The sequence below is a fragment of the Gobio gobio genome (genome assembly GCF_949357685.1).
Source record: "Gobio gobio genome assembly, chromosome: 1".
Classification (NCBI taxonomy): Eukaryota; Metazoa; Chordata; class Actinopteri; order Cypriniformes; family Gobionidae; genus Gobio; species Gobio gobio.
In genome coordinates, this window is record NC_137097.1 from 47,653,963 (window position 1) to 47,775,858 (window position 121,896).

Sequence of the window (121,896 nt, forward strand, 5' to 3'; positions counted from 1 at the left end):
AGTGAAAAAAGTTAGTCTGGAGCCCTGTCGAATGAAACGGTAAAATGCTCATGAAGTGACTGGAGAAAAGATGCATTCATGTCCTCATATATTGAGGCAGCAGAGGCTGAAAAACACTGCAAATTTCAGTGTGCGAGGTAAATGAAACCGCGCGTCTGCGCCATTCATTCACACAGAGACACACAGAAACATGCAGGATTCATATCAACTCTTTTTGCGGCTTAATATTCACAGACACTAGTATATATATCGCGTCAAAACGTTGACAAATTCCGTAACATTCCGCGTTTTGCAGTAAATTCCGTTTTTATGACTGGATTCCATCTGCGTTTTTTCTTGATCACGGAAATGAATCCTTATGAAAGTTACAAAAGTTATTTAGTCAAGAGCAGTGAGCAAATTTTTTTTTGGTCTTTTGTTGTTTGATTAACATTAACGCAGACAGCAGCGCAGCAGGAATGTTACCTTATAATCTGGATTATGCAGCAGACATTATACAGCTCAGTGCCTTCACGCAGTTAATTAATAAACCATTGGTTTGTTATATCTGCCTTTTTCATGCTATAGCATATATGCTATTGGGTGTAAATTGATCAAAAACCGACCGATAAATATCGGAAGCCGATACGTCGGTGCATCTCTAATCAAGATGCTGATTAGAAAGCATGATTATTGCACAGGTGTGCCTTAGGCTGGCCACAATAAAAGGCCACTCTAAAATGTGCAGTTTTATCACACAGCACAATGCCACGGATGTCGCAAGTTTTGAGGGAGCGTGCAATTGGCATGCTGATAACTGCAGGAATGTCTAACCAGAGCTGTTGCCCGTGAATTGAATGTTAATTTCTCTACCATAAGCCGTCTCCAATGGCATTTCAGAGAATATGGCAGTACATCCAACCGGCCTCACAACCGCAGACCATGTTTAACCACACCAGGCCAGGACCTCCAAATCCAGCCTCTTCACCTCCAAGATTGTCTGAGACCAGCCAGCCGGACGGCTGCTGCAACAATCGGTTTGCATAGCCAAAGAATTTCTGCACAAACTGTCAGAAACCGTCTCAGGGCTTCATCTGCATGCTCGTCGTCCTCATCGGGGTCTCGCCCTGACTGCAGTTCGTCGTTGTAACCGACTTAAGTGGGCAAATGTTGCCCCATGTTGCAAGGATCTGTACACAATTCCTGGAAGCTGAAAACATCCCAGTTCTTGCATGGCCAGCATACTCACCAGACATGTCACCCATTGAGCATGTTTGGGATGCTCTGGAACGGCGTTTATGACAGCGTGTTCCAGTTCCTGCCAATATCCAGCAACTTCGCACAGCCATTGAAGAGTGGACCAACATTCCACAGGCCACAATCAACAACCTGATCAACTCTATGCAAAGGAGATGTGTTGCACTGAGGCAAATGGTGGTCACTTGTGCAATAATCATGCTGTCTAATCAGCATCTTGATATGCCACTCTTATGAAGTGGATGGATTATCTTGGCATAGGAGAAGTGCTCACTAACACAGATTTAGACAGATTTGTGAACAATTTGCTCTGGCATTTCAGAATGACAAGCAGCATTTCAGATTCTGTGCAACGTAATGGTCCGCTGGTGCAGTTATGCCGTCCCATCGCAAAGTCACATGTCTTTTTTGATGCACTTTGAGGAATTTATTTGATAAATGTGTTTCCATCGTAGTTTATGCACATGTTTTCTTATTGGATAAAACCAGGGTTCCCGCGGGGTCTTAAAAAGTCTTAAAATGTCTAAAATAAAAAAAAAAATTCATTTAAGGCCTTAAAACGTCTTAAAAACGGCCAGATTTTCACCCGAGGTCTTAAATTTAATTTAGTTAGGTCTTAAAAAAGTGTTATCCTCGTTAATTTCCAGAAATGCTGGCTGCAGAAAGTTATTAACGTTACACTGTAGCAAAAAAGTATCGAATCGCGAAAGCGGATCTCTAGAGTCTTTGCTGCGCCGCCCTCAGAGCGTTCGTCCGGTGTGTTGTAGTTCTTTCTGGGGGTGTGGGTACACATACTCGGTGATAAAACTACAAATCCCGTGATAAATGCAATTACCTGCCCGCAAAATATGTCTACATTTAATAACGTTGTATTTTTCTGGACAGAATGAGGCAGACATGCATTGTTTTATATTATTCTAAACAGTGATAAAGTCTGCACTCAATCAGCACTGCATACCTTATTATTATTATGACAATAGTGAAGGCTTGAAGAACTCAAATACACCATATCTTGATGCAGTCGTGTTTATTGTCTTCGTTTCATCAGTCAAAGCGTTTCTATCTTCTGTTTATCTTACATCGCTAGCTTCACATTAGGGCTAAGGATTACTTTCTCTGAGGGAAATGTGGAGTTTCTGCTTGAGGGCGCCCTCTGGCTTCCAGTATGAATGAAAGTTTGGGTAACAAATATGAAAAATAATACTTCTCTCTAAATAAATTTATATGACAACCCATATGTTTTTCTCCAATGTACAGTTCCCTTTCGTTCAGTCACTACGACGTAACGTTAGTGACTAACGAATGGGGGTTTTGCTTAGAAGCCTATCATCTTCGAGCTTAGAGAAAACGCCCAATGGCGTGCCAATGCCATGGGGCATGCGGAATTTGCATACGTAACTCCGCCTCAGTATATAAGGAAGTACGTGGCAATATCGCATTATGTTTCTGCTTTCGGAGCCAAGAGAACCTACCTCTTCACTCCTACAGCCTTCTGAGACTCTGTCAGCCTCTTCGAGACGAGCAGCTTTCCAGTCGGTGTTGGTGTAACGGTGCGTTCCAGTGATCGCATACTTCCTGCCTGCTGATCTGCGCAGTGGTCCGTTTGACAGCTGGTGTGTGTTTCCCTGGGCGCTTCGGCATCGACTGCGAGGCTTTCCTCTCACAAAAAGAGCTTGCGCGTGGCACGTCTTTTTCAAGACGGCTCGCCCGTGCACTTCCGGGTGCGATCGATTTCCGCTGCTGTCTATGGGCACATTCACTGCTCGAGCGTGTTTGGGCTTCAGCACGTTCGGGCAGTGTTTGCGGATGTGTCACGTTTCCATTGCGGGAACGTGACCATTGCGATGTCGCTGTCGAGACTCAATGATCTCCGTGAGGAGAGAGAGTCCCCTCTGCCACACCCCAATCTACCGTCCCCGAGTGAGATGGTACTTTGGCTGGTGGCCAGGGTGACCTGAGGGCGGTGCTGTGGTATTCAGAACCCCGACGTTCATTCCTCGGGCCACGCCCCCCTCTTACACATCGCCTCCCGCGAGTGTTGGACTGAATCAACGGCCCGTCTCTGACGCCCCGTTCGTTCAGTTCACGCTCCGGATAGCAGTGAGATGTCGATCGCCGCATCCCAAGGTGGGCTGGAGTCCTTTGGGGATGACGATTAGGTTGTGCTCCGCCTCCGGGTGTGTCAGCACTGCCTGATCCGACCTAAAGTTGACAGCCATGTTATCTCGGGCAGCCGCGAGTCTCGCGCTGGTGTGGAACTCCGCCCAGTCGCGGGTGCTCGTGGTTGCGCGATTGGTTTTTGGGGGCGGCACCCGACAGCTGTTGGGCCCCGCCCCCAATACCTTTCGCTCCCGGGGTGCATGAGGAGATCACGCGGTCCCGGAAGTCCCCGTGCTTCCCGCGACCGTTTGGTGGCCTCCTCCGCCTTCTCTGCCCTTGATGGGGCCGCGGCCTAGGGTACACTGGGGCCCCCTCCCCCCCACTGTTGAACTCTCTGTTGCGCACTACGGTGTCCACAGAGGGCTTTGGCGTGGCGTGGCGTGGTGTGGCTGTCCTAAGCACCCTCCCAAAGCCTGTGGGCTCGTCTACTTCGGTGGCGTGGTCCTGCAGAGCTACGGGCAGGCCGCCACCCCTTTGCACATGCACAAGGGTGGAGCCGACCCAGGGCTCTTCATTGAGCTGCGTGCCGCAACTGATCCCGCCCCCGGGCGGTGAAGGTGGCCACACGCTCCCTGGGTCGGGCGATGTCCACAGCTGTGGTCCGGGAGAACACCTGGCCTTACCTGGTGATGTGGAGGACGTTGAGCGGGCCCGCCTCCTCAACTCACCCATATCCCAGGCTGGCCTCTTCGGCGGCGCGGCTGAGAACTGCGCCCAACGGTTCTCGGCCGCCCCAGAGCAGACTGAGGCTGTAACACGTACTGCCCCGGCGGCCAGCTGCTGTACCAGCCGCCGGCTCAGTCGCCTCAGTCCGCTCGCCACCGAGGGCGCCCTCCCTCTTCCCGCCCGGCCCCAGCAGCAGCCTTCACCTGGGCCGCGCCATGGAGGTGGTTGAGGATGTCGCCCAGTCCGCTCCCCAGACTGGTTAAACGCCAGGCTGGAGGTGGACAACTCAGAGATGGGTTCCAGTTCTTCCCAGGGGATGGCAGCGGGGCCTCTCCTTCCCCCGGTGGAGGCCCGGGGGAAAATCCTTCCGCTGCTGGCCCCCGGGCTAGCAGCGCTTGGGAAGAACTCATGTTCCTGTCTCTGAGGACCCAGAGACCGGTGATGTTGGTGTGCGCCACCCACGGGTCCTGCCACTCGCATCCCTCTCTGTCGCCAGCCTCCTGGCAGAGCAGACCCCAGTGGAACGTGCGTCCTTCCCTTGTCTCCTCTGTCAGGACGCAGTTAACCGTGCCCCGACCCCGGGAGAAGAGCAACTCTGCCCCGCGCAGAGGATCTCTTTTCTCAGTATGGACATCGACTCGGTCGCCATGTGCGCGCAGCTTTCGAGCGAGCGCGCGCAGTCTCTGCTGACTTGCCTCCGTCAAATCGAGAGCAAGAGTGCGGTTCCACTGAAACTGTTTCAGAGGCTCCTGGGGCATATGGCATCTGCAGCCGCGGTAACGCCGCTCGGATTGCTTCATATGAGACCGCTTCAGCACTGGCTTCGCGATCGAGTCCCGAGATGGGCATGGCAGTCTGGCACGCTCCGGGTTCAAGTGACCCGGCCCTGCCTACAGACGCTCACCCCGTGGTCGAACCTCAGCTTTCTACGGGCAGGTGTTCCCTTAGAACGAGTTTCCAGGCATGTTGTCGTATCGACGGATGCCTCTGCCACGGGTTGGGGTGCCATGTGCAATGGACAAGCAGCCGCGGGCTCCTGGACAGGACCCCAGCGCCTACTGCATGTCAATTGCCTCGAGTTGCTGGCAGTACGGTTCGCCCTGCACCGCTTCCGAGCGTTGCTGAAGGGTCAACACGTGCTTGTCCGGACAGACAACACGGCCGTAGTAGCGTACATCAACCACCAGGGCGGTCTACGCTCCCGCCGTATGTCTCAACTCGCCCGCCATCTCGTTTTATGGAGTCAGAAGCGCCTGAGGTCCCTTCGTGCTGTCCAGATTCCGGGGGTCCTGAACCACGCAGCCGACGAGCTCTCGCGGTTTCAGCCTCTCCCGGGAGAATGGAGACTCCATCCCCAGACGGTCCAGCTGATTTGGGAACAGTTCGGCGACGCACAGGTAGATCTGTTTGCCTCCCACGACTCTTCCCACTGCAGCCTGTTCTATTCCCTGACCGAGGGCACGCTCGGCACGGATGCACTGGCGCACAGCTGGCCGCGGGACCTACGAAAATATGCGTTCCCCCCAGTGAGCCTACTCGCACAGCTCCTGTGCAAGATCAGGGAGGACAAGGAGCAGGTCCTTTTGGTCGCCCCGTACTGGCACGGCCGGACCTGGTTCCCCGAACTCATACTCCTTGCGACAGCCCCTCCCTGGCCTATTCCTCTGAGACCGGACCTCCTTACTCAGAGACGGGGCACCCTATGGCACCCGCGTCCGACCTCTAGAACCTCCACGTGTGGCTCCTAGACGGGACGCAGCAGGTTTGAGTGGCCTGCCACCTACGGTGGTCGCCACCATCACTTCCGCTTGGGCAGAGTCCACTCGGCATGCCTATGCGTTGAAGTGGAACCTCTTCGTCACCTGGTGCTCTTCCCGCCAGAAGACCCCTGGAAATGCCGATCGGGTCCGTGCTTGAGTTTCTCCAAGAGGGGCTGGAGCGTGGGCTGTCTCCCTCCACCCTCAAAGTTTATGTGGCCGCTATATCTGCCCGCCACGATCTCTTGGAGAACAAAAAGGTAAGTCAGCACGACCTGATCATCAGGTTCCTGAGGGGAGCGAGGAGAGTGAATCCTCCTCGCTCTCCTCTCGTACCCTCTTGGGATCTCTCAGTAGTTTTAAGTGCTCTGCAGAGGCCTCCCTTTGAGCCTTTGCGGTCGGTTGATATTAAGTTCCTGTCGATGAAGACGGCTCTGCTGACCGCATTGGCCTCTCTTAAGAGGGTCGGGACCTGCAGGCTTTTTTGGTTGACGAAGCGTGCCTGGAATTCGGGCCGGCTAACTCTCACGTGATCCTGAGACCCCGGCCTGGATATGTGCCCAAGGTTCCCACCACATTAAGGACCAGGTGGTGAACCTGCAAGCGCTGCCTTTGGAGGAGGCAGACCCAGCCTTGGCATTGCTCTGTCCAGTACGCGCTCTCCGCGCCTACGTAGACATGACGCAGTGTTCAGGACCTCAGACCAGCTCTTTGTCTGTTATGGTGGAGAGCGGAAGGGAAGTGCTCTCTCAAAGCAAAGGCTGTCTCACTGGATAGTGGACACCATTGTTTTGGCTTACCAGCAGCAAGGCCGACCATGTCCCCTTGGTGTGAGGGCACACTCCACCCGGGAGTTAAAAATCCACCTTCGGCTGGTACCCTAGAGTTTTTCCATATGCTGCCCTTAGCGGGTCATATGTGTACTCTTAAGTCCTCCCTATGGGTAGGCATCCTTGGCATTCCCTCACTGGGATATGCTTCCCAGTGTACCTTGGTATTCCTGTGTTAAGTGGGAGTCCTTCGTCCGTACTAGTATTACGACAGGCTACTCACACTTACGCAGGGCACTGGAAGACAGCTGAGTGGCGGGATTATATTGGGACCCCCATTTGTTAGTCACTAACGTTACGTCGTAGTGACTGAACGAAAGGGAATGTCTCGGTTACGGATGTAACCCTCGTTCCCTGAGGAGGGAACGGAGACGTAACGTCCCGTTGCCACTTCTGTTGTGCTACCTGGAACGCAGGAGTTCAGTCTTGGCTCCTCAAGCAGGTAACATAATGCGATATTGCCACGTACTTCCTTATATACTCACGCGGTGAGGCGGAGTTACGTATGCAAATTCTGCATGCCCCATGGCATTGGCACGCCATTGGGCGTTTTCTCTAAGCTCGAAGATGATAGGCTTCTAAGAGAAACCCCCATTCGTTAGTCACTAACGTTACGTCTCCGTTCCCTCCTCAGGGAACGAGGGTTACATCCGTAACCGAGACGTTTTTCCCCCACAGTGGATGAAATAAGAGGCTCATATTTCATATTAAATACATAGACTTTAAGAAATTTATATCACAGATAAAAAGCACAGAATTTCTTTGTTTTTTTATTTTATTTTTTACAATAAATCTTTAGACCTTTCTAATGATTTTTAGTCATAGGCTGTCTGCATATTAACAGGTAACCCAGCAGGGTTTTTTTTGTAAAATAAGTTTTCTGTAAAATATAAATGTTATTTTATTAGTATTATTATTATATTGTTATATTTATTCTTAAATACTCTATTTTTAATTTTTTAATAATTAAAATGTTATTGTAATAGTAATATTTCTAATTTTGTTAAATATTTGTATTTATTGAATATAATCATTATTATTATTAGTCTCGTTAATATATAAACATTAATATATAAAATGTTATATGCATACACTTTTCATTTGTAAAAAAAAAAAAAAATTGCATTTTAACCAGAATAATCGCAATTAGATATCTTCCCCAAATCGTGCATCCCTAGTTTATCCTATCTCCCTAGTGCATCCCCTGTTCAATCTCTATTAGGCTATTAATATGCTGTTTTGTAATCTATTCTATTTGAGGGCAAGTTTGTTTTAGCCTATTTTCATTTTGGGCCTAAGGTTTTGGGCATTTGGTACGTTGTTTGCTGTGGAGGGTTACTAATGTCATTGCTTTATTGCTTTTTTTATTATTTCTTTGATTTAAATAATTTTGGTAATGCGTCGTATAGGTCTTACATTTCAATCTTTATGGTCTTAAAATGTCTTAAAAAGGTCTTAAATTTGACTTTCTGAAACCTGCAAGAACCCTGTAAAACATTTATCCGACTCAGTTGAGCGCATACATTTTTTTATGTGCACTTTTACAATTTATGCGCATCCTGCCGTTTCCGTCCAGCTGTTTTTTTTTTTTTTATGCGATATACCATTACATCAACAGCATATCACATTACATATACATTACATCGACAGCATATCTTGGTTCTGTTAAAATATAGCAAAACAAATGTTACTCCATATGGAGCAGAGACAGTGCAACCATACGTGTAACGTATAAGTACTTTTTTTTTTTTTTTAGCCTTTTTTGATTGAGCGAAGACTAATAAACTGGTTTACACCAGTTATCCGAGTCCAACATCTACTCTGGGAAAGTTGCCAGTATGACTGCTGGAGTATTTACCTTCTCAGTAGGTGCAAAAATGATTTTGAATGTGATTTCTATCAATGAACTGCTCTTTCTGAACCCATTCAACTTCTGATTACAGTGTAGTCCCTTTGTCTGGTGTTGTTTTTGGCAAATGTGGGAGAAGCAGTGAGACAGAGTTTTGAGGTGTAAAAAAAAAGAAAGAAGGACTGTTTACCATTTATCCTTCTATTTTTCAACCTAATTTTCGTTTATGGTAATAAGATAAGGAACTTTTAATAAACTATTGTCCAAAAGGCAAAAAAGTTTCAAGAGCTTAGTGTGATGATGTGGTTTGATATAATATTTCACATTATATTTTCTTTAACCTTAATCCAATAACATTCATGATTCTTCTGAAAATTGCTGTATTCCACAAACAGGACTCGAGAGTGAATGCAAATTTGCCAAGCTCCATTATGACTGATTGAGAGTGAATGAATGGTAGAATATTTAGTATATAATTAATTTCTGGTAGAATTAACACATAAGCTTCCATTTCTACTAGCACGCATGAGAGACTGATAAGAACTGTAATTATAGACAGATAGTAGTGTGTGTGTGTATGTGTGTTTAGTTGTGTGGATCTGTTTCTAAGCTTTGAAGGGCATGAGGGTGATGACACCTGTCGGGTAATAGCTACACTGGAATGTAAACTGTTGGGCAGAATGCTTCGCTTTTAAATATAGGATTTTCTCTCTGTGTCATTTCACTCTTCTCAGCTCATCACTCTCTTAATCATTCATTACCTCTTCAATCATTCTATTTTCATGGCAGTGAGTGAGCTGGTCATGGAGAGAGATGAAAGGAGAGGAACAAAGAGAGAGAATGAATTATTTGCAATACAAATTTCGGTTTAGAGAACACAATAGCAACACGCACAATACATTTGTACATTTACTTGTATATTTAGTCATTTAGCAGATGCAACCAACAAAATATGAACAACGCAACAATATTCGCAGTACACAATTCCATGTTCCAAGAGTAGTACACAAGCTTGAGCAGAAGGGAAATGCAGAAAGGGAGAACAGGTTTTATTTATTATTTCAATTATTCATTTATTTTAAAAAGGACTGTGAACAGTGCCTCTTTCAATATTGTTCTATTTGTTTAACCATCGATCCACCGTCATGGAAAACAGGTTTTTTAGAACATTTTTGGATTTAGAGTTTCAGTGCACTATGTAGACAATAGTCATACTTTAACAGACATATTAATTTACATATTAAACAATTGTATACAGTAGCCAGAATAGACAATTTTTTTCTAGAGGCCAGAAAGAGGGTGGAAAATGGTCTGGGCAATTATAGGACAACTAGACAATTGTAGAACAATTATATGGACTTCTAGGAGGAAAAAATCGAACGCTCCAGAAGTATAGAACATGTTCCCTTTAAAACCTTTTGATAATGTGCCATTGCGTAATTCAAACTTTGTGTCATTTTTTTTTCTCTATATAAGATGAATTTTTACCCTTTTTATGATGTTTATTTTTGCAATCACTATTTCTGCTTTTCATACAACATTTCAAATAGCATCAATAAATCTTCTCAGCTGTTGGACCAGCTAAACTAAGAATTTCAAGCAGTCGGTTTATTGGACATTCATGTTTAAATGAGCTGACAGACATGTGACAATATGACTGTCTTATTTGGACAAAGTTAACCCTCTTCCATGTACTGTGTTTTGTCCTAACCAGCTGCAACAAGCTGTTGTTTTTATTTTTATTTTCTGCAACAGCCTGTTCTGTAGCTCTGCCCACTGTGAAATCTCATTAAAAATCCCACTCCACATAACTGAATATTAAATGCAGGTTAAAAACAGGTTCTGATTGGCTGTTATTGTGCCTCGTCCCAAAGCATATTCTCTTTCAGTGTAGAGACAAATTGCTTGTCCCTGGAATGTGGTTTGGACACAGTGCAGTATGTGCACACGTGTATATCTACCCTACTCCATCCTGGTGGCTTTCATCACTTCAGCAGACAGAGCGGTCAAGTGGGACAACCCCTGTCAAATCTCTTTCCCCTTTCCCCGTAGCCCCAGCTCTGTTGTTCTCACCCTCTGCTGCGCTTTTCCCCTGTGTATAAGTGTGTGTCCTTGTACATGTGCTTCTGTACCATGTATACTATGGTGTCTGACAGCTGTCTAGGCCCCAAGGGCATGCAACCTGCCCTTTTCTGAAGCGAGCCTCCAGCACCCCCTCATCATGCTGTCTGTGCTCCCTGCCGGTGAGTGCTCGACTCTAGGCCGCGGTCAGCGGGAACTGGCCTCTTCTCAGTGGGGGCCAGAGGCCTGGAGGGTTAATGTTTCAGCATTGTGACCTCTCTCATTTCTCATCACCTGACAGCCGGTGGCTACCGCTGCCGTTCGCTTTTCCCAAGACACACATGCATATGAAGACACAAATCAAATGGCCTGTATATTTAAGTGTTCAATGTCTGCACATACAATATAGATGTATGATGAGTGTCTAGAACTGATTTTCCTACAAGGGGTCAAACATCTGCTATTGTTTTTAGTGCTGTAATGGATTAGGACAGCGATTCTGATTCTCAGTGGTTGGTTGTGACCCCAAAATGGGTCTGTTTTGGTAGGGAAATATATATCAGGGGCTTTCAAACTGATGTCTGGGTACCAGGTGCTTAATTCCATGAGACAAATTTGTTTTTGTTATTGTCCTGGTGTAAACATCTAACATTAATGTAGGGTAAAGTAGAAAAATGATCTGGATATATATTTTTTATTTTATATGATTTTTTTTAGATGTATTAAATATTCAATAATTATTTTTGGAAGTGGGTGCCTCACAACGGTTTCATAATATTTGAGGATGCGTGGCTTGAAAAAGTTTGAAAACCCCTACTATATACGGTATCATAGTATATAAGGCATAGTTGGGATAGCAAAATACATAGGCTCATCTTTTAATGAGGTTTAGTAGCATTGGCGATGTAACTGCTGAATTATTGGCTACCAAGGAACATTTATGTAACATTAATAAAAACCATCACTCAAATTTTAAAGACGCATGTTAATCACATTTCTTCTGTTGTTTTTCAGAACTGTTAGTTTTCCATTGTTGGTTTTGCTGATTATGGTAATTCTAATGTTCAATTTAAGATTTTACCTTTTTATTTCTATTACTTTACTGTGATAAACAGTTTTGGTTCTACGTTATGTCACTACTTGATGTCCAATGTAAATCCGGATCCTGCAATAAAACCTGCATTTGTGAATCACTGGCCTGCTCACAGAGTTTTTGCACTGGTTGACGGGGAGCCAACAAACACTCTGTGAACAGAGATGGAGTGTGCATAGGAACAGGTTGGCATTTTTCTTCCCAGGCACCTTCAAGCCTGTCTAACATAAATGAGGGCACTGTTTGCCTTTTAGCAAGCAGAGTGTGTTTATATCGGTATGTGTGTGTAGGTGTGTGTGTGTACCAGCAGCTTTTTTCCCTCTCAGAATGAGTGGAGTGTTAAGCAGCCACTCCTTCTCATTTAAAGTGTTTCAAGGTGAGCTATGTGTGTGTGTCTGTAAATGCCAAGCAGACGCCACACGAGTATATATCTGGAGAAAGGGGTTTCACCGTTGAGAGATTTCACATCTGAAGAAGTGTTAAAGGGTTAGTTCACCCAAAAATGAAAATTCTGTCATTAATTCCTCGCCCTCATGTCGTACCGAACCCGTAAGACCTTCGTTCATCTTCGTAAGACCTTCGTTCATCTTCATATCTTCCAACACAAATGAAGATATTTTTGATGTAATCCGAGAGCTCTATGACCATCCATAGACAGAAATTTAAGTACCACTTTCAAGGCCCAGAAAGGTAGTAAAGGATAAATAGTCCATGTGACTCCAGTGGTTCAACCTTAATGTTATGAAGTGACGAGAATTACTTTTTGTGCACAAAAAAAACTAACAAAACTAACGACTTTATTCAACAATTTCTTTGCGTCTGACATCGGCCAATGGTAAGCCGGCGTTCTGGCGTAGCTCTGACTTAACTCGGAAGCACTGAACTGTATTTACTACTAGGGCTGTACGATTAATCGAAAAATAATCGAAACCGAAATTCAGAACCTCTAACCAACGTATTTTTCCCATGTCGGTTATTTCGGTTTTAGTCACGGTTTTAGATGCAGGAGCAGTAATCTTTGTTTATAGATGCCCAGAATCACTATAGTAACTGCATGTTTTACATGTGGATTTGGAGAAGGCATTCGACTGTGTCCCTCGCGGCATCCTGTGGAGGGTGCTCGGTGAGTATGGGGTCCGGGGTCCTTTGCTAAGGGCTGTCCGGTCCCTGTACGACCAAAGCAGGAGTCTGGTCCGCATTGCTGGCAGTAAGTCAGACTTGTTCCCGGTGCATGTTGGACTCCGGCAGGGCTGCCCTTTGTCGCCGGTTCTGTTCATAATTTTTATGGACAGAATTTCTAGGCGCAGACAGGGGCCGGAGGGTGTCAGGTTTGGGGACCACGCGGTTTCGTCTCTGCTCTTTGCGGATGACGTTGTCGTGTTGCCCCCTTCTAACCAGGACCTTCAGCATGCACTGGGACGGTTTGCAGCCGAGTGTGAAGCGGCTGGGATGAGAATCAGCACCTCCAAATCCGAGGCCATGGTCCTCAGTCGGAAAAGAGTGGTTTGCCCACTTCAGGTTGGTGGAGTTCCTGCCCCAAGTGGAGGAGTTCAAGTATCTAGGGGTCTTGTTCACGAGTGAGGGGAGGATGGAACGGGAGATTGACAGACGGATCGGTGCAGCTTCTGCAGTAATGCGGTCGATGTACCGGTCTGTTGTGGTGAAGAAAGAGCTAAGCCGCAAGGCGAAGCTCTCGATTTACCGGTCAATCTACGTTCCTACTCTTACCTATGGTCATGAGCTTTGGGTCATGACCGAAAGGACAAGATCCCGGATACAGGCGGCTGAAATGAGTTTTCTCCGCAGGGTGGCTGGGCGCTCCCTTAGAGATAGGGTGAGGAGCTCAGTCACTCGGGAGGAACTCGGAGTAGAGCCGCTGCTCCTCCACATCGAGAGGGGTCAGCTGAGGTGGCTCGGGCATCTGTTCCGGATGCCTCCTGAACGCCTTCCCGGGAAGGTGTTTCGGGCATGTCCAACCGGGAAGAGGCCCCGGGGAAGACGAAGGACACGCTGGAGGGACTATGTCTTCCGGCTGGCCTGGGAACGCCTCGGTGTACCCCCGGAAGAGCTAGAGGAAGTGTCTAGGGAGAGGGAAGTCTGGGCATCTCTGCTTAGACTGCTGCCCCCGCGACCCGGCCCTGGATAAAGCGGAAGAAGATGGATGGATGGATGGATGGATGGATGTTTTACACAGTTTAAACAGGTCAGTTAATCGCCGTTCTTATAGCCTACGCGCTGCCACACCGCACACACACGCACACTCACAGACAGACGGCGCGCGCAAGCCCCGAAGCCAGATCGCTATCACTTTCGTCCTCATAAAGTTTGTCAAGTAAATGCGTTTAAAGGCTTGAACATTTAAAGCGATTGTGCACTATTCAAGTACAACAATACTGAAAACTTATCCGTTCAGTGCTCAGCTTTTTTCTGTGACACAGAGAGCCGAGCCGTGTCGTGTCTCTGACAACGCGCGCGCGCCCTGAAGGCAGACCTCTTTCACCTGCGTCCTCACAAAGCTTTGTCATTTGTATGTGTTTTAAGGCCTGCCTGTTTGATTATTGAAGCGATTTTAGACCATCAGATGTGTATTATGTTGAACTAATGCCTGATATATTGTGACAAACGAACACTCAGACAGAAGCTCGCACATCACGTGAAGATCGCGCGCAGAGAGCAGCTCAGAAACCCAGTGTCAACGCTGTCCTGTGACTAAACTAAAGTCACTAAAGTAGCTTAGAAACTCAACCGTTATAGGCATATATTTTAATACCTTTTGAAGTAAGTACAAACCACAGCTTCATAATGAATAGAGACGGTATGAGTAATTCACACATACAATCACTCTCTCATTAATGCATTCAAATAAATGTAATGTAGGCCTACTCTGTTAATGTATCTGTATCTGATGTACAAGCAGAAATCTGCCCCATAGACAATAACTGCTGAAATCACAAAGAAATGCACTTTTTCATTAGAAAAAAAATTCAACCTTTAATAGTAGAACATATTTACAGTAAAAACCTTATCAGGAACTTACTCAAAAACCTTATGAGGGCAAAAAATGGAAAGACAAAAAAAAAAGCAAAAGCAAAATAATCAATCATTAATCATAATCGAGGTAAAATGTTCAATTAATCAAGGTTTTTATTTTTGGTCAAATCGTTACAGAACCATATTTACTACCTCAACAGCGTATTAGACTTCCAAACAAACTCTGGTGCGGTTCGATTGATATATGAACGCAACACGGACCAAAGACATGTAAACGAACCAAAAACAGGACGTGATGTCACAAGATGCGACGCTACAAGTCAGCTGATTGGAGATTGCAGATCGGTGTATCCAAAATGAGTAGAGGGCAAACGTGGAGCAACGAGGAGGTAAAGTGCCTCATTAATATGATCTTCGTTTCTGCATACAACGGAGGAAATCCTGGTGCTGTTTTGAAAGTTTTGAACATTTTATGAGCTCTTTGTGAGTTCTCAGCTGGTAAAAAAAAAAAAAAACATATGTACACGCATAAAACGATCGTGTTTAATCCAGCACACAGCATTGTTTTGAATGTTCGGTAAGCAAGCTCCGTCGCAAAATATACGTCATAAAAGCCGACCAATCAGGTTGTGACCGTATCCCTATGCCTTTGGTTCGGTAACTTTAGGTTCGCTGTTAAAAATGCCAGTGTGAACGCTAAGCGGACCTGGACTATATGTTTTGTTTTTGTTTTTGTGTGTGAACGCACCCTGAGTTTCAGAATGGAAAAAAATAGACTATTTTGACGATACTTAAGGTGTACTATCCACTTCCCATTTACCCAAATTTTGTAGTCGCCATTTATTCAGTAGAAAATATTTCTTTTTTCTTCTTCTATTTATTCAGCTTGAACAGCTTAACATTAAACTTTTTCATAGGTTTGCTTTCTAATGTCTTTGTAAACGTTATCGTTTTTAAGTAATTTAAAGTGAACTTATTGGAAAGTCTCTTCACCTTGAGAAATTACATCATTGTATTTGCATACTGAGTTGCAATTGTTTTTTCTTAATTGTGCTTGTCGTTTGAATTGTTATTGGTCTTTTATTCCTTGCATCTATTTCATCACGATAGTAGCCTTTAGGTGGCAGAGAAGCTGCGTAATGTATTGTTTTGCATGTGCCACTAAAGTGTCATCATGACACACATTTATTTGTCAGTTTAAAAATTGTTTTTTTTGTTTTTTTTTTAATCAATCAGTTTGTGACTGCTGAGGGTTTTGTAAAACTCTGTCCCCACTGCTGTGCAGAAATAAGTGTAATCGTTAGATTATGTTTAATGAGCGATATTGTTGTGTTGAAAACAACTAGAAATAGACGAAGAGAATGCATCATGGTAAATAAAACTGGCATGAATACCCAGCAGCCCTGTGGATTGAGAGAAATGATAGGTGTTAGTTAAGAGCATCAGGCTAGGATTATTTTTTATCACACACACACACAGCCATTTGGGAGTATCGATCCAATGGTTATGAAGCTCTCAAATAATCTTCAAAATCAGCTGTATTAGCATGTCAAAGCGCTCTCTGATGGCATCAATACTCTGTTTTGATGAATGTGTGTGTGTGTTAGAGAGGTAGACACAGACAGAAACCAGAGGCTGATTGCAGTAGAGGTGATTTAGCTGTGTCATGATCAAAGAACTTCTTGAACCTTCCAATTTTCTGTAGTTATATTGCTTCCTTCCATCTTCAGGTCCTCCTGTATGAACCTCCAGACTAACCTCTCTGCCTCTGTAATGGTTTACAGCGAGCGCTGCTCTGATTAAAGCTGAGATTATGGGAGTGATTGTTCTGCACTCACACTAATCCTTCCCCATGCTCTCTGTGTTACTCACTGATACCACCATGTATGTGCATTCACTCTTCACACGTGTCTGTTTTTACCTGTAAATGGATTTTGTATGCAGTTTTAGATATGTACATAAAACAATATATGTAAGGATGGATGGTTGGTTGGATAGTCAGATGGATGGATAGATACTATAGACAGTGTTGGCAACAGTGTATTTGTATTTGAGTTACATATTCTGACTAGCACTTAGTTCAAGTGTACCTTTGCAATTGTAAGTTGTAATGAGTGTGTGTTGCTATGGCTGATAAGTCTTATCATATCTATCAGGGCTCGACATTAACATTTATCCGCTTGTCCGGGACAAGTGGATTTTTTGAAAGGGCAAGTGAAAGAGAATTTTACTTGCTGCTCAAGATTTTTTTTTCTTATTGTAATCATCAATGTTGACAACAGCTGTACCGCTTAATATGTTTTTGAAACATTAAACATTTATTTTACTGTAACTTTTGATCATATTAATGCATCCTTTAAAAAAATATTTTTAAAATTTCTTTAAAAAAGAATAATCGGTAACTTTAGAATAAAGGTCATTAGTTAACATTAGTTAACTACATTAGTTAACATTAACTAATAATGAACTGCACTTATAAAGGGTTTATTAATCTTTGTTAATTTTAATTTCAACATTTACTAATACATTATTAAAATCTTGTTAACATTAGTTAATGCACTGTGAACTAACATGAACAAACCATGAACAGCTGTATTTATATTAACTAACGTTAACAAAGATGAACAAATACAGTAACAAATGTACTGCTCATGGTTAGTTCATGTTAGTTAATACATTAACTAATGTTAACTAATGACCATTATTCTAAAGTGTTACCGAATAATCTTACCCAAGATAATATATATCCAAAGATATGCTTGGATTATTTTAATCTATTCTTTCTATCTTTTTTTTCTTCATCTAAATACATTGTTAGTGCATCTTGATGTGATATTTTTCTAGTAACTGCTATTTGCTCTATGTAAAGAAAGTAGCTGCTATTTAAGAGTAAATAGTAGCAGATACTGTTTGCACCGAGTACTGAATAAATAGCAAGAATTGGCTTGATGTTTACACTAGTTGCAAATAGCAGCAGATACTATTCACACATATAGTGTAAATAGAAGTGATATGCTATTTGTACTTGGGGCAAATTGCCTGAGAAGTACTGGGCGGAGTTAGCCTAGCGAAAATAGCCTCTATCCGCATGCTTGACTATGTGCCCTAGTGTCAATAGACACTGTCTTTTTCTTGTGTACAAAATTCTATGAATATAATAATTATTTTCTAATATAAGTATCTGTCGTTATTGTAATTATTGTTATATGATCTTGAATTAACTTCTTTTTACATCGTGCCTTGTCTTCGTTATTGCTGACAAAAGTCCTGCATCATAGGAAGCAACAAAGAGGCAAAGATCACCTCAAAACCTTGATGTGTGGGTTTTTATTTGTGGAGGTCCTGCAGTGGGGAACATTAATGAAGCTCTCAAGGACAATACACACCCCTGCTCCTCCAGGTCTCCCCGTGTGACTCCCAGCCCACTCCCATCTCCACCTCAGGCGGCATGCCTGTGAAGCGGGCTCTGGAAGAGATGGTGACGTCTAGACCGGCTGACTCACGCTGAGGAGGCAGACTCTTGACTTTATATCCCCTTATCTTTCCTTTTCTCTTCCTCACTCCATCTATTTTTACTTTCCTCTGTATCTCTATATCTCCTATATCTTCTTTTTCCTGATGACTTCCTAGCAGGAGAGCACGCAGATCCGTGTATATGGATTTCATGAGAAGGTGAAATTGCGGTTTCTATCTTTTTTTTTTCTTTCAAGGGTTTAGTGATGTTGGTACATACATAGCCGTGAAGAATCCACAGTGGGTGATTAAAGATTGAGCTGCAACACTGAGTGATTCATACTCTGAGCAGGAGAGCCGCTTTGAATGTTCATATCAGCTCATGAGAGGAGTGGATGAATAGGTACTTGTGTGTGTGTGTGTATATGTCCCTGCTTTTGTGGGATATTACTGGTGTGTGTGTGTGTGTTTGGTCAGTTAGTGAACTTTCCTTTTACGTGATGATTAAATATTACCTTTGCCCATGTAGCACACACAGAGAGCCAACACTTAGAACAAGACCACACTGTGTGTGTGTTCGTGTATGTGTGTGTTTGTGTTTTAGATGGCAATCTGGGTTTGGTGCGGAGGAGGTATGGGTTCAGGGGATGAGAGGGTGGAATACAGTGGAGCTCTGTACCTACCCAAGCACGCATGCACACACACACGGTACATATGCTAATATGAGGACATACCATATAGATTTGTGTTGGTTTTATAAAAAGCATATTATAATGAATAGGGACAAAGAAGTCAAACCAAAAACCTTGAGTTTAAAGGGTTGAAACCCCAACACATTTTTTGAGATGTGAACAGATATGTACAGGCTGCACATCACTGAAAACACTAAAAGCACTCATACATTTTACCAACAAGTGGAAATTGGTTATTTTTGCATTTTGACAGCAATTTAGTTCTTCCGGGTTGAAAAGCGAAGTCGACGCAACGTCACAGAATCTGAGGTAGAAGTGTGCATCCGATTCCGGAGTGGGTGATTCAGACTGTCTGCTAGTTATTTTAGTTTATAAAGATTTAAATATGGATATTTTTTTCTTACAAAAACTCATCGCTTCGCTTCAGAAGGCCTTTATCAACCCTCTGGAGTCATGTGGGTATCTTTTATGATGGATGGATGGATAGATGCACTTTTTGGACTTCAAAATCAGGAGCGCCATTCACTACTATTATAAAGCTTAATTGGAAGAGCCAGGATATTTTATAATATAACTCTGATTGTGTTCATCTGAAAGAAGTCATGTAGTCATATACACCTAGGATGAAGAGATCATGGGATAATTTTCTTTTTCTTTTTGGGTGAACTGTCCCTTTAAATCATGTAATAAAGTTACAGGCCTCTTTACTGGCGTCTGGCAAATGTTTTTTTGTTTTTTGTTTTTACCCTGGGATGTAGCTAACTTCTAGGGCCAGCTTTTTCCTCTACGAAAACACACACATCTTATGTTTGTTAGTCTTTCTTGATTGTATTCCTCTCGTGTTCTGTGTCATACACAATGCACTGCTCGTGACACATTTGTATCTTTTCTTCTTCTTTCTCTCTCAACCCTTTTCTTTCTCTCTCATTCTTTCCATCAGTGTATAAATAGCATCACAATGGCCTATTAAATGCTCTTTTAATTATTCTTTCAGCCTCTCTTTGACCTTGGCACACATTATCTCCTTCAGTTAATTGTGACGTGTGACTCACACCAAACACAGCTGATGGAAAGATGGCACACAGTCTCAGCTCAGGCCTCCATCATCTTGTGAAATGTGGATGACACAGCACACCACAGTGTTATAATCTGCACAAAGTGGGTGTTGTTTGAACACACAGACGGAAACAGCCACTGCCAGATTGTTTCTTTTGTCAGTTTGACAGCAAGGATGGTGTAGAATAGCTGTAACCTCCAGAGACTCCTCCAGCCCTCCATCCTATGCTTTGACTGTCTATCTGTGTGCTTGTCTCCTTTGTTCCTCTCACTCTCTTTTTAAATGTTCTCTTTAACCTGGGCAAGTGAGCCACTTTCGCTTTTTATCCCCCACCGGATTCCCTGAAGGGGAATATCTCACAGACGAGTACACACACACACACACGGCTCCTGTACCATTTCTCATTGCTGACATTGTTGCTGCAGATTCAAAACCATGTCAGGCATTGCTGTGACCTGTACACGCACACACATGTACCTGCAAAGTTTCCTGCTGGGCAGGAGGAAGCGTGTGATTTTTAAGTATCCATCGCTTTGTTAGCTTTCAACCGTCACACGTGCTACTATCTATCAATCTATATAATATATCTATCTGTCCTCAGTTTTTTTGGGGGGTGATAAATCTGCATACATCTCTCTCTTTCCTGTTTTATCTGTAGTGCAATTTTGTGTCCTCTGCGGTACCGCATTGCCACCATCGCCTCTCTCTGTGTAATGTGTCTGTGTAAATAGCACTGATGAATATGTAATGTGTGAAAGAGCATGTAAACACATGCTGAGAGGATGCCTGCATGTGAAACAGACACAAAATATTCAGGGTTATAAGGATTCACCCTCAGAGTGTGTGTGTGTGTGTGTGTGTGTCTTTATGTGCAAGTGTGTCACAAATATAGGTTCATTAAAATATTTTGAGGTGCTCAGTGTTGCGGAAAATGCAGGCAGGTGGGCAGAAGTGACAAGTATGTGTGTGTGTGTGTCAGGGTGACTTGTGTCTCCTCATGGAGCACATGTCTCATCCTGACACCTGTTTGCTCCTAAACTGTTTTGGGTTGCCACGACTCCTCTTGGAAGTCTGCTCGCTACCAAAGCGGTTAACCGCCACAGGAATGTGGAGAACCCTGTCCCTCTGCTCTCAGCAGACAATTATTTACCCCTTATTTTTTCTCCTGTTTCCTCTAATTGATTTCATTCCCTTTTACTCTTTCTTGTAATGTGGAAAGTGTACAACATAATGTGTGTGTGTGCATAGCGGCTGGTTAGAGTGTAACAGCAATTACTTTTGCCCTCTGGGTCCAATTAACACCCCACAGTTTGACCCAGACTTTATCCCATATGTATCAAAAGCCAGACGCGCACACACACACACACACTCAGCTGTAAAGTGATGTACAACATGACTTTGCATAATAAACAGGATGGATGAATGGATGGATGGATGGATGGATGGATGGATGGATGGATGGACAGACTGATAGATAGACGATTAGATGGATGGATGGATGGTTGACTGATATATAGACAGACAGGCGGATGGACTGATAGTTGATAGATAGGTGGATGTATAGGTAGATACATGACTGGATGAATGTATGGATGTATGGATGGATGGGTGGATAGATAGATGACTTGATGAAGCTGTACTGAAAGGAAAAGAGAGGTGCCCTTATTCAGCCTGTCAGCTGGTGAGCTTAACACAGAACAAGCCAGGTTTATACCCCATAACCCCTTCAGAACCTTCTCACACACACACACACACAAACACACACACACTTCAGTGGGTGTTTTTAGTGATGCATGTTTACGCAAATAATTTTTTCAGAATGAACTACTGGTACACCGCTCACAATCCCATCTCTGTATTTGAGTGAGTTCTGTGTAAATGTGCAGCCTCACATCAGTGCTTTTGGTTTAAATGCATTCAGCTTTGTTTCTTGCTTTTGTTTTCGTACCCCCCCCCCCCCACCTTTTCATGTTTCTAAGCTGACATAGTGTAATGAGAATGAACTCTGTGACACCTAAAGATCCGCATGTTGGCATGCAGTGTTTGTTTAATAAGTATTAATGCACATAAAATAAACAGACAGCTATTTAGGAGATGACAGGGGGTTCATGACTGGGTGCGATGATCAAATGGCGCTGCGGTTAACCCGTGCCTGGAAATGTGGTCGGTCATTCCCGGAATGTGTGTTTGGTCTCTGAGCTTTAAGCCGCGCTGCATCCATAAAGGCTTTAAATAAAGTTTATTCGAAATATGCCACCATACAGGATAACTGCTAACAGCAAGATCAACAACCATGTGTCTTTAACGCTTCCTTTTATACACCCAAAGCCTACAGTGTACATTTGTGTAATTTATTAAATGAAATGGTATAGCCCAGCTTGATTTATTAAGTGCATGGCAGCATGCTTCTACCATTTGATCAGTCTGAGTGTGTGTGTGTGTTTGTGTGTGTCGTAACGTGGCAGGTGTATTTTCGTCGTGATTGACAGGGTAATCAGGCTGGATTAGGGCTAAAGTGAGTACAAATGTGATGGAAAACGTTTTTAGTTACACACTAAGCCCTCTGTTGTTTAATCTAGCCCTCCTGCCCTACACACACACAGATCTACAGATGGAAGGAGTGAGAGGGGTTATTCAAAAGGCCGGTTCAGTTTGCCCTTAGTGTTAGTGACATCGAATCAACTTACTTGTTTGCTTTGGAAGGGCTTTGCCGTGTTTGAATGTGTGTGTGTGTGTGTGTGTGTGTGTGTGTGTGTGTGTGTGTGTGTGTGTGTGTGTGTGTGTGTGTGTGTGTGTGTGTGTGTGCGTGTATGTGTGTAGCTGTAAATAGCCCACCTCACTATCCAAGCAACACGCACACTGTCGACATGTGTGGAAACCTTTTAAAAAAGCATTGCTTAATCTCACGGATTCAACTGATGGTAAAAGTTTCAAACCATCTACTGAGAATGTTGCCGCTGAGTAGGTGTAGTACAGTGTTTGATGATTATATTACGAAACTAGTCTGCTTGTGCAGGAATGGAGGTGGTCAGCTACCAAATCCATTCAAATCCCTGCACTTAATGGAGATGGAGCATCATTTTCTCTCCCCCTTCCTCCCTCCCTTTCTCCTCCTCTGCTTTTCTCCTTTTCTCTTTTACACACTCACACACGCATTTCATTTTCAGTCATGGCGGGGATTTTCTGTTGTTTTTGTACTAAGCTAATGGTGTTTTTATCCACCAACCCTAAACCATGACACTTACGGATACTTTCCTGCATTTTCATTTAGACAGTATTTAGTCTGTTTATTAAGCTGTTTTCTGAATGGGAACTAGTGTACATTTTATGTATTCAAATAAATAATGCTTTTTATCTATCCCATTATATTTATTTATTCACTTTATTCTGTCTGTTCTTTTCTACACTTTAATTTATTAGGCTTTTATGTGGTGCAAGTGTCTGAATTTCAGTTAATTCATATTAAAGGGGTCCATGATGTCCATTTTTACAATATGTAAAATAAGTATCTTAAGTCCCCAGAGTGTGTATGTGAAGTTTTAGCTCAAAATACCCCACAAATAATTTTTTATAGCATGTTAAAATTGTCACTTTTTGAGGGTGAGCGAAAACGCGCCATTTGTGTGTCCCTTTAAATGCAAATGAGCTGCTGCTCGCAGTCCTTTCAAGAAGAGGACGGAGCTTCAAGAGCTCATGTTAGCAGCTACGATTAACTCGCGCAGACACCAAGCGGCAACCTCCCGCAGTTTCTCTTGAAGCCAATACGGAAGTGACTTAAACTGTAATTCATCGACTGGCCGCCAGAGGTGGAAAGAGTAACAAAATATTCTACTCAAGTAAAAGTACTATTACTTCAATGAAATTGTACTTAAGTAGAAGTAAAAATACTTGTCTAAAAATGTACTCAAGTAAAAGTAAAAAGTAGTTCATTTAAAATGTACTCAGAGTAAAATTTACTGAGTTACTTTTTTAACAGCGTGGTGGGGGACTCTCCCGTGTAGGGTTGTAATATAATGAGATTTTCACGATATGAAAACATCAGTTTCACAGCATCACGGTATTAATTATTTAATAAATAAACTGTATTATTAAATTACGGTTATTATTATCACCAGTTAAAATGGCATTAAATTAATGAAAACTGTTTTTTTTTTTTTGGTTGAACAAATGCTTTATTATAACAAACTTGAAACCATTTAAAAAAAACTTTTTTTATTAAAATTTCAATAAAACATGTCTAATAAACTAAATAAATTATCATGAATTAGATTAACAACTTTAAGAATAATAGAGTCCTAAGAAATGTTTCTTTTTATGATTTAATACAAATACATTACCAAAACGGTGGTAATCAAATACTTATTCTTTCTTTTTTTTGGGCAAAGCAGTGCTGTTTTACTAAATTAAACCATGGATTTAAAAATATATTCTTAAATTATTTTTAAATTATTTAATATTATTATTGTTATTATTATTATTTTGACAATTCTATAGGCCTACAATAGTAATATATTTCTGTCACAATTTCTTCTAGTTAAACTGTTTATTTTGACGGGTTTTAGTGAGGACCTATTTCAGGGAAGATCTGTTTCAGAGTGTATTTGATAATGCCTTTTAATCAAATAAAATTATGAAAATGTTCATTAGGGGGTCTCAGATCAGCTCTGGAAATGTTCATACTGTATGTGCATGCCCAAATATGTTTTTAGAGACGTTAAACACCACGATCGCGAGGCTACTTAAGTATGTAGGCTAGTAGACGAAACGGCGCTGCTCATTCACACAGAGACAGAAAAAGCAGATCATATATTCATATATAGCAGTGTTTTGAGCTTTAATATTCACACAGACCATGTCGCGATTTGATTTATTGTACAGCTCTACTGTCGATGTATTCATTCATCCATCAGTTTGCGTGTTTTACGTGACATCTGCGTCATACTGTAGGTAATTCCGGGATTCCCTCTGCATCACAGAAAACATTCGGCCTTAAGTTATAAACGTAAGTTACCTTTATCTGGACAGAGGGATGGCGTTCCCGAACATGTTCTATGTGTTTCCTCCTTTGCATCAAATTTTTTTTGCTAATTTGATAGCCTCCAGGACAACACCCGGCTATTTTTTGTCTATATCAAAAGTTTTTCCATATACTATCCAGGGGTTCATGACAGCGTTTCGCTTTCAGCTAGGTCTGACGTCTGTCTTGTCCGTTCGTCTCCATCTTTTTGTGATTTTTGCGTTCGTTCTCCTGCCTTCAATTCAATTCAGTCGTTTCCGGATCGCGTTTTCCCCCGTTTGTATTATTTATTTTTACTCAGTAACGGATGTGGTTTAAAATGTAGCGAAGTACAATACTTCAAACAAAACATACTTAAGTAAAAGTAAAATTACATATTTTTAAATCTACTTAAAAAAGTAGAAAAACTACTCAATTACAGTAACGCGAGTAAATGTAATTCGTTACTTTCCACCTCTGCTGGCCGCTAGGGACAGGCTCCAGAAGAGAGCAGAATCTCATTGAGCTCCATGTTAAAATGCCCAACTTTACAGCAGAAAAAAACATCTTTACAGCTTGGAACAAATTGTGGTTTTGGTCTATACAGCTAATTTTGCCCTTCATGACTGCTGTGAGGGGGGTGAAAACTCATTTGTTTACATTATATAAAGCATTAAAGTTCTGCATAATTAAGGGCGTGGCCACTTTGAGTGACAGGTGGATAGCCATTTATCTGCTGTCTGTTAGTCATCGCGTCACCTCAGCCCCACCCACGTCCTGCCTCTTTGCCCATTTTCTATTATCTGGGAGTGACGCGTTGCCCAGATGGCAACGGCCAGCTCGTCCCTTCTCTACGCTTCAAAACTTCTCTACAGAATCCTATGGGTGACGTCACGGACACTACGTTCATATTTTTTTACAGTCTTTGGCAGACACACACTGAAAAGGTTTGAAACTGTTCAACCGGACAATGATGGATAGAGTCAAGAAGAAGTGACGATGTAGAATGCGTCAGGATGTTTCTGAATGGTTAGTTAATGAATTTATGTAGCTGATGTGGATATCTTCAAGTCATTGATTAGCATATTCTGTCATGATAATCTATAAATTACTGTTGTAAACTGTTGTAAGATGCCTTCAGAGCCACAGGTTATAACTTATGTTGTCATCTTGCTTTTATGACATGCTATTGCATTCGTGTTGCGTACTGTATTGCAATAAATGTGAAAAGACGGATGAGACAGCTTGAGCAGACTCCTAAATGTGCTCTACTATAACAACTCTTCCTCTTCTCAACATGGCCTTTTTTGCGTGTGCCTGGGGGCAGGGTTTATGTAGTTTTTAGGGTTAGTGATGTCATTAACCCGTGAAGAAGCTTGTTGTAGTCCTAAAAAACAAATTTCTTAAAAAAATATCTCCATTTGCTTTGAACTTTGAGCGTTGTGACTTTGCTGTTGTTTATGCTCAAACACTAACTAAAGTTAAAAAAGTGGAATCATAATCAACCACCCCTTTAAAATGTATTTTGATTGTTGACTGGTATTTTGACAAATTGGAATCTAAAGTGAGGGTTCACCAAAAAAAAATTAAAATTCTGTCATCATTAACTCTCTTTCCTTTTCCAAACCTGTATGGAATTTTTTTTAAGTGAACATGAATTTGCTATTTTAAGGTCTGAAAACTCATAATATATCATACTCATATTAACATATTATGGAGATCTTTTCTCAGTAAGGCAGAACACATAATAAGAAAAAAAATTCTCCATTGGTTCTCCATTTAGTGCCAGATCTACTAAACAGGGCAAATTAGCGTGAGATCGCAATTCTAAAAAATCGCAGATGGGAGTGAAAAGTTGTGTGCGTGATCAACTAATGACTCGCAAATTAAAAAATTTGATCATTTGCATAATGACCAACGCAATCTTCCAAGAGCAGTACAAATTAGCATCTGGTTTAAGACGGGCGCTAAATAATGTTGCAACTACCAGTAAATTGACTTGTGCAAACCTTAGTAAATCATCGCATGATTCATTTAAAAACTCTCCTCCCATAAATTTTGCGTCTGAAAGGGAAACTCCTACAAATGGATATGCAATAAGGCCAGCCACAAAAATAACTGTCCAAGCCTTCTCAGCGCTAACATTTGAGATAATGGAGAGATCTCCTGTTTTGTTTTTGATCATCAATATGAGTCATAGAGTAATCTCATAACCAGTAAAACCTAATGATTTTATAAAACAAACTGTTCTTAATTCTGCCATAATTCTCCAGACCAAAGCTCAACCAAGAGTCACTCTTAAGGAGTCACCTCATAAGGCCTAAACTTCAGAGAGGCAATGTTTTTAATGCAAATGTCATGTTCATGTTCTATTGAATGTGTGACTACATCACTCTTATTTTTGTGACCTTTGAAGCAAGAGATTTTGATGCACTGAGATGCGTTCACTTTTTGAAAATACCTTTTCTCTTGAGGGGTATTAAAGTGTAGAGATGACTTGATTCACTTAAAAACATGTGAATAACGCATGTTCCTGTCACAAGAGTTTATAAGGCTCCCGGCATCAAGGATGTAACCTTATATTCCAATGAGTGTAAAAATGAGAGAATAAACAATTGAAAAATTCAGATCAACCAATTTGAATATTGGGGTGGGCACAGGGCAGGAGCTATCCTAGTTCTTTCTGATGAGTTGAAATAAATGGTCAAAATTATCAAATTAATCTTCTGTCTATGATGTTCCACAATAGAAAGGAAGTCTTTTGGAATTACATTAGGGTGCTATTCCTTCCAAAACGCCCTTTTTTGTGCACGACAACTTATCTAACAACTTTTTTTTTTAATAAGCAAATTAGGTCAAATTAAGTTAAATAAAAAAAACTTAATTCAATTTGCCTTTGTCAGTAATTGTACTGTACAGTATATTAGTAATAGTGGCTATTTTTTGTAACTATTCTACTGTCCTATTTCTCTTCATTTAAAGACCTACAATCACAGACACAGACAAATGGTGTGTAATCACAAGTCATTATCTTTTTACTATCTTGTTGTATTAGGATTGAGTAATTAGTGTGTGTGTGTGTGTGTGTGTGTGTGTGTGTGTGTGTGTGTGTGTGTGTGTGTGTGTGTGTGTGTGTGTGTGTGTGTGTGTGTGTGTGTGTGTGTGTGTGTGTGTGTGTGTGTGTGTGTGTGTGTGTGTGTGTGTGTGTGTGTGTGTGTGTGTGTGTGTGTGTTTTGCTCTGTCCATTATGACTCTGCTGCTTTCTTGACGTCATGCATCAGTTTCAAAACAATGATGTTCTTTCTGCTCCTCACAGCTCATAAAGCTAGGATAATTTGTTAATGGCTATCTAATGATGTTTTTTATGTTTTTTCTTTTAATGACCAGCTTTTAAAATGTCTGCAGTGTACAATGTGCATGATTGCGGGTGTGCGCACTGCATGAATAAGAGAACATTGTCATATCTCATTCTCCTCCTCCATCTGAATTCTCTGCATGCATTTGGTAAAACATCCTGCTAAATGTGTTCCTCGCATATATTTTGTCTGAAGCTAGTTTACACACATACTCGCACACTTATTTGATGATGCAGTACATAAACCTGGGGTGTCAGAGAGCTGATTGACCTGCTGTGTGTGTGTGTGTGTGTGTGTGTGTGTGTGTGTGTGTGTGTGTGTGTGTGTGTGTGTGTGTGTGTGTGTGTGTGTGTGTGTGTGTGTGTGTGTGTGTGTGTGTGTGTGTGTGTGTGTGTGTGTGTGTGTGTGTGTGTGTGTGTGTGTGTGTGTCTGTCTGTCTATAATATGTGAGGCGTTATGTGTGAAGCATTAGGTGATTGTGTGTGGGAGTTTGAAAGAGTGCCAGAATCACATAAAACATTGTGCCTTTTAGCAGTCTTTGTAACAAAGGAAACGTGCACTCGACTTTTTAACAGAAACTTCATTATACTGTAGCATTAAATATATCATAAAAATTCATTCCTGCACCTTTTTTATGTGTGCACCAGTAAATATTGATGGTTTTACACTTATTGGACAGAGCAAAGCAACGTAAGTGGTTGAGAATCGATTCAAGCCTGTCGTTTTTTGTATCGTTATATTTAAGTACGATACCTAAAGATACCGTGACAGATTTCCACAGATACTCATATCCCTGCTTTGTAGGGTTTTAGATTACTTCAGAGTCAGTATCAGTAAAAAGCTAGCATTGTGCTTTCCGCCGCATTCTCTTGAGACGATGAATAACCTTTTTTTTTACCCTAGTTAATTTCTGAATGTAATTTCATGCAGGTTAATTGACCCCTTTACTGAGTTTTCTGGATCATTTTCCCCAAGTGATCTGTAGATCATAATGCTCACATTTGATTCAGCAGTCCCCAGACATCCTCTCCCTGATCTCACGGACACTCACTTATCACTGAGACACATGAAGCACAGCCCAGTCTCTTCCCCCACTTGAAAATATGGCACTGTCAGTGAGCAAAAGAGAGAGCGATAAGAGGCCGTGCAGGTTGATGTTTAGTTATGCTAATGCATACCATCAGCCGGCCGTCTCTATTATTTGACTTCACTTGCATAATTCTGAATTCATAATGATGTTCTGTGGTGTTGTACAGCACAAAGACAGGAGACCTGGACAGATCGTGCTCTTCACAAACCTCTATAGTCTATACAGCATCTGTTAGCATAATCAGAACTGGCTGTCTCACTGGATCAGGCCCGCTCTTTAAAATGTTATTGCTGTTTATCAATACAAAAATGTAATTGAGTTAGGTACATTATCTGCTGATGTAGTGAAATTTCATTTTGTATGTTTTTCAAAAGAATAGCATTTATTTGAAATAGAAATCTTTTGTAACATTATAAATGTCTTTACTGTCACTTTTGATTAATTGAATGCATCCTTGTCAAAAACAAAAAATAGTTTTACTATCCCTAAAGTTTTGAATGGTAGTGTTTAATTCAATTTTAAACTTAACTTGAATAAGTTATTAAGGTGTTTTTTTTTTTATTTAATTCTTTAGCGTGGTCACTCTTATGTCATTGACCCTTATATCAGTATGTGATGGGAAAAGCCCCCTAATAAAGATAATTCAGAGACCGTATACACAGCAATACACACACCCCTCATATGATACAGAAAGTCACTTTACATGGATTAAACTGACATTATGAAACAGACAGCAGATGTTACAAAGCTATGAAATTTCTTCTTGTCCCAACCGAGTTGAACACACACACATTCCCTCACAAACACACACACACACACGCACACATAGCGTGGCCTGAACAAACACACCCAGCTCCACTGGTAATGCCAACGGCCCTCAGCAAACTTATTAGGGAGAGAGCATCCAGTCAGCCATTCACACAACTCATCATGTTCCACAGGGCTGTGTCTCCAAACCAGACAGAGCATCATTTTAGTGGAAAAACAACAGAAGACTCATCACTCCAACTCAGCCAGCCAATTACAGATTCATCTGAACATACAATGCCAGTGGCTAATAATGTTACGCACATAACTACTGTAGCTTCCATTTGCTAGATTGAGTTTAAAACTGTTGGCAGACGTTGTATTTTTACTGGCATGTCTTTATTGTGTCTGATAGTAAATATTCCTGTGGTACTCCAAAGCTGATTTTATCTTCACGTTCACCACTTATGACCACTTATCTTTGATTTGGCTGGAATGAAAGTAGTGTTTATTGCTAAAAATCAGACAAACCTTTCAGAGTGTGGAATGACAAGTGGACATGTGTATACAAAAAAAACCCCTCTATATATACACTATATTGCCAAAAGTTTTGGGACGCCTGCCTTTACATGTACATGAACTTTAATGACATCCCATTTTTAATCCGTAGGGTTTAATATGGAGTTGGCCCACCCTTTGCAGCTATAACAGCTTCAACTCTTCTGGGAAGGCTCTTCTGGAGGTCAGGCACTGATGCTGGCTCGCAGTCTCTGCTCTAATTTATCCCAAAGGTGTTCTATCGGGTGGGGAGGTCAGGATCTGTGCAGGCCAGTCAAGTTCCTCCACACCAAACTCACTCATCCATGTCTTTATGGACCTTGCTTTGTGCACTGGTGTGCAGTCATGTTGGAACAGGCAGGGGCCATCCCCAAATTGTTCCCACAAAGTTAGGAGCATGAAATTGTCCAAAATGTCTTGGTATGCTGAAGCATTAAGAGTTCCTTTCACTGGAACTAAGGGCGCAAGCCCAAGCCCTGATAAACAACCCCACACCATAATCCCCACTCCACCAAACTTTACACTTGGCACAACGCAGTCTGGCAAGTACCGCCAAACCCAGACTCATCCATCGGATTTCCAGACAGAGAAGCGCGATTCGTCACTCCAGAGAACATGTCTCCACTGCTCTAGAGTCCAGTGGCGGCTTGCTTTACTCCACTGCATCTGTTTTGTATTGCACTTGCCCGGCCATGGAAACCCATTCCATGAAGCTCTCTACGCACTGTTCTTGAGCTAATCTGAAGGCCACACGAAGTTTGGAGGTCTGTAGCTATTGACTTGGCAACTTCTGCGCACTGTGCGCCTCAGCATGTGCTGACCCCACTCTGTGATTTTATATGGCATACCACTTCGTGGCTGAGTTGCTGTTGTTCCCAATTGCTTCCACTTTGTTAATACCACTAACAGTTGACCGTAGAATATTTAGTAGTGAAGACATTTCATGAATGGACTTATTGCACAGGTGGCAACCTATCACGGTACCACGCTTGAGTTCACTGAGCTCCTGAGAGAAACCCATTCTTTCACAAATGTTTGTAGAAGAAGTTTGCATGCCTAGGTGCATGCCTAGGTGCTTGATTTTATACACTTAAAGCCATGGAAGTTATTGCAACACCTGAATTCAATGATTTGGAGGGGTGTCCCAATACTTTTGGCAATATAGTGCATATGCCAATGAAAATAGTTCTGTACAAATGAAATTTAGTATAATTAAATATAAATAAAACTGTATATTAACTGTAATAATAATAATATATTTGAATTATAATTTTTTTTTATTTTACTCTGGCTATTTTTTACTCTATTTACTCCGACTGATCCTATCAGTAACTGAAGGACTGCTATATTCACTTGACCTGTGGAGGGCGTCTGTTCAGAAGTTGACCACATCATGTTGTAGTTGAGTATTTTTGGAGCACAATCTGCCCTGCTGTTTGTGCATTTGTTTGTTTGCGTGTGTGAGCAAGAGTGACAGAAATACACATATGTCCCTATATGAGTGACTTTCAACAGGATATCTGTGCACTGATTGATGCAGTCTCATGGGAAGACGTGAAATAAGACCCGGACACCACAGCACAGAAGGCCGCTAACAGCCCTGTCCTTGATCCACTGCCACTCCTTCAGCTGTGTGTCGAGACGACAGGGTGACCTCAGGGCTCTTTTCAGATGTTTAACTAAGACAAATAGGAGCTCAATGAATCTCAACTGTTCCATGATGTCAGCATGACCAACAGTGACAGGGCTCAACAATAAGGATTTTGTCCCGCTGGTCTGGACAGGCCTGCAGTTGTTATTTTGCCCTGTCAGTATTTTCACTGAACCCCCACAAAAATTATGCATTTTATTTTTACCCATATTTACTGGCCCCTGCCATCCTTATCGTGGAGCCCTGCAGTAGAGAAATGAAAGGGTTAGTTCACACAAAAATGAAAATTATGTCATCACTTATTTACCCTCATGTTGTTCAAACCTGTATGAGTTTCCTCCTTCTGTTGAACACAAAAGAAGGTATTTGGAAGAATGTCGGTAACCAGACAGTTGACAGTAGCCATTGACTTCCATAGTATTTTTTTTTTCCTACTATGGATGTCAATGGCTACCATCAACTGTCTGGTTACCAACATTCTTTAAAATATCTTCTTTTGTGTTCGACTTAAAAAAAAAATCATACAGGTTTGGAACAACATGGGGGTGAATAAGTGACAGCAGAATTTTCATTTTTGGTGAACTATCCTTTTAAAGGGCTGACAGTATCAATGGTATACCGTCATTATTGGTTCAATTCTTTTTTACTATTTTACTTAATTTTGCATTCTGTTTTGCTTTTAATGTTTGGCCATTCATAGTTGGAGTGTTGGGAGGGGTGGGTTTACAGTGTGTTTGGGCAGCAAAGACAGATGTGTGTTTGTGCTCTGTGGTCAGGGAGTGGTGTTTAGAGAAGGAGGCACAGGATCAATGGGGCCTGTGTGTATATGTGTGGTTCAGGTATACCCTACGTTATGGGAACGAAATGTCCCCACAAAGATGGCAATATCCGAAATCCTTGTTCTTGTTGGGAAATCTTTTGCGCCCCATCATGAGGAAAACAGCTTATAAATCATACTAAGTAAAATTGTAAAAATGCAGAAAGTTTTTTTCTAATGGTAGGTTTGGGTTAGTGTAGGGGGATATAATATATACAGTAGTTTGTTCAGTATAAAAATCATTGTCTAGGGAATGTCCCCATAAAACATGAAATAGTCACACGTTTTGTTGTGTATTAAAAAAAGTTAATGTTTGTGTGTGTGTGTGAGAGAGAGAGTCAGACCAGTCTAGACTTTTCTATAGTAAGCTAGTAGTGCACAAAATTATATTCATGATGCTATATGCTAAGAAATGATCTTTAATGAAAAAGCAAATCAAAATTAAGCATTGAAGAAAGTTTATTATAAAGTACATGACTGTATTTAACTATAACAAGCATGCAGGATTTACAAACTTTCTGGGCATTGTTGATGAATATCTCCCCCTAGTGGAGGTTCGTAGCGCTGCTGTAATAGATAGATAGAGATAGATAGATAGATAGATAGATAGATAGATAGATAGATAGATAGATAGATAGATAGATAGATAGATAGATAGATAGATAGATAGATAGATAGATAGATAGATAGATAGATAGATAGATAGATAGATAGATGTTACAATAAATAAATACATAAATACAGACTGATTTTTAAATGTACATTGGTTTCCACAAAAATATTAAGAAGCACCATTTCGTATTTACCATTTGTAATGTTTCACCATGCTTTGTAATACTCCTTCGATGTAACAAATTGTTTAAAGTGCAAACATTTCATGTCATCTATCTATTATTTGCATGAAGTCATACAGTTTTAGTATGAATATACAGAACTTTAAACTTATATTCTCTCTTTAGGAATGAAGCGTCCATTTAGTCCTGTTGAAGACGGATCGAACAGACTGACTGAACAGACTGGGCTTGAGGGTGTGTCCTCTGATGGGGTGGAGTTTACCAGACAGAGCACCCCACCTATAAACCCTCGTCCGAAGCGGGAGCGCAAACACAGGTCGTACACACTCTGTGAAGTGTGCAACATTCAGCTGAACTCCGCAGCACAAGCACAGATACACTACAATGGCAAAACACACCAGAAAAGACTCAAACACATAAACAACAACAACACAGGTATGATATGTGTGTCTTTCTCTGGTGTTCCTGTCATAATTGGAGCTCAAAGACTGGAGCTTCTAGCTTAAAGGATTAGTTCACTTTTACTCACCCCCTTCTCATCCAAGATGTTCATGTCTTTCTTTCTTCAGTCGAAAATAAATTATTTTTTTGAGGAAAACATTCCAGGATTTTTCTCCACATAATGGACTTCTTTGGCCAAATCAATGCATTTTCAATGGACTAATACAAAAGTCCTTTTACAAAAAAAGGTAAAACAACGATGTCGAACAATTTTGAAGTTGGAGGTGGAGTTTTTTTGGTAAAGGGCCTTTGTATTAGTCCTCGCACGTTTGCTTGGGGCGGTACTTCCGCCTATGTCTAGCGTGACTTTTCCGACGTGATAACGTAATCCGTGGCAGAGCAGCGCAAGATGAGTAATTTAGGTTAAAATGTATATCATCTTTTTTTATTATTTTTTTTATGACTCAAAATGACTCTTATCGCTAGATAAGACCATATTCCTCGGCTGGGATCGTGCCGAGCCCTCTGAAGCACTTTGAAACTGCATTGATTTGGACCTTCAACTCGTTGGTTGCAATAACCATTGTGTGGAGAAAAATCTTGGAATGTTTTCCTCAAACTTAATTTCTTTTTGACTGAAGAAAGAAAGACACGAACATCTTGGATGAGATGGGGGTGAGTAAATTATCAGGAAATTTTCATTTTGAAGTGAACTAATCCTTTAACATTATCCACCCAAATAGGTTCCAGTTCCCTCCACTAATGTTGGCAGGCACTCCTTGTAAATATGAGCAAAGGCGGCTGTGAAAATAAATCTGCATTGTTTATCCTTTTGATCTTACGTTCAAAAAAGTCACAAAATTCTAAACTTTCATTGAAGTAAAACAATTGAAAGTGGGGGGAAACGCATATTATGAAATAAATGTTTTTCTCTAGTTCACGTCGGCCACAATTATTGGCACCCAATTATTGCAACATCCCTGCCCCAAGATAACAGCTCTGAGTCTTCTTCTATAATGCCTGGTGAGTTTGGAGAACATCTGACAAGAGATCAGAAACCATACCTTGATACAGAATCTCTCCAGATCCTTCCGATTCCCAGCTCCATGTTGGTGCTTCTTCTCTTCAGTTCACCCCACACTCATTTTCTATTGAGTTCAGGTCAGGGGACGGCCATGGCAGAAGCTTCATTTTTTGCTCAGTGACACATTTTTGTGTTGATTTTGATGTTTGTTTTGGATTGTTGTCTTGATGTAAGATCCAACCAAGGCCCATTATAAGATTTCTAGCAGAAGCGGTCAGGTTTGTTAGTATTTGCTAGAATCCATGATGCCATGTATCTGAACAAGATGTCCAGGACCTCCAGCAAAAAAATAGGCCCACAACATTAAAGATCCAGCTGTATATTAAACAAAAAAAGGCATGAGGTACTTTTTATCCCTGTTTGCACCAAACCCATCAGGGGTTTTTTTTGTTTTGTTTCATCTAACCACAGAACCCGGCTTTCTGACCAGGGTTGCCAGGTCTGTTCAACAAAAGTAGCCGAAAGGCCAGTCAAAAGTAGCCCAAAAGTATCCCAAAAATAGCCCAATGTGATTTTCTTCATCGGGAGGCCGAATTCTTCACTGAATTTGTAAGTGTGGGGGGGTGTTTTAGGGGGGGGTCAACCGGCGGAAATTATTTTTACCCGCGGCAACAACTTAAAAGTAGCCCAATTCCGCAGGAAAACCACGGACTTGGCAACACTGTTTCTGACCCCAAGACTCAACTAATCGCAGCAATTCTCCATCTGTGATCTTTAGAAAGTCCCTGGCCACTCGAACTCTCCTCCTCACCTTGCATTAGGACGATATGGACACATGTCCTCTTCCAGGCAGATTTGTAACATCTTTAGTTGATTGGAACTTCTTAATTATTGATGGTGGAAATGGGGATTTTCAATGCTTTAGCTATTTTCTTACAGCCACTTTATATCTTTTGCTGCACACCAGAATTATTTTCTTTGGTTTTACTCATTGTGATGAATAATTAATGGGATTTGACCTTTGTGTTTCCTCATATTTATACCTTTGTATAAAAATGTAATCACCAAGGTGTGCAACAAAAAAAAAAACTAAATATGAATGGGTATGGCAATAATTGTGGCCAACATGCATTCATTAATGCATTCAATTTATTTATAAAGCACATTTAAAAACAACCATAGGTTGATCAAAGTGCTGTAAATAAAGTTACAATAATATAAAAAAAAATTACAAAAGCAATACAATACAACTATTAGAATTAACTTTTAACCCACCATAGCTTGTTCAACATGCATTGGAGAAAACATATATTTCATGTGAGTTTCCACCCACTTTCAATTCTTTTACTTCAAAGAAAGGTTAGAATTTTGTGAATTTTTTGAATGAAAGATCAAAAGTATTTATTTTCACAGCAGCCTTTGCTTATATTTACCAAGGGTGCCAGTATTAGTGAAGGGCACTGTGTGTTCTTGGATCAACATCCTTTATTACTCCTGGAAATGCTTTCTTAGCACCGAATCAGTACCCTCTGATTTTGGGGATCGTACTGATTGGTTTCTAGAAGGTTGTTCCGGGGCCAGCAGATGATGTTTATCTGGGAACATGTCCTGCTGGGGAAATTAATCACGTTGTGTATGTTCTTGTGCATGTTGCTTAACATGATTTACTCGAGTAGGACAACATTCCTATCAATCAATCAATCAGATTTTTTAGTGTGTTCACACTTGGCAGGTTCTTAAAACAAACTCTGGTGCGATTGCTCTGTTAGTGCGGTTCATCTGAATAAGTGTGAATGCTGCCATCCGAACCCATTTCAGGGTGTCTCGGTCCACTTTCAAATGAACTGTGGTGAGGTTTGACCAAAATATTTCTTCTTGTTTTTAGGTTCAGTGTTAAAAATAACAGTGTAAACACAAAGCGAATCAGTACTAGATGTGTCATTTTCTGTTTGGTCCAGACCGAAAGAACCAAGAGAACACCATTAGGTGTACGTATGGGCGTAGGTCTGGGGTTAGGTCAGCCAATAATTTCCCTCTGGAATTTCAAGAGTTGGTTTGAGCAGGGGATTCCAACCTTTTTGACTCCTCAGTCCCCAAATATGATGACGAACTCCTATCTTAAAATATAGCTATCTATTTTAATGTATAAAGACTGAATTTTGCAGGTTGGGATATGATTGTGATAGCAATGTTGCTTCAGGACCAACAAAATATGTTGGTCCTGGAACATGTCCAACTTGGCTCAATCATGTAATGCTATTTATGTCCAAAAATTTAACACACAATATTAAATAAATGCTGTGTGTTGATTTTTTTGGGTAACCTAATATTTTTTCCTAATATTAGTAATAAATGTGTAGAAATTGTTTCTACGTAAATCTGTATCTTCGCTGGTGCTACAACAACTTGGTGTTATTGACAAATGCATGTATACATGACATGCAAACGGCTTTAAAAACATAATCAACCACCTTCATGTTGTCAGCTGAGGGCTGACACTGGCATCTTCGTGTAATTCATACCCTTAGACCTCATTGTGTCCATCTGCAGTTAATATGTGATTTTGACTCCACTCGCTTTTATGTTTCCATGGTGATGCCGCTTTAAAGCCCAGCTGATAGGTCAGGAAGGAGCATTTCAAAGGTCCGTGAGATGCTGATTGTTGTAGTTATGGTGGTAAAGACGGGGCTGTACGTCTACATGTCGGCCTGGAGATAATTGCAGGAGTGAGTGAGGCAGCTGGTGGCAGCTTTGTGTCGCGCAGCCTTATTTCCACAAAAATGGGTGGAGTCAGACAGAATCTTATGATTAGAGGTGGAATTTGTCGATTTATTTGAACAACAGTGGAATAATCCACTAGCACAATTCATTCGTCCTGGTTCACAAAAACAGAGCTGTGCACAAATGCATGCAGATAGCTAGCACATGCAAATTCCACACACACTCAAAATTCAGGCCTGCAAACACAATTTTCCTTCTCTTGTAATGCAAATGCGAAATTAAAGCTAACTTCCATGCTGTTGATTCTTAACACATAAAAAGACACACGCATGCACGGCCAATCATATGAGCAGCAGTCAGACCCACTTCAGGTGCAGGCTCTCATACAAATAGATCATAATTACATAGCAACCAAACATGTTCACCATGGAAATGTTCGACATGGCGACGCCCCCTTCAGCAACGGGGTACAGGCACTCACAGTCTCGGAGCCAGCTAGATTTTATGCACTTTGTGTGTGTGTCAGGGTTTTAGCATGATTCTAAATGGCATAGCTTTATGTCGATCCCATTTGTGCATGGCGTTTATGGAGAACTTTTGAGATGCATGCCTGTGTGTGAGTGTTTGCATTCAAGCGCAAAGATAAAAAGGCTCATTGATTAGCCATTCTGCTAGTGTCTGACAGCATAATAGAAGTCAAATTAAACTGGACAACCTTTCCCATGAGCATACAACAATGCCTGAAGCCTAACCACACACACATACTGTACCACACATCTCCTTGCATGCACATCCCCACATACACAAAGCAGTGATTCAGTAGTGTGTATATGTCTTTCTCATTTTAAGTGGACAACACTGTACATCAGGGTTCAGAAGCCAATCACACAATATAGCAGGATAAGCATTTAATTAAGCAATAGCTTACATTTTAGGCACAATATAGCCAATTATTTTATCTATTGTTGTTCTGGTGTTTAAATAAATTATTTGTGTCAATGATTCAATGATTCATTCATAAAGACAATCAGTTGTGCTGCGTCCGAATATGCTTATTTTTCTACTATATGAAAAACAGAATGAGAAAGAGTTGTATTTATGAATTCACAGTAGGCAAAAAGTACCTGGATGACCTACTACTTCCAGTGAGATTCTGAAGTGTGTAATTAATCTGACCGTGGGAGAGGAGTTGTGAATGGCAGTGAAGCGACTCAGCTGGTGCTGGTAGGTCACATGACAAAGCAGATATAGTATGTCCAGATTTCATTTGTTTTACACAAATTAATACTATATAGAACATAGTTCTTTATCAGTACAAACAAATACCTACTCAGAGAGTTTGCGATTTCGGAGACAGACTTTTTTCGTTCCTTAATGAATCAGTGTGCTTGAATGAATCGTTTAAGTGAATTATTCAATGGTTCACTCAGAAAGACCACCTCCTGGCATAGCGACGCAACCTGGAGAAAAAAAAACAATACTGACTCAGAAGCTTGCCACATAGGAACTGTTGTATAATATATAAAGTTCCAAGATTAACTTTAGACAACATTGAACATTTTAATGTAATTGAAATTTAATTGGGTGCAATAAATGAAAAAATCACATTTAATATACTAAAAGTGATATGCATTCTAGGATTGTGGCATTCACTGTAGTGTACTTGTAACATTTTAGAAATCATTCCACTTATCAACAGTTAACTAAATTCTAGATTGTCTATGGTAAAACTGGAAATCAATTTTTGAAGAACTAAATGCATTTGTGTTGGTAGATCGGTGTGTGTGTGTGTGCGTGTGTGTCTGTGTCACTTTCATGTCAGTAGGGAAAGGAAAAAGCCTGGAAACTTGATTTACACACACACACTCTCACACACACACTCACACATACACATAGTAACAGCCTTATCACTGCTCACCTTCTGTTGATTCCTCCAGGCCCCTGTACTCAAACCCACATAATCAGCATGACTGCACACACACACACACACACACACACACACACACACACACACACACACACACACACACACACACACACACACACACACACACACACACACACACACACAAGCTTACATACACACACGCGAGATGTGCATGCAGAGGACATCTTGTCTATCTTTAATTTTGTTCCAAAATTATCTTAGCTTTTATTTTGTTGTGTTTAATGTGTTTGGATTGTATGCATATAAACATTTGCTATAAGATTCTGTATTTTTAAATCCCTAAGAGGCTCTGCTTTTGTCCGCAATCATTAATGGCCACTCTAGCTGACATACCGTTTTACCTCACCATCCCATCTATTTAAAAACATATTTCCCCCTCTACCCTTTTCTCTTTATTTTCCAACTCCTCTCCCTCATTCTTCATTTCACCTCATTCTAATCTTATCTGTCCTTCCCCTTATCTCAACACCCCCACCATCCCAATCCCCAGACAGGTGCATCATGGGTATGCTAGGTAATATGACTGCTGAGATTAGCAGTCTTCTCTCTCAGGCTGCCCTGGACACATGCACTAAATAGCGGTACATAGTAGATCTGCTGTGCATGTGTGGGTAAAGCTCAGTCTGCTAACACGACAGTATTAGCTTCGATCCTAACTAAGAGACATCACAATGTACCACCATTGTTATTCACCATTGTGATAATTAGATAAATTGGCCAGACTGAATAATTTACCAATACACTGCGTTCCAAATTTTTATGCAAGGTGGCTGAAATGCAACTTTATGCACAACTGCCAGCCTGCACGGAGAGGTTGCTGCTCAACAGTGGCATTAGCAGTTTTATAGCTGTCCTTTTAATACTTTTTTCTTAAAAAGCCTTTGTCTGACAGAGTTTCTGCAAATTACTCACAAATAATTGATAATCTCCATTCATTGTTCACACAAATATTAGTTGTTTTCATGCATTTTGCATATCATTGCACCATTTCATATTTCATATTGCATGAGAACTGTGACTGTGATACTATGGAAGAACCTCTTTAAGTAGGGTTTCCATTTACCTAAGTAGACCTGGTAAACTATTTAACAAACCTGTCTGAGATTTATACCAGTTATCTAAAAAGATATGGAGAGAAAAAAAAACTAAATCTGAATGTTTATTGTACTGAAATCCTACTGATATGTCACTTGCATAATAATTTGGAACACAGTGTATTTGGCCAGAAATGTGGCAATGAAGTGTAAATCATTTTAACGATTTTTACATCTCTGACTTTATTAGCTATTAAAATTAAATATTACATCTGAAAATATAAATATATATGCATGCAGATACCAATATCAGTAGGCATGCTGGCAGATATATGAGCAATATCACACAGGTAGCAGTGCGATATGGCTGTATATCAGCACGGCTGTGATTCGGCCATAGGTACAAGGCCATTACTATCTACATACACAGTGGGTTCCCTTACAGTGAAGTCACCATTTTGCACAGTCATGTTTCTATAGTAGCCCTAAACGGACAAACTGCTCTACAGAGTGCTAGATACTCTCTGCTGTCTCACAAGACGACATCTTTATCCTGTGTCAGCCACCGTAGCTTCTCCATGTGCTTCGAAAGGGAGGGGTGAGCGGTTGCAATTTGCAACCTCAACGCTAGATGCCGTTAAAATTTACACAACTTCCTTGTTTACCAACAATCACTCATAAAGACAGTCTTTGCAGCCATCTAATGTTGTAATAAAGTCACTGAAGTCGACCATTGCGATCACTAACGGACCCTTCTCAACGCCAAATTCTGCAAAACATTTATATAAAATAATATTTATTGGACAATATTATTTAAATGAACAACAACAGCCATTATAAAAGATAATAGGAAATAAACACAAGCAAACAATTCAGTCAAACGTACAAAAACAGCGCTCTAGTAGGCCATACAAACCTAACGTTAAATATAATGTTATGAAACTTTTCCCCTGAACCAAAATCAATCTTCTCTGAGACGTAAATAGATTAATAAGACCAAAGATCGCCCATTTGAAATACACCAAATGAATTATATCTCATATTTAACCACTATCTACATAAGAGCCAGTGGCAAATTCCCGGAAAACTGCGGGTACATGAGCGCTGAACGACCGCTGGCGGCCTGGAGCTCAATCTCCAAAAACTTCTAAACAAATTGTAAAATAGGCGCTGTCTTTAGATATGAGTCACATATTTGAGGTCTAGATAACTACATTCTCGTCTAAAAAAATATTTAAACTACATTCCGACACACACCGCAATAGTAGCCTATTTGTAAAGAAATATGGTGGATTTCTCGACCGCCATGACAGTCGCCGCAAGCGGAATGATACAAACGGTTATAGTGCTATCACTAGAATATCGCACGCAATATATGCACATATATAAAATTGTATTCAATTACTACATTTTATCAATGAAAAATATTAATCTATTTATTAATTAATTTATAAAATATTTCTTTTAAATGTAATATATTGTCGTCAGCCACCATGCTCTCTTGATATTGGTATCTGCATTGGTTCTGCATTAAATCTTCAAGTGTATAGAATTGTATTGATTTGTGAAGCTCTTTGAATGAAAGATGTCTGTGTGTGTGTGTGTGTGTGTGTGTGTGTGTGTGTGTGTGTGTGTGTGTGTGTGTGTGTGTGTGTGTGTGTGTGTGTGTGTGTGTGTGTGTGTGTGTGTGTGTGTGTGTGTTTGCTTTAGTGAACACATGCTGGTATTTTTTTGGTACAGTTCTTCATCTGTGTGTGTTGTGTATTTGTGTATTCTGTGTTTGTCTTTCATGCTGTCCGTCTCTGGTCTCCTCTAATGCAGCGTGAGGTATTGGATTATAGCGTGTGTGTGTGTGTGTGTGTGTGTGTGTGTGTGTGTGTGTGTGTGTGTGTGTGATTTATTAAAGTCTGAAATTTTCTGCATGAGTGTGCCTGCACAGCTGCGTTTTTTCTGCCATTGCAATGTTCTCTCTCTCTCTCTCTCTCTCTCTCCTTCCGACTTTCCTCTTTTATCGCCATTTTTTCGTTCGATTATTCACAGCTTCTCTCTTTCATCGTTTCACCCTATTACTCTCCACTTGGTCTCTTGTCAGTTCTCCGAGAGCAAGATGGAAGAGTTTACTAGTCTTTTTCTTTAAAGATTATTTAATTTGTGTATTAGAAAAAAAATTGGATTACATTTTGATGAAAGGAAATAATTACTTATTTGTTTCTTATTCTAGAAAGTTTGACTTGTTGGTAAAACTGCTGCGTGCGTGATTTTTTTTTTTTTTTTTTAGACCATCAAACAGAATTTCCAAGTGACATTGTCAAGCCCCCATATCTGCAATTGGTCAGTCAAACAGGTAGCCCCGCCCCAAACTCACACCATTGGTTGATCCAGTGCTGCTGGGTTGGGCTACTGCCAACAAACAGCAAAGCTTTTACACTCCTCAGGAATTCAACAATAGCTTACTGTGCACAAAAAAGTACAGTATTTTAACGTCACAAAAAATCTCACGTCTGATTTAAGGTTGTGTCATATACACTTGCGGTTTATTAAGATTTAGGAATATTGAGGATATTTCACAGCGTAACACTTTACCAAAGGAACGTCATATTCGGTGGTCTTTCATTGTTATTCATGTATTAATTTATGCACGGGTAGTGAGCGAATAGGGCTGTAATATGCAGATGAGTTAGTGTTTCATGATGGAAATTTTCCGGTTGGCTGCTCCGGGTGGCTGCAGTTAATGATAAAGTATGGCAAAACGACAGGAACAGAGGGCGAAAAAGACGGCGAGAGAAGGGGAAATGGTATTTATTACACACACAAAAATCACAGAGGCATTACCATCATCAGCATCATGGCTGTTGTCATCAGCCTCATCATCACCGTCATCATCGTCATCTGTGTTTTAAATCACAGGGGCATAATGTGTCTTGTCAGCAACTCGTCCAATGATTCCCTTAACCAACAGCGAACAAATCAAAAACGCCCTTCTCACTCCACTCTATTATACATCACTGTTCTTCGGTGTGTATGCAGTGGAGTTTGTGTGTCCGCGTCTTTCATGACATTGAATTATTTTCGCAATTATACATGGCTGATCTCATGTTGTAGCTGCGCAACAACTCTTTTCATGCAGATGAAGGACAGAGAGGGGGGAATGCGCTAGAGTCATGTCGAAAAGGCTAAAGGTTCTGAGCGTGTGTTTTATTGGGCAGCGCTTGACTGAGCGAGACTTTGCTTGGGGTGATGTCTGTAGCGTGTAATTAGGATTTCATCATTTCTCTCATTCAGGCGAAAAATGGCACAATCTGGATTTACACCCACACACACCATGAGAAGAAACATAGCAGTCTTGTGCTTACAGCACACTTATAGTCTTCCTCTCTGTTTCTGATGCCTTCTATCACACACACTCACTCATACTGTTATTCTCAGTGGTTAAACCCCATTGGCTGGTCAGGGGAATGGATGTCCTAATCCCTTTATCAGACCAAACAGATGCTGCCCCAGAACAAAGCGGGGTCCAGTGCGAGTGTGTGTGCTTGTGTGTGACATTGAGCGCGGGTCACTGGAGTTTATGTCTTTGACTCAGGCTAATAAGCTGCTGTGAAATATTCAGATTTTACATTCTCAGCAAATCACTTCGGATTCATTGTGACACTCATATTATGGGGAGTTCATTTGAATGTTGCAGAAAGGATTTAAATTCCCATACACACTCTAAACACACAATTCAGCATGCTTTATTTTGAAATATTATGTCAATATTTTTGTATCGTTATAATTATAATTATAATTTTTTAATTATTATTATTTTATATAGAAACGTATATTGTGTAAATATTTTTACTGCACCAAAAATATTTATATTACAAAAAAACTAGTATATTTATATTATAATATATTTTATTTATTTAAATATTTGTAAAATATATTATATTTGATATATTTATAAAAAAAAATATGTTTTTGAAAGACGTCTTGCTCACAAAGGCTGCATTTATTTATTATACAGTAGTATTGTGAAATATTATTAGAAATAAAAAACATCCTGTGATGTCAAATGCTGAATTTATCATCATTACTCCCGTCTTCAGTGTCACATGATCCTTCAGAAATCATTCTAATATGATGATTTGGCGCTCAATAATTTTTTTATTATCATGTTGAAAAAACGTGTTCTGCTTAATATATTTGTGTAATACAGAAATACATCATTTGTATGTGATTTAGAAAGCATTGATTTGAAATAAAAATCTTTATATTTTCTAATATACATTATATGTTTTATATTTGTATAATATACAATATACATTTCTACACTAATCAAAATATTACCTAGATGTTGCTTATTGTCATAATATTGTCGTTTTGATATTTCTTGACATATGTTTGTGAAAGGCGTTTGTGTTGAGTTTTGAATATGTTGTTGTAGTGTGAGTTAGGGTTTGTGCTGTGTGTGTTTGGTGTGTTGTTTATGTATGTGTTGGTGTCAGGGAGTGTTTGTGTTGTGTGTTTCTCCTTTGTCAGCTCTTGTCAGTGTCAGATCTCTTCAGTGCTCTGATGGGCAGTGACAGGCCTGCACAGGAAATGATGTGCAGGAAGCAACCTCAAGCTTCATATGACACTATGTTGGCAGACAGCCTATCTGTGTGTGTGCTTGTGTTTGTTGCATATATCTCGGCAATGTCAGCATCTAATCAAAGTAGGGTAATGTTGCGAATGACTGTGATAAATCTCTCCCTCTCTCTCTGTCACACACACACACATACACGCACACACTCAAACAAATAGTCTTTTTCAGAATTTAAAGGAATATAGTTCGCTGAAAAATGAAAATGGCGTCATAATTTACTCGCACTCATGTCGTACCATACCTGTATGACCTTAACTCTTTCATTCTTAAACACTAAAGGAGAAATTCTCAAAAACGAATGGCTCGATTGCAAGAGTCATTCCTTTGCCCGACCTTTACGCTCATTTTCCCCCTCTGCTTTATGGACTTCTTTTTACTGGTTTTCCAGTCTCTCTTTTTCTTTCTCCCTCTCTCCCTCTCTCACTTTCTCTTTTCTAGGTGCTTAAGACTCAAACTCCATTCTTTCCATTCTCTTTTCCATTCTCTCCCTAACTACACATATGCATTCGCTCTCTTTGTCCTCCCCCCAGCCCCTGTCATTATTCCATAGTGTCATGCAGCGGGAGTGCCAACAGTGTGGGATGTTGTTTGCTTTAGGTTGCAAGCCTTTTTGTACTACGATTTTCCAGGTTAAGTGTGTGAAAACTCTTTTTCTCGCGCATATTCATATTGCTAGTGGCACTATCTGTCCGTTTGTTTTGTTCAAAAACTACATTCACTTGATTACGGCAAATGTTTCGCATTCATTGGCTGCTAATTCAATAATAATAATAAACCCGTGCAAATAAAGGAAATAATCTGCATAGAACTCTTTATGTATTAAGATATCTTTAATGTACTGATCTGAATAGGCACTTGTTATAATGATAGTAAATTTATCTCATAATATAAATTTTTTTTAAAGTTCTACGAACACCTCTTTTTTTCTTTAATGAAAATTCCGTGTATTTATTATTTGATGGGATGTGTTTATATATACACACATTATACACTAGCAATAGTCAGCGCTTCACTTTAAACTGGTGAATAAAACAGTGAGCCCATGGTTTATCATTCCCTTTTAAGCAAAATGGGATCTCATCAACCTTGAAAATCTCAAGCTGCCAGTTTCTCTCTCTTCACTTAATCAGCAGTTTTTGTGTTTGACAGTCCGTCTTATCAGTCCGATTCGCTTGGACCTGTGCTAGTGTTGAGGAGGCAGATGGAGGAGGCTTGCATGACCAGACTGTGAGACGCTACCATGTGCTCGTACCAGCCATTTGGATTAAAAGGTGCAATTAAATTACGAAAGGAAACAAGATAACAAACACAGTCTCACAACATTATTACCCTTTTGAAATGAAATGCTCATTGTACTATAAGTGTAGGCAAAAGCGCCTGCATGGTAGATGTAGCATGGAAAAGTGCTCAATTGTTCTGAATGATGGGATTGATTGGCAGGCTGCTTTATTTACATCAGCTGTGTTTTCAGCTGAAAGGATTTCCACTGAGTGCTACGCTAAGGTCATGATACTGCTCGAAATGTCTGTCTGCATCTGTAATAGACTCTTAACGCTACTGGAGGAGTAAATCACTCTCCCATCACCTCTCGTAATACGCCCCACTGCACTCTGGGAAACTGAAGGCTTGAAGACTAATTGCTGAACTATTCAAATGATTCAGGAGCAGTTTTGACTTTTGAGAACTTTTGACAAGTCCTCAATGTTCTCTACATTTTGCTCATGCAATTGTGTGGCTACAGGTCTTGAGGTCTTTTTGTGGTTTTAGTTTAAAGAGTTAACACAAAAAGTACATTTTAAAGAATATTTCCATATTTCTGTTTTTGTTTGTTTTGTGTTTTGGTGGCGTTTTGTTTTTCATGGGAACAATAAGCTGTTGTAGATCTACAGATCCTTAAAATGTATTATTACGGTTATTAGTATTAATTATATTTCAAAGTTCTTCTAAGTTTTTTTTTTTTAACGGAACGCACACATAATAAATAATAAAATAAATAAATTGGACGTATAAGATTATCTAATTTAATAATAATAAATTATCAAGTTATTTATTATTATTATTATTTTATTGTAATAAATAACAAATATCTGTAAAGATTTTTTTTATATATATATTATTATTATTATACCATTATTATTTGTGTGTATGTTACATGGAAAAATTAACAGTACACTTTTGAAACAACATGAGGGTGACCTTTATCTAAAAAAATGTGAAGCTCTTAAAGAGACTGAATCATTTAATTGTTTGCATTATATTGTTTTCTTACTTGAGCACAACGCACAGAAAAACACTAATCTGTTTGTGTGTGTGTGGATGGATGGCGGAAGTATTTTGGCAGGAAGAGGGCACAGCTGGCTCTGCTGTCACCGCTAATGTCTCAGAGCTTCAGGCTGAGCAAACTGAAACACATACACATATGCACACAGAACCGGCATACATCGGATCACAGTTTGTGCTGCATCTACAATATTATGTAATATGTTGAGCGGGAAGAATCACGCATACCTGGAAGCAAAGATGATGCAGGAAGTTCATTTCAGAGATTGTATGTGTAAAAGAAAAAAGAAGGAATTGAATAATCTGTGCAAAGATGAAGAGCATTTATTTTCTAGTCATTTGTCAAATACAGCTCACAACATCAACCATGCACCTCCAGTGGAAGCTGTAGCTGGGAGAGGTGTTTATGGCACCACAGTTGGGGGTCCTCAGGCTGGGGTCCAAATGCCCCAGAGCACTGACAGAGATCCCATGCTGCAATAAGTATTTATTGAAAAACGAAAGCACTATTTTATAATGTGAAACATTACAGAACAGAAACATTTCCTTTGTTCTCTCCCAATCATTCACAGACTGCACTGGTTAATTTCTGATCAGGCAGGTGGTTGACATTTCACTGTTCGTCTCAGGTCACTTGTCTGTGTTCACAGCGTTCTAGACCAGAGTATGTGAGCTGTGCAGAACAGGGAGTACAATTTTCCTAAAAGACAGAAGTGTGAGTTTGCTTAGGGTTGCTCTTTAGTATGCGGAGAGAGGTGTATATATTATAAAACCTGGAGTAGAGCTGGTGTGATTACATGATTTGAGATGGGAGATCCCTGTCTAAATATGCCTTTACTTACCTACTGCATAGTGAAAAGATGTGACATAAGTAGTACATCCCTAGTATACACACACTGAATTTGCAGTATATAAAACCGTATAGGTGAAAAGGTTTCTGCATATTGCATATTTGACAGCATCCCACGAGTCCAGGTGGAGTCATATATACTGGTGAAGCAATCTGACTGATATTGCACAGGTCACATGATAGTGGCAACATCTCCTGATTGTATTCATACCACACAAATGCATACTTAACCTATTTCTTAATGATCACAAAGTAAGTTATTCATTAAATGTAGCCTACCTGTTCCTATTTATTTATATATTTTATTTGAGACATGTGATTATGAATCACATATGCTGTTCCAGACTGGCTTGTAGCTTGATACTTTGACTTGATTCTTTTGGAACGATTTTTTTGTTGCTTTGACAGCCAATCAGAATCCACCCGAATTTGCAGAAGTGGTTCATTTAAAGCGACGGACTGAAGTGTAAACGTTTGTGTGGACGCTAATAGTTGTATAGTTATTATTCTTTTTGTGAACAGGCCTTAACTGTCCGGTTTTTGTCTGAAACATAACTTACATGAATGTTGCATACGACACTTGCTATTTAATACAGAACAAACATCATTTTTGCTTCATAATAGTTTATTGGTTTAATTCTCGAATCCCAGTAAATGTCTCATTGAGAGCATGTCTGCTAAATTATCTAGAATCATTGGAGGTAGAAAAAAGACCACCCCCCTTCACAGACGCACACAGAATTATTTAGCCGAAATCAAGGACCATGAAAGGAGAAAATAGCACCAGCTAATTTTCCCATCTGTGCCGTTCGTTCAGGTTAAGCGGCAGGCAGCAAAAAGAGCGAGAGAGAGGAGGTGGTAGTGGTGGTGGGGGAGTAGATGGGGGTAAAAGACTGTCGATCATACTGTCTCCCTCCTCCTCCCCGCTCCCCGTCGAGGGCGCGCAGATCAGCGGAGCACTGCGCGCGTGAATGGCGAGCGTGTGTACCGTTCCTTCTGACACATCAACTCTAGGAGCAGAAACAAGAGTGAGACTCATCGAAGAGTGAGAAATCTGAGGGGAAAAGTCACATATCGAACTGTCGGAGAGTATTTATTAACCCTTCTGCTTTTTTTTTTTTTTTTTGGTCTTTTGGTTGGTTTCTTTTTGGAAACCAGGATATTTTTTCACAACATGCTTATCGGTAAGTCATTTCCTATAGAGATATTATTGTATTTGTGTTCGTGTCGTGGCATTTTCTGTATGATAAGTCTTTAAATGTGGTAAGAGTGTCACGCTTGTTCTGCGTTGAGGATGCCTCTCGTGCCCAAAGTCCTTGGTCTATGCGCACTGACCACCGGCACGCGCAGAGCTGTTTAGTCGAGGTGTTGACTCGTGTTGCTAAATCGATCCGAAATGAGGCTGAAAACGAAAACTTTACAAGAAATATAAGGCAGACGATGTAGAATTTTCCAGAAGTGATTATCTGTGTGTGTGGCAGATTTGGTTACACGCGACGCTGGCAGATGCGCGTGCGACTGTCGTACGCATGCTATCAAACGGACTTCAGTGTGTCAGTCAGCCGCTTAACTAGAGTGACGTTTGGTCCATTCAACACCTGTAAAAGCCCGGTCTTAATCTTACAACTCCCGCCTAAAAGATTTTTGGACCCGCAATCCCGTGGTATAATCAGTAGCAGGTGCCATGGTCCACAAAACACACGTTTCCCCCCCACAGTTGACCTTTGTAGTGCCAGAGACCGATGCACAAAGACAAAACATATGAGCGAACAAGAGATGATGAAGAGAATGGTGTGTCATTTTTGCTCATCCCTCATGACACGGCCGAGAGCATTGGAATGACATTAAAAAAAACTTTCGCGCTCTCTCTCTCTCTCTCTCTCTCTCTCTCTCTCTCTCTCTCTCCCTCTCTCTCTCTCCGCTTACTCACTGGTCCTCATAGAAAGACCTGAGGCAGCTACTACAGCAATGCAGAAATGAGCTTTTACGCATCGTGGAAAATATGTGCGATTTTATTCTGCACATTCTGTAAGCAAACATGCGTTTATGAAAATTAAAACGACCTGATAAGATGCCATTTATTCGCCGTCACTGTTTTAAATTGTGTAAAATCACAACTTATCATTTTTATTTATTTATTTTTGTTCTTTTAAATTAGACGAATGCGAAAAAAGTAGTTTTCTTTTTAAAGATTTTTTTGTTTATTTAAAGTCCTCCTTTTAAGGACATTTTGTCTTTTCAAAGCACCCGGTGTTCCTCACAAGAGCTCAAAGCAGCGGAGCGGAAAATTAAAAATGATAAAGGATTGATCCTGCACGCGCTGAAAATGCTTTATCAATAACGCAGCTCATTTAAGGAAATCGTTTGAGTTTTCTATTTTTCTTAGCTCATGAATTTCGTTGGGATCGAAGCCATTTGTTTACGCATTTCATCACGGTGCCTTTTCTTTTTGGGGTTTCCATTTCTGATTTAATTGTTTTTAATAAACGGTGTGCTTTATGTTTTTTAAAAATATTTAAAAAAAATGTCGTACATTTTTATTGTCTTTTGTTTGTTATTTTTGGTTTTATTTGTAAAAAAAAAAAAATTGTTCAAATTCTATTGGAGTTATTTTTGTATTTTTCTACATTGAATTTCACTTGTCTAGAATTGCTGTTTTAACATTTTTGATCTAATTGTAATTTTTAATTTTAGAATCCATCATTTAAATTTGTGTGAGTGTGCCTTTTGTATATATATTTGAAAGGAAGCGGTTTAAATGTCCTTCTCACCTCCTTGCTCTCAATTTCTTTCATTATTAGCTAGATGCCAATGCTCTGTCCGCTTAGCAACACAGACAAAAAGACACACAGATGTTACACAGCTATACAAAGTTACACCGAAACCACAAAGCTGTTTAAATAAAGATGCTCAAATGAAATCCAAGGAAATGGGGAAGGATGACAAAGAGAGAAGGATGAGGAAAAAAGGAGAGAAAGCTGCAGCATGAAATGGCTCCAGCATTCACTCCCAGTTAGTCTGAAATCAGCACATATAGACGATCAGCATCAAGCGGATGTGTCTGTATGTTAATCATCCATCACCCCACACTCAGGCATGAATTATCTGCGAATGTGAGGACCTGAGAAGCTCAGGTTATGGGGACAAAGGTCATGCCCTTGACATTCTTCCGCAAGTCTTGCGCAATATAAATGACATGCATTGTCTATACCTTGACCGTCACTTCTTAGTGTTAGCATGACTGGTCAGTATTTTATTTCTGTGCTTTTGGCATGCGATTCGTCAGAATGCTTCGCATAAATCAGCTGCTAATTAAAGTCTTATCTGTCGGTTTCTGCCTCGAACATTCTCCTCTGTAATTATGGACGTGTATGAATAAGTGCTGCTCTATGGGCCGAAGTCACACCGTGATCATTGGATTTTTTTGGCTCTGTTTTCTCAACCCCCCTTCTCACTGTCATGGTTTCAGTTGTCGTGGCAGCGCCCCAGCCCGTGTGTTTGTAAGTGTGGGGAATGCGGTAATGCCATCCTTTAAGCGAATGCTCTTTGCCAGCCGCATATTACTACAGCACTCTCTGGCCCCACTGAAACTCAATGCAAGACATTTTATTCAAATATTGTTTTTATTAGAATAATATTTGCAGAGTGAAAATATAAAAAAGGTTTATTAATAATTTATTGTTCCTAAAGGTCTGGTTATGAGGAGAAATATGTTAAAAAACTGCACAATGTTCTGCCATTATACTAATGTTGTTTATCGTTATTGATAGGTTGTTTATAGTGGCCAAAGAAAATGTAATATTGAATGTGACGTCATGTATCTTATTATAGTCATTTTTTAGTGACTTTTAAACGTGGCTCATCCAATCAGAATACAGAGTTTGAATTATAATCTTTTTTTAAAATAGAGATTTGATCCAGATTCTTGCACCATTCTTCAAAGACTTACTGTGCTTCTATATATTTTGCCGTTGCATCCCTCATCAAAATAAGCACCTTTGGAAATTCCGACACCTTTTCGTTTTCTGGTCTTTTTACATTTTGACTTTCAGCATGCGGCCTCCAAATATTTACCACCCCGCATTTATCAGTCGACGAACACATAATGCAGTGGACTGATGCATCACGTTGTACTGACGTCCAGAGCAAATGCTGCGTTCCTTTGTAGGGTTCCGTGTTTCGGCTCGCCGGAGCCTCTCCTTCGGTAATGGAGGTTATATTCAACTCATCTATTTAGTGACGCAGTGAGTGTGCGTCTGCTCCCTGTAGAACAGCGTATGAGTGGCAGGGCAAGTCATTAAAATGAAATGACAGCATGGGCTTGATTGGCCTGTCAGTACGTCTGATGTGCTTGTGTGTAAGTGTGTGTGCGCGTCACAATGACAAGAGGGTAAGGCATATGCACTCAGCAGGGGTTACGAGACGAAAAATGACCGTCTATCAATGTATGTATGTGAATGTTTATCAAAACAGGCTGTGCGTGTGTGCGCGTGTGTATAAACGATGAGCTGAGCTGTTGTTTCTAAACACAGACAGCACTTGACTTCATGACCCGGAGAGAGAGAGACAGAGAGATGCAGGATGCAACGGGGATTGCTGGGTCTGATTTAACCTGAAATGGACAGAAACTTGCTCTCGCTCTCTCTCTTTGATTAGAGTGTGACAGTCTTTGTAGCAGCTCAGTGCTGCTGCAACCCACCCATAATCTTTCTACCCACACAATTTGTCTTTCTTTAGCTTCAGTCTCTCTCTCTCTGTGTCTGTCTCACCGAGTAAATACCTTCTATTCCAGTTCCTTTATGAGGAAGCTGATAAGGAATGTCTTTCATCCACAGTAGATCGGCTTCTTCCATCCCAGCTTAAGAGAATGTGTGTGTGTACGCCCATGTGCGCAGTGATTTTAGGATTAAGTTTTTCCTGTACTCCAACCGAAACAATAGTGTCTGTTTGTGTACGTTTTTGTGTGTTTGTCCGGTATGTATGTCTAGACTCTATATATGGAGCTGCAGTAATGGGGTGGTTAGAGATTTTTGGTTTTTACTTGCTAGAATGACCATCACGTTTTAGGATGGAGTGACTGAATTAAGCTGCACGTTGTATTAACCATTTAAAACGGCATGAAACAGCATCTGCAATGCATTTAACTTGTATTGTGACGCATTTCCTAGTTGAACCAAATATATGGCGGAAAATAATGTAGGGCGGAACTAGATTGTTTTTACTGTTTGAATTTAATTGGATTGCTGTATGGTAATGATATTATTGGTTCATTGTCCTTGTGGCCTTGAGTACATCAGAAGAAAGGAACAGCAATTTTATAATTCATATAAAACTGAATTATACAAATTATAATTAATATTTTTAAAAGGCGGGTTAAGACATATCTTTTTAAAGTGGCTTATCAGTATAACAATATGGTGTGACGTTTTGTCTTTTTTTTCTTTTCTATTTGTTTTCTATTTTGTTTTGTCAGTTTTATCATTGATATTGGTGACATTGTATTGCCAATTTCTTTATTTTACATTTTGAACCTTTCTGTTGTTTAATCTTTTTGAGAATTTGTATTATTTATTCACAAGCATGTATGGAAAATGCTATACAAATAAATGTGTATTATTATTATTATTATTATTATAAGTCTTTTAGAATAATGTGTGCTGATGAATCATGCACAATAGACATTTATTTAAAATATTACATTTTTTACACTACCGTTGAAAAGTTTGGGGTTGGTAACATTTTAAATGTCTCTCATTTTCACCAAGGCTGCATTTATCCAATCAAAAATACAATAAAAAATGAAATATTGTGAAATATTGTAGTATTTTTAAATAACTGCTTTTTAAGTGTAAGAGTAATTTATTCCCGGTAGAATTTATTTGTGATTGTTAAGCTGTATTCTCAGCACCATTATTCCAATCTTTATATTATAAATGTATTTACTGTCACTTTTGATCAGTTTAATGCGTCCCTGCAGAATAAAAGTATTATTTCTTAAAACGTTTGCTAATATTTTATTTTTAAAATATTGAAATCATATTTAATTTAATGTTAAGATTTGCAATTAATTTAATGTTTGCACTTGCGATTGATTTTACTTCCAGTGCGCAATGTATTGAATTTACTCATGATAACTGAATATTCAGTTTAAAGAAAAGTAGGAAAAGACCAGATTTTTTTTTTTTTGTCCATTAGGAATTGATTGCATCCTGTAAAGTTGCATACCAGAATAAAGTAAAGACCTTAAACCTGAAAGCAAGTTTGCAGTCAATTGTGGAGAGGAAAAAATGTCCCAGGAATTGTACTTATTTGAGCCTCTAGCTACTGGCGCTCGAGATGGTGGATGGGACATGGAGGCTAAAGGTCAAGTTCTCCCCCGAGAGCATCTATAATTTGCTATTATTGCCGTAGCCTTTGTTGCATTAATGTTAATCTAATAGCCATTAAATTACTGTGCTAACTATTGGCAAGATTTTATAAAGGCTGCATTTCCCACTACAGTAGCCTAAAAGAATACTTATATAGCCATTTGGTTATATTGGTTAATGTAATTATATATATATTTTTTAAGAAGTGAAAAAGTTTTGACTTCATTTTTATATGTTTTGATCACCATTTTGTCCCTTTTAAGAAAAAAGAAACGGACAAATTAAGCCAAAAAACATGCATTATTAAAATAAATAGGGTACCATTTTATTTCATGCTGACTCTAAATTATATCAGCTATGTTTTTTTTTTTATAAACACAAACAGATTTTGTGTTGTAATGTCAGATTGCCGTCCCAGTGGTCACATCGAGCTGTTCACATTGAAATTGACAAATTAGGAGCCGTTGCTGCCAGTAGTTCTTTGTCACCTTGTCAGTTCTTTCTCCCTCACGCATGCACAAACACAAGTGAGCAAGTCCTCGCCATAGCGCCAAATCATTTATCCTCACGTATCGTCTCTGCAGTGGGAGCCATTTTGGTGCCACAGTTTCGTTGTAGGAACTGAGCCCAGAGGGGGTAACAGAGTAACCGCAGGACCAGCTCGAGCCAGCGTGGCAAAAATAGTACCCTCCGTCCCCATCCTCTAGGCCAACTGGCCTTTTTGTTCCTCCCGTCGCTTGCTTGAAGGTGACTTTGACGTGCGGCCACTCTTATCTCCGCTTTGCCTTGACTCATAGTGATCATGGAGGTCGTTAAAGGCAGGAAGAGGTCTAACTGCTCCCCTACTAGATAAGACATTGGTGCCAGTGTTCTTCAAAGGCCCTTTTCAGGGGTGTTGAGTCTGACCAGTTCTCCTTGAGTGCTAATAGCTCACGTATGCACATTGCGCGCACACACATATGCGCACACAAAAGGATCAGAAAGTGGAAGGGCAGGGTTGATTGGGGGTAATTTGGGGATTTTGGAAGGGCAGCTATTTCGACTACAAATGTCCCTGGAGAGAGAAAGAGGGGGAGGAGGGGGAGGGAACAACAGCGATAACTTGTACACTCACACTCTATCATGTGCACGCACACACTTAGCATTGTTTTGTTGTGCTGGCCACATTGATACATGGGTGCACTGTGGGATGCTGGAGGTGTGTGTGGTGGCCTAGAAAAAAGCATCACACCCATGGCTCAGGACAGGAGGGAGAGGGGGTCTGGAGAGGTAATTCTGTCTTTAGGCTCCTACAAAGAAGGTCAGTACTGCCCATGGGCCCATCCTCTCCTCTCCGTCATTAGCTCACCCTCATGTTGTTCTAAACCCATTTGTGTTTCTTTCCTCTGTTGAACACAAAAGGAGATGTTTTGAAGAATGTTCACACTGCTCTAGTACCATATAAATCCATCATAACTGGGAAACAACTTGAATACATTTTCATGATTCTAAAACAAAATGGCCACAATTTAATCTGTTTTTGAAACATGGTGTATTATAAAATGTATTAATATGAAAATCTCAATAGATAGCAATAAAAAATGTAAAGCTATTAAACATTTTTATTGTAAACAACATACTCTACCATTTAAATGTTTGGGTTAGGAAGATTTTTTTTAGCAAAATTAATTATTCTTTTCAGGAAGGATGCATTAAACTGATCAAAAGGTACATTAAAGACTTTAATAACATTATAAACATATTATATTTGCAATAAATGCTGTTCTTTTGAACTTTCTATTGATCAAGGAAAATTGTTTACACAAAAATATTTGACAGAACATATATTCTGATTTTCTTGAACACCAAATCATCATATTCTAATGATTTCTGAAGGATCATGTAACACTGAAGACTGGAGTAATGATGCTGAAAATTCAGCTTTGACATTACAGGAATAAATTACAATAACAATTTAAAATACATTAAAACAGAAAACTTTATATTATTAAAAATATTTTGCACAATTTTACAGTTTTTACTATATTTTTCAACAAATAAATGCAGCCTGTGTGTAATTTTCGGTCTCTTTCAGGCCTGATGGGTAATTTTATATTTTACTGAATAAAAAAGCAGTGTGAACATTATTTAAAATGTCTCCTTTCAAGTTTCACAGAGAAAAATCCTAGAGGAAATGTTTGATTTCTGGTTGAACTAACCCTTAAAGGGTTAATTGGTTAGCCTTTCTTCACAAAGTCTTTGCTCTTTAGAAGCGTGACTAAAGCTTACTTTTTAAGACAGAAAAGTAATTAGCCAGCTAGTCACTTAGGATGTAGTCTAGTTTAATGTCTGGTTTAAGTCAGCTAAGCCCGTAAGCCTCTTAGTCTGGAGATGGCTTGATTGGCTTAGTTCTGGATCTGATACAACTGATAAAGATCAGTCGGTGCTAGTTATGCAACCAAATATGATATTAACAGTGTTTGATGTGTTTACATGCATGTTTATGAGAGAAAAAGATAAAGAATAGGATCGCTTAGATCTGTCCGAGTGTCTGTTACAAGGAAGGTCATTTCACTTAACATGCTGCTGGGGAATATATTTCCTCTGAGATACACCAAGGCTACAGAAGAATAGAGAGGGTGAAAAGGAAACTCTGATGTTGAGTGTGTGTGTGTGTGTGTGTGTGTGTGTGTGTGTGTGTGTGTGTGTGTGTGTGTGTGTGTGTGTGTGTGTGTGTGTGTGTGTGTGTGTGTGTGTGTGTGTGTGTGTGTGTGTGTGTGTGTGTGTGTGTGTGTGTGTGTGTGTGTGTGTGTGTGTGTGTGTGTGTGTGTGTGAGAAAGAGAGAGACAGCATCTATCACTAGTGAGCATTGTATTGGCTCTGATGCGCTCTGTCTGCCCAAATCTACTGCCTGAAGGTGAAGTCAATGCATCACCTTGACAGCGTGTGTGTGTGTGTGTGTGCGAATGTACATGTGTGTTTCTGAACATCTATGTACATGTTTAACCTTCAGGTTCATGAGATTTACATTTGCTGTTTTTATGTTTGATGTCCCAGAGGTGATGTACATATAAAAAAAAACTTAAAAAAATTCAAACTACCTTATTTTCAGATCTTCATATTCTTGTGCTCTATGTTCCTCTGACCTAATCAAAACTTATTAGGCATTTTTATTTTGATATATTAGCTCTTTGCCCGCCATTGATGGAATTTTCCGGCAATCCCATGTTTTTACTGTGATACGGTAGGGAGCGCTATTACGCACCTCAAAACATAGGCGAAAAAGCAGCAGAAACAAGTGATAAAAGATTGCTCAGATTTATCAGCATAAAAATCAAAACTGCCTAATGTTACTGAATGAAATGTCTGTCTACTCAGGAAAAGGTATATAGGACAGTGCAAGCTTTGGGGGTGTTGATGGACACGATTTACTCCATCTATATTTTGATTATCGTTCTGAATCCAATCCAGACATAGTCTTTGACAAAAACTCGATTTTGTTCAAAATATTTTTATTTTTATTTTTAGGAAATTTTCAATAATAATGCATAAATCTAGAATAAAAATTGTTCTCAGGCTTTGTTGTTTCTTTTGATATATTGTATGTTCTGGTATTCATACAACAAAATATTCTGAGGGCCATTACATTTTTGTGAAAATGATCAAAGATGCTGGTGCTGGCTGGCAACGTTAAAAAAATGTATATATCTAGACCCAGATTTGACAAACATTTTCTATGTCTGATTAATTTGAACCAAAAATTGAGGCTAAACTTGAGTAACTGATGATCAGTCAGCAGTATGATTAGCAGATTACCCAATTACAAATACAATAGATAGTAGCAGCTGTGTATGTGAGTGTGTGTGTGTGTGTGTGTGTGTGTGTGTGTGTGTGTGTGTGTGTGTGTGTGTGTGTGTGTGTGTGTGTGTGTGTGTGTGTGTGTGTGTGTGTGTGTGTGTGTGTGTGTGTGTGTGTGTGTGTATTTGCATCTCTTTGTATTCCACTCTGCTGTGTTGTGTTGTCCTGCTGAGGTCTTTTACCTGTTTGTCTGGATGCATCATGCATAATGCAACAGCTACACAAGGTCTAACACCACAGCACTGACAGGCCAGTCAGTGGATACATACAATATGTATGTGTGTATACTATCATCATAACTAGGGCCTAGTGATATAGCGGATATTCACAGTGATGTTTGTAAATTTCAGGATCATTTTCATGCACTTTAAAGTGCCCCTATTCTGCTATTTTAAAGATTCCTAATTTTGTTTTGGAGGTCTCCTACAACAGGTTTAACACTTAGATTTTCTCATAATGTACATTGCACATCACCATATTTTGAATCACAGTGATTCTCAAATGACTAATCGGATGAATCAGTTTCTCTAAATCCCTCCTTTCCGCGAGCTACTCTACTCTGATTGGCCAGATGACCCCGTCTGTTATGACTGGTCTACCGCTTACAACGCTTGTCGTAAGCTAAACGGCCATTACCATAACTGAACTTAAGCTCCGGAGGTTTCCAAAAGCTCAGCGATTGTACACACTGTTAAGACAGTAACAATGCCGTCGATTATACCATATCTGATGATGAAACATTGGAAGAACTAGTTATTCAACCCAAACCTCCATCACAAGGATGACTTGAGCAGGACGTTTCTCAGTGATACGCTACTCAGTTTAAGGTACATTAAGTTGCAACTAATTCCTCAACATCAGTGTAGTAAACGTTGTTTGTACGGGAAGAAGGAGGCGGGAACCGGCGGACATTCAAAATATTTAATCAAAATAAAGACAAAATAAATATGGCGGCGGCAGCCCCTCACGGCCGACTGCCGCCTACACACAAACACAAATAAACACAAAGTGAAAATAAAAAGCTGCAGCCCCTCACGGACGACTGCAGCGAACACAAAATAAAACATAACATAAAATCCAGGCCTGGTCCTCTCTCGTCCCTCACTGTCGTCACTCCTCCTTTATACTCCCTCACTCCTCCGCAAGGGCCGAGATCGCTGCGGCTCGCAGCTGGCGCTCATCCTCTCTGATGAGCGCCGCCTCGTCCCGCCCTCACGGTCCCTCGGCCTCGCTGCTCGCCACATACCCCCAACGCCCTTCGCAGGCCGGGGGGCACTCCCGAGTCTGCGCTCTACTCCCCCCCCCCCTCCCCGGGGGGGCCCGATCACGGCGGCCGCGGGACCTGGGGGTAAGAACAGCGAGGTGAGAGAACGGAGCGGGGAGCATGAGGAGCGACAGAGACGAGAGAGTGGAGAGAGGAGAAAAGAAAAGAAAAAAAAAATTTGTGGTCCGGTTCCCAGACACACTGCCGCTCGGTCCTCAGTCAGCCGAGAGGCTCTTCCTCGCGGTGCCATGCGGTGGTACTGGACGGCCGGTGGACGGCTCGACACTCCTCCGCCCCCTGGCGGCCGGCGGTGGCTCCTCCTTCTGAGGGCGGCCGGAAGCGAGTCCCCGTCCCGCGCTCCCTGCTCCTCCCCAATATGGCGGACGGCAGCAGGCTTCGGCTCCGGGCAAGCGCTGGGGACTCCTTCGCCCCCTCGCGGACGGCAGCCACCCCACCTCGACCCAGGGGCACGGCAGCGAGATCTCCGTCCCACCGACCTTCATCCGCTCCAGCACCACCGCTTCGGGCAGCCGCTCGCGGACTTCTCTCCTCCGCGCTGCCCGAACTCCGCAGCACCGCGATCCCCCTCAGCTGCGAGGGCTCTTCGACAGCGTGTCCCTCCTTCCTCCCGGGCTTCGGCACCACTGTAGTAAAAGTTGTTTGTACGGGAAGAAGGAGGCGGGAACCGGCGGACATTCAAAATATTTAATCAAAATAAAGACAAAATAAATATGGCGGCGGCAGCCCCTCACGGACGACTGCAGCGAACACAAAATAAAACATAACATAAAATCCAGGCCTGGTCCTCTCTCGTCCCTCACTGTCGTCACTCCTCCTTTATACTCCCTCACTCCTCCGCAAGGGCCGAGATCGCTGCGGCTCGCAGCTGGCGCTCATCCTCTCTGATGAGCGCCGCCTCGTCCCGCCCTCACGGTCCCTCGGCCTCGCTGCTCGCCACAATCAGCATTAACAAGTGTATGTCCATCAACAAACCAATGTGTATATTTCTAATTTATTGCGGTGCACATGCGGAAACTGTATCAATAACAGCGCAAATGTTAGCCAAGCACTAACGTGAATGACTGATGTAACATTAAAGTTTGTAAAAACAAATCTTCCTCCATCCTTTATCTTTACTCAAAGTAGTAAGAACGACAGACAATCTGCATTAATAGACACACCAAACTATGTATTTTGAACACCCGGTAGAAAATTTATATATCAATAATTATTCATACTTACAGGTTGTGATTCTGAGGAGCAAGCTGGTCCAAATAAACTGACCCATCTTTCAAGAGCTAGCATTTTACAAATTCCGCGTTGAACTCCGAGATTTGAGCAACAGTCATCAGTAAAATTACGTTTGAAGGCGGATCAAGTTGTTCACGGGCGGACAACGTGCAACATTATGCAAATGTATCTTCTAGTGACGTAGAAACCGTCACGCAGTGAGATTTGAAACAAAAACTCGTATTGGCAGTTCAGAGTCGATTCTTTCTTTTGGAAGACAATCATTTATTTATCGTGCACTTTCGACTTAACAACTTTGCAGAACGTTTACATTCACAAACAGCTACATTACACACTGCGTCAAAGGGAATATTCGAAAAACCATAATGATTTTTAAAAAATTCAACAAATTAGTTTAAATTGATCATTTGAGTCATTTTGTTTTCACTCAGAAATTGCTTAAAAATATTTTATATATCATAACATAACAGACTCCAAAAGTCTGGGACCACATTGGAAATCTTAAAATTCAAATTAAAAACTTTTTAACTCTGTCACAGCATTGGTGGTTAGTGGCTTACAAAAAGTGCGGTGATAATGCAAACTCCTTGGTTGGATGTTCTTGCTTCTATTGAAGCACAGCCTTTTACTAAAATTTTTATGCTGATAAAATAATTTTTTTTAATGAAATGAATTGTATTAAAATGCAAAGTAGATGCATTTTCTCTATTGTGCTCGTATTATAAAAGTGGGGGGAAATGCCCCTTTATGCCATTTTAGATTAAATTGATATTGAGATATTTATCAAATGTCATCTAAAGACTGAAAAATATTGAAAAGCAATTTTTTTAGTTATATCATGCAACTGTAATTTTACTCATTTATCCTGAAAAAAGCAGTGGCTTTTTTAACATTCAGTATGTTCCTTCTGTTTCAAAAGTGAGAGAGATCAGACAAAGGAGAGAACAGAGGAGAAAGAACAGAGAGATGGACAGATAAGAGTGAAATGAATGTCAGAAGTGTTAAGCTTTGTGCGGTTCTTCAGTTAAATCACCAAAAGGCTGTTTAATAAGTCGACATGTCTTCAGTTAGCAGAGGGACCGCAGGGACCGTTTATAGCAGCGCGCGGTTGATGTCACGAGGGGGAGGACGGTAAATGAAGTCTCACAGATGTGCTTGTGTAGATTAATGTCTTCATTGAACTGCCATTATTTGGCATGACGCATGAGGCTTATTTAAAACAATTACAGACCACTGCTGCCAAATTCAGCTTCCAACTCATTTGCCAGGATCTCTGATAAAATGCGAAAGCAGGCTAAAAAAAAACACATTCACACGCAGGAAATGGGGACATTTCAATGACATGACGTCCTTCAAGAGGTGCTGCATCTATTCAACCGATAAATAGATATGCAAAAAGATAAAACTGAACACCTGCTTACTAATGAACCTCAATGCTGTTCGAGAGATAGATAGCGAGCAGAAAACGACGGCTACAGATACATAGTAATAACTATGTTTTAGCCCTCCATCTTTGTGAGACATTTTCCGCCATTTTTGCCATACATTTGCATTTATGTTCACGCTCTTAGCAGGCACATTCTTAGCGAAGCACTGTATGGTTGAATAATGAGATTTTAAAAGCACTTTTCCTTATCACGCTGCTGCAGTCTGCTGCTGCATTAACGCCAAGCACGTCTAATCTCACTCGCTACGTCGGGGGGGTGTATATACCTTGTGCTTTTCTTCGGTAAGGTGTTTAATCATGTAATAAGTGATGTTTATTTTGAGGTCACAGCTCTTAAGTGGCTGCTGATACAGGAAATGACTTCATTTAAACAGGAAATGAACTCCACTAAGGTTCTGTCACTCCACATCACTATATAAGTGGCTTTGATTGAGCGCTCATTTTCTGTGTTGAGGTGTCTGTGTGTTAAAAGACAGAGACAGACAGAGAATGAAGGGGTGGAAGGAGGTTTTTTCATGTATGTATATTAAATGTTAAGATGGCATTTGGTTCGCTTTTTTTTTTTTTTTTAATGCTAGTAAGTTCATTTATTTTTAGGTGTGACTAAAGCGTCCAAGTGTGTCCAAATATATTGGGTTTACTGGGTATAGTATATAATCTGTATATTTAAAGAAAAATAAATACAGTTGTACAAAATGTACATTGAAATGTTACGAATATTATTTATGTATTCTAATAATAATTAGATTTGTACATTTAATAATAATAAAGAAGTCTAGGAAAAAGTCTAGGAATGGAATTATATTATCAAAACACATTTATAATGTACATATATAATCACACACAATAGTTGGACATTTTAGTCACACTTGATATATGAAATTAAATACAAATTTTACAAAAATGATAATATAATAATAAGCTATTATTAATTTAAATGTAATTATATAATTAATAATAAAAAGTAATCTGTAGAAAGAAGATTATTTTCAATAATCAATAGTGCATATTGATAATGATTATATTGGCTGTAATAAATTACATGACTCTTCTAATTGTTTTTATATATATATATATATATATATATATATATATATATATATATATATATATATATATATATATATATAGTATAAAAAGAGCAAAATATTTTTGGAAGAACTTTGTCTTATCAGTGTAACAACTGCACAGCCTTTGGCAAGATTTTGCTGTCGCTATCAGTCCCGCTCTCTCCCAGCACACACACACACACACACACACACACGCAGTGTGATTGAGATAAGAAAACAGCATGCAGTCTCCCTCTGCATATATTCACCCTGCAGTCATGACGCTCACAAATAAGAACACCATTCCTCGCTATTTCTCGGACATTCCTTGTGTTTTTTCTCCTCATCTGCATGCCGGTTTGTTTCATGTGCCGCTGTGGTTTACAGAAGTGTGACAGATACTTTGATTTTATATTTATGTCCTGCAATTCCTGCTCTTTATCAATTTGAAATTTGCAATCGTGAACCAAGCCTCTCACCCTCCCTTCCTTCAGCTTGACTCTCTGGGGGGAAAAGAAAAAAGCAGTAATTTATCACTGTGCAGCCTCAGGGTGTTTAACACACACACACACACACACACACACACTCGCGCGCACACACACACAGAAGCCTTAGGCTTTATTGTTCCTTTGTGGCAGATGGGTTGCCCGCTTTGCACCATTGGTTTTGATGATGTTCTCCCTCTCAGTCTCTCTCTCTGGAATGCACACGCTTACACACCTACTGAAGAGCCTTTATTTGACAGTATGGCACATAAAATGTGTTTTTTGGGGCCATATGGTCTGCAGTTATTGAATGGACAATAAGTTAGAAAACTCTCCATATAGAGAGTTATTTCCTCTGACATTTTTAATGCTCTTTTATGCACGTGTGTGAGTTATGGGTGTTTCAGGATGATTTTTATATTAATGACAGTGCTAATTTTGTGTGGATTTTATTTTCAATTATAAGTAGTATTTATGATGGTAATGACTCAAAGACATTACTTGTTATTTCGACACGCAGCGCTCTACACTTGAGTCTCCTAGTCACGCTCAAGCGCGTTGCCTTCTGATCTTATCATTTAATCACGTCGTTTATTGTCTCCTTTGGGCTCGCTCGCTAACACTTTTTTCTATTCTGATTCAGTAGCAGCCTGTATAGGTTGCATTAGCAGTACCTTCACACCGCAGGCAACACAAACAAATAATATCCACATGCCTTGTTTAATTCACCAACAAACTCTCACTGCAGAATTTTGACTGAACGAAGCTGAAGAGAAAGCGTTACATTATGCTTTTCAACTCTGTATTAAAGTTTAAGTTGCAGTGGTGACACAAAGTTGAGATAGTTGGAGGCATGTTTAGAACAAAATATTACAGAAAATATACCCAATAGGCACATCATTTCATTCCAAGTATGTCCAGTAAACTGCCTTTTAATGTGGCGGAGGCTGAATGACTCCATGTCAGCCCCTTCTGGATCCAAGCAGAGAAGATAAGACATTATTAAAAGAGGCTCTTATTTTGAATAGCGAATAGTCCATCTTAATGAACAGGAAAGACGCTCATTCAACATTTTTTCTATCTCATGCTTTGCACCTCTCTCTCCATTCATTTGGAAATTTATCAGCTAGATGGATAATGTAGAACTGACAGAATCTCGTGTGTTATATTGCATATGTAGATTTTTCAGAGAATACATTACAGATATTCTAAGTTGATTTGAACCTGATGTAGATCAGTCAAGGTCAGGTCCAAAAGCCACTAAAGACATTTATAATGTTACAAAAGCTGTTTTTCAAACAGCAAAAAACGTAAATTCTTCAACCAATAATAATACAAAGAAATGCTTCTTTAGCAGAAAATCATCATATTAGAATGATTTCTGAAGGATCATGTGACACTGAAGACTGGAGTAATGATGCTTTTTGAAATATATTCAAATAAAAAATAGTTATTATCGATTGCAATAATATTTCACAATATTACTGTTGTTATTGTACTTCTGATCAAATAAAGGCAGCCTTGCTGAACATAAAAGCAGTCTTTCAAATATAAAAAATGGTAGTGTACTTGACCTGGCACAACATAAATGATTTGTGAGAGGCTGTTTGGGATGCACACATACACTCTAAAAAAAAAGGTTCTATATGGCACCAAAAATGGTTCTTGGCTCGTAATCATAGGGGAACCTTTTTAAGTGCTATATAGCACCAATTTTGGTGCTTCAGTGGTTCTTCAGCGGTTCTTCAGAGGTTCTTCACCGGTTCTTTGGCTAAGGTGCTATATAGCACCTCTGAAGAACCACTGAAGCACCAAAATTGGTGCTATATAGCACTAAAAAAGGTTCCCCTATGATTACGAGCCAAGAACCATTTTTGGTGCCATATAGAACCTTTTTTTTTTTTAGAGTGTAAACAAACTGTTATTTCGAGACTGGCACATTTATCACGCACACAAACACACTTCATTAAGATATTTCTGGGTAGATGCAATTCAGCATGAGTGAACACGTCATGATATTTCATTAGCTTTTATTATTCACTCCCATGTGAGTTTGGACACGCACACACCAACACACGCGCACTGCCAGAGACCCCTAATTACGTACTTGATTCCATGTAAGCTGGCAGGTGAACTGCAAAATGAACAAAAAACAACAACGGAGGGGAGGGGGGGGGGGGGGGCACAGAATAGCTCTCTTTTTCACTCTCTGATGCTTAATTGATCAAATATTTGCTCATTATGCTCATCATGTTACGTTTGCATCATCAGCCAATCAGATCTCCTGGTTTTAAAGGTCAGTGTTGGGTGACCTCAGTGTTCTGAAAGGGTCTTCCTGCTGCAGCTAATTAATTCTGCTTGTTTCTGTCCGTCTGACATGTGGCTTCATTGGAGCTTACAATCATTCCATCATTTCCTCTCTCATTATGTTCTTCATGCGCTGTTACGTCTAATCAAAACTAGCATAGTCGTCCTTTAGGATTGTTCTCTTGAAGGGAACAGAGAGAAGAAATGATGTAGGGAAAGACAGAAAGAAAGAGAGAGACATGCAGGTCGGAGAGAGATGGAAAGAAAGAGAGGGAGAGTGAATTGAAGAGATTTGGGACCGAGTCCTGATTATTGTTGCTGAAGGCTTTTGACAGTCTGGTGCAGAGAAGGAGAGAGTGAGGATTTGATTGAAATGTGTTTTTTTGTGCGCAGCCTTACAGAGCGAGAGAGCACCTGACTGCAGATTATTTATTTATTTATTTATTTTGATTTCTTTCAACGAAGGAGGCATCGGACAGGCCTGAGAAATGGAAAGACGCAGACCGAGAAGCTTTCTGTCATGTAGCGTTAGGACTCGTGTTCTCTCACTGTATCTGAATGCAGCCAATAGTCAATCCCCCGATACCAGCAAATGAGATTTAGAACCGCTTACACATAATTAACAATTAAGCCCGCTTTGTTTCTCTATTTGCATTTCCACAGCTACAGTACAATCCACATCCATCCCTCTTTCATTATGTATCCCTCTGTCATCCCATCTTACTGGTATATGATTTAGTGGTCGACCAATATGGGTGTTTAGGATGATTAATGGCTGATATAATGTTGAAATATACAATATATCAAGTTAACACTTATTTATGTTAAACACTTAGAAACAGCAGAATGTGAGCTGAAGTACTGTTCAGTATAAAAAGCCAGCAAAATATTAAAGCTGGCTTATAAAGCTTATTCACTGTATCCCCCAGAGTTAGATAAGTCCATACATACCATTCTCATCTCCGTGCGTGCCATGCTACGCAGGAATGAGAGTATAGTTCCTAGCCATATCAGTCTAAAAAAATAGCAACTTTTAATTTTCCTTAGTACACGATGTAACTATACACATCACAACATGTAAATAGGAAAATGTTGGCGTTATTTTGTCACTTATTGAGCAGTAGGCTAGCTGGAGCCATTTACCTCCAGTCTTTGTGCTAAGCTAGGCTAGCGGTGGGTGCGTCAGGCGGTGCGTTATGGCACGCTCTGAGATGATAATGGTATGTATGGATTTATCTAACTCTAGGGGATACAGTGAATAAGCTAAAGTCCCAAAAAGTCGGCGTATTCCTTTAAGATGAAGAAATAAATATATCCTATATATCATGTTTTTGAAAGAAGTCTCTTATGTTCACTGAGGCTGCTTTTAATTTGATCAAGAACACTGTACATTTTGTGAAATATTGCTACAATTTTATATTTTAAAATGTAATGTATTCCTGTGATGGCAAACCTAATTTTCATTACTCTGGTTTGCTGCTCTAGAAACATTTCTTATAATTTTTTTAAATTGAAGCACAATATGTGGACTTTAATCTGGCAAATGCTGATAATCCCTAAATGGTAATTATTTGCTTATCTAAGCTGATATATTGGTCTGCCACTAATATACTTTGTCACCAGTTATTTATAAATCCACCTAGTTGTTCTCCAAATGTGTGGGGTTTTTTTTTTCGAACTGTCATGTATCCATCTGATCAGTTCCTCGTGTCCACCACTGAGAAGCCAAACATCAGCAGATCTCTGGTCTGACCTCCAACGTCTGAGATGGTTCTAGTGGACTGATCAGGCCTAAGATGAATTCATGTATTCATAAAAGGGCTCCAGTGATATCTGATGCGCACATTGCAGCTAAACACTATGTACTTGTCCCAAACAGCACAGAATTCAGCTCTCTCTTTGTCACATTCTCTCGCATCACACACACAAATAGGCAAGCACAAATAAAACCAGATATACATGTGCATACACACAAACGCACATGCCTGTCACCCTCAGTTTCGTCTCAAGATGGACTCAGGCAGGGTTTGCTGCCACAGGGTTTGTGTGTGTGTGTGTATGTGTGTGTGTGTGTGTGTATGTGACACTGAGCTTGTGTGTTTGGTAGATGCTGTAGGCTTGTGCGTTATGTAAATTGAAAGAAGGATGTTAGCAATGCCTTTATCCAAACTTCAAAAACACACACACTCATACAAATTCACATGCAAACATAATAAAAAACATGTGCAGTGGGGTCCGAAAAATATTTTAATTTGGGGGGTTTAAAATGAGGAAAAAAAATATTTCCGATACTGCACTATTTCTGTAATCAAGAAGACAATTTTGACATTGATCACGTGACTTTGTATAGACAGTTCAGAGGTTCTTGCTTCCAATAAAGCTCAAATTTCTCCTTAGATTATCTCAAATCATGCTAGAGAGCATGGTCATCAGGTTTGACACAAACATGTGGAGTTCATGCAGCTCAAGTGCTGCAAAAGAGGACAAACCAAAGACATTCTGATATTTGTCAAATTTTCGATGTAATATTTCTCTGCAATTGCCATGTTGATTAATAATAAAATGCACAATAGAAGCATTTCAATATAGGGCCCCACTGTATACACTTGGGTTAAGTAATATTTATTTTTCAAGAAATGTATATTTGTATTCAGCAATTAAAGACATTTAAAATGTAACAATATTTTTATATTTCAAGTAAATGCTGTTCTTTTAAGCTGTATATTCTTCAAAGAATCTTAGGAAAAAAATGTATAATGATTTCCCCAGAAATATTTAGCAGCACATCTGTTTTCAACATTGATAAAAGATAATAATAAATGTTTCTTGAGCAGCAAAGCATCATATTTGAATGATTTCTGAATCATTCTGGATCATGTGACACTGAAGACTGGAGTAATGATGCTGACAATTCAGCTTTGCCATACATTTTAACACACACACACACACACACACACACACACACACACACATATATATATATATATATATATATATACAACAGTCACAATATCATATAAAAAATATATATATACAACAGTCACAATATCACATTGGGACACTGATGACGATTTCCGCGACGGGACAACGTCCTCATTGTACAACATCATTACTGATATTTATGAACAAAAGCAGAGCTGATGTCTTTGACATTACTTGTAATGTTATTTAAAGTATATTATGATAAATACTTTGCTTGTTACATATACATGCAGCATTTAAGAAGTAAATAAATTATAAATGTTAGCTAGCTAGATTGTGTACATTACCTGTCTAACGATGTATGTTTATCCTGAAATAGAATAAAATAATGCTTTCCTATTTTTAAAAACATATATCGTGTGTCGTTATCGGCCGTTATGTGTAGTGAGTTGGCTCACGTGATTTAAGTTTTGTGCTTTAGTATACTTCCATTAAGGGAACATAGTGAGCATCGATGCACCCTTGGTTTTGCGTGCATTGTGGGAATTTTTAGGGAGCGAACGGTTCAGTGCACTGGAAGGATTCTGCGATTGAGACAGCCCTTAAAATGGCAGACTCCCTGATCAGTGCCCTGACTACTGAACTAGGGAGCTGAGACGCACCCCCTATTTTCTCACAACTCTTAACATTCATTTAACACTTTTTAACTAATTTGAGATTGTGCTTACGAGGATACAAAATAGGAATTTTGACATCATTTGTGTGTGTGTGTGTGTGTGTATGTGTGTAAATGAGAAAGGATTATGTGATGTTACATAGAAACACAGCGAGAGATGCCAGCTGGACTCTGCACTGATTTTGTGGCTATGTTTGAGAGGAAGAGAGCGGGAGATGGAGGGAGGGAGATAGACAGAGAGGCAAGAGAAGCGGATTCTGCTAATTACAGCTCTTTGGAAATCATAATTATGCCTTTCAAATGTTGTCAGGAAAGAGAGAGAAAAAAAATCTCGTCTTTCTACTGTTTTGTGGTCCACTACATTCATACACCAGCACACACTATGTGGCACCATCTGAATTCAAAGCTTTATCTGTTTGAGGCCAGGAGCATGTGTGACGTTCATTGTGTGGATATGTGGATATGTGTTTCTAGTTGAACATTGCGTGCGTGGAACCACTTGAAAAATAAGTCTGCCTTTTCAGGGCATGATGGTCATTTATTTTGAGCTCCATTGAGATGGACAGATTACACACTCACACAGACATTTATTTGGGACATGAAAATGTGATGGAATGGGGTTGTATGAGGCTTTTGGACTGAAGCGTCTTCACTGAAACATCTCAAATTGTCATCATTTAATCACACATGTTGTTTCAAACCCCTGGGACTTTTTATCTTCTATGAAACACAAAATGGGTGTTAGGCAGGCTTTTTTCTACACAATGAAAGTGAATGATGACCAAGGTCTCAAGCTCAAAAAATGGAGAAAAAAAAAGTTGCCTGTATAGAACTTGGTATAATCCATATTCAAATAGAAGTTTGAACAGTTATTATTCACTGATAATCTTCGATATTCACATATTCCCATGTATTATGTTGTGACATAATGTTGAAGAATTATGTTATTTTGTATTATTTATATGCTATTATAGTATTTATTGTTTTAAATTAGCTTTTAATATTTTCATTTTATTTAAAATGTTGTTTATTTATTTATTTAATCATTCTATTTATGTTTTATTCATTTTTGTATATAGTAATTAGCAACTGAACTTGTCAGTTAGTTCCCAGAGCAACTTTTCTCATTTTCATTTTAGTTTTTTAAATGTAAGAGGTTTTTATTTTTTTCATTTATGAAGTATTATTATATATCTAATATATGAAAACTGTTTGTAATAGTTTTAGTTTTAGGTACATTAACAACACTGCATCAAACTTGCTGTGATGTGACAAATGAAATTTGAGAGCAGAAGAGATTTATCAGTGAATAATGTTTAAATTTCATTTTTTTCACACAAAACAATATGGCTTCATGAGTCAGGTGGTCACCATTCACTTTCATTCTTTGTATGAAAAACCACAGCTTTAACATTCTGCTAAACTTCTCTTTTTATGTCCCAGGGAAGGTGGGAAATCATATAGGAGTAGATGATATTTTTGACCAAAGGATTTCTGTTTTTATGATACTTTATGCGGCACCATATTATTTTTGTACTCTAAGAAGGGCCTAATCCTGACAGTTCTAGCACATCTGTTCATGTGTGTATGGTGAGCTATGTGTTTACTTGCTCTAATAAATTGTCAGAGCTATGATTAATGTTGCACTTCTGTGAGTTGAAAGCTTCAGTACTCTTTCTCTCTCTCTCTCTCTCTCTCTCTCTCTCTCTCTCTCTCTCTCTCTCTCACACACACACACACACACAGAAATGTGACAGTTTGACGTAGAATTAAATGACTGATATCAGGCCTCCGTGGAGTGTGTGTGTGTGTGTGTGTGTGTGTGTACACTGATTGATCTTTGTGGTAGGGTAAGTATCTATACGCTCCTTGATTTCAGATTCAGCCAACTGGAAAATGAGAAACCTCTACATCCCTGCTCCATTAGAAACATGATATCCCTGTAGACGCACACACACACAAACATACACACACACACCATTAAAAATCCCATATCCCATGGTGTCCAATTCTCTGAGCGAGACACAGCCAATGTGGTCCAGTCTACAATGGAGTATGTGTGTTTATGTTTGTGTATTATTAATGTTTTTCTCAATATATTTATCAATATTTTTCCATATAAACAGTCATGTAGAATAATTTGTAGAGCAATAGATCAAGCAAAGCTAATACTAATAGTATTCCTATTATATAATAGCCTATAAGTTGCTGATGTGTATTAATGGACCGAATGACATTTGATGTCAATCAAATTACAGTTACATATCAATATATATGGTTTGTGGTTTCTTCTTTTACATCTTTTAAATTTTGTGTAGACATTGGTAAGGTGGTCTTGCAGTGTGACGTTATTTGGTACTTATAGGTATTACTCAGGGTAATCTGGGACGGTAGTAATGTAGGAAACTGAAGCTCTGTTGAGTACATTTCTTACTAATGTGTATAGTGTCAAATTTTCATCGGAAGTCTTGGGATGATATTCAATGTAAAAGTTTATATATATAAAACATATAACACTATATAAAATATAATTATTATGACGTTTTTATAACCTCATCATATTAATAAAGAGATGACAAGGTATACTAAAAGTTAATTAAAAATAGGGATGAACAGATATGAACATTTTGGCCGATACCGACAACCATTAATTCTTTATATTTGAAAGCTGATGACCAATATATTGGCCAATAAATCGAATTCCATATTTATGTTGCGCTTAACTCTATTTTCCTTTTTGATGTGATTCCAATCATGTTTCAAGCAATCCAAAACCGTCATGGCGATCAATGCGCATCTAAAGTGTCTCAGCTGAAGGAAATAATCCATTATTTATTGGCTTTAAGATATCGGCCAAATTTGTAAAAATGAACATGTATCGGCCGAGACCGATATGGTAGTGTTGTTTTCGTCAACGAAAAGTATGACTAAATATCTTCGTCAACGAACCTTTATAACGTGACGAAAACGAGACGAGACGCAACGTAATTGCTGGTCATGTGATGATGACGAATAAAAACGAGACTAAATGTGGTTCACAAAATAAAAACCATGCTAAAATGTCTCTTCATTTTCGTTGACGAAAATGAGACGAGACGAAAAGTCGTGTTTTTATTTTGCAGTATTTCTGTGCGTCTCAGACGCAGGTGACATCACTCTCTTCAAACCCCACTCGCGCGGCGTCTCCGGTGAGTGAACGGGTCCTATGGCCGGCCAGTCGGGGTTCGTAAGCCCTATTCGGACGGTAATTGTCTGTCCTGCGGTCGTAAGGTGTCTTCATCATTTACAGGGGCTAGTCAGTGATTTTATTGTCGTCTTAATGCAGAATATCAGTGTTTTTCTCCCACCACCCGTGTAAAAATCTCCGGCCGAATTACCTAACTGAATTACTGTTTGACAAACACCAAGGTCGTGGGGTGCCGTCTGAATCCACATCTCTGAGTTTTCAATCACTTCAGAATTCACGGTTTATATCCTTTTTGGCCACTGCAGAGCACCGTGCGGTTGTGCTTCGCTGTTATCTGGATGCATTTTAAAGATCTAGACTTGTATTACTGAAATATTGGTAAGTATTTACAAGAGCAAGATATTTCATCACCGCTCAAAAAAAGAAAGAAAGAAAAGCACGTAAACATTTGAAATGTGCCGTTATAACGGCAGCAATTATATATGTTAAGATAACCGCAGCATTATGAATACCTCATAAGCGAATAAGAGGCTATATTCACTTATTTCCACTCATTTCCATGTGGAATAAAATTACATCATTTATTTTGAGATACAAGACAGAAAAACATTTTAACTATAATGTGGGTCTAATTTTAAACATATTTAAATAATTAAATAATAATTTGGATATTATTTTCCTATTATTAAATTAAATATGCATTTATTCTTATTAAGACATTTGGAAAAACTTTTATTACATTGAAGTGGAAAATAAAACGGGTGTTGTGGAAATAGATGGGGAAAAATGTGGCCACAAAAATCACAGGAAAAAACACCACAAACCTTAAGAGACATCTCAATGTTTTTATTTATTTTATTTAAATGTATGTGTGTGTACTTTAAACATGTTTAGTTGGTAAAATAAATATGTTGTAACTTCAAATCAGAGCGTCTTCCGTGTCTGGAATGGATGTATTCTTGAGTCTAAGGTAACAATAATATAATAAGATAACCTTGTTTGAAATGGGTTTGGCTAAAAGAAGATTTTGGTTTTGTCTATAATACGTACTTATACTACATTGACTGGGTTAAATAGAATTGCATTACTAAAAAGAGACTAAAATACAATTTGCATTGACTAAAACTTGACTAAAATGTCATCAGTTTTCGTCGACTAAAACTAGACGAAAATAGTCATAGATAATTCTGACTAAAATAAGACTAAAATGCTCAGACTTTTAGTCGACTAAAACTTGACTAGACTAAAAAGAGTATGACTATGACTAAAACTAATAAAAACTAAAATGACAGCTTGACACAAAGACTAGACTAAAACTAAAATGAAAACAGGCCGCCAAAAACAACACTACGATATGGTGGCCGATATATTGTGCATTCCTAATTTAAAAAAAAGTTACTGCACCTAAAAAGCACCCTTTCATTGTAAGAATATAAAGTATTCATATTAAAGGGTTAGTTCTCTCAAAAATGAAAATTCTGTCATTATTTACTCGCACTCATGTCGTTCGAAAACCGTAAGACTTTCGCTAATCTTCAGAACACAAATGAAGATATTTTTAATGAAATCTGAGAGATTTCTTTCCTTCCATTGACAGTCTATGCAACTACGGCTTTGACTCTTCATAAAGAGATCGTAAAACTAATCCATATGCATTGAGCGGTTCAGAAGTATCTCCCTTCTCTTCATTGATCATGGTGTTTGTGCTCTAATTGCTTGATTTAAATATTCTCCTGTCACTTGCCTGTGCTAACATTGGCGATTTTCTCTAATATGTGTCAGTTGTTGTTTTTGCGCTTTTCAGGTACGACTGCTCAGGGGAACCCCCTGCTGGCCTCATTACCGGTGCAGGGTCGCCCGCTGCAGACCCCTCTGGACCTGAAACACTTCCTGCCCTTCCGGCTCAGTGGCTCCTCCCCCCTCAGCCTGTTCCCCAACTTCAACACTGTGAGTTAATCAACACTCTCGGTTTTATTTTTCTAAACCTCACCTTCCCAGGTGTGTCATCATTTAAAGTTGACTCGGAACATTTTAAAGGCGTCGCATTGGGTCCCAAATGTCAGCTCTAAATGTCAGGAACGATTCAGCTGGCTGAAGGGTATTTTTAAAAGTGCAGAATCTTTGTAAAAAGGGCCGCGAAACAGAGGAGTATTGTATTAGATAGTAATTTTAGATTTAAGACTCGAGGAGCAGCTCAGATTAGGATCTAGATTCGGTTTCAGACTCTCTGTGAACAGGTTTGGAGGCAGTGTGTGTGTGTAACAAAAGGGTTCTCTTTCTTCTGATATCTGCATTCTGGACACACACATACACACTCTCCATGTGTTATGTTTTTGAGTACACTGTAGGTCGACTCAAAATAATATATCTTAGACACCAAGGGCACGTCTTTACGGCATATATGCATTTGTTAATATATATAGTGAGGTGCTGGTTCCCTCTCTGATCAGATCAGTGTGTGTGTGTGTGTGTGTGTGTGTGTGTGTGTGTGTGTGTGTGTGTACACTAGAGTGATAAATGCCCCTGTCTCTACAGCAAAGTAGCTGTCAGTGACCTCTCTCCTCTCTTAAGCTCCACTGCTTTCCTGTGCTTTCCTTACTTCTCCTCTTCGCTTCACAGCTGCTTTAGTATTCTCATCTCTTCTCTGTCTTGTCTTTGCTTTTCTAGTCTCTTCTCTGCTCAGTTTTTCTCTTCACAGCTGATTTGTCTTCTCATCTTATATTGCCTCCTTATTGTCTCTTTACTTTACTCTCTTCTCTTGAATTGACTGCTTTGATTCTCGTCTAGTCTCATCTCATCTTTTCTCTTCTTGTCTCTTTTTGTTTCTCTTCTCTTGATATTACTTATTACTTCTCTTGATATTGCTCCACTTCTCATGTCATATTTTCTTATCTCTTCTCTCATCACTTCTTCTGTTCTAGGGTCTTCTTGCCTCTCCTCTTTTCATGTTTCTTCTCACCTCATCTCATCTCTGCTCTTCTCATCATATATTTTCATCTCTTTATTGCATATTTTCTCTACTCATCTCATCACACGTATTTTCTTCTTGTTTTGTGTAATCTTTTACTGCAGTTTTTTTATTTAATTTGGCTCAGCTCATCATCCTCTCCTCTCATCTCTTTTCTCATCTCATCTCCTTTGTTCCTGCAGTAATATCATGCTTATGTCTTGACCCTCTCCAGTACTCAACTTCATCAGACACATACACTCACTGACACACACACACACACACACACACACACACACACACACACACACATTGACCTGGCAGTGTCCCAGACGGTCAGGGATGACTGCGGATGAACAAGAAGAACATTCTCGAGGCTCTAAAACAAATAGACGTGCGACCAGCTGCAGAGTCTTTGTGATGTGGTGTACATTCCCATGGCGAGGAGTGTCAGGGGAAAGTCCCTCGGCCCCCGGGCGTCAGGTTCAGGGTTGCTCTGAGCGCCGCTGGGATGGAAAGAATCTGTTTGAATGAGCGGAGAGAGAGTCTGTTGATTGGAAGAAAGTGATTTGTCCAAATCATTTTTTTTTCTCAGTCCATTTAACATAATTTTCTCACCCTTCCCTCAGATGGATCCGGTGCAGAAGGCTGTGATAAACCATACGTTTGGTGTTCCTCAGTCCCTGAAGAAAAAACAGGTCATCTCATGCAATATCTGCCACCTGCGCTTCAACTCCACGGTTAGTGTGTAGTGTGTGTGTGTTTTACCCTCCACAGTTGTGATGACAGACAGTGAACATCACGCTGGACGGGTAAAAGCTGTTTCATCCCTTACAGCATTTATTCCTTCTTTCTTTCTTTCTTTCTTTCTGGCATGTTTTTCGATCTCTCTTTGGTCTTCTCATTTTGTCTTTGATAATGTGAAATTATCACAGTCTCTTTAACATCCCTCTCTCTCTCTCTCTCTCTCTCTCTCTCTCTCTCTCTCTCTCTCACACACACACACACACACACACACATTTAACTAGTTAAATGGTACTTCCCATTGACTTCTATTGTATTATTATTATAATTACTGCTGACTAACTGTAACCCAATCCTATTAAGCAATATAAGGTGTTACTGTATATTGAATACAGTGTAGCACAGCCTGGAGTCTCTTATTGCTTATATAAAATTGGTGCTACATAAAATCAAGGACAGAAATTTTCATTCAAATGAAATGAAAATTCTGTCATTTACTGTCATGTTTTTCCCAAAGTTGTATGATGTTATTTTTCAATTGAGAACAATAGAATTTTTGAAGAATCTTCATGCAATTAGTTTTTTCATAGAACAACATTTCATGGTGATCACAGCTGTCAAGTACCAAATAGCACCATACAAGTGTCATATGACTCATACGCTATATTTTCAGAGTCATATGAAAGCTTTGTGAGAAGAACTGACTAAAATGGGGATCATTCACTGAAAATCTTCCCCTCTGCCACAGCTCTGAAATCTCATTCACATTTGACATTTGATATTCACAATTAATAGTGCATAATGACTAAAATTTCGGCCTGTTCCTCAAACAAAGATATTGTTAGGAAGACTTGAAGTATATTGCGTGTCATAAGAACTACTCTCATGGTTATTGTTTGTCCCTTTTTTGATGAGAAAACAGGCCCTCATCCTTTATCCATTTATCATTGCTGTGGAATACACTATACGGGTTTAGAGTATGGCTTTTTATGTATGTTTACTATATGTAAATGACTCAACAGTGCAGCACAGCTTTAACAGCCTTTGTTGTTTCTGGCAAGTCTAGTGCTGTGCTGGACAGCCATGTGTGAAAGGAGAGAAGATCCATGCAGATGAGAGGATGTGCATGAGAAAGGAAGGCATTCTTATCTCCCTTGCCAGATTCATGCTGCTTGTGTTGTCATAAACAGTTATGTCTCACTCACTTATAGCGTCTGTCAGCCTTTGAGCGACACTTGATAAGATTCAGGGTGGTTTGCAAGAATTTTGATGACCGTATTTTCATTTTTGGGGGAACTGTTTTGTCAGTGTTGCTCATGCAGTGTTTTGTTAACATATATATATTTATAAAGTTAATGTGTAAAATTCCGTAGCGTACCGTGGGGTTTCAGTCAGGGCCTTCACTAACGATCAACACACCCCACGCCGCCGCCACAACAACACCACACACACACACACACACACGATCGCCTTGAAAAAGGCACGCGAAGGAAATCGAAAACAGGATCGATAAGAGGTGTGAAAGCAGCGGCCATAGCTTATTTCACTTTGATCGCTCGCAACCCGCCAAAAGTTAAAACGGCTGATGACATCAGCGGGGGGTAGCGCCGACACATCGCTGGGCCTCTGGGGCGTTCTATCACTACACATCAAAATCTGATTGGCTGATGACACACGTCAGCCAAAGTTATGATCAAATGGAAAATGGCAGCTTCAATGTAAGCCTAGCTATACTAATTGTGCTGGTCCACGGAAATGTGATGCATTTAGACGATGACATATAGAAAATACAGCTCAGCCACACAAAAAATAACCACATTCTTTCTGAAAGTATAATTGTAACGTACTGAAATAGACAGTAATTTAATTTAGACACGTTCAGACACACATTCATTTAATTTAATTATGAAAAAATATATATTTTTGATTTTAACAGGGCCAGCAGAGAAGGCCCTGATGGCCCTGACAGCCCACCACTGGTAAAATTGTAATTTAAAGGTCCCGTTCTTCGTGATCCCATTTTTCAAACTTTAGTTAGTGTGTAATGTTGCTGTTAGAGCATAAATAATACCTGTAAAATTATAAAGCTCAAAGTTCAATGCCAAGCGAGATCTTTTATTTGACAGAAGTTCCCTTTCAAAGCCTACAGCGAACGGCCGGTTTGGACTACATCCTGGTATTTCCTGCTTTAATTACGTCAGTAGAGCAGTTTGTTGACTAACCTCCGCCCACAAGAATACGCGAAAAAGGGGGCGTGGTCTTGTTGCTCTCCCACGTGGAGAAGAGGAAGTGTTGCGTTCGTTTCGGTTCGGTTGCGTTTGTCGTCATGTCGTTCAGACGCTGTTATTTTCATCCCGGAGTCAAATCACCTTTGTTTGGCCTTCAGGGGCTGTAGTTTGAGCGCGTTCATCTCCCCGTTATGGTAAGAGGAGTGACCTTCCCGGGCAACGTGCCCTAAGCTGCTGTCGATTCACAACACAGGAACCGCTGGCACAATCAGAACTCGTTACGTATTTCTGAAGGAGGGACTTCATAGAACGAGGAAATTCTCAGGCCGTTTTGAGGACAGTGAAAACAGCGGTATACAGATAAGTAAATTGTGTGAAAAATACTGTGTTTTTTTACACATAAAATATGAATGAACACATGTTATATTGCACACTGTAAACACAATCAACGCTTCAAAAAAACACGAAAAACGGGACCTTTAATATTCAGCATTCAGCCAACATTGATAAAGCTAGTGATTGGAATATTGACCAAACAGCTTCCAGGACAAACACATGCACACACACATTCCTGCTTTCTTGGGAGATTTATTTGTGTCTATTTATGCAGCAGCATCTTTTTCATGCTCACAGCAGCGTGTCTGTGTATCTGTTAGCCATAGAAAGTTCATACTTGCTCTGCAGCAGCAATAATCAACAGCAGCATTTAATTTATAAATGTGACCCGTGCTGGCAAAATGAGTCGGAATGCGCACTGGCTAATTTCGAGCTACAGGCAAAACAAGTGAAAAATTTACAATTTGGTCGAATTTGAAGTTTTCACAAAAAAATGAGTGGATTAAGCCCCCGTCTAGTGATCCCAATGCTCCAAATAGCAATTAAACATCTAAAAGTATCTTTATTTGTATGTTTTCTGAGAGGACTACCTTTCCCTTGTCCACAAAAAAATGCTGTTTTTCTTGCCTTTCTTCTTGACCACTGGTGCTTCCACTCAGCACAAGTTTGGTATCGTTTTAAAGCGCATCATTCCAACTTTATAAATATATTCATAGCGATTCATAGTTGATTTTCAAACTCATGCTGATGTAAACAAAATGATCTTACTCGTGCTGACTGACACGTCTGAAGCGTGCACACAAATGCGTCTAAAGCCGCGTTTCCACCGCAGGAACTTTCCCCAGGAACTAGGATTTTGGGGTGGTACTCGGTGTGTTTCGACCCCAGGAACCAGGGTCTAACTGAAGTTCCGGCTAAATATTTCCCCCTCCGAAAGTCCCTGCTCAGGAAAATTCAGGAACTTTCGGGGGTGGAACTTGGGCGCTGAACATGTTGTTTGGTTGAGCTCACGCAGCATTTTATTTCAACCGCCATTTTTAAAAGTCTTTTGCGAGGTTTGTTCTGCGTTCAGTAAATATCAGTCTTGCTCTTTCTGTCCAATGGCGCGCGTTCGTCTCAGCAATCTCATGGTCAATGTCCGTAATAGTTGATAACAAACGTTGTCTTATTTAAAATCTAGCTTTACTAGCTTTCAGAATACACTCTTTTCCATCGTTTTGTTAATTACCTCTTTAGTAAACCAATATAACCAGCAAAAGCAGCACAGCTTGAATCTCCTGCATACTTGTTATTGTTGCAGACAGTATCGCACAAAAATGATGCCTGTCCGTCTGTGACTGGGAGGAACAGTCGCGCGCAGTCCCACGGACTAATTTGCTTCATTTTCACCGTACTTTTGACCGCAGTGGAAACGCAGACTGTAGCAGGTATGGGGGGAAAAAGTTCCTGTAAAAAAAGTTCTTGGTACAAATTGTTACGGGTAATTTCGGTGGAAACGCGAGAATATGCGTCGTGGAGGCACACACAGAAGACAATAACAAGTTGGATAAAGGTGTTATTTTGATTTTTTTTTGCGCACAAAAACTATTGTCGTCGCATCGTAAGATTATTGTAGAGCCACTGTGGTGAGATGGACTTTGTAACGACGTTTTTAGTGCCTTTTATGGGTCTTGGGAGGATTAATGTACTGAATGGAGGCCTATCTGAAGCCTTTCTCAGCCATCAGCTTTCAACAAAAATATATAATATATATATAAAGAGAGAGAGAGAGAGAGAGAGAGAGAGAGAGAGAGAGAGAGAGAGAGAGAGAGAGAACAGAAGTTCCCCAGAGTGTTAGCTACATCTGAAAATGTAAGGATATAGAAGAATAGAACAATATAAAATGATTACTAGTGTTAGATGTTTAGTCATGAAAATGAACCTGTGCACTTAAAAATAGTGTATTTGTATGTTCCTGATGAGCTGTGGAAAAACGTATAGATTAGGGACATCACTTGCGGTTCTGTTCTGCTGTTCAGTTTTCACTGCTTTGGGGCATTTTTAGCCCAGATATATTCTGAGAGAGAAACCCAACAGTGTTTGCTCAGTTAGACGTCTGAAACTCTATCAGTTGCTCATTAGATTCCCACTGCTTGTGGTTCACATACAACACTCTACCTCTCTGTCTCTCTGTTTTGGTTTCTCTGTTAGCTTGTCTGTCTGTCTCTTCTTGTCTCCACTTACTCTCACTATTTTGCCATTCTGTAAAGATTTGATTTATTCTACCTCACAGATCGTTTGAATATGCTGATTTCTTATTATTAGACTTAGACTTCCTTTATTAATCCCAGAGGGGAAATGATCAATGTTGAAAACCTTCATTGTTCTGTGGATATCATGATCCTTTTTTTTTTTTTTTTTTTTTTAATTCTTTGATTAATTTATTTGAAATAGAAATCTTTTGTCACATAATAAATTATTTTACTGTCACTTTTGGTCAATTTATTGTATCCTTGCTGAATAAAGGTATTCATTTGTTATATAAACATCTGTTCAGAGCAGATCCCCCTGTTGTTCCCCCTGTCCCTGGATGAGGGTCATCTGCTAAGTACTTAAGAGGATTTTAGAGGGTTGATTACTCCCTCTGGGCCCACAGACTCATTTCTGTGCTGATATTAGCCTGAGATTTGTTTGATGAACTGGGTGTCAGCTTTGATTTGCAATTTGAAAAACTTTAACCAACTGCCATTCCATTCACAATTTTCAATGTTATTTCTATGCTTTTTAAACAGCGTTAATGGGATTTTCAAAAATCAAATCGATTTTTTTAAATGATTCAGAATGCAATAAGGGATTCACTGCTCAGCATGTCAACTGCTCATGTTCACTTTAATTACATGCTGAATTATTACAGTACATTTCAGCAGAAATCTGGATTACAGCTCTAGATGATTGCTGGAGTGAGTCTAGAAACATTCACGTTTTAGCTTGAAGTGGTGTAGTGTTGAAACAGAATACTAGCCAACAAGCGTGTGTGTGTCTTTGAATACATAACAATGCCATTCACTATCTCTCACACTCAAACAGTACTGTTATCAACAGTGTAATTATAATTATAAAGTGTGCTCAATTTGACACCTGAAATTGAAATTCAGGCCCTCTGCTGGGCATTTACTCTTATCACGCTCATGCAGACTCTGCCCTTGCTGTGTGTGTGTGTGTGTGTGTGTGTGTGTGTGTGTGTGTGTGTGTGTGTGTGTGTGTGTGTGTGTGTGTGTGTGTGTGTGTGTGTGTGTGTGTGTGTGTGTGTGTGTGTGTGTGTGTGTGTGTGTGTGTGTGTGTGTGTGTGTGTGTGTGTGTGTGTGTGTGTGTGTGTGTGTGTGGGTACACATTCAATTATCACTATAAACATGTTTATATACATATATGTGTTGCCATGTAAGCTATCAAAAATCAAAAAGAGTCAAAAATTTGGACCCACTTGCAATTTTTTTTATTATATACTGTATATTCCACATTTAAGAATAATTGTCAGGAGACCAAAACTATGAAATAACACAAACTGAAGTATGAGAATAATGTAGTGACCAAAAAAGCGGCATGAAATGGAAATCTCTATAGTGTTTTCTTCTCTATATTGTGTCATATACACAGATGAGCTAAAACATTATGACCACCTTCCTAATATGCTGTTGGTCCTCCGCATGCTGCCTAAACAGTGCCGACCTGCCGAAACATGGACTCTACAAGACCCCTGAAGTTGTCCTGTGGTGTATCTGGTATCAAGATGTTAGCATCAGATCCTTCAAATCCAGTAAGTTGCGAAGTGGAGTCGCCATGATTGGATTGAGATCTGGGGAAATTGGAGGCCAGGGCAACACCTTGAACTCTTCAACATGTTCCTCAAACCACTCCCGAACAATGTGTGCAGTGTGGCAGGGTGCGTTATTCTGCTTAAAGAGGCCACTTTCACCAGTGAACACCATTGTCATGAAGTGGGTTACCTGGTCTGCAACTGTTTAGGTAGGTGGCACGTGTCAAATTTCCATCCTCATGAATGGCCAGACCCAGGGTTTCCCAGCAGAACATTACCCAGAGCATCAGACTCCCTCTATCGGCTTGTCGTCGACCCACAGTGCATCCTGGTGCCACCCCTGCCCTGGGTAAACGGCACATGCATACAAAGCCATCCAAGTGATGTAAAAGAAAACGGGACCCATCAGACCAGGTGACCTTCTTCCACTGCTCCAAGCTCCAGGTACATCGCTCTTGTGCCCATTGTAGGCGATTCAACGGTGGACAGGGGTCATCATGGGCACTCTGATTGGTCTGGTCAGAGTTTGTTGTGACACATTCCTCCCATAACGATCATTAATATTTTGTGTGACTTGTGCCACTTCTGTTGGCTTGGACCTGACGGGATAGCCTCCCTTGCTCTCATGCATTGATGAGCCTTGGGCGCCCAACACCCTGTCTCCGGTTTGTGGTTTGTCCCTCCTCGGGCCAGTGTTGGTAAATTCTCACTACTGCTGACCGGTAGCAAGACACAAGCCTTGCCGTTTCTGAGATACTCTGACCCAGTCACCTTGTCATAACAATTTAGTGCTTGTCAAAGTCACTCAGATCTTTATTCCTGCCTGTTTCTCCTGCACCCAACACATTGATTATGAGATTGTTTGCTTACCGAGTCCTTAATATGTGGCCTTGTTAGGAGATGATCAATGCTATTCTCTTCACCTGTGACTGGTCATAATGTTTTAGCTCATCAGTGTATATCTGAGCGGATTGGCTTCTTGAACAAGAAAAAATGTTGGACGGGACTTGATTTTGTCCATCAGGAATTAATTGGATGGTTGTGGTGACAGGTTGCCTTTGCGCCAGAAGAGATGTCATTGCAAGAGGGAGTGAAAGTTATTTTGATTAAACGTTATGAGAGCACATGAATTAAAAAATATATATATTGATGTATATACTGCAATAAATACTTCAATATTCCATTTTAAAAAGTCACGGTAACTATAACAAATCAAAAATATCTTACAGTTTTTGCTTTTAGCCTTAATAACAGTTTTGCACACAAATTTTTGATGTGCATCCTACGATGTGTTCTCATGTATGCTCAGAGCTTTATTAAAGTTTGTAATAATTCAATACATATCTAATAAAATTGTAGTGTTGTAAGGACATTCAAATGTAGGCATATAAAACAAGATCTACTCAACTCAGACTGGTAGTGTGTATACCTGCATGCATCTGTAAATGCAGTGATGCCAGTAACGCGTTACTTAGTAACGCGTTACTCTAATTTGACTACTTTTTCCAGTAACGAGTAATCTAACGCGTTACTATTTCCAAACCAGTAATCAGATTAAAGTAACTTATCCAAGTCAATGTGAGTTACTATTTTTGTCATTTTCCTTAGTAAAAATATATATTTTTGCTTTCTTGTTTAGTCTCAGCAGGGTTTTCCGGCATAGAGAATTACGAGGTGGTCGCCTCCGTCTGTCGACAAAACTGCTCGGGTTATGTATATAACCCTTGTTCCCTGAGAAGGGGAACGAGCACTGCATCGGGACGACGCTTTGGGGATGCTCCTTTAGCATCAGCGAATCTGAAACCAGAATGCCAACTAGGCCAATCCGATTGGCGTGCGTGATGACGTCATCGTGACGGCATACCCGGAAGTATAAAAGGGGTGCTGGAACGTAATGGCGGTAGTAATTGCTCTGAAGCATGCGCTCCAGGCGCGCCAAGGTGTGGCGTCGGGATGCAGTGCTCGTTCCCCTTCTCAGGGAACAAGGGTTATATACATAACCCGAGCAGTTCCCTTTCGAGGGAACTCGCACTGCATCGGGACGACGCTTTGGGGAACGAGTACCCACTAGGCCACACCGAAGGGTAGCGCCTGCCCTAGTGTGAAGCCGGAAACCGGGCACAGCTAGGACTGGAGCACCCTAGCACCAGGCGTCGTAGGGAGATCCAGGCTATAAAACCTGATAAAAGTGTGTGGGGTAGCCCACCCGGCCGCCTCGCAGATATCCTGCAAGGGGACCCCAGAAAGAAGGGCCACCGAAGAGGCCATGCCTCTGGTGGAATGAGCCCTCACAGCCACAGGTGAAGGCAAACTGCGCACCTGATAGGCCATGGTAATCGCCTGGACAATCCAATTACTGATTGTCTGAGTGGACGCAGGCAATCCCTTCTTAGGTGAGCCAAAACACACCAACAGTTGTTGTGATCTCCTCCACTGTGCAGACTTCGCCAAATAAACTCTGAGCGCCCTAACCGGGCAGAGTAGGTGAAGTCTCCCCTCTTCCGCCGTCACATGAGGCGGAGGATGAAAAGCCTGCAGGACCAATGACCTGACCACCCTTGATGGCACCTTAGGCACGTAGCCCGGCCTAGGGTGTAAGATGGCCTTTACTCCTCCCGGGGCAAACTCCAGGCAGGTCGGCGTTACCGCCAAGGCCTGGAGATCTCCCACTCTCCTGAGAGAGGTAATGGCAAGGAGAAAAGCCACCTTAAGGGTCAGATCCTTTGGTCCAGCCGACTCCAATGGTTCGAAGGGGGCCTCAGCCAATCCTTCGAGAACCACTGCCAGGTCCCAGGTTGGAACTCTGGTCCGAGCCGCAGGCCTCATCCTCCGAGCCCCACGGAGGAATTGTACAACCAACTGGTGCCTACCCAGAGGCCCATCACCCAGAGGAGTGTGGAAAGCCGCAATGGCAGCCACGTACACCTTGAGTGTGGACGGGGTAAGCCCTGCAGAAAAACGATCTTGGAGGAACTCCAGCACTGAAGCCACTGGGCAGTTAACTGGGTCCACCTCACGTTCTCTGCACCAAGTGGAAAATACATTCCACTTGAGGCTGTACAGTCTCCTCGTAGACGGAGCCCTGGAGCTGAGTAAGGTCTCTATCACCTCCGCCGATAGGCCAGCCTCTATGTACCTGGTCCCCTCAGGGGCCAGACCCATAGGTTCCAAATCTCCGGGCGGGGGTAAAATATCGTACCCGCCGCCTGAGATAGGAGATCCCTCCTCAGAGGAATCTCCCACGGCTGACCTGCTAGCAGAGCTATGATATCCGAGAACCAAACTCGAGTCGGCCAACGGGGTGCTACCAGAAGTAGACTGACCCCCTGTCGACGGACCCTTTCCAGGACTCCCGGGAGCAGAGCAATCGGGGGAAATGCGTACAGACGCAGCCTCGGCCACGTCTGCACCATGGCATCCAGCCCCAGCGGAGCTGGATGCGTGAGGGAAAACCACAGTGGACAGTGGGACGTCTCTCGAGACGCAAACAGATCCACTTCCACTGGGCCGAACCTCTTGCATATGGCCTCCACCACCTCTGGGTGGAGTCGCCACTCCCCGGGCCTCAGCCCCTGCCTCGACAGGATGTCTGCTCCCTGATTTTGGACCCCCGGGACATACATTGCCCTGATGGACAACAGTTTCCCCTGGGTCCACAGGAGGACTCGGCGTGCTATCCTGTACAGAAAGCGCGACCTCAGTCCCCCCTGGCGGTTGATGTACGCTACGACAGACGTATTGTCTGTCCGTACCAGGACATGCTGGCCGCGGAGGTGCGGGAGAAAGCTCCTGAGAGCTTTGTAGACCGCCATCATCTCCAGGCAATTTATGTGCCAGGAGGAATGACGGCTCTCCCATGGGCCCCTCGCAAAGCGGCCGTCCATGACCGCGCCCCAGCCAGTGAGGGAGGCGTCTGTTGAAACGGATTTCCGGCAACAAGACGCTCCCAACACTGGCCCTTGGGACAGAAACCAAGGTTTCTTCCATATGGCTAGGGAACGAGAGCAATTGCGCGTTACCCTGATCATACGGAAAGGATTCCCTCTGGGGGAAAACCCCTTGGTTTTCAACCACCACTGGATGGGTCTCATGTACAGCAGGCCAAAAGGTATTACGTTGGACGCTGCTGCCATGTGACCCAGCACTCTTTGAAAGTGCTTCACAGTGATGTTGTGGCCTAGCCTTATTCCTGAGACCATCGCCCGTATGGTCTCGACTCGCGCGGGAGACAATCGTGCCCGCATCGTTGTCGAGTCCCACACGACCCCGAGGAACGTAGTCCTCCGGGACGGCGTCAACACGCTCTTTTTCGTGTTGAGTCTCAGCCCCAAGCATTTCATGTGTTTCAGAACGACATCTCGATGCCGAACCGCCACCTCGTACGACTGGGCCAGTATGAGCCAGTCGTCGATATAATTCAGCACACGGATGCCCTGAAGTCTCATTGGAGCCAGAGCTGCATCCATGCACTTCGTGAACGTGCGTGGGGAGAGGGCTAGGCCAAAGGGAAGCACTCGATATTGGTACGCTTCGCCCCCGAAAGCGAACCTCAGGTACTTCCTGTGACATGGGAGGATGGAGACATGGAAATATGCGTCCTTTAGATCTATTGTGACGAACCAGTCCTCGGACTGGATCTGACTCACGATCATGGGAATAGTGAGCATTTTGAACCTGAAGCTCCTCAGAGATAGATTCAAAACCCTCAGATCTATAATCGGACGCAACCCTCCATCCTTTTTGGGAACTATAAAGTACCGGCTGTAGAACCCGGACTCTCTTTCCAACGGAGGAACACGCTCTATGGCTTCCTTCGCTAGAAGAGTTTTTACTTCTAGTTCCATTACCCGAACCTGCTCGGGTATCACTGCTGTCCAGTATAACCCCCTGAATTGTGGAGGAGGAAAACCGAACTGCAGTTTGTACCCCTTTTCTACAGTACGCAGGACCCACGTAGAAATATTCGGAAGGCATTTCCATGCGCCGAAATAATCTACTAAGGGAACTCTCGAGGCTGGCGTCGGGTGTTACACGGTTCCCGTTCCCAACCTCCTGAAGCGGCTGACCGGCAGGAAGTAGTTGGGAACGGTTCTCCGTGTGCGGACGCGCGAGCTGACCAGCCGCAGGTCTTTCCAGAGGCGGCTGGTGCAGCATGCGTTCGCGGGAAATCGATGTGGCCCGAAGCGTCATAGACGGCGGGATTACCACATCGATTTCCCCAGAGCGCCGCGGAGGAAACAACCTCGGTTGTTTCTCCGCGGGGGGGACCGCTCTTAGAAGCCCTGCCGTGGCTAGGACTTCTTCCCAGCAACCTTCCGCGCCTGAAGGACGTTCCGAAGATCGCCCTTAGGAGCTGAAGGCTGCTGCTGAGAGCGCCGCCTCTGTTGCCAGGCTCCCGGGGGAGGGGCTCTAGAAGCGACGCTCTCCTTTTGCACCTTCCGGTGCGAGGAGCTGGATGACGGCTGAGGCTGCCCGCTAGGGCCAGCCTTCCCAGGTTTAGAGCGGCGAGGGAGATACTGGTGGAAGGCTGCCGACTGTTTCTTCGCCTCCTGGTGTCTGGAAACGACGGTGTTAACCGCGTCTCCAAACAGTCCAGAAGGCGAGATCGGGGAGTCCAGGAGAAAAGCTCTATCCTTCTCCTTTATCCCCGACAGATTCAGCCAGAGATGTCTCTCCACGGTCACCATGGAAGCCATGGAGCGGCCGATAGCGCGGGCCGTCTCCTTGGTGACGCGGAGAGACAAATCTGCAGCCTTCCTCAGTTCCAGAATGTCCTCCGGAGAGGGACCATCTCCCTCGTCCAACTCCTTAAGGAGGTCGGCCTGGTAGGCCTGCAGAATTGATAGTGTGTGCAGGGAACCACCAGCCCGACCAGCCGCCATATATGCTTTGCCCACCAAAGATGAGGTATCCCGACAGGGTTTGGTGGGCAAAACCGGAGCCTTGAGGGACGATGCAGAGTCGGGTGAAAGATAGCTCGCGAGAGCTTCCTCCACCCGAGGCATCGCCCCATAGCCCGCCTCGCGTGCCCCCAGAACATTGGAATAATCCAACACTGGAGGATTGGAAACACGCGAGGAATAGGGCCGTTTCCATGATCTACACACCTCGGTGTGTAGATCCGGGAAAAAAGGCAGGCCCCGGCGAGGTGTTTGAACCCGGTGTGAGAGGAACCGGTCATCCAGCCTGCTGGGTGGCTGGATTTCCGGAGCCTCTTGTGGCCAACTTATATTTAATTTGGCCACTGCCCGGGTCAACACCTCAACCAGCTCCTCTTGGGCGGGTGGATGAAGTGATGAAACAATTCCTGCTTCATCCCCCGCCTCGGTGCCTATTTCCTCCGGCTCCTCGGAACCGGAGAGAACAAGCACCGGACCTCCCACCCCGGGGGAAGAAGCCGCAGAGCGGGCTTCCACACGGGGAGGAAGATCCTTGGAACTGTCAGAGGAGGATCGGGAAAGTGCCGCAGCAGTCCCGAAACCCTCTGACAAATCCCGCTGTGAGCCCCATGATCTGCGACGCCGAGCCGCCTCAGCGACTGCGGGTCCAGAACCACGGGGCTCACGAGGCTGGCCGGCCTCATCAAACGCAGCCAGCCGAGAGCGAAGCACCCTGAGCGTCAATTTCTCGCAGTGCTCACAAGCGGCTCCCTCGAGAGCCGCTTGGGCATGCTGGACGCCCAGGCAGTGCACACAAAGCAGGTGTGTATCCGAGCCCGACATGAACCTGGGACACGGATGCACACACTGTTTGAATTCTTTCACTCTCTCACTTTCCATACTTTCTCACACACTTTCACTGACAAACAACAGTAAATAGACAGACAGTTTACAGATAGCGCTTGCTGAAGAGCAATAACTACCGCCATTACGTTCCAGCACCCCTTTTATACTTCCGGGTATGCCGTCACGATGACGTCATCACGCACGCCAATCGGATTGGCCTAGTTGGCATTCTGGTTTCAGATTCGCTGATGCTAAGGGAGCATCCCCAAAGCGTCGTCCCGATGCAGTGCGAGTTCCCTCGAAAGGGAACTCAAGACAGGCAGTCACTTGCTCAGATTAGGCATGTCGTGATAATTAAATAATCATCAGAAATATATATTGTCACATTATCCTTCAGCAATCATTATTAGTATATTATGATTTGCTAGTAGCCTACAAAGTCATCTGAAGCCATTCCATAGCTGAATGTCTTTCCTCCGCTGTAGCTGTCAATCATTCTCCGTTCAGCAAAACTGCGCGTCGCGTTCGGTTCCAGTCAGCAGCAGCACGGTAAAGCTCACTCCATATGATATATTACCGTTATAATACTTGATATGTTGATAAAATAATTTATCTTCCTGGAGTTTATCTAGCGGTTTCTGAAAGATGTTGTGCTCGCTACCCAGGTGACAACACAGGGACTATTAATTAGCATCACACGCACAATAACCGGAATTTAAAACTGTGAAGAAACAAATAATCAGTGAATGTTTGGACCGATATAGGCTACATAGTACACTAGGATTTGTGGGCTCAACGCTCATCTTCTCTTTATGCCGTGAACTCTTCAATGTGCACTCGCACTGCACTGCACCCTCTGATTCCATGTTGCTTTAAGCGCATCATTCTGCACCCGGGATGCGCATAAGCGCTTTGTTGCCGCTCTGTTTTGAAGCGTTTCATATATTTTCAGTTTTGTGCACTTAAAGATTATTAAAAATATATATTGTTCTCATGTATCGATCATATATTTGTTGTCCCTTTACAGAGCTGCACATTACGTTTACAATAAAATATCAATCTTGTAATTTGTGTAGGCCCATATCATTATTTACATTCATATATAAATATAAATTAAAAATTAAATATAAATTGTTTTTCATAAATGTATTTAATAAGAACACAAAGTAATTTGTACCTTTTCATTAACATGTTTAGATTTTATCAAATTAGTCAAGATTTTTTTTTTGAGATACAATTTCAGGAGATACATTGTTGACGTTACTGTTAAAAATGCACTTTCCAATAAAGTGTTGGCAAAAACGGTTGTCATTTTTATGTTGAGGCTGCAGAGGTGTTGTCGGCAACTGATGAATGTAACTAATAAAGTAACTTGTAATCTAACTTAGTTCCTTTTAAAATCAAGTAATCTGTAAAGTAACTTAGTTACTTTTAAAATCAAGTAATCTGTAAAGTAACTAAGTTACTTTTTCAAAGTAACTTTGGCAACACTGTGTAAATGTAAGAAGCTCCATAAAGGTTTACAGTCCTTTTACAGTCTCTCTCTCTCTCTCTCTCTCTCTCTCTCTCTCTCTCTCTCTCTCTCTCTCTCTCTCTCTCTCTCTCTCTCTCTCTCTCTCTCTCTCTCTCTCTCTCTCTCTCTCTCTCTCTCTATCTCTCTATCTATCTCTCTATCTGTCATTCTCTAGAATCAGGCTGAGGCTCATTATAAAGGCCATAAACATGCTCGTAAGCTGAAGGCATTAGAGGCTCAGAAGAACAAACAGCAGAGACGACAACTCGACAACGCGCATCACAACCGAGACAGAGACAGAGAGAAGGAGAGAGAGAGGGACCGGGAGAGAGATGGCAACAGAGTGAAAACGAGCACTCCGGATCCACTTCCTGCTCTGCTGGATGACACCGCCGTTGAGGGAAGTAAGTGAACTAACCGACAATTAGCCATGTGAGTTGGCATTTTTGTTGCTTTACGAAAACGTGATTAAAATGTGTTACAGATAGCATAAAACGAATTTGCAACGCATTTAACTTCTGTGATTTGATATCTTTCAGATTGTGTAGAGAATCAGAGAATATTTGGCTTGAAATATTGTTGGATAAGACTTGGGATCATTATTATAGGCTGCATGTGTCTGCGTATATACAAACTTTTAAACGGCTATGAGAAAGCAGGCTTATTTGTTATTTGTTGGAAAACATGAGTACACACACACACACACATAAATGTGTGTGTATAAATATATACCCTACCAGTCAAAAGTTTGTAAACTGTACTATTTTTATTGTTTTTGAAAGAAGTCTCCTCTGCTCACCAAGGCTGCATTTATTTGATCCAAAATACAGCAAAAACAGAATTATTGCGAAATATTTTTACAATTTAAAATAACTTTTTTCGTATTTTGAATATAATTTAAAATACAATTATTCCTGTGATTCAAAGCTGAATTGTTAGCATCATTACTCCAGTCTTCAGTGTCACATGATCCTTCAGAAATCATTCTAATATGCTAATTTGCTGCTCAAGAAACATTTATTATTATTATCAATGTTGAAAACAGTTCTTGAATATTAAATAAAATATATTGTATATTTTTATATAATATTATGTATTTAGCTACTGATTAATAATCATTAAAGGGGTCATGACGTGGATTTTTAAAAATATATATTTTTTTTTATTGTAGCTATAATGTTTCCTGAGGTGCACTTATATTTTTAGTTTATCATAATTTCTCATAATTTAGAAATAAAAGGCATTTTTCTATCCTGATTTTAGCCCTCTGGCTAAAAAACTCTGTTGGAAGGGTCGTGTCTGCTGTGAGAGTTCAGTGTAAACGCCCACTGCTGTGATTGGCTGACATCTTTGCATTTGAAATAGGTATTACAAGTGGAACCCCTCTCAAATACTTTTACTATGTTTTAGTAAAAGTAGACAGAGTCTGTTGATCGTGTGAATGCAGTGATCTCGTCATTGCAACGCGATTTCTCTCACAAAATGCTTTCACCACAACTAACAACAAACACGATATCAATATGAATGCAGTAAGAGCTTCATTGTGCAGTGGTACAGCGTCTTTCATTATAATGGCAGTTTTGGCAAGTGTCCAGATAAACTCACAGTGTGTGATTGACACCTTCAGCCATTATAAAGGGAGCATTCTTTGAGTTTAATCACAATTTAAAAAAAACTGATTATTTTCATGCTTCTAAGAGAAAGCAGGAATCTAATCAGAAATCACTGATCACTTTTTTATTGATGACGAGGATGTTTTAAGTTATGGAACTTTCAGAATGTATTAATGGTACAAAGACCTCTTACATGCCAAAAGATCAAGGATTTCTCATGTCATGACCCCTTTAAAAGACCTACTGGAAAGGCCAAAATAAAATGCAGAGTGAATATCTGGGCCAGTGTTATTGTGAGACTAAGTGTCTGGAGAAATTTTTACTTTTGTCATTTTTATTTTAAAATGCGGTTTTGAAAAATCTTGCATTTAGCTTGCCTGTAGTTCCTTGACGGCTGTGAATATCTTCCAGTCCTGTTCTTCATGATCTATCCTGTGGATTGAGGCGATTTAATTTCTTACTAAAGGACTTCACTTTTCTCTTGTCATGGGCAAGTACTGTGGCAGAGAGCAGAACAACAAGCCGACAGACAGCTTTGAGCTATCCCTCTCTAATAATCTCTACCTTTTCATCCCTTTTAAACTCTTTCTTCTTCTCTTCTGCCCAAACTCTATAGAATATGATTTGAAAAGCAAACCGAATTTCTTTTTGATAAAGAAAAGAATTGAGGAGATAGTTAGAAACTCCACGTTCTTCTGCAAGGAGACCTTGAGTGTGGAAAAAGGGAGAGAGAGAGAGAGAGAGAGAAAGAGAGAAAACAAATGAAAGTGGAGGGCAAAAAGATAGGGAGCAAGAAGACCAAGCTCACCCTCATCAAATCATATTTTAATATTCGGCCCATTCATGGCGAAAACGGTGAGAGTACAATCAGAAAGGAAGAAAAAGGGAGATTAGATGAGAGAGAACAGAGAGCGCGAGAGAGAGTTTAAAAGAGCTACAGAGATGGAGAATTAAAAGATTAGCCATTGCATTTTTTTCTCAGAGCCATTGTGTTTTGAATAAGGTCTCATACTTATGCCAACACACTTACTAGCAATGTGCAGAAATACATATTTCCAAAATGTACTGGTGGGTTGCCCGAACGTCTAATCTGTCTAAAAAGGTTCACCTGTCCTTAATCTGGACCTTTTTAAGGTGTATTTACCCAAGGCACACTATTGCGTGGCAAAACTGTAAGGAGTTCTGCAAAATGAAATAGAATGCAGAGATCTCAAGATGCATTTTTATAAGTTGGACTACAGTTAACTTAAAAAATCACGTGGAGGAACACTGTTAGCATGCTAGTTAACCCTGTAATGGTATTGTATTATATTTGTAATGTGGCTTTTTAAAGGCTTCTACATCAATAGAGTACTTTTTTTCCCTTTTGTATAAAATCTACTATATGTCTTCTGCCCCCTAGTGGATTATCTAAGCTTTTCAGGAAGTCGAAGGACTGGGCTTTTGCTTGGAAATCTTTGCTGATTATGATAAAGTTACAGCAATAAATACTTTGTAATAATGGTAATAAAAAATAATGTTTCAGAATAAATATTTTCTTTATTTAAGCAACTTGCACATATTTCATGCATATTTCAATCAAATATGACAACTTGAGGTATATATATTTGTTTTATTGTTGTGTTTATTGTTGTATATATTTAACATAATATATTTATACATTTTTAATGTGTGTGTGTGTAAAAGATAATCAAATTAAACTAATTAAAATGAAAAACAAAATTAAAGAAATATTTTACTAAGATGTATTTAAACTGATATTTATTAGTATTTTATAAATGAGTATTTATTATATATTTAACATGTATGTATGTATATATGTATGTATGAATATATATATATATATATATATATATATATATATATATATATATATATATATATATATATATCATATATTCATTTGTGTGTGTATATTTATATACATATATATTATTGACTAGCCATTGTGACGCATCCGTACATCAGCATCAATCAGTTACAATGTTTTATTTTTTGCTCACTGATGGATTAACACTCTCATTTAACAGAAAGTGCACTCTCAAACCCAGTGTCGTCTCACACATATTCACGCACACAAGAGATAATCACTCTTGAAATGCTCTTATGCTAACGCACACACACTCTCACACACACACACACACACACACACACAAATTGAGCTGATTGCCTGATGAAATTAGCAGTGTTCCATCATTAAGCTTGCAGCTGCAGGGGCCAATCACAACTCTGCAAGCATGTCAGCTGTTATTAACAGTCATGAGATGCTGGAAATGGAAAGGGAGGATGGGAGGGGGTTTCTGGAAATTTCTAGAAGAAGGGGTCCATTTTATAACCACTGTTGAAATACTTTGAATGCTCTCGCTCTCAGATGTCACAGATTGTTTTCATCATCAGCTTGCTGATGGAGTGTGAACAAGTGCAGTATTTTACATTTGCTGAATTTGTTTTTATGGGGTTTTTCTTTTTACAAAGAGAGAGTTAAATATAGTCATCATGCTCTATCCTGTTCTCTTCGCTATCCGTCACTCCTTTCTTCCACATCCGTCCCCGTCTGTTTCCTGTTGCACATCTCTTTGCAAAGATTGAGCTGTCCAAAATGGAAAAGATTTATAAAGAGTGACTCAGATCACATTAGTCTTTGAAGATCAGTTGTACAAGCCCCTCTGCAAGACACACACACACAAACACACTGAACAGGGAGATGGGCACAGAGTGTTACCCAAGGCAATTCTCTCCATTTCATTAACTTTCACACATTTTTCAGGTGTGAAGGCAAACCTCCCACACACACGTGCTCACACACAACCTTACATTTCCTGCTCTGTTTTCCTTACACTCTTCCTCTATACCCCCTCAGGGACCCCCTTTTAGGGAAATTGGTTTAACCTAAATCTCAATGAGACACAGAAGGATCAGTCTATCTGATTCCCCAGATGGGGGAATTCAACAGATCTGTGCACATGTATAAAAATGCAAGAGTGTTATAAGAAAAGGCCTTATGGGCCACTTCTCACACATACCTGTTTTCACATGTTTAAATCCTGTGTTAAACTCAGCAAAACTAAGGCATTACGACTCCTATGGTGATTGTAAAGGTCAGTGCTGCACTCTCTGATGGGTCGTAAATTTACAAACACCTATTATTGCGCATGTCATGTAGGAGGCAGTCCTGCTAGGGGGGTGTTGGTTTTATGACAAGGCTGCCGCACAGACATTACTAGCATCTGGAATAACTATAGTGCATATGCTAAATACATTGCTAATGTGTTATTTATCGCCATTTTGTTCTGTGGTTCTTGACTGGTTTTGCTTCAGGATCCACAGGATTTTACATTAGACATCAGGTTTTCATATAAAAAATGGTTTATTGTATGAAACCTAAATAAAATGCTTTTAAAATCAAACTTATATATGTGACCCTGGACCACAAAACCAGTCATAAGTTGCACGGGTATATTTGTGGCAATAGCCAACAATACATTGTATGGGTCAAAATTATCCATTTTTCTTTTAAGTAAAGATCATGTTCCATGAAGATATTTTGTAAATTTCCCACCCTAAATACATCAAAAATGTATTATTATTAGTAATACGCCTTGCTAAGGACTTCATTTGGACAACTTTAAAGACGATTTTCTCAATATTTAGATTTTTCAGATTCCAGATTTTCAAATAGTTGTTTCTCGGCCAAATATTGTCCTATCTTAACAAACCACACATCAATGGAAATTGATTTATTCAGCTTCAATTTCAAAAAATGTACCCTTATGACTGGTTTTGTGGTCCAGGGTCATATATATATATTTATTTAGCATTTTATTTAGGTTTCATACTAATATATATATATATATATATATATATATATATATATATATATATATATATATATATATATTAGTATGAAACCTAAATAAAATGCTTTTAAATGGGTGGTAAAACACATTCTTTTGAAGGCTTGACTGTGTTTGTGGGGTGCACTGTAACATGTGTTCATGCTTCGTTTAAAAAAAAATTGCCTTATTTTTCATATATTTGACCTTTATTCTACACTGCTCTGTCCCTCCTTGTAAAACGGTCTGATGCTTTCCGGGTTGTATGAAGCCAGTCCCTCAAAAATACGCGATGGGCTCAGATTGGTTAGCTGGCCCAGTGTGTTGTGATTCGCTAACCGCCTAGTGCACGTTTGTCGGAAACGTCACGCCCCTTACCTTTACCGGAGGCTGTGCTTTGGTCAGTATTAGAAACAACGGCGTCAATAAAACCATATGAGCCCGAATCAGACCCAGAACATTTGAGTGAAGATGATCGAGCAGAACCTGTTCAGTCCTCAAGAGTAAAGACTGCGGATCTATAGTGATCGCTACTGAATGGCACTGTTGCTTTTGTATTTTTAGAACGATTATAGCCAAATATCTGTCGCAAGAACTAACCCAAAACGAACACTAAGCACTGGCTTTAACTAGTAAGTTAGCCAAATCACACACAGAACCATGTTTAGCATGCCTGTAGATAAACAATACATAAAAGCTCTAATCAAAGAATCATTTACACTAATGCCAGGTTCGCTGTTGAGATTTTAACGTTAGTGTTTGTAACGTTAGGTGTTCGTTGGATTTGTCGGATGAATGAGCATTTAACAGACTGGTTTGCTGAACAGCGCTGTCATCTGTTTACTTCCTTGCTACAATGTACAACCTATTACAGGAAAACACATCGATGAAAAATAAATCAGACTTACAGGTTGTGGCCCGTAAACAGCTTCTGTTTGTAAATCCAGCTTTCAGGACAAGCCGTTGTGCATATCCTGTATTGAACTCGCGAAGTTTGTGGAAGTTTGTGTTGTCCTCCGTGAAATGTGCAGCGCGCGCGTCGTACATCCACGCACTGGCAGTGTTTTTTTCACGCAGCTGACGTTGTGCAAATCCGGCATTGAAATCGCGAAGACGGTGGATGTTTTCCTCCGTGAGATGTGCTGCAGGGAGCCCCGCGCGCGCCTGTTCCCCGCTGTCTCATACACACGTGCAACATGCTGTATGTTAAACGCTCTGCAACGCACCCCCGTCCCAAGGAAGGCTGAACAGAGCAAGTACCCCAGACCTGCAATCCGGATGAAAATAACAGCGTTTCCTTGGCATTGCGGCAACAACACTCCAGCCTAACTATACCACAACAGCGCCGCGATACAAAATGGCCTCACCCCCCTTATTCTCGGAGGAGGGGTTTATGTAAATATTGAGCCTGGTGATGTCACCAACCCTGGAGGAATGTCTGTAGTCGCCTACTGGCCGTTTGCTGTAGTTCTTAGAAACTGATTTCTTTAAAAGCAAATATCTCCCTTTGCTTTAAACTTTGAACGTTTTTACTTTGCAGATGTTGTTTATGCTCAAGCAGCAACATTACACGCTAGCTAAAGTTAGAATAGTGAAATCGTGGTTTGCCACCCCTTTAATATCAAATTTTACAAACAGCTTTTAAAAAAAAACTGAACAGGCTTGTTTTAGTGGCTTTGGTTTTTAAATGTCTCTTGAATTTCGATGGAATATGCTATCAGTAGCCAATAATTCACATCAGAAAACACATGTTGTTCCTCATTTCACCCTGTGTTTAATGTAGTCTGGGTCATATTTTATTTTACCTTATTCATTAGAGGACGAAAGCATGTCATATCCTGTACATGCTGGCCTCTGCCTAATTGGCAATTTACATGTCTGCATTCGACAGAAGCTTTTATCCAAAGCAATAAATTTTTTAATTGAATATTTGTAGAGTAAGATCATTTGTAAAGAGGACAGTTGTCACATGCAACATTTTTGCAGAAATCAATTGTGAATGTGATTCTTAGATTTACAAAAACAATATTTAAAGCTTAAAATTTTTAATTCCACCAAATCAACTTATCTTGGTAAAATGGCACAGCTTTTTAAATATCTGAACGTGCACTCTTAACATCAGTCATTCAGGCATTATATTATAATATTATTATAATCAAGCACCATTTAATTAACTAAAACTTGTCATTTAAACTGAACTTTGGACAGGTGATAGTGATGGTGCTTTCAGTATTTCTGTAAAAAAAATAGATCATAGTAGATAATGGTAATTATTATAAAAATAATAATAATAGTACTAATAACAATATACAACACACTAAGGATTGATGAGCTGCTGGGTTCATGAATATTAATCATGTTGTCAGCGTTCTCTCAAACTGATTCGCTGAAATCAAAACAAGTACGGAAATAGATGAGCGACAGCCAAACAGATTGCGGTTTTTCGCATTAGTTCCACCCACTACCAGAGGAACCGGCATATCTTCAGCTTGTTCTTAAAAGCGGAATAATTCCAAATGTACGTCAAATGCAGGTGTGCCGCGCATTTATTGAATCAGAGAAAATATATCAATGCTAAACTTATACTTAGCCTCTAACACACACACTGGAGAGTAAAACCTAAGAATTAATTAGCCAATGGCTAATGATAGACGTTATTTAGTCGCCCAGAGTGAAGATTTAGTCACATTGTTATTGTAGGGCTGCCCCCAAGAGTAAGATTTTATTTGTGTACACTCACAATAACAACAAATCTTTGAGCTTTTGTAAAATAAAGGAAACAGACAGGGTGTGCATTCTGCTGTCTCGGTCTCCGTGTAGTATCTGGAGTGTGTCACAAAAATGAACCGAAACTCAGTGTATACATGCCACACAGACATGAGAAATATGTCTAGACATTTTGAAATGTCTACTTTTAAATGAAAAAAAATGTCCTGTTACATTCATATCTTTGCCGGTGCACTGAGGCAAGCTTTATACATGCACCTGAGCGATTAATTTATATTTTAAATGCCCAATATTATGTTTTGGTATATCTCTGTAGTACATAGGCCTATAATATTCTTTCTCAGCCCTGAAACTCAAACCATTTTCCGATGCCACCCCCAGCTATATATTTATTTAAGCAATTAAATTATTACCACAAACATGCAATTAGTCGTCTATTGGCTTAAATGAACGACTACTAGTCGACTAGAAAAAATGTTTAGTCAGGGGCAGCCTTATATTATTGGAAAGTCAATAGAGGGGTTAAAAACTGGTTCTGTGTGCTCAGTGAAACTGTAAGAGCACCTCGTTTGATTTGTCTCTGCTCAGGCTGCTATGACCCTTATCTTCTCTTGTTAGAACGGATCAAATAGAAGGACATGGCACTGGAGTTTCAAAGGCAGACTTAAATAAATGAGGATTTTTTTTTTTTAAATAAAAGCTCAGCCTCAGTAATGTTGCATGACCGAAAACAGTCTGAAAGTGTCTGTATTTATGTTTGTGTTCCTGTGCGCTGCACATTTCTGCCAATTTGGATACTAGCCCACAGCTAAATTACAGCTAGCAGACATTCAGATGTTTTGGCGGAAAGGATATTTTTATGCCGAATAGTGATGCTCTACCGCTGGCATACTGCCTGCACTTACTGATTGTTAGAGAGACTTTCAGCTAATAAATGAAATAACATGCATACACACAACATCTAGTTTACAGATGTCTCCCAAATGATCTGTCGTGAAACTTTCTTTGTGTCTGCCTGTATGTTACACATTTCGAATCAGCGTGGTCTAAAATCCCTGGAGAGAGCTACCGTTTCAGTTTTCACATTCGTCTCATTATAGTAGTTGTACTTGTTTGTACAGGCTTTTTAAAACTCTTAAAGGGATAGTTCACCCAAAAATCCTTAATCTCATTCTGTTATCAATATAATGAAGGTGAAATGAAAATGAAAAAAGTACAGCAGAACTGGTCCATATGATGTAGCCTACACTATTTTCCAAGTCATCTAAAACCATGACAAAAAATGTATTAATTTTACATTGAAAAGAATGGTTCATGTATTAAATAGTAGTAATTTGATGTATTGAAGTAACAGTGTCACATTTGTGAATGAGTTATTCTTTTGAGTTCCTCTTTTTAGTGAAATGCTTGCTGTAGTTCACCAAATCGGTCTGAATGATTCATTTACGAATCAGATTGTTTCGTTCTCAAGCTGTAGTATGTCTAATATAATATAATGCATGTTTAGACCACTTTTATAATGATTTTATGGTGCTTTTTGTCATTTTGTAGCTTAACAGCCCCAGTTCTCAGTTACTTTCATTATATTAAAAAGACGTTTTTTGTTCCACAAATGAAAGAAAGTCATACAAGTTTGGAACAACAACAGGGCCGTGCAGAGAGTTCGTCAGGGGCAGGGGCTCAAATGTAAAAAAGGGGCAATATATAAAAAAAAAAAAAAAATAAATAAATAAAAAAAAAAAAAAATATATATATATATATATATATATATATATATATATATATATATACCCTGTTCGGGCGAACCAGCCTCTTAATGCATTTCGTTGCCTTGTACCTGTACTTGTGTAATGACAATAAAGTTGAATCCAATCTAATCTAATACACACACATATATATATGTATATATATCCTTATGCTCATCAAGCCTGCATTTATTTAATCAAGAATACAGAAAAAACAGTAGCCTAATATTGTGAAATATTATTACATTGTGTTCTTTTTAACTTTTTATTAATCAAAGAATCTTGAAAAGAGATTCACAGTTTCCATCATTGACATTAAATCCTCATATTAGAATGATTTCTGAATGATCATGTGACACTGAAGAGTGGAGTAATGATGATGGAAATGTCTGTGATCACAGGAATAAATTATATTTTAAATTATTTTGAAATAGAAAACCATTATTTTTATATATTTCGCAATATTGCTGTTTTTTATCAAATAAATGCAGGCTTGATGAACATAAGAGACTTCTTTCATAATGCTACATAATATTCAAAAATGGTAATAAGTCCTTTCATGTAACCATTTCGCCAGCCTACACTTCACTTAATAGGCCTGTAGGTGCTGGTGGCACTTGGGTTTTGTTAACTTTGATAGTTTCGTGAAATAGTAAACGGTGTATCAATATACATAAATACAAGTGAATTGAACACTATTTACCATTAATGCGACGTTTGCTGCTGTGGTTTTGTGCAGGGATTTGTTTGTTGTCTGTTAAAATCCATTTTGTCAGTGATGCAATTTATAAAATGAGACAACCCGCAGGAAATCGTTCCACAAATGTTAGTTCGTCTGTCCATGTAATTTTCAACCGATTTATGAATAAGAACAGAAAATTACCGTTTCACATCGCCCAATGGAATTTGAACTTGCTTTGCCAGATCACGATTGGTTGGTGTATATACATGACAAACGGGCATTGGTGAATTGTGTAATACTTTAAAATATATAGCTAATATATAGATTTGTAATTAAATCAACACATTAGCTCTGATTATGGATGAAAAAAAAAATATTGGCTTACTTTTTTCCCGTGAGGCCACTCTCTGAAAGGACCATATTTGGCTCGAGAGCCGTTTCCGAACAGTGGAAAATCAGCTGTCAATCAAAACGCACGCGACCCATAGCAACGCGTTAAGGCAACGCCTCAACAGAAATTATCCGACTTTTGAGCCGTTCGTTACTATTGTATACATTGTCATGTTATAATAATCACATTTATTTAGTTTTATTGACCACGATATTATCCTTGATATATGTCTGAGAGGGGCACTTTTGATTCATTTTGAAAAAGGGCAGGGGCTCGAGTACCCAAAGCCCCCCCCCCCCCCCCCCCCCTCTGCACGTGCCTGAACAACAAGGATGACTGAATTTCTTTGCAATATGTGGGTCAACTGTCTCTTTAAAAAATAAAATAAAATAAATAAAACTCAAATATCCAGAAATGCTCCTGCAGTTTTGTATAATTATATGTGAAGTGGAACAGCAGTCTGACGTTCTTTCTCTCTTTCTTTAGCTGCAATCTGTGACTCAGACCCTGTCGTCAGGGTGGATGATGCTCAATCTAGTTCAGTCGTCCTGACGCCTATATCGGATGTGTCGTCTGCGGACCTGTCTGTCTCCTCCCCTCATTCCCAGCACCCAGACGGTCTGCTGGAACCACCTGCCAGTGCCACCAGTGAAACAGGCGCTCAGCAGGACAGTCCTACAGGGGACACACCGGCAGAGAAAGACCCCAAAAAGGCCAAACAACATCTGCATTGCCCCATCTGCAAAGTCACTGTCAACTCCACCACTCAGATGGAAGCTCACAATAGTGGTGCATACCTTTATTTATTTATTTAAACTACTGTTTCCACTACTGGGGTCAATACGATTTTTTTCAAAGAAAGGATTACTTTTTCAGCAAGGACGCATTAAATTGATCAAAAGTGACAGTAAGACACACTTATAATGTTACAAAAGTTTTAAAATAATTGTTTCCACAAAATTAAGAAGCAGCACTACTGTTTTCAACATGAGCATCAAATCAGCATAGAATGATTTCTGAAGGGTCATGTGACACTGAAGACTGGAGAAATGATGCTGAAAATTCAACTTTACCATCACAGGAATAAATTACATTTTAAAATATGCAGCCTTGGTGAGCATAAGAGACGAAAACATGTAAAATATTACCGACCCCAAACTTTTGGATGTTAGTGTATTTACTTGCTTATTTTGGTCTGTTAACCCCTAAATCAATCCCATAAATTAATTACCAAATATATAGAACTGAAAATAATCTAACACATCATTTTCATCATACTGCATTAATATTTCATCACCTCCATGATGAACAATAATTTCAATATCATCTTAGAAAATCAATTTTCATTAAACAATATTGTAATCATAGACATAATTATGGACCATTATTCCATACTTTTGTTGCAAACATTTACTTATTGTTTTACACGTTTTCATTTTCAAGATAATTCCTTAAATTCACCTCATAAATTGAATGTATTTGTGCATAAATATCACCTTCATCATGTGGATTCCTTCACCTTTCCGCACGTCACAGGAACCAAGCATAAACTAATGATGGATGGACAGAGTGTGTTGCCCCGACGACGAGGGAAGGCAATGTCATCCCGTACCTCGTGTAAAAGCAAGAGATTGGCCAGCAAGGGAAGTGTGGGCGTGGCCAGCAAGAGCTTCTACTGTGAAGTTTGCGAGATCCATGTTAACTCTGAGACTCAACTCAGCCAGGTAACAAAACAAATGTACACAGACGCACATTCACAATGCAACTACCTAGCCTAACTAGCTGTGTTTTGCATGCGTACATTGCTGGGTTGATATTTTATCCAGTCAGAAATTATCTTCTAGAAATTGCTAGTCCATTAACAGAACCACTGCTGGCGATCATCTACACCATTAACAGACACATAGTTTATCCTGTCGTCATTGGCAGGTTTACTGATGCTCTGAAGAAACGCAGGTCCGTTACCTGGTACAATTGTGTTGGGGAGAGCATGTGCTATTCACACATGAACAAATAAATGTAAAGATGTATCTCGCTCTGAAGGTCACACACACCTCTTTGTTTCATTTGGAATTCTGGGTTAAATTTTCAGTATACCAGGAATATGCTAATCAGCCCAAGACCCTTATTATAAAGTTATTGTAACTGATATAATCTGTGTTTCCAGTGCATATTGACTTGGTGTCTGTGTGTGGGTGGGGGTTAAATTATTGACATCTTGTCTGTGATGTTTCCGTGGTTATATGACTCACCAAATTTGTCATATTGACATTGGAGCTAATCAGAAAATCTCCATAGAATTTAAACACACAAATACTTTGTTCATGAATCATAACCACAGTGAATATCTCAAATCATTCTTACATACATTTCTGCATTGAATTGAATGCAGAAATGCTTTTACGAACACTTTACCCTTGTAATGCTTGTTCCATGAATGAGGCGTCTGTGTGTACCTGTTAAAATCTATGTTGTGAGAACCACATGTCCCCACAAGGATAGTATTACCAGTCATTTTTGACCTTGTGGGGACATTTTTTGGCCCCCATTAGAAAAACAGCTTATAAATAATACAAAATGATGTCTTCTGAAAATGTAAAAATGCAGAACATTTTCTGTGATGTGTCGGTTTAGGGGTAGGGTCAAGGTTAGAGGATAGAATATACACTTTGTACAGTATAAAAATCATTATGCCTGTGGAAGGTCCTCATAATGATAGGAATACGTGTGTGTGTGTGTGTGTTGTTGTTGTTGGCCTGTTGTCTTCTCAGGCCTGAGGAACATGACATTTAATGGTATTTCATGCTTGCCTTAAGCCGTCTGAAGTGTAAAGTAAACTAAATGAAGCCTGTTGAAAAAGAAAGAGGGGAGGGAAAGGGGTGAAAGGTACTAAACAATTAAAGATTTTTTTGGGGGAAATAGGAAAAGCTACACTTATTTTGTTTATTATTAAAACAACACTGACAATCTGTCAGATTCGAAAATGCACCAATAAAAATACACCTTTATTTCTGTTTTATTTATTTTTTTAAGCACATGAACAGCCGAAGACATAAGGATAGACTGGCTGGGAAGCCTCCGAAGCCCAAGTTCAACCCTCACACCAAGAGCCAACCTACCTCAGCAGTATCGGTAAGCACACACATACATACATGACACTTCTGTGGTTTACATGCTTATAGTCATGCATTCCTGTGGCTCAAACAGTAGAGCATAGTGCAAGCAAAGTCAAAGTCATGGGGCGGATTCCCAGTGAATGCTAAAATGTATATCCTGAATGCAGTGAAAGTCGCTTTAGATAAAAGCATCTGACAAATGCAGGAATGTAAATGTAATGGTCGCATTCACTCAATCAAATTCAGAACAGAGCAGTTAAAAGTTAAAAAAAAAACTAAAACATTATCGTCTCATATACTGATGCTGTACAAATACATATTAAAACCCAGTGTTCATTTCAAACAATAGGACTGATGATTGACAGAATAAGATAATAAGGCATGCCTCTTCTCAGCATGGAAGAGAGGAAGGGAATGAAGTCACTGAGGGGAGGATGCCAACAAACAGGCTCATCCTGATACAAGGAGTAATTTTGCGTAATCAAAATGATTTTTATGTCTGCTACTCACACACATACTCTGTTATAGCAGCTCAACTCTCCTGTTCTTTGGCAGCAGGGAGTCAGATGGAACGGTTATGCGGGCAGTGCAGTGTCTGCTATGAAGAAAGTTATCAGCCAATGCAATCTCTCCTCTCTGTCCTCACAGGTGAGTCACAGAACTTAAAGCCAACCAACAGTCCATGGTTAGATGCTCTTAAAAATGTAGTGTATAATTTATGCACCACATAACAACATTAGATCAACCAATGGCTTGACTTTGGGTCGGGACTAAATGTTAAGGGGAATTTGAAACTTGTTTGATTACAGTCATTCTAAATGGTGCAGCTAGTGCAGTGGTTCTCAACTCAGCAAATTTTAAAAGTATTTAAACCATTTTAATATATTAATAATAATTTATTAATTTAACTTATTAATCCAAATAAAAAATGCTAAAAACTAGTGCTGTTAACACACGCGATTAATTCTTTCAGTTTAATGCATTCAAAATATTTAACGCAATTAACGCAGCATCCGTTTTTTCTATCATCTTTTGAACTTGCATTACATTATATGATCACGCTCTTATTCATGCAAATGCGTTAAAACCATTCCAGCGCAACAAGACAAAAGAACGCGTTGTCTGTGAATGTCCTGGGTGCGTCTCAATCAGCTTCCTACCTTCCTAGGTTGTGAATCAGTATATCGTTTGCATGAATGTGGCCGACTCCCTGATCAGTGCCCTGACTGCTGCACTAGGGAGCTGATTGAGACGCACCCCTTGTCTAAAAGATGCGCATCGAGTTCTCTTTCACACTTAAACGAACAACACAGAATTATGCTAAAATGCCCATTTTGTCGAGTATTCTCACAAGAGCAGTCTTAAATGAGTTAAATAACGTCTAAAATGAACTTAAAAGAGTTGTGGAGAAAATGAGATGCGCGTGACAGCGCGTCATGTTCGGCAGCAGCAGATCATAAAGGAACAGCAGCCACTAATTATGGCTGTCATTAATATTAACCAAAGAACAAAGGTAACAGAGTAAATTGTAGCTTTAATAAGGAGTTATTCTATATTTAATTTATTATTTATGCACTGCAGACAGTTTGATAACTTCAATTTCTGTATATTTCCTACCTGTTAGTTTACCTGCCACAGGTAAATACGACATTATTATAATAGTTTTATGTGAAGGTTTTTTTAAGTTCACTTGAAATTGATATAGCTTTTAATTATACTGTAGTGTTGAATGTCTCTGTCTATCAACAAAAAAAAAGACATCAGTAGCAGTAGTTTTAGTATCAGTGATACTGGCCTTCATAAAAAGATGCCATTACAACAAATATTTAAAATATACTGTTTTTCAGTTGTTTCTACATTAATTTGGAGAGTAACTGCGAAATGATTACAATATAAAAATATTAAAAACGCAGATGTTTTTAATGTTTTAAGCAGCAATTATCGGGGCCAAGCACAAAAATGAACATTGTGACATGCAAGAATGGCTGGGAGCTTCAGAAAACTTGCAACATTAAGCAATTAAGAGATTTTTAGAGTGTTTTGATCAAAATGGCTGAAAAATCATGTCAACAAATTAATTGAAGCATTAACTCGAGAACTGTTTGGTCTATCGAAAAGCTTTTAAAAACGTTTTGCCAGCATGGTCTGAAGATGATCTGAGCCAATTTTCATTAATATAGGCAAAAGTAATCAAAAGTTATTAGCATTTTTGGAAATTTCATTATAACTTTTATAACTTATAACTTTTGTCTCGAAGCGTTTTGAGTACCATCAGGGCATGGTCCCGATGACACATACAGAGTTTCGTGACAATACGCTAATGCGTTCGTAAAATACAGCATTTTAGGACAGAATTCTAAATGGTCCACGCACAAAATAGCCTATATGGAACTGGGTATCGTTCAACTCAGCATGCCACACCGAATCGAAAGAGATCAATCAGTAGGGCTGGGAAAAAAATATATAGATTTCTCGATTTTAATCGATTCTCATTTTTACGAACCGATATCGATTCTTAAATGCCAAGAATCGATTAGTTGACCTGTTTTCAGTTGATGAATGAATGGAACTTTGTAGAGCCCCTCCCATCCAATAAATCGCAATAATCTTTGTGCTTTGTTACTTTTGATATGAAACAAAGTCTCATATTTCAAATTACGTCCACTTTATTACGAAATGTAAAAAATAAATACCGTTTCGGCGCTCTTTAATGTGGTGGGACAGATCGCAGGAGCGCATCAGTTCAAGAGAAGGAGCTTCGAAAAACACAAAGATGCACAAAATGAGTCGTAGTTAATTGGATTTAATATATAAATACCCAGTTTCTGTTAATAAAAATAGTTTTGTCATAATTAGAATGTACATACATATTAGAATTAATCAAAATATTTTAGCCTATATGGGGAATCTTTGAATAATGTGTTAGACAATGGGGAAAGGTTGAGAATCACTGCACTATAGTGGCACAGAAATTATGCACTGCACCTTTAAAAAATTGCTTTGTGATATATTAAATTGTTTGCATTATGATTCATTCTTCCTCTCTCTCTCTCTCTCTCTCTCTCTCTCTCTCTCTCTCTCTCTCTCAGACTAAACTGGTTCTCCAGAAGCAATTGACAAAAAATTTGGCCGCCAGCTTCCTGCCCACCCACATGACTCCGCCCACCCTCTGCACAGTCACGGCCAATCCACTTGCACTGCGCCACCCACCGGGCACTACTTTCATTCAGACACCGATCCTCGGCCCTGCCCTCTTTAGGCCAGCGCCCGGACCTCTGAGAGCCACACACACTCCCATCATATTTTCCCCTTATTGATCACCCATAAACGAAATAGACACGCTCTTTCAACAAGGGTGTATATTCACGTGATTTAGTCTTACGATCCAATCTCAGTACTGACGGTCTCTGTGCAAACTTCGTCCGTGCTCCCGCTCTCTCCACGCTGTATACACACGTATCTAAACACAAACACACTCCCAAAGTGTTCCCTATCCTCCTCAAAGACTGTGACTCTGAGAGCGTCACTCTTGAACTATGCAGCAAAGGGAGAGAGAGTGTGTGGGAGAGAGAGAGAGAGAAAAAGAGAGAGAGAGAGAGAGAGAGAGAGAGAGAGAGAGAGAGCAAGACCATATATGGTAAATGGGAGGGGCCTCATTGCTAACACCATGCACTATGCAGATGAACGCTTGATTGACAGGACGTGACTGATAAGGGAGTGAAAGAGCTATAAGAAGGATATTTAGCTTTGCTTTATGAGATATTTATCATTATACAGATATTAATCAGGTTTTTATTCTATAATTTATTAGAGGAAAGCCAATTCTAGAGACCTATAACTGCGCTAGCTGTTTGTTTAGTGAGAAAATGCAAACATCCCTTTACTTGATGATTTTTTTTTTTTGTATTTTCAATTGTCATTAGTCTAATTTCATGTCGTTCCATGTGGATACTTTGCTGTCGGTCTGTGTATTCACAGGCATTTCGAGTAACCTCATCTGACCGACTTTTGTTACAAATATAAACCTCATTGGTCTGTCAGTTTACAGATGCTAAGGCTTTCTGTCATGGGTAATCACAGAGTGCCAGTCTAACGGTGACAATTTGGTAGCAAGGCAGCACACACTCGCTCCCAATCAGTGTCGTAATTTTCTCAGTGTTGATGCATAGATTAGGTGATTTGAAATTGCAGATGCACACACACACTCACGTTCTCAGATGAGATGATTACAGTTCAGTTTGACGTGGCCTTTTATGTCTGCATATTTTGTTCAAAGTATTTCCTTATTACGGACTTGCAAAGGTCAGTGCACCTGTCAAAAATCTGTCCGCGTCCCATCTTGATTAAGATCTAGACCCTCACCATGTTATTTGCTTGTGTGCGTGTGTGTGTGTGTGTGTGTGTGTGTTTGATCCAAAACCTGTCATGAATTCATTACTCCATTGATTTTATTCAGAACAACATTTTCGATTCTGGAAGTGTCAATGATTTAGTTGCACAGAGGAGCCATTGCCAAAACATAATGACCGTAATGGTTGTTGGTGAATATACATCAGAACCGTTAAAAGGAGTATTTTAAGATTATGCTTACATATCTACGTATTCAATTTAAAATATATTAAACTCCCCCAACTACAAGTTTAAAAGTGTTCCTGTCAGAATACACAAAGTCACGCCGCTTTGCACCAGATCAGTGTCATCTGATGGTTTTGGATGGATAAAGTCTGATCATCTGACTCCAGACCTGTAGAATTATTAGATGTTGCTGTTAAGTCGATGTTGTTTCATCAGAGCCATTTTTCATCTGTCTTTTTCTTTTAAAACATGCCCTAGCATAAAGAGCTTTTTGTAAATATTTTATGAATACAGCTTTTAAAAGTGAATCATTAACATTTATAATATACACAATTAGAGTAAATATGTAGAATTTTATGAGATGTTTAAAGTAGATTCTTTATCTGGGTATTGTAATTAATGTGATAAGAACGATCTTTACTTGATGAAGTTATTACTTTTTGTCGCCATTTCTGCAGAGACATGCATACTGAAATAAGGAGATAATCTAATTGAGAAGTAGATAAGATTATGTAGTTTCTATGTCAAATTGTAAATCAAAGTGCTTTGAATCACACGCAAGAGAAAGAAGGCGACGGAATAAAAAAATATTGCTTAAAAACGGGCTGAGACTCGAACACCCAGACAAGGCCCGAGAGCCTGGAGTCACGGGTGAGTCTCAAGCCCACTCAGGGCTCTTGCTTTTCAGAGGACGTTTCGCCATTTTGGGAATGAAGCCTGGGGCCTTGAACAGAGCTAACAACAGCCATATTGACAATACAAGAGGCACAACATGGACAATTTTTTTTTTTTTTTTTTTTCTGAGGACACTTTAGAACAAGGACTTTGCTTGGATCAAATTCTCCTATTTGTGTGTGCGTGTGTGTTTTGATAACTCTCAAACCTGATCTCCATAAGGTTCACTGAAAGACATACAGTGAATGACAAATAACATTGGTCCATCAGTGGATACCTTCATGCACAAGAAGACGTAACAAACGTAACTGCACCATTCCTAGTTGTGTTGTCCTCATGAGGTCCATACAGCAGATATGGCTGGTTATGATACTTATGATTGTGATGGTCTCTGATAGGTGGATGATTTCACATGTTGTCCAAAAGGAACAATTCCAAAATATATTTATGGTTGTTTGTTGTTGTTTTTGTTTTGTTTTTTATTTGTTGCTTTTTCAGTTCAGTGAAATTCAATCTTTAAGCAATAATGACGGAAACTGGAACCTTCTTAAGAAAACAGAAGATGATTCCATTTCTTTCTCTCTCTCTATCTTTAGCATATGTTTCTTCCCTCATTCTCTTAATGTTGTGAGTGCTCTTAATGATGTAGGGTGCACGGTGTTCCTATTGCCAATCTGAAGGACATTGGAAAGCTTAATTTGACATTTCCCTCTGTTTATTGTACACTGATGGAATCTGTTTGTCACAGGACAGTCATGGAAACATCCATTGCCAGCAGTGACGAGACAGTGGATGGCATTTTCCATTTCTCTGTGTTGGTTCAGGGCTAATTTTACTATTGGAATCACACTCCCTTTACTTCCTGCACTAGTTTGCCTGCCTTGTGCCAAAATATATACTCATTAATGCCTAAATGCCAAATTTAAGGTTTTTTGGGGGTGGGGGGGGGGGGGTGAATAATCCAAAAGACTACACACAAGAGAGCAAAACTGTCACATGATCAAAAAGCACACAAAAAAAAAACTCCCATCAATGTGTTTATAAATCATGTGAAAATGTGCATGTGTGTGTGTGTGAACTGAAAAATGTGAATTGTATCCAGTCCAACTAGATGTTTCTTAGGCATGAAGCAAGAAGAGAAGATTTCAGTAATGCTTAAATAGGGACATGGCCAGTATTGCGCATTTTAAATAGCCTATTGACAGACATTATATATGTTATTTGTTCTTTGTGCTCGATACATTTCTGCTTGTGACTGATCTAACATTAATCTGACCTGTCAGCTGACACAAAGGGGAAACGTATTTTCATAGGATTTTGCGTCTTGGTTTTCTGACTCATTTGCTATTTCTCTGTATAGGGTGTGTGTGAATGCGTAAAAAAACGAAATAAAGCAGAGAATGAGAGAGAGAAATAAATCGATTAGATCTTCCACCCTAGTGCTCTGGCTGTTCTTTTGAGGGCTTATGGGACTCCTGGTTATTGACGAGAGGGTGACAGCTTGTCATGAAGTCTTAATGACAAACGTGTCGAATCTTCTGTATATAAAGCCACACTAGGCAAAAGTCTCTTTTACCCATTATAAAACACTTACACTACACAAAAAAAAGCACACTTTCTCATTCCAATCGTTCACCCTCACCTCAACTTTAACAATCATGCGCCACCCTGTGTTTATGTGGAGAACTGCAATAAGATTGAAGCCGGTAATGACCACTGATCTATATAAATGACATTACAGGTGCTGGTCATATAATTAGAATATCATCAAAAAGTTTGTTTATTTCATTAATTCCATTCAAAAAGTGAAACTTGTATATTATATTCATTCATTCATTACACACAGACTGATATATTTAAATGTTTTATTTGTTTTAATTTGATGATTATAACTGACAACTAAGGAAAATCCCAAATTCAGTATCTTTGAAAATTAGAATATTGTGGAAAGGTTCAATATTGAAGACACCTGGTGCCACACTCTAATCAGCTAATTAACTCAAAACACCTGCAAAGGCCTCTCAGGCCTTTAAATGGTCTCTCAGTCTAGTTATGTAGGCTACACAATCATGGGGAAGATTGCTGACTTGACAGTTGTCCAAAAGACGACCATTGACACCTTGTACAAGGAAGGTAAGACACAAAAGGTCATTGCAAAAGAGGCTGGCTGTTCACAGAGCTCTGTGTCCAAGCACATTAATAGAGAGGCGAAGGGAAGGAAAAGATGTGGTAGAAAAAAGTGTACAAGCAATAGGGATAACCGCACCCTGGAGAGGATTGTGAAACAAAACCTATTCAAAAATGTGGGGGAGATTCACAAAGAGTGGACTGCAGCTGGAGTCAGTGCTTCAAGAACCACTACGCACAGACGTATGCAAGACATGGGTTTCAGCTGTCGCATTCCTTGTGTCAAGTCAATCTTGAACAACAGACAGCGTCAGAAGCGTCTCGCCAGGGCTAAAGACAAAAAGGACAGCCCCAATTAAAGGGAAAGTTCACCCAAAAACGAAAATTTGATGTTTTTCTGCTTACCCCTAAGGCATCCAAGATGTAGGTGTCTTCGTTTCTTCAGTAGAACACAAATTAAGATTTTTAACTCCAACCGTTGCTGTGTGTCACTCATATAATGCTTGTCAATGGGGTCGAATTCTATTAGAGTAAAAAAAACATGGACAGACAACTTCAAATTAAACCCCGCGGCTCGTGACGACACATTGATGTCTTAAGACACGAAACGATTGGTTTCTGGGAGAAACCCAACGGTATTTATGCAAATATATCACCTCATATCAGACGAACGCTTCAGATGCAGACTGCCATCACTTCCCCTGTGTGAGGTCAAAATTCTGGCCGGGTCATAGATATATACATGAAGCATTCGTCTGATATGAGGTGATATATTTGCATGACACATTTGCATATATATGTTTTTTTTACTCTAATAGAATTCGACCCCATTGACAAGCATTATATGAGTGACACACAGCAACGGTTGGAGTTAAAAATCTTAATTTGTGTTCTACTGAAGAAACGAAGACACCTACGTCTTGGATGCCTTAGGGGTAAGCAGAAAAACATCAAATTTTTGTTTTTGGGTGAACTATCCCTTTAAGTATTGAGTGCTGTACATGCTCATACTTTTCATGTTCATACTTTTCAGTTGGCCAATATTTCTAAAAATCCTTTCTTTGTATTGGTCTTAAGTAATATTCTAGTTTTCTGAGATACTGAATTTGGGATTTTCCTTAATTGTCATAATCATCAAAATTAAAAGAAATAAACATTTGAAATATATCAGTCTGTGTGTAATGAATGAATGTAATATACAAGTTTCACTTTTTGAATGGAATTAGTGAAAATAAATCAACTTTTTGATGATATTCTAATTATATGACCAGCACCTGTATATCATCTAATGTGATTTATATAGATGAGTGGTACTGACAGGTGTAGCTAACACAATTAACGCAGTATCCGTTTTTTCCGTCATCCTTTTGGCTAGCGTTTCAATATAATCACGCACTTATTCAAGCAAATGCTTTTGCTTGCACGGACAAAAAAACTAAAGGCCCGTTTCCTCGCAAGGAGTTAAATGAGTCAAGTCTAAATAAATGTATGTAAAGAGTCAGTTCTTAAAGTGACAGCAGCCTATTAAACCCGCTGGCTGCTGCTGTGATGTGGAGCGCGGGGCACAACGCATGGTTTAAAACTTTCCACACATGCCAGGATGACGAAACATAGTGTATTTACTAGTTGCCATATCAACATTATTTAGAGAAAAAAATGAACCGAAATTAAAAAATCTTTGGAAGATATAACTGAACATTTAAATAGATGTTCAGTTATATCTTCCAAAGATTTTTTAATTTCAGTGCATTTTTCTCTCTAAATAATATAGCAAAATTAAATTTCTTACTTAAATTTTTTTTGCATCTCTGTTTTTTGTGTTTATTTAAAATAAGACAAATCTAATATTATTGTAATCTTATATCTGTTATAGTTCTTTAAAACTGATCTAACCGGCCTAAGACACGAGCCGTGATTTAAAGTTGCACAGGGGCATGTTGTAACACTGCGTTACAATGAGTCCCTATATTAGAAATACACTATTATAGTCTATATTTCGATTAATTCTTTTGAGAAACCAGAAGAAAAGCCTGAATAATGACTGAGAGTCACTGTTTAGAAATTATTCATTATTATGTTTTGAACTATGCTGTAAAGCTGTAACTATTTAGCGATGTGTTTGTTGTCAAACTCAAACACATTAGTATATTTTTAATGATTAAAAATGCCATTATTTTATTTTAAAAAGGTAATTATTGTATTTTATTGACAAAATATTTTAGTTTGTCTTGGATATTTTTTTGATTATAACGTTTTAAGCTGTCATTTGGTCATGTTACAATGTGCCCCTCACGTGTTATGTACCCCACATGCGACATGATGTTGTCACATTTCACTCCCATTCTTTCGGGGTAAATCAAGAAAAAAGTATACACTGTATTAAAAAATGTATACTCTGAACCCCAAGTGGATTTACACAAACTGAAACAAAAAGCGTTAGGTTGTGACCCGCTCTCCCCAATGTCATTATTAATGTTAATCAAAAGACAGAGAAAATCACTCACTGCTCTTGACTGGATAACGTTTGTAGCTTTAGGAAGGATTAATCTATATTTAATTTATGATTTATGCAGTGAAGACTGTTTGATAACTTTTTCAATGTTTGTATATATCCTACTTGTTAGGCCTACCTAAAATTCTAAAAGCACTGCTTACAAGGTTACATGGGTCAAAAACAATGAAAACAAAAACATTTTGTGCATTTTGTAAATTCTGAACTGGTCTGACTGACATTTATTATAATCGGTTTATGTGAAGATTGTTTTCAGTTCACTTAAATTAAAAGTTGTTATATTTTTTAAAGCCAAAAAAATTATAGCTTTCAATTATACTGTAATGCTGAATGCCTATAATTTATGGCTAAAATTGAGGGCAAAAAATCTATTTCATAAAAAATGCCCTTAAACAAATATTTGTAAAAAAAAAAAAAAAAAAAGAAAGAAATTGGCTACTATTGCGATTAATTACAGATTTTTATTTTTTTTTGATCGAATGACAGCACTTTTATATTGTACTATACTGATTTGCTTTTTGGCACAAATCTAATTCCATAGGGATTCGTGCCAGAATGGTGAACGAAAGCTCTGGCAGCACATTTGTACGTTCAGATCAGTGAAAGGAAGAAAAGAAAACAGATAGCAAAGATGCAGTGTATTTAAAAATGAAGTCAAACATTTTGCCTGCAATATATTTAGTCCAGTTTCAAATTGTTTTTATTCACTTTAAATGTATATATTTATTACTTTTTTGATAAGTTATGTTCAAAACATTTGGCACAAATCTAATTGCACATAAATTCTACAGCTCATTGATTGTAAGCATGCAACTTTTGAAGTTCCCAGACCTTTTGACCTTTTTTTAAAAATAGACATTTTTTCTATGTTTTGTGAAGTTTGAAATGGGTTAATTTGCATAATGCTAAATCTTTGATCTGTGAACTGTAAATGCTATGATGCACACTGATACAAGTCTCATTAGATGAAGGGTATAGCTTAAAGCAAGCATTAACTTCAGACATTGTTCATCACACAGACACTCTCTCTCTCCCTGGCAGAAGTGGAGAGCCCTCTATTATAAGGTCACTGCAGATCTAGCCATGAACGAAATGAAATATCCACTCCATAAAAAGATAGGTAAAGGGCAAATAAAACCAATTCTCCCGTTTACTCCCCCTAAAGATTGAGAGGGACTGCAGTTATGTTGGGGTCATTCAGTCGAAATGGCTGCTGTGCTGTTAAGGAGCATGGATCTGATCTTAAAAATAAAATAGTCTTGACAGGGATTTACATTAAAGGGGGTGCATGGTCTAATGCTTTTTCATGCATTCTGACTTATTTACGCTGTTAAAGAGTTGGATTCTTCTAATGCTAAACATGGCCAAAATTTAGCAAAACAAAAACGAGTTGGACGTATGACAGAGTATTTCTGTGCCAAATACACTCCTTCAGGATTTGAACAAGTTTCGGAACGTTTTTTTCCGAGTATGTCCCTGTATGACGTCATACAGGGCAGAATTCTTTGTATGGGCACTTCTCCCTGATGAACATGTGCGCACATCAAACAGAAGAGCAAGAACACACCCATCAACAGACTTTGTTCGGGTTACAGAAGTGTTGTCATTTTTTGTCGGAGCAGCAACGGAGTTCTGCAAGTGTGTTTTGTTTGTTCCCAGTCATGAGTCAAACTGCATCAAATGTCTGTGTTTTGTTGGCAATCGGCACATAAGTGCATATAATGTAGACAACATGAACGTATAGTGAATCGAAAGTTATCCAGGGATAATGCAATGATGTAGTGTGTGTGTGTGTGTGTATGTGGGGGCGCGCGCGAGACTCTTTAGGTCCGCCCACTGCACGCCGCTATGACATCGATTTTTTTTACGGAAAGAATCGATACAGTGTATTTGTCTTTTATAAATATGACAACACTAAATACTCTTCAGAGATATGATGGATGCAATAATACTCTATAGGTACTCAAGATTAACATGAAATTGTTATGAACGCTTTAAATGCTAATTTAGATTAGAAAGCAAAGCATTAATGAACGGTAAACGATTCCAGGCAAGCGTCTTTATTAAAATGTTAAAAAGCAGCTCATTCAGTATTTGTTTACAGACAAAACTGCTTAATGATGCTTTTAAACAAACATGTCGAAATGTATTTATTTGAAAGCAATTTCAGCTAAAAAGTTATTTTTACCATGTTAAAAAAGAGAATATTTTGTCTCTTCACAAAATGCAGTCTCATTAGGGTGAAACAATAGGATGGCACAGTGGTATTACTTGAACTGTCTAACTCACACACAATCAAACACATGGATCATATTTCACTTGTGGAGACCTACTTAGAAAGGCATTCTTATGGAATAAATCAGTAAACATTTTTAACAAATAGGAATGTGTTGTCTCACACAAAATAAGTAAAACATCCATGCAGTCTGCATCAAATAAATTTAGACATTCTTCCATAAAGTTGATGTCACAAAATAGCAGTCATCATGGCTCAGAAATCATTAAAATCTTATACAACACACACTGTCTGAATTGAACAAGACCAAGTATATAATTTTCAGTGTAAAAGCATTTTGTTTTGTCAGACAATTGTTTCAAGGTAAGCATGAGATGTATACATCGAACAACATATGAACTGAACTCTATATTTGTTCATCAATATAAAACTTCTTAATGCCAGTAACTTCATTCAGTGTGCCAAACACAAACAGCTTATAATGGCACTCAAAGTTAAAAATGTTTCGAAACATATAAAATTGAGTCTCTTTAGAGATTTGCCTCACATCTCCCTTCTAACACATCTATAGGTTATTCTGTCAGCTCTATTGCCATCTTCTTGATCTCTAGCTGTCCAAGGATCCACTGCCCTTGTTCTTGTTGCGGCTGAGTGGGAAGGTAGATTTGCTCTGAGGTTGAGTCATTTTGCTGGCTAGATGGACAAAGGGCTCAATGAGCGTTCGTCTGTCGGTTACGGAGACCTCCCACAGTCTGACCTTCTCCTGCCGTGCCCATTGTTGAGCCATCTCGCTGTCAACTCTCCTCTGATCCTGCAGGTCCAGCTTATTACCCACAACAACAATAGTCACCTACGAGACGGAAAGACAACGTTTGTTTAAATTTTTTTCATAACATCCACTTATGTTAGGAAGTTCTTTACTTTAAAAAAAAAAAAAAAAAAAAATCTATGAAAATTTGATTTCTCATTATTTGAGCCCTTTAATATGGAAGCTTGTTTCCTCCACAGTATAAAAAAAATGTAAGCAAAATTGTGACTTTTTATCTTACAACTCTTACAACTTTTTTCTCAGAATTGCAAGTGTTTCTTTTTTTTCTCAATTACCTTTTATATTTTTTATCCAGTGGCGGAAATAAGCTTCCATACTTTGAAATACTGTTAAAAAGTTTGGTGTCAGGAAGATTTTTTAAATGTTTTTTAAAGTCTCTTGTGCTCACCAAGGCTACATTTGATAATAAAAAAATACAGTAAAAACAGTAATATTGTGAAATATTATTACACTATTATTTAAAAACATGTTAATAATTAGTGATGCACCAAAATTTTGGTTTCGGTTAAAACAATGGTTTTGAATGGCTAAACAGTGACTTCTCTAATATCATGTTTTGACAGTTAGCCTCTATTTCATGTTATTTAAAAGAAATTTACTTTTGCTAAATATACACAACGGTTCAAAAGTTTGGGGTCAGGAAGATTTTTTTAATGTTGCGGTGTCACATGATCCTTCAGAAATCATTCTGATATGTTGATTTGATGCTCAAATAAACATTTCTTATTAATATTTTTTTTGTGGAAACCATGATACATTTTTTCAGGATTCTTTGACTATAAAGTTCAGAAGATTAGTATTTATTTGAAATAAAAAGAATCTTTTGAAACACTATAGATGTCATTGCTTTCACTTTTGATCAATTGAATGTGCCCTTGCTGAATAAAAGTATTAATATTCAAAAGCACAATATGTGTTTTCACCACTAGAGGTCGCCTATTCAAAACAAAGGCGTTGCTTGAGATTGAGCACAGATTCATGGGACATGTGGTCTTAACCTCTCAGCCGGTGGAAAATAATCGGGATGGGACTCGGGCAGAAATCGTGTTCATGGATGAGATAACGTCACTCTAGTATGAAGCAGAGCAGGGCCGAGTGCTATGGGAGCTGAACGAGGCTGCTGAAGCGACTGCTTATGAGAGATGAGCGCAACACATGGCTGGAGAGCAGCGGGACTTTTATTATGCCACAGTTGCCTCTTCCGCTCATGCATATGTGGGGTAACGCGCTGTTATCATATTTTATACATTTGAGCGTGTTGACTAACGTTACTCTGTGCGTTCACTTGGTAGCTACTATGAGACTTAAGTAAGCTAGATCGATATTAGGTATGGTAAAACATGGAACTCGCAGTAACTCAAGAAAACAAGATTCAAACAATAAGACTAAATGTGTTGAGCTATGTAGGAATGATTCGTTTTCTGTCTAGAAATGTATCCACAGTTGTTCCATTGTCTAATAAAACATAATATATTAAAGCGTCTCTCTTGTTTCCATGGAGGGTAAGGCGGGTATGATGTCATTGATAGGCAACGCACGGACGGTCCGCGTCCTAGTAAAAAAAAAAGGCTTATTTCACTGGATTTAAACATTCTTGGAAACATCTGGGATGATATAAGTACACAAGTCAACAAAATATATAACACTGTTCTTGTGGTTTTTGGATATTTTAATTTAAAAATCGTACATATTGTGCCTTAAAAAGGAAATACATACTGACCCCAAACTTTAGAACGATAGTGTACAAGTTACAACAAGGCAAGCACACAAACCTCTTTTTTATCACGGCAGCGGTCGATCTCTTTCTTCAATGCCTCTACGCGTTTAAACGACTCTTTGCTGTCGATGCTGTAGACGAGCACGAATCCATCCGCGAAAGTGAAGTAGTGCCGCGGGAACTCCTGGCCATCACGCAGCCCGCGCGTGTCGTAAAACCGCACCTGCTCTCGGGTGCCACGGTCCGTCTCCACGGACCCGATGTAAATGTCCTCCAGTGTCTCCATGGTCTCTGAACCTGTCAAGCGGGCACTATGTGAATCTGTTCATTGATTCTGGCTTTCGAGAAACTAGTCAGGTAAGTTAGGTGCTGTCACAACACTCACCTGCAACATGGTTGGCGTACAGTAACTGCTCCAGAACTGCGGTTTTCCCCACTGACCCCTGGCCACACACCACCACCTTGCAGCTCTTGCCCATGATTACTTACAACTGCTCAGTATACATTAAAATATAGAAATAAAGTAGAGTAAAAGGTAACGTTAGAACACAATGAACTGATGTGCTATAATGCTACATATAAGCTACACCTGCTGCTGCGCCTTTACATCGTCAGAGTGCAACAGATTACCGTACATTCAACACTAAATTATACTCATATTTAATAGATAATAAATGTATCAATGAAAATAACCACAGTGAGCGTGTATAGAAAGGCTGAACTCACCGTACTCTCTTCCTGTTTATGTGCTTTAGTCTTCGACGAAATCGAAATTTGACACCAGTTCCGTTGAGCTGCAGTGCGCCCTCTTCTGCGGGAGGACAGCAATACATTCAGTCATATTTCATAAGGAAATAACCACCACATATTTCATATTTCCGATAACCGATAAGAACAAATGCTCTAATAACTAAAAAGGAAATAAGGTAAATAGGTTAAATAAATGTGGTTGAGTACATCACATTTCTTCGTCTGTGTCAAGCTTGGTCATGCATCAACCATAATGTAAAATACATGTAAAACTTTACGTTTCAACAAAACGAAAGTAATACTTGAGGAGGACATGGATCTCATAGGTATATTCATTGTTGCATATGAAATAAGTCAACAGGCAAAACTCATTAGGAAAAATGCAATAAGCAATGTTTAAACCTGTCACATGTTTTCTTAGTTAACAATAGATCAAATTCAATAGGCTATATAGCCTAATAAATTATGACAGCCTATCTATTGAGTGCAGATTGTGAACAAGCATTGATT

General features: G+C 39.8%; 2 protein-coding genes across 4 annotated transcripts; one reads left to right on the top strand and one right to left on the bottom strand.

Moving 5' to 3' along the window:
- Positions 1-49,714: 49,714 nt before the first annotated feature.
- Positions 49,715-112,648, top strand: znf385c (zinc finger protein 385C). 3 transcript variants are annotated; one of them, XM_079831508.1, is made up of 9 exons: positions 49,715-49,963; positions 75,377-75,519; positions 77,149-77,259; positions 92,034-92,262; positions 103,336-103,638; positions 104,386-104,573; positions 105,883-105,981; positions 106,521-106,613; positions 109,055-112,648. In XM_079831508.1, the coding sequence occupies exons 1-9, from the start codon at positions 49,954-49,956 to the stop codon at positions 109,280-109,282; spliced, it is 1,404 nt and encodes a 467-aa protein (XP_079687634.1). In that variant the 5' UTR covers positions 49,715-49,953; the 3' UTR covers positions 109,283-112,648. The 3 variants fall into 3 exon arrangements, with proteins under 3 accessions (XP_079687634.1, XP_079687633.1, XP_079687632.1); XM_079831507.1 differs by having other exon boundaries at positions 49,723-49,963; positions 106,497-106,613; positions 109,055-112,647; XM_079831506.1 differs by having other exon boundaries at positions 49,723-49,963; positions 106,494-106,613; positions 109,055-111,671.
- A 5,245-nt stretch (positions 112,649-117,893) lies between these two features.
- On the bottom strand, positions 117,894-121,449 carry nkiras2 (NFKB inhibitor interacting Ras-like 2). The gene is made up of 4 exons (XM_079820570.1): positions 121,363-121,449; positions 121,022-121,127; positions 120,692-120,933; positions 117,894-118,940 (listed from the first exon to the last, which is right to left on the bottom strand). The coding sequence occupies exons 2-4, from the start codon at positions 121,113-121,115 to the stop codon at positions 118,698-118,700; spliced, it is 579 nt and encodes a 192-aa protein (XP_079676696.1). The 5' UTR covers positions 121,116-121,127; positions 121,363-121,449; the 3' UTR covers positions 117,894-118,697.
- Between the last annotated feature and the right edge of the window lie 447 nt (positions 121,450-121,896).

What these genes read in the sequence shown, in the direction of transcription:
- znf385c (XM_079831506.1), top strand. An exon ending in GATGGAAGCTCACAATAGTG is followed by an intron (nt 103,639 to 104,385) that starts GTGCATACCTTT and finishes CGCACGTCACAG; the next exon opens with GAACCAAGCATAAACTAATG. An exon ending in AACCTACCTCAGCAGTATCG is followed by an intron (nt 105,982 to 106,493) that starts GTAAGCACACAC and finishes ACTCTGTTATAG; the next exon opens with CAGCTCAACTCTCCTGTTCT.
- nkiras2 (XM_079820570.1), bottom strand. Translation starts at nt 121,115, where the DNA reads ATGGGCAAGAGCTGCAAGGTGGTGGTGTGTGGCCAGGGGTCAGTGGGG. An exon ending in GTACGCCAACCATGTTGCAG is followed by an intron (nt 120,934 to 121,021) that starts GTGAGTGTTGTG and finishes CCCGCTTGACAG; the next exon opens with GTTCAGAGACCATGGAGACA. An exon ending in GCTGCCGTGATAAAAAAGAG is followed by an intron (nt 118,941 to 120,691) that starts GTTTGTGTGCTT and finishes TCCGTCTCGTAG; the next exon opens with GTGACTATTGTTGTTGTGGG.